General features: G+C 35.2%; 8 protein-coding genes, 1 long non-coding RNA gene and 1 other non-coding gene across 14 annotated transcripts in view; 4 read left to right on the plus strand and 6 right to left on the minus strand.

Annotated features, from left to right (window-relative positions):
- LOC127838664 (uncharacterized) overlaps positions 1-3,123 on the plus strand; it is a 10,745-nt gene extending 7,622 nt beyond the window's left edge. For all 3 annotated transcript variants that reach the window (XM_052366532.1, XM_052366530.1, XM_052366531.1), the window contains exons 9-10: positions 369-965; positions 1,254-3,123. In XM_052366532.1, coding sequence (XP_052222492.1) covers positions 369-385 — 17 coding nt within the window. In that variant the 3' untranslated portion in view covers positions 386-965; positions 1,254-3,123. The remainder of the gene's footprint in view (positions 1-368; positions 966-1,253) is intronic.
- A 1,524-nt stretch (positions 3,124-4,647) lies between these two features.
- LOC127838472 (uncharacterized) lies at positions 4,648-12,098 on the minus strand. Its single transcript, XM_052366256.1, has 4 exons — positions 11,692-12,098; positions 6,589-6,763; positions 6,164-6,384; positions 4,648-5,152 (listed from the first exon to the last, which is right to left on the minus strand). The coding sequence occupies exons 1-4, from the start codon at positions 11,767-11,769 to the stop codon at positions 4,952-4,954; spliced, it is 675 nt and encodes a 224-aa protein (XP_052222216.1). The 5' UTR covers positions 11,770-12,098; the 3' UTR covers positions 4,648-4,951.
- A 5,220-nt stretch (positions 12,099-17,318) lies between these two features.
- Positions 17,319-17,390, minus strand: Trnah-gug (transfer RNA histidin (anticodon GUG)). The gene has a single exon. It is a non-coding gene; the product is annotated as a tRNA-His (tRNA).
- A 1,985-nt stretch (positions 17,391-19,375) lies between these two features.
- Positions 19,376-24,579, plus strand: LOC127839727 (prostatic spermine-binding protein-like). The gene is made up of 3 exons (XM_052368112.1): positions 19,376-19,394; positions 21,189-21,604; positions 24,550-24,579. The coding sequence occupies exons 1-3, from the start codon at positions 19,376-19,378 to the stop codon at positions 24,577-24,579; spliced, it is 465 nt and encodes a 154-aa protein (XP_052224072.1).
- Positions 24,580-27,675: 3,096 nt separating this feature from the next.
- Positions 27,676-33,297, plus strand: LOC127838582 (uncharacterized). Its single transcript, XM_052366409.1, has 7 exons — positions 27,676-27,794; positions 28,254-28,300; positions 28,462-28,521; positions 29,126-29,256; positions 31,550-31,702; positions 32,311-32,357; positions 33,086-33,297. Exons 2-7 carry the CDS (start codon positions 28,260-28,262, stop codon positions 33,149-33,151), a joined length of 498 nt encoding a protein of 165 aa, XP_052222369.1. The 5' UTR covers positions 27,676-27,794; positions 28,254-28,259; the 3' UTR covers positions 33,152-33,297.
- A 271-nt stretch (positions 33,298-33,568) lies between these two features.
- Positions 33,569-56,052, minus strand: LOC127838581 (pappalysin-1-like). Its single transcript, XM_052366408.1, has 22 exons — positions 55,382-56,052; positions 52,821-53,874; positions 51,596-51,747; positions 51,078-51,239; positions 50,450-50,584; positions 50,029-50,150; positions 49,662-49,815; positions 48,859-48,991; positions 48,245-48,398; positions 46,358-46,527; positions 46,005-46,133; positions 44,951-45,036; positions 44,595-44,788; positions 44,134-44,214; positions 43,550-43,778; positions 43,028-43,274; positions 41,901-42,091; positions 41,022-41,235; positions 36,324-36,489; positions 35,777-35,915; positions 34,627-34,811; positions 33,569-33,961 (listed from the first exon to the last, which is right to left on the minus strand). Exons 1-22 carry the CDS (start codon positions 55,704-55,706, stop codon positions 33,755-33,757), a joined length of 4,629 nt encoding a protein of 1,542 aa, XP_052222368.1. The 5' UTR covers positions 55,707-56,052; the 3' UTR covers positions 33,569-33,754.
- Positions 56,053-58,604: 2,552 nt separating this feature from the next.
- LOC127837638 (uncharacterized) lies at positions 58,605-64,053 on the minus strand. Its single transcript, XR_008029407.1, has 2 exons — positions 63,820-64,053; positions 58,605-63,657 (listed from the first exon to the last, which is right to left on the minus strand). It is a non-coding gene; the product is annotated as an uncharacterized LOC127837638 (long non-coding RNA).
- A 22-nt stretch (positions 64,054-64,075) lies between these two features.
- On the minus strand, positions 64,076-78,986 carry LOC127837637 (calcium load-activated calcium channel-like). The gene is made up of 7 exons (XM_052364873.1): positions 78,841-78,986; positions 76,072-76,149; positions 67,736-67,789; positions 67,349-67,395; positions 66,762-66,829; positions 64,520-64,664; positions 64,076-64,307 (listed from the first exon to the last, which is right to left on the minus strand). Exons 1-7 carry the CDS (start codon positions 78,899-78,901, stop codon positions 64,215-64,217), a joined length of 546 nt encoding a protein of 181 aa, XP_052220833.1. The 5' UTR covers positions 78,902-78,986; the 3' UTR covers positions 64,076-64,214.
- A 10,416-nt stretch (positions 78,987-89,402) lies between these two features.
- On the plus strand, positions 89,403-107,793 carry LOC127837635 (complement factor H-related protein 5-like). Of its 3 annotated transcripts, XM_052364869.1 has the most exons (8): positions 90,131-90,309; positions 90,690-90,761; positions 92,018-92,239; positions 93,227-93,475; positions 93,982-94,179; positions 94,609-94,639; positions 104,537-104,664; positions 106,916-107,793. In XM_052364869.1, exons 3-8 carry the CDS (start codon positions 92,116-92,118, stop codon positions 107,086-107,088), a joined length of 903 nt encoding a protein of 300 aa, XP_052220829.1. In that variant the 5' UTR covers positions 90,131-90,309; positions 90,690-90,761; positions 92,018-92,115; the 3' UTR covers positions 107,089-107,793. The 3 variants fall into 3 exon arrangements, with proteins under 3 accessions (XP_052220830.1, XP_052220829.1, XP_052220828.1); XM_052364870.1 differs by lacking the exons at positions 90,131-90,309; positions 90,690-90,761 and adding an exon at positions 89,403-89,556; XM_052364868.1 differs by lacking the exon at positions 90,690-90,761.
- Positions 107,794-135,377: 27,584 nt separating this feature from the next.
- On the minus strand, positions 135,378-139,622 carry LOC127837636 (uncharacterized). Its single transcript, XM_052364872.1, has 3 exons — positions 137,519-139,622; positions 137,146-137,304; positions 135,378-135,936 (listed from the first exon to the last, which is right to left on the minus strand). Exons 1-3 carry the CDS (start codon positions 138,047-138,049, stop codon positions 135,550-135,552), a joined length of 1,077 nt encoding a protein of 358 aa, XP_052220832.1. The 5' UTR covers positions 138,050-139,622; the 3' UTR covers positions 135,378-135,549.
- Between the last annotated feature and the right edge of the window lie 4,557 nt (positions 139,623-144,179).

Below are 144,179 nucleotides of genomic sequence, written 5' to 3' on the forward strand. Positions count from 1 at the left end.
GAGGATTTAATGTAGGGCATCTTAGCTCTATCGGAACATTTTTTGTTATAATTGTTTTAATCTTATTGTTATTTTACTAAAATGTCTTCAACAGTTGGTTAAGATGAACTCTGCTGAGCGCTAAAGGGCCATTTTGGCCCTCTTCTTTTAAATATTGCTAATTGTGGCAATAGAAATAATTGGAGTATTTTCGCCATTCATGAAAATCTTGACAACATATGTCAAATATGATACACAACAGAATTTTATGTTTTATTCAATTTGTAATAATAATGGCAAACACAATCTTTGAATAATATATACAAGTACAAAAGTAAACAGGCCTGCCCCACAAATGAATGAGACATTTGTGTTTCTGCTTACTTCAGTGCCAGTGAACGAATAAGTTATTGAGGAGGCTATTTCTGCACACCACGCTACAACAACGGGTGATAATATAGACAACCCCGCATGCAGTGAATACGTTGACAAAGCCAGTGATGATTAAAACATTCTAACTCTTTGAAATCTTGAACTTGTAATCTGATAGTGATTTTGAAGAAGCGATTTTTTCCTTCTTAGGAAATGGCCATTTCTCAAAATGTTGAGATGTTTTCGTCTAAAAAAAATTTCACATTTATGAGAACTTTGTGACTGAAATTTTGAAGAGCTTGCAGCTGATTATTTTACAATTTTAAAAAGTTTGCGACTTAAATTTTCATAATTTTGAGAAATTTGTTACTGAAGCTTTCACAGTTTTGAGAAGTTTGCGACTGAAATTAAAAAAAAAATTAGCACCACTTTTTTTGCAAGTTGTGCAGCCAAACGCAACTTCACAAAGACGGTGGAAAAAACTGTGAATAAGAATAATAGACTGCAGTTTGAAGAGAATAACTGAATGAACTAATGACTTTGTAAACTAAGGATTGTATTGGATGACAGTGTCAAATTTTGTTTTTTTGTAAACAAAATGATGGAAGAATTTAGTGAGTATATTTATATATATATATATATATATATATATATATATATATATATATATATATATATATATATATATATATATATATATATATATATATATATAAGTTTGACCACAGATTGTCCGACCATTTAGTAAAATTACGGTCCGACCCCGGGTCCCAAACATGTGTCTGCAAGTACATGCACTTTTGCACCGTCGTTTACGCCTGTGGGGGTACTGTTTGCGGGCCTTATTTTCTGAAAAAAATTAACAGCTGTGCGAAAAATTTGTTTGTGCACTTTTTTTTCAGAGGGACTCGCACATACTAAGGTGAAAAGGAACGCCGAACTCTGACAGCGTAGGTTTAAGTAAGCTAAGTAATGTAAAACACATTAATGATGAAGTCAAATAAAAATGAACTAAAATGTCTTGCAAGGGTAAAATCTCAATATTAATGTTAATTTCAAACTCCATTTTAAAGGAAGTTTGTTTAATGTTTGTATAAGCAGACAAAGGCATCTGACGAACATAGGATGCATTTCTCGGTGTCTTGTTGATCCACTACAGCAACAGCAACAGCAACAATAATTCTTAGTGCTTTTGCATAGACCATTCCATGACGGTGACTCCAGTTTTGTTCATGTTTCTGCGTTTGTGTACATTTGTGTCATGTCTTGTGCACTTGTTTTGTGCCTCGCTCTTTGGTAATTGGTTCATTGCAATAAGTAACCCATTTATGCCAAGTGGACTCTCCCATCCTTCTTACTTGGATTAATTTATTGCCAAAATTAGGGATGTCTAGTATATTTATTTCTATATTTAGAATATTTCTTACAGAAATTCATGTACGCATCATGCGGCGTCTCATCTTGGTCTACGCTGCTTGTCAAGGCCTTTTTCTAGACGCTAGGCATACATGGGTTAAAGGACCGTTTTGTTTAAGAGTCTTTTCTCCTGCTGGTGCATGGGTATTCGACTGAGACCGGGACACAAAACGATTAATGATTGTTTAGACCCGTTATTCATTATGAATAGTCTTATTTGAACTTGCATTCAGTTGTGAGTCCGTATAATTATTTTATCGTCCTTCTTATTCTCAGCACAACCCTTAATTTGTAAGCCGAGAAATAAGATAGCTGAGATCGAGCTTCGCTAGCCGTATTTGTCATAAGGCTCATTTTCGCGTGACGCGGGTCATATTATGTATTTTAGTGTATGGCTTACTGTTACTCATTCAAAAATGAGCATCCATGCCTAATCAAGTTATACATACAGTTTTAGTTCATCTTATTAATGTTGTATGTGATGCTTCGTAATATTTTAGGCTTTAAATAATTCCAGACAAATCTATCCGCCATAAATTCTTGAAAACATGAAAATCTACCGTCAAAGTCTGATGCATCTTATGTATTTCGCAAAAAAAAAAACTGTGATCATGTTGTCTCTGATGATTATATGTTTAGGTTCGAAACAAATAAATTATCAAACTAGTAAATTAATTGAATACAACTGAATCCTCCGCCCAGTCAAAGTATATATGTGTTGCTCTCACAATGACTTTGATTTATTTAAGTTTTCATCTTACCATATATTATTAGTATGGCCATACATTGTGAGCACTCAATGACACGTAAATGCAAAGTGAAAGATTGCAAAAAAGAATACCAAATCCACTATTAATTCCATTTGTCGTACAAAACGGTAGGTACTTCTAGAAATGTTGAAGCTTTCGACGTTTTAAGTTGTAACAAATACTTTCGATTGTTCGCCTAAATGTTCATCCTGTTGTTTTCGTTGTCTGCTGTATGTCCGTGGGTTGTGAACTTTTGACATCGTTTGTTTACCCCCCCCCCCCCCAATGCGTCTTCTTCTGACATTGAAGCTTTCGTGTCACTAACAGTGATATAGTACACGCTTATTCCAAAGAGACCAGCGTCCTTAATACATATAAATGCTCGATAACTCTAAAACTTATGCCATGCAGTATTACTAAGCAACCATTTAATTTATTCTTTGACAACAAATAATTGTACCACCTCGAGAAAAATGATATATTACTGTACATCTAACTAAATGTATGTAACTTCTATATCGATTTCAATCTTTTATGTGTCTATGTGTATTTTGAAATATTATTCCTATTTACCCAGCCATTAAATAAATGCTCTTACATAGTCCAATACTGTTGTTGTTGTTGTTGTTTTAAGCGTCTTAGGAAGTTGTACGGTTCCTCATTATTCAGAAGACATTTTAGTCCTACACTCAAGTTGTTGCTATGTTCTGTTTTTTATATTTATAAGTCCCCACTATTGTTATTGGTTCTATTCTTTCAAATCTGATGTAAGGTTACTAAAATGACAAGCATCTCATTGCGGCTCATTACAATGTACCTGCAATACATTATATTTTTTTATTTTATGATAAATTGCTTAGTTTATGTAGATGATTCTTTTTTAACCTATTTATGCCTAATGGACTCGCTCATCCTTCTAACTTGTATCAACTTATTTCCAAAATTAGGGATGACTAGTATATTTATTTCTATATTTAGAATATTTCTTACGGAAATTCCTTTAAGCAAACAGCGCAGACCCTGATGAGGATCTACGCTGTTTGCCAATGCCTTTTTTCTAGACGCTAGGCATAAATGGGTTAAACAAATTGATATTTTTTGTTTCAGGATTGTAAGCCACTGTTTTGTATTAATTGTATTTAATCAATAGTTAATAGGTGCTCGCTTCGTAGGTTTCATCATATAAGCGTGTATCATACTATTATTATAATGAATTAAAACGATCATAGCGTTTTGCGAAAAACGATTCTGTCCATGTTCACGTAATATTTTAGTTGTTAGAAAGATTGAATGATTTCATGTGTTGTTTTAAGTTGTTTAATGTTGCAATTATATTCTGGAAATTAAAAAGGGCGATTTTGTTCCTTAATTAAATCATAACTTCTCCTGTCTTCGAGGGATTAACATTGGGGTCGTAAAAAACGTTATTGAAATAGTGTTGATGTTTAACTACTATGACTTTGTTTCCGATAAGGTTGCATAGGAATCCTCAGCTAGCTAGCGACTTATGGGATCGTAAGCAGATTTGCATCAGACCAATTCTTCATAGATAGTTCGCTTGTAGTCAATCATATGAAAGCCGAATACCGCCATATTCAGAGCATTCAAGTATCGACTATCAGAATCCATACTTGCGTAAGAAGTTCGACTCCGAACTAAACAATGTATACTTTTATAATGTTATGTTCGAAAACTTACTTTCCCATATGAGTATAGGGTAAGTCATTCCAGTGTTCGGCGTTCATTACTTAAAGTACGAAACTCGATATCTGAATTATTTAAGAATCAAGCACGGACTGTCTTATATGACGGCTGCTCAACATATGCTAGGTCAGTTTATAATAGTCGCTTTTTGGTTGTATGAAATCAATAGTGTTTGATTAAGTACCATAGCCCATTCAATATTACATGCGGCGGTCATAAAGTTAAACATGGAATATGGCCACAATCGTTGTTATAATAATGTCATTATCACGTTAAGCAAGCCTGTTAGCTTAAGTATATGCTAAATATGATTCCGCAATTTGTTTTATTTTGTAACTGAATCTTTTCTTGCAAGCCCGAAGTTCGTCGCGCGACATTTTAAACTACTACCTGAGTTCAACAAACACACATCGAAAACAGATAACAATTCTGATTGCAAAGCAGAGTTTGATTACTAGGAACAAAGCTGACAGATACTCATGAATACATTTACATAGTTATATAGTAACAAGTAATAGTGTCGCCATCGCACGTCTAAAGCACTTCCATCTCGGACAGGCAAAGAAGTTGTGTCAATGAAGACCATGGAAGTTATTTACCTATGTTTTCTTTAACATGATAGAAGGTTTTATTAAAGCTTTCATATGGAATCTATGGAAATTTCAGACTGTCAAAAACGTTGATGATTTTCGCATTTGTACATATGTGAATAAGTCCCGTTTAAAGATCACTTAGTAGTAGGCCGCTTCGCACGTAATCTCTTCAGGTAAGGACTTTCTTCCCGGAAGTCCCGACAATTTGAAACCGGAACACGAGAATCCCAGCGGACACTGGCACTGCACTTCCGTTGATGTGACGTAACGCCCGGAAATGACGTCAGATCTGATCCTCTCGCAGACCGGCGGGTCGCTGCGGTTGATATTGCACATAGGCTGCAGATAGAGTCAAAAAGCATACACTTTTAGAAAATTATGTTGGAACTGCCATATGAAACACACATCCGATTAAGCGCTTGTATCTGTTTGATAGTTTGCGAATGAAGCCATGAAATTATATTGCATGTATGAGCTATTTATTCCAGGTGTTCCTCTACGAAATTGGAGATGGTGAAGTTTTTGTACCACAAATACACATAGCCATATAGGACAAAATGTTCAAAACAAAACACACACCTACGGACTTGCGTAGATGTAATAAATTTTAAGAATTTCAGTGGCAACGCTATTTCGAATGTATAATCGGTAAAATACACTGCCATTCAGCTTTAGCCCAGACGCCAGGCCTTTATAAATAACATCACGTGTATGCATTCATCTATTATGTAGCAATTCTATATTGAAATACCCATGTGCATCGTTACACTGAATATCTTTAGCTATAATTTTCATATGGGGATATGTCTTCGTGGCGTCAGAATGCTATCTTGTAATGCTAGATAATTATGTGCGTCGTGTTCTGAGAAATCTGGGCATAATGCATGTGCAAAAAATGCGTCCGCACAGGCTAATCATGGACGACACTTTCCGCTTTTTGTGGTATTTTTAGTTGCAAGTCCCTCCTTACCGAAAATCAAGTTAAGGCGGAAAGTGTCGTCCCTAATAAGCCTGTGCGGACTGCACAGGCTAATCTGGTACGACACTTTACGCACATGCATTATGCCAAGTTTTCTCAGAACACGACACTAGTATGTATTGATCGCGGTATATATTCCCCGCCCGGTTACATACCTTGTATTTGGATCGGTAATTGCATACATTCTACTACCATTCTCAAAGTACCCTTGTTTCAGTAAGTTCATTTACTGGCTTAAAATATGTTAGTACTTTAAACCAGCTAGCCATTTAAACGTTTGAGTTAACAAATAAGTTAGCTAGTTTTGTGTGTGTGTAAATACTGTAGATTATTGCGGCAAATCAACTAAGCAAACACACACAAGGGTTTACCTTCCCGCAAGTGTACTCCTGCACGATGAAAACTCCGTCCGGCTTGGATGAGTGGAGCACGAGGGGCTCAGGGCAGGTGCAGTTTGGGGCGTCCGCCACGGTCAATAGGATTGGGGAGTCTAAGGGACCGCGCATGCGCATTGTGATCTCGTCTGGTTTGCACTTCCGGTCAGGATAAGACTTCTTAGAGCAGTAGCTTAACCGCAGGGTAATCTTCTGACCTGTGTATAAACGTGTGCGTAACTTTTTATCTATAGACAGGTGATATATTATAATATAATTAAGAATATTATACAATAATTTGAATAAAATAACATACACATTTTAGCATGCGTAGTTTATCGATGTACAACATATTTATTATATTTGCTTTTAAATGCATTATAAACTCATTCTTTATTATTGAATTGTTTGATGTTGTATACCGCTGGTAATAAGTTCAAGGGTCATCGCTTGTGATTGGTCCGACGAGTTACGTGGGCATGTGACGTCACCAGGACATATGCACATCGGCCCAGACGATGGCAACATAGTTGATGGCTCACCGAAACCGAACGACATGTCGCAAAGGGCATCGTATGACGTGCATTGCACGTTAGTCTAATGGAAAAGATTAAATAAGTATAGATACCAGGGGCGTAGCTAGCATTTTGTTATATGAAGGCACGGATATGATACATAAAAATTGTGGGTTCGGGGGTCCCCCGCCCCCCCGTAAAATTTTTAAATCCTATAACGCCTGTGGTGAGATTTAAAGCATATCTAGACAGATAATAAGATGAGAAAAAATAAGACTATGGCCTGTTTTTCTTTGATATTTTACTGTTTTATCTGAATGTCAGAGAACTAAATTTTACTGTATTATCTTTATACCAGTGAACTAAATTTTAAAACAAAATGGAACAGAGAAACATTTAAAATTGTAACACTCCACTTATTCACAAGTCAAACCATGGACATTATTTCCAATAATACTATCTGCATGTCTATTACGGCACGGCTTTGTTCTGTGTCAAGGGACCGAACCGACCCGGATTCAGTCAATGGATCGGGATACGGGGGCAAGTATGGCAAGCGAAATGCACATTTATTCCTTAATCCACGGTTTAACAGTTAACTATATAGTTAAGAGACTTTGGACCCGGGTTAAGTTCCGTTTGCACATTAATTCCTTAAACCCGGGTTCAAGACTATGAACCGCGGTTTTAGTGTGTCGAAAAAAAATACAAATCTGTTATCTGAGACAACCAATCCGCGGAGCTGAAACCACAATTAGAAGGTAAATGCCGCGACTTCATTGGTAATCTCTTAACTATAGGGTTAAGAGACTTTGAACTGCGGTTCAAAGTCTTAAACTGCGGTTAAGAGGCGCGGTATGCACATTAATTATTTAACAGTTAATTATACAGTTAAAAACCTTTGAACCTGAGTTCAACGTGCCGTATGCACATTAATTCCTCTCTTAACTATCCGGTTAAGAGACTTTCAACTGCGGTTCAAAGTCTTAAACTGCAGTTTAAAGTCTTAAACTGCGGTTCAAAGTCTTAAACTGGGGTTAAGACGCGCGGAATGCACATTAATTATTTAACAGTTATCTATAGGGTTAAGAGACTTTGAGTCCGAGTTCAAAGTGCCGTTTGCACATTTATTCCTTAAACCCGAGTTCAAGAGTTTGAACCGCGGTTCAAAGTTTGTCTAAAGATAGATACACATCTCTATCTACATTAGTCAGAGACAACCAATCAGCGGAGCTTAACCCACAATTAAAAGACAAATGTCAAGATTTCATTGGTCGTTTCTTAACTATATAGCTAAGAGACTTTGAACCGCGGTGCAAAGTCTTGAACCCGAGTTAAAGGAATTAATGTGCAAACGGCACTTTGAACCCGGGTTCAAAGTCTCTTAACTAAATAGTTAACTGTTAAACCGTGGTTTAAGGAATTAATGTGTATTTCGCTTGCCAAAGGCAAGTGCTCCCGTCCGTTTTAATTTTCCGCGGTCATAAACATCATTCGGAATTTTCTTAAAAATCAAACGATAATCGATTACAACTTACTGTAGTGTTGGAAGGGAGACAAGTAGATCTACATGTAGATCTATGTAAACTTGTAACAGCAAGTCACGTAAAAAGAAGCGAGCTAGATTATATGCACATAGAAAGAAGTAGAGTTGATAATCGGAAGATATGTCATTTGAACACGACCAGAATCCATTGTCTGAGGATTATGTCAATATGAAATGCAGATTTCTTACACCTCACCCCCCCCCCCCCCCCCCCTCAGGGTAAACATTTGAATGCGTTTTTCGAAGTTGAAGCATTATTATTTTTTCACGTTTAAAAAAAATGTATGCCCGGGCCTGCTGTGCCTTATAGCAGCTACGCGCTGGATACGATTATGTTTTGAATATTATTTTTAAACCATTTATTCTCCAATATGCAGTGTACAGTTGAATACAAATCGCTGGAATACTACGAAATTACAGTACAATCAGTCATGTTACAATAATGTATGCCAATGCTATAAAAAATACAACACAAAAATATTAATAATTATGAAGGTAAATTAGAATTACAAAGAGATTCGACCAATTTTCACTAACTTTTATAACAATTGATTAAATGCATTTTTTTGTATAACTGCAGAGGCTATTTTGCAGCTACTTCGGAGACAATGAATTGTAGGGTTATCATTCTACGTCTACAGTTATAAATAAAACGTTTTTTCGGGACATTAAATGTTATACTTTTTAGATAGCCAACTGATCTCAATATAAACGTGTTACAATCAAAACTGAAATTGTTATCAATGTTTTTAATAGCAGATGTGATGTAAAAACATTTATATTAAAATTATTAATAACTTTGAACGTGAGAATAATCGCTTTTCCTGTTCTTGTTGTTGTTGTTGTTTCAAGCACTTGACCCGTATCTTGTTGCTAAAAATCAGACCGTTCCTCCGCTCCACTTGATAACGATGGTTTTGGCAAAGCGAATGAATTCGTTGTGATTTATTTCTTTAAACAGCAACATTTTACGGGCTTGTTCATACTAAAAACGTATTGTCTGAGCAAAACAAGCAGTGCAAGCTAAGCTACAGTTGTTTGAGAGTTTGCCTGAAGTGTACGTCCTCATTTTTAAAGTGTTGGTGAAAGGCCAATTCAAGAGACTCTCAACACACGTAAAGCTGATTAATGTTTGTCAAAGATGATCGACTGTTTGTCGAAGATGATCCACTAAACACAAGCCCTATTCACTTTTAGCCCATCATTATGCGTCAATATATTTTGCAGTGAGTCATATCCGTATTCGGTATATTTATGTCAGTACGCCCTATTTCCTCAGTCACTTCATAGCTTTATCAATTTCTGACATGTATGCGGTAGATAACAATCTAGAAACCGGAATAATCTATGGGGGTAATGACCCAGTTATCAAGTGTATACACTGTGAATATCAACAAAAAATAATAATGAGGAAAACGAAGGCGTAAAAATATATTGTTAGGCTTTGGTTTATATACAGTTACTCTAAAATTCGGTTTGGTATTGTTCGCGCGTGAAAAAACATAAAACATTGTTAAAATTGCAAATCAAGCTATAACTTATATTACTACTCTCAACATTAACCCATTTATGACTAGTAGACTCTCCCATTCTTCTAAAGTGGATCAATTTATTTCCAAAATTAGGGATGTATAGTATATTTATTTCTATATTTAGAATATTTTTTACAGAAATTCCTTTAAGCAAACAGCGCAGACCCTGATGAGACGCCGCATCATGCGGCGTCTCATCTGGGTCTACGCTGTTTGCCAAAAGCCTTTTTCTAGACGCTAGGCATATATGGGTTTAAAAAAATGAGGCTTAATAAGTGACCCTAGTTTCGCCATTTAAATTTTGTTCTCAACAAGACATCAAAGATGCGACATTGTATATTTGTCCTGAGAAATGTCATCAATAAAATACATTTAGCTGAGACTTGACTTAACGATGCAATTTATTGTATTATTTGAATCAGATAATTAGGCCTTAGTAGAAACCATATGAGTTGCGTTGTGAGAAAACTGGGCATAATGCATGTGCGTAAAGTGTCGTCACAGATTAGCCTGTGCAATCCGCACAGGCTAATCAGGGACGACACTTTCCGCTTTTATGACATGTTTCGTTTAAATGAGGTCTCTTCTTAGCAAAAATGCAATTAAGGCGTAATGTGTCGTTCCTGATTAGCCTGTGCGGACTGCACAGGCTAATCTGGGGCGACACTTTACGCACATGCATTAAGCCCGGTTTTCTCACGACGCTCCTCATATGTAAACTCCTAACGCCGTTTATCAGGCTTTCGTCATATCATATTTATTTTAAAAAATCTCATATCATAGGAAAAAGTCTTAAATGATACTGATCTTAGTACCTCCATAATGTACCCATTTTTTAAAGCTTTTCATTTACAACGCAAACAGCAATTTCTTCGCAAAAATATGACAGATTCTGAACATAGCTCTATGTCGCCATTACATATTGCGTAATAACAGTTTATTCAAATAGCGTTGTTGTTGTTTTTTTAACACTTTATTTTAATTTTGTTTAACATAGCTGACGTCAAAAAATGTAAACAAATCTAAATTAGGGCGACATAAACTAGGATTTGCGTAAGTGAGAACGGGTAAAAAATTTAAAATCGTCCCAGGACTGGAAGAAGTTAACTTACGATTGAAGCGCTTACCCCTAGAAAAATACCCGCAGCGAGAGGTTTGCCAAAAATGAGTCATAAACACAGACAGCCAAACAGAATCCGTATATCAATCGAATACCATTTGTCCGATCCGGCAAGACACGACAGCATTTCGGATTGTCGTTGTTTGTTGGTTTACAAACTACCGTTTATAAACTGATGCCTGGATTAAAACAATCATTCGGACTAAACTCTTTTCTAGGATTAATCGCTACGCTTAATAAATATATACTCCTTTCAGCTGCTTCTAACGACCGATTAATTAAATATAACTTCTTCAAAGGACAATTAAAAGGATAAACTGTCTTTCTACTGAAATCTAAATTATTTTTTGTTTACATCAATGCATATTTCGAACATATATTGATTGAGTTATTAAAATATAATTCAAAATTAGACATTTTATGGGAGCATTGAAGCAGATAGTCAGACGAAAACAGACAAGTGGGTATAAAACACTTGGGTTGGGAGCAATACAATAAAATGACAGTAAAATAGACATCGCTTCAACTGACTGCGCTTGCGAGCTTGGTAAATAACAAAGGCCAGTCTTTAGATGCATAGAATACTCATAATCATGTATAAATTTATAAACGGCCGAAAAAACGGGCCCAATAACATGATTAATATCTTAGAATGCATAAACTCATGTAAAGTGGTTTGTATTCGTTCTAACATGTCATTATTATGTTTGTCTTATTCAGAATATTTCAGTAAGAGCTCCTTTGGGGCCTTTTAAATAACATATTCCCTGCTGTATGCTGTATGAAAAAGATTAGGAAGCGTAGCTACTTACATCTGCTGTCCATGCTGCTTTTGTTGGGAGTCCCATGGAGATCGAAAGCGTAGTAACCATAAGCAACAAAAACAACATCTTAAATACCACACTGTTTGAAGTTTATTGTTAAAAAATGAACTCGATTACGAAATATGTGCGTCGTATTACAAACTTGATTGTGTATATATCAGTCTAAGATATCAAGCTTTCGTAAGTTGTGTATGCAAAACAACACTTAATCATCGGTCAAATAAATAAAAACGTTTACAAAAATATACACGAACTACTTGTGTCATACAAACTAAACAGCAAAGAATCTTCTTCGTTCTGCTTGTTAATTGCATTAAATATAATATCCTGTGTAAATATTCCACGCGCTCTGTTTTGCTTGCCTGTGTTTTTCCTGCTAACGACACATCGATATTTATACGCGATAGGGTATGTTAAGTACTGGGTTTAATAATAGGATGGTAACATTTATGTTATAATTTGGAGTAATTACTCGTTGGAGATTAACATCGCTCAAATTACGTGGGATCGACATCACGTGTTGTTTCATTAAACAGGCAAGAAATATTGTGGTAAGGCTGCATTTAATATTGTGAAGTTACCAAAGTTCGATTTTTTGCCCAATTGAAACGCCATTCAAATATGTATGTACAGTGTGAAATAATTAGTAAACTTTAACATTAATGCATCATTTCTTAAGCTGTTAATTATGCACAACCGAAACTTCTGTTTGAAAATATAATAAAAATTAAGTTTGAATGTTATAAATAAAAAAATATATATCTTTTTCAGTTTGTTAGGAGACTAAAGTAACTACATAACGTGCTTGGAATTGCATTAATTATTTATATGCAATGATAGGGCAAAATAAAATCTTCGTTCGTGGGTTTGGAATGGTATTTTCTAGAAATTTAAAGCAACACCGAAAACACAACATGCGGATATGATGCTCGCGAGTAAGCCAGTCTTCTGCGAAAACTTGCTAATTTGCATAAAATATAGATGCTCATTGGAAAATGATAAATGCACAGAGGGGTAATACGATTAAACAATTAAAAACACCAGTCATCACTTATTCTATGCTACTAGTGCTGCAACAATATACCGGTATATCGGTATATATCGCAATACGCAATCCGCATATTGTATTGCGATACGATTTTCGTCATACCGGTACGAAAATTTTACAAACATGCGTCTACATTTCGTTCAGAAAAGCCATCCAAAATAATGATATCAAGGTAAACAAAACAAAGCGGTATTTTGTAAAAATAAATTGTTACGTACAAATGGCATTCTAAAAAGTCTATTATACAGAGTAGCGTTGTTACATGGGAGCATTCATTCTATGCTTTTAAACGAATTTTCGTTGAATTAATTACGCACAACTAAATGTTTCTTTCGATTCTGAAATGAGCATTATTAAATTTGTAATCCGAATTTCGGAAACATGCTTCCGAAATGTAATGCTAACGCGACAATAAAAAAAGTGCTTTATTCTTTTTCTCAATAAAAAGCGAAAGCGCGCAAAAATTATACAGACATGTAGAACGTCGCGTGCAAAGTGTGCGTGTATTTGTGTTGTATAAAACGGGAACATCACGTCAGGCGATTTACGCGTGTTCAGTGGGGAAAAAAAACGCCCGATTGGAAGTTATTTCATCACATCTTTAAATAGTAACAAATGCCAAAATGTATTTGATATGTAAGAAAATTGGTGAATGTTTGTGTTTTGTGTTATTCTTGAGCATTTTTATAGTAAACATTTACCAGAATTTGCTTTAAAACTGGAATATACGGGATTATCGGGTAATTGGCAAGTCATAATTTTGGTACAAGTAAGCAATATATTGCGATATATTGCAATACGGGTTTTTGAGCTGACAATATATCGCAATACGCTTTTTGGCGTATTGTTGCAGCACTATATGCTACTATCCGATGTACACCCAATAATGAATAACCCTATGAGTGTTCCCCCAACCTTCGAAAATTATTGAAAGACATATATTGCATTTGCTTTTTGTCAATTGGATCAAAACAAAAAACGCATATCTTAATTAAATTAACAATCCTGGAGATTTCACTGGGATTTCTTTATTCAATCTATTGGAGGTGCGATGAATAATCAAGTTACAAATCTGCATTTAGCTGACTTATCTGTAACCTGTGTTGACATTTCTATTATCGTTCTACCACGAAGGATATTAGCTTTTAACCGCATGGCATATCTAAGTGACGCTCCCTAAAGGGCGTTGATAAAATATATGCATACAACTTAGGTCGTTGAATTTTTTTGCTTCTTGCTCAATTCTTTGACATTTTAATACAATGCAGTGCATGTAAATCTGTTAATGCAATATGCATCGGCGGCTTTTCTAGATCTAGTATTTTTGTATTGTGTTTCGGGTTATAAAAGTGAAATGTTCAAAGATCGCTATAAGCCCTTTTTTGCACACAAACAAGAAAAATGTTCTTCAAACAATATATAAAAGAATATATACATTTAATCCATTAAGAGAAATACTACTCACTACAAGGAAAACTACGGTGACATGGAGAATTGCTCGGAATAAAAAAAAAACGTATGCACGTGCAACGCTTCACGTGCGAAATCGTGTTGAAACATTGCATGCAGTCATAAGCGGCGTCGCTCACGATCAAATGATTATTTTTTTTATTATATATATACTTTATTATGCTTCAAACGAGTTCTTCTTAACAATAGTCAACGGTATTGTTCATCGTTCGGAAGACAATTTGTGTAAGGTGATGTGCATTTTTGTTCAATAGTTTTATACATTGTGTGTTGTTTGCAAGTTAGGGTGATATAATATTATAATGCATGTTGTTCAGATATTGCGGAAATCCTTCATTTTGTTAAGGATGTGTGATGGGCGTTGTTTAGTACTTGCGTTGATCATCCTTTTTATGGTACGTGTGTGCTTTTGAACATTTTTTATTTGTTTTGTTTCGGATGACTTACTTTGTTATTCTTTATTTTATATCCGTTGATAAGTTTACGTGATCGACTCATGCCAAAATCAAGGGTCAGCGGAAAACCGTCTTTATATGCATAGATTGCGTTTTCAGTCCATTATTAAGCTAAATGGTGTTAGCATGTGTCAACATGTGGATACAAGGTATATAGTTCCACATTTTTGTGGTGTAATATTTTCGCTGATATTTAATACATTTGAAGTTCGTATAGTTTGTTAGAGAAAGCGAACCGCCTTCTTAGGAACTATATATTTTCGTCTTTATGTTATTAGTTTAATCATGTTCTTATTTCAATTGAGCAATGAATGTTTTTCAAATTAACGAGGTGATAATAATTGCTACAGTATTGGTCACGATTCCGTGCTATTTGGGTAGTTTTGCACTTGATAAGGTGGGTAGAGTCATGTAAGGTTTGATTACATACACCACACATGGTACAGCTACCCGCATTCTGAAGAATTGTGTCTTTCCGTCTTTAATGTTCAGTTAATGGCTGTTTCTATTTTAAATTAATAAGGACTTTATTTACTTTCGGACGAAAATAATGAGGGAGAATATAATATGATCTCGTTTATTGATAATCTTCCATCGATATTGATAAAAAATAAGTGACTGTATCGCTGTCCGTTGATAAATTTGAACGATAGGTGTATTAGATACATGTCAGTGTTAGCGCGTTATATTTTGCTCCAAAGATCCCGGGTTCGAAACTCTATGAAGACACAATGTTTTATTTTACTTTTGTTTTAGACATTTGACGTTACTTGATATGTTTCAAATATTATAGATTTGCTTGTTTATATTCGTAACGATATGTTTAAAATACAAACATCACATAGCAAGGCCGTTTTTTGTGCGTGGTATAATACATTTACGTATTATTTATCTTTCTATTAATAATGCATCTATGCATTGAACACGTGTGCGTTCATTTGAATCAAATTCTTTAGCATGCACGTTAATGATATTCAAAATTAAATAGATTCGATGGACTTACAAAATTGTGTGAGCACCGAATGAATAACTGTTATTGTGTCAAATAGCAAACACAACATTATTACTATTGTGTGTAGAAGATGGATTATGTCTATTCAAAAATAAACAAAAATACGTCTTATGTACTAACAAACAGTAAATACAATTCACTATGTCGATATAAAACATTTTTCCGTGGTCTAGATTGAAATGCTTTATTGACATGCACCAGTGTCGATCACTGTTTCGACGCTTGTGAATTTGGAATTTGTTTAGCATTCGCAGTGTCGCTTATTTACCTATATTTTCCAATATATTTCAAATTGTTTACGAAATTGACCGTTAAACATGTAAAAGAATTTGGCTGAAATCCGCCGTTCCAGCCGTAGTTGAAACAGTTACCTCACTGTTAAGGGACCTTTTCACAGATTTTGGCATGTATTGAAGTTGACATTCAATAATTTATTTTGATAAATGTTAACATTTGATATAAAAGCTCCAGTAAAAACAAGAATACAATTAAAAGAAAACAAGTTACCCTCCTGACCCCTGAAGTAAGTGTCAAACTCAAGACCAATCGGCCATCCGTGCTCATACAATGAGTAATGTCTTTTATACTTATACTTAATACTTAATATAAGCAATCCTCGTAGTATCACAAAATATAACGTTAACAACAGAAATCTCCAAATTATTCAATCGTTTCGCGTTGCATCGCTTTATAATTTTCAGGTTTTTAAATCGTCAAAACATGCATATAATGGATATTTTAGAGCACGGTAAATGTTCAGTATTATTTTTTCCTCACAAATATCATAACTACAGCGAAACTTTGCGATTCTGAATGACTTTGTTTTTAATTTTAAATTTACCAAAACGTGAAAAGGCCCCTTTAATGGACTGAATTCCGTCTCGCAATCTTTCAAGGCCAGTTCGCGGCCAATAAGAGAAAATTACATAAACACTATCGCGTGAACTAGGTGTACTTAAATTTAGCTTGACCAGAATATTGATATGTTTCCAACAATTCCATGATTAGTGCTATTTTGTATTATTTTATTAAGAATTATTGCACCATATTGAACAATTTATTAATAATTAGCGCGATGATTGACGATATTATTAATAATCGAATTCAATAACATTGTCCAGCAGTACACTAGCACAGGTCCGTTCGAAGAACGCGCTTATAAATATATCAAATGTATACGGATGATTCGCGTGTGGCCGCTTGACTAATAAGTTTTCATTCAATTTCTACTCTTCTTTTGTAATTTGCTTTGTATCTATAGATGTATGATTACAAATATATAATAATGCGAAATAAGCCACGAACTTTTGCGCAATACCCCGTTATTGATTTGCGTGTGGTGCAGAAATAAAATGTAAGAACTGTGCAGAAAAAAATACATTGGCTATCTTTGATCTATTAGTATATATCTTTATCTTTCACCAAAACCAATTACAATCAACTCCGTATACTTGTTTTTAAAGATATTTGTTGTTTATTTATACAGAGTCAACCGTAAACCTACGTGGGGAGGTACATATTGCTAGGATTTGCAGAAGGCACAAAGCATCGGTATGTACCTGTTTATATTACGTGGTGCACAAATTAAAAGCATATTCAGCAGTGCCGAGACAGCGACTGTCACAGACAATGCCGTGACCAGGATTCGAACCTGGGTTGTCGCGGCCACAACGCGAAGTGCTAACCGCTATACGATCACGGCTGAGCGCGCTGAACTGGCGATTAATATTGTCATCAACAATAAAATCGTCACATTGAAGGTGTTTATGTGTACATCAGGAGTTCATTTGCAGGTCGTCCCTGCCTCTTCACGGCGTCGTTATGGTCCGACCTGCCCCTGTAACCTTTCAGGAGAAAATATTTAATTTTGAGCCAAATTAGGTTAAATTTACCCCGAATGTCCGGGTATTCGCCAAAGAAGATTGTTTGATCTAAATTAATCAGTGCACGCTGCCCAATGAGAACTTAATGTGCCCTGGAACTTGTGATGGTGATCTGATTTGGGTTATGTTGAGTATTTTGTATGTGGGTGATTTGTATATGCCATAGCGGAAGTGGAAGGGTTGGTGAAGTTGTTTGTGTCCGTCAGTCGTAAAATGCAGTTGCGTTTTGTCTCAGTTCCCAGGGTGCCAATAGTTACATAAATGTGCCCTGGTACTTATGATGGTGATCTGTGGAGGATTATTGTGAGTATATAGTGGGTAGTTGTTGTGTATTTGTCTGGAGCGGAAGTTGAGGGGTAAGTCAAGTTGCTCGCATCCGTCGGTCGTAGAAGGCAGTTGCTTCTCGTCACAGTTCCCGGTGTGCAGAGACCGCCGCCCACACACAAGCGCACCCACACCGCGCCGACCAGACCCCGACGGTATAGATAACAATATCCCCTATGTCATCACCCATTTACGACGGCCTTCTTAAATAGATTGGAGTTGTTGGTTGACACTCCGCGGTGTTGCGCTTCCTTGACGAATGTTCTGTTTGACGACTCCGAGTCAGGCCTGGGATTGTTCTAGCTTGACCAGATTTTTTAGCGTAGCTGTTCAACCCAGCTTTTCACTTTAAATGACTTTCACATAACGCCAGGAGACCCGAATTAAAACACTTCATTAACTATTGACTGATTTGAGAATAATCACCCAGAACGTTGGCAGCACCACCACGTCTTTGTAGTATGGGATATAACCTTGTTCAGTGTATGGAGATGCGGACCTACATTTTTGTCCTGTTACAATTTCGGATTACAGGTAAATTCCATCCCCAAGACTTTCAGGGTCAGAGCTGGGTCCGTAAATTGTCAGGCGAAGACGGAATGTACTATGAATTAACGCCTTATATTGATAACGCAACCTTACTTTCAATATATCAAATAACACGATTTTTACGGAAAGAAATTAATGAAAACCTATCGGTAAATGCCATTTGTCTTTACTGTGAGGCAAAACTATCGAAATAGTATAATGTCCATGATAGACTGGAAATCGCTTAATTATCTAGCCACACATGTGTGACGTATGCAAGCAAAAATAGGCTACCGACTTTTGCCAGTTTGCTATACATAGCACAATGTGACTTCAATTTTCTATCGCAAATGATCGAGGTTTGATAGTCCGTTTGCAAGATACAATGAGATGCGTCATGCGAAAATAGGCCTTATGCATAATGCTGACAGAGTAGCTCCAGCCCATCCTACGTATCCGCGCTGTTTTGTCAGGATATGTATATTGAATAGGCTACTCAGGAAATACCTCAAAACTCTGCGTGCAAGTGAATATGCAATGCGACCAATTTTCGCATGACGCTGATGTAACAGAGTTTTTGAGTACGTGGAAAGAAAACTGCATTTTACTAAGATATCAACATACCATATGGTTCGATGACGAAGAAATAAATTCATAATAAACCATGTGAAGACGCGTATGATGTGATATTATGTAGAACAACTTGTATATACGAACACAATTATGTGGTTTTTTGTTTAGAAAAGCCAATTTTCGGAAAACTGAAACTAGAATGTTCCCTCTGTATGTATTGAGCATAAATCAATTAATCAGTTTTCCTTCCAAGACGTAAGTTTATTTATATATAACGAAATAAAAAGCTGGGTGTCAATTTTTAGTTTCGATACTAAAAAATGCACGCTCGCGTTTTTTAAAAAGGTGTTACAGTAATGTTTAACCATTAATTATCAATATGGCTGTGTCCATGCTTGGTGCACATGCTTGATGACGTTAAATATCCCCTTTTTTCTTCCCTGATTTTTTGAAAACGCGAGAGTCGACATGCGATACTATTACATCGATATTTGAACAGTACAAATATCGCGTGTCGCGCAAAATATCGAGTATCGCTTCGTGTGTCGTTTGTCGCGGTCTGAAATTAGACCGCGATACACGATATTCGGATAATATGGGCGAATAATAAAATATCGTTTATCGCTTCGTGTGTCGCGCAAAATATCGTGTGTCGCTTAGTGTTTCGTGTATTTTGCGCGATACTCAGTGACACACGATATTTTGCGCGATACACGAAGCGACACACGATATTATGCGCGATTCAAGATGCGACACGCGATATTTACCACGATATATCGCCTTTTGGGCTACCTACACAAGGGCGATATTTCGTGTTACATTCTCGAGCGTCGCTTCGTGTATCGCGCATAATATCGTGTGTCGCTTCGTGTGTTGCGCAAAATATCGTGTATCGCTTCGTGTGTCGTGTGTCGCCCTTGATGAAAAAAGGGACGATTATAGATGGCACTATCCGGATTCCGTAGAAAAGCGATGTGAACAAATTATATATATGCATATAGTCTATTGCGCTGATCTGAATTGTGACACTTAAATCTTTATCAAACTTTGGGAAATCTCCTAGCTAGAAAAGCTGAACTACAAGTGAATGTAATATGTCATAAAAGCACGTTGCTTTTGTTGAATTGATTGTCTTACATTCCATACATATTTCGGTCATTGCCTTCTCGTCAAACGTATATATAAACATAAACACGAACGGTATGTTATAATTGACACCGGTATTGTTATTCGCGTCGCATGTATAATTTAAACAAAATAGTTATTACATTATAAGAACGCAAATTATATTCTACAGTAATAATAAAATAAAATAAACAAACTGTGCAAAATTATGTTCGGTTCTACTATGTGTGTTACAGATATTCTTATTACTTATTTTAAACGCGTAATTTACACAACTATGAATTCTTGTTACTGTAAAAGTATGCTTTCTTAACTGGTATTCGTTGATCAAACGCAATAAACTTTCATTCCCAAATGGCAGATATTTAGCAAGTTTCGATTGGCGTTCCAGTTTCCCGCAATATAAATAATCCCGAGAAAGTTATGTTCACAGTAAGCTTCGTTAGCCAAGACGAAAATAGTACAGTGCAAGAATGACATGTGTTGAAAGTTCGATCAGTTGCTGCATTTGACATTTAATCGAAAAACAAAAAAACCCAAAGTTTGTTTTGATTATATAATAATGTCATGACGTCACTATGGTATAAACCTTGGCATGGCGTCATTTTGAATAATCACATAGTGACTGCGTTATACAGTTTTCATAAATAAAGAAGACGAGCGCAAATTTTCGATGATGACGGTGACGATAGAGACGACCATCATGATGGTGATGATAGAGGTGACGATGACAATGTTGAAAGTTCATTTGTTGTATGACGATGATTTATATGACTATATTGTTGAAGTTTATATATATTACAATAATAAAGAAGATGATACAGATTACGATGGTTAAGAAGACGATAGACATTACGATGGTGATGAAGACGATAGAAATGAAAATGTTGATGAAGATGATAGAGATGACGAGAATGATGTAGATGATAGAGATGAGGATGGTAATGAAGATGATAGAGATGAGGATTAGAATGATGATGAAATAGATAACGATGGTGATGTAGATGATAGAGATGACGATGGTGATGAAGATGATAGAGATGATAATGGTGATGATGATGATATAGATGCCAATAACGAGGATAAAGATGATAGAGATAAGGATGATGATGATGTTGAAAGAGATGACGACGGAGATGAAGAATATACAGATGACGATGTTGATGAAGATGATAGGAATGACTATGATAATGATGAATATTATAGTGATGATGATGAGGATGAAGCTGATAGAGATTACGATGGCGATGAAGATTATAGAGATGAGGATGGTGATGGGGATGGGGATGAAAATGTTAGGGATGAGAATGAGGATGGCGATGATATAGATGACGATGATTATGAAGATGATAGAGATGAGGATGATGATGAATATAATAGAGATGACGATAGTGATGAAGATGATAGAAGTAACTATGGTGATGATGATGATAGAGATGAGGATGGTGTTAAGAGTATTGAAATTGAGATGAAAATAGTAATGGTAACGAATTCGATGACACAATTGAAAATGGTGAAATTGATGAAAATCGATATATTGGCTGGAATCGAAAAAAACAATAAAGTCGATGGTGGTACGAAACAACTAGTGATAGCTGTCTTTTATTTTGCATTGGACACTATTAACATACTTTGATATATTTTAGATACTTGTTTTGTTTGAAATTACACTTTCTTCCTTTTTTGATGCACATGCTTGATGACGTTTTTGTTAAATTACATTATAGAAACATATATGTTTTATACCTTAGATAAATATACTGTTGTTGGTATGTGTTTCTGTGATAATTACTATGTCATATTTATTGAGGTATAAGAGAACCGCCCTTTTTTGGAAAGCTGTGAATCGCCAACTTACCAAATCTAGATATTAATATTTATATGCTACGTATCCGTTTTGATCGACTGACCACTTTTTTTCGTACACATACACCAATAAGAAATATCATAGGAAACAATCAAGTGCACATTTACACTTTTGATCATACGCATCAGGGCCCTACGCAGGAATATTTTGACTGACCGGTTGGGTACGGGATGGACTGTCGCCCGTTTTTGTTTTAATTTGGCACTTTTCAATATGAATTTTAATGCTTAAAAACTTATTTTGTGATATATATTTATGGAATATAACAAGTAAATCAGCACCTTTCTAAAATCTTAAGCTTTAAACATTGGTGTGGAATTCGCAACAATGTTTAAGCTTTAGAATTCATAAATGTATGATGTTTTGTGATGAAGGAAAGCAAACTTTGACGATCAAATACCTGTATAAAGAAATGTTTCTTAAAGTATGACTTAAATATAACAATAATAGCATTTTCTCTAGGAATTCAAACCTCCTCTTAAGTTTTAAAGTCAATTCCTTATAAAATGTTTATCATCTGCTACACATTTTAACTTTCACCATCATCAACACAGATGAACAATCACACTCGTCTACAACTCCGACATATGACTGGATTTAGAAATGTTGATTTTTTGCGAAGCTATGGGCCTTGACCTTATTTTTTTAATATATACCGTTTTCTGGAGTGTTTTTTTTATGGAACTCTTTCAGAAATTGAGCTGGTTTTGATTCCCCCGGTAGGGTGGCATAAAGCAGTCGAATAATCCGCTCGTGTGTCCATCCGACATTTCATTTTCCAGACTTTTCTCAAAACGCTTTAAGATATTGACCTTTTATTTGGTGTGTGAGTCTACCTACATGACTTACAGATTGAGTATGAATTCGATTCGGTCGATTGTTTTTTGGCGAAGTGATGGGCCTTGAACTTCAACAAATGAACTTACGGATTATCTATATCTCACTTCGAACATTATTTGTTTTACGACCTCCTGTATCAGTTGTTGCCATTAGCTGCTTCTCTTTCCTTGGCCAATCAAAAGACGTGTTACATCAACCATGGATAGATGAAGCATGCAGGCCCACACGGGTTAATTGACTGAACGGCGTTGTGTGTAGAAGGCAATAAGAAAACATTTCCTATGGGCGTATCTCCGCTGGCAAGCGCTAATCCCCTTTTTTACCCGGGACAATAAAACACATCTGCTCTTTTGTATTGAAGGAATGTGTACTGTGGGCCCTTATGCGAGAACAATTTGCAGTAGGCCCATATTTGAAAAACTCCTAACTCGACAGCCAGCGGGGGAGGGGCGGACCCCAGGGCCCATGGCCTGGGTACGGGCCTGTTATTAAATAATATATGTTTACAGTCAAGTAAAAGAAATACCACTTACGAATAAGAAAACTACGGTAGCATGGACATAAAATCCGGTGTAAAATTTTCCAAATATGCACGTGCAACTCTTCACGTGTGAAATTGCATGGAAACATTATATTGACTCATTCATTAGCGGCGTCGCTCACGAACATCGTTATGAGGATTAGTACATTTATTTCTGAAATATATAATGCATTTTGTTGCAGTGGTTAATATATTTTAGTTCATTCGTTTAACAATAAAACAATATATTCATGAATTCTTATTCATACAAATTATTTTTTATTTAATAATTATATTTATATTTTATTATTCTTCACACAAACCTTTACACATGCTACAGCGACCCGTCTTCTAAAAAATTATGTCTTTTCGTCTGTAAGGATTAGTTAATTGTTGTTCCTATTCCAAATTAGCAAATACTTTATTTTCCTTTCGGACAAACGCAATTAGAGAGAATATAATATAATTTCGTTTATGGATAATCTTCAATCGATATTGATATAAAAAAGGATAACTTTGCTTGTAAATATTCGTAATGATATGTTTAAAATACAAACATCGAATATCAAGTACGATTATTGTGCGTCGTATAATACATTTTATTATAATTATTATTATTATTATTATTATTATTATTATTATTATATGAAATGTTCATTTGTGCGTAATTCATTCGAATCAAATTGGTTAGCATGCACGTTAATGATATTCAAAATTAAATAGATGCGTTGGACTTATAGAATTATGTGAGCACCGAATGAAAAACTTATTGTGTCAAATAGCACTCACACCATTATTACTATTTTGTGTGGAACATGGATTATGTCTATTCGAAATTTAATAAAAATATGTCTTAAGTACTGTAACAACGGTAATAACATTGTCGATGTAAAACTTTTCACAGTGGTCCAGGTTGTTATGCTTTATTGACCAATCTCTTCCACAACAGTTACATGACATTCATATGTGTATGTGTATGTGAGAGCAAGGAACGACAACTCTGCATGGAGATTGTTTATTGATATGTACCAGTGTCGATCATTATTTCGACGCTCGTGAATTTGGAAACGTAGTAAGCATGCGCAGTGTCAATTTGTTAACAGTTGTAGCACTCTTATTATCATCTAGACGGTATCGATGAACACAATTAATACCGTAATGCAATCCTTGTGAAAACTTGGTGTGGCCGTGTCTATGGTAGGTGTTTCCTGCCATTACTTCCGGCGAGTAGGTGGGTTTTAGTGAGGTGGGGGAGACTATGACAACATGCTAGAAGGACATACATAACCACTGAAACGCAGCGAGTCTTTTAAACACGACAGAGCGACACAGAACACGCGATAAAAGGGCACCTTTAGAATTTTCATCTCTAATTATAACGCTCATATTTTTGCATTTAAATGCAACACAGCAGAATGACATAATAAACCCGCCGATATTAAAATGATGACATGTGTCGTCATTTTATTTTAAAGATATGAAAAAGTATGACAAACAAGCTCGCCAATTTAGACCGTTGTATGTGTCGCCCTGTCGAATTACGGTTTTTACTTAACTTTATGGCGATAATTGTTTGCAAAAAATTATATACTTCCAATTTTGAGCGTTCTAACTGACTTTCCAGCCCGCAAACATTTTATGATACCAATGTAAATATTTATATATCATTCAATCTACGATGTTTAGCACATTTCTTATGGTATTTCATGTTTGTGTGTAAATATTGCATACATGTATGCTGTTGCTCGTGCTTCTAAATGAATAAAATAGAATGATGCGAGGATTATATTGTGTAAACTAACTTGATCTAAAGTTCTTTGTCTGATATTGATCTAAAGTTCTTTGTCTGATATCAATTAATGTTCATTTATGCTCGCTACTATATTGTGACAATTTTAATTTGTTAAATGCACTATGCGTAGATTATTTTAAAATAAAATAAAAAAATATGTTCAAACACGTTACTTTTGTTTATTAATTTTTTTTTAATACAAAACATGTTTGTTTTTTTGCCATAGCCTTCATCAGCAGTATCAATGTAAACAGAAATATAGGAAGTGACTTCAACTTCATACATAAACGTTGCGTCGTTTGGCGGAAAAAATATATAACACATTATATTAAACACATAATTACATTACAATATACAATGATGGATCAGTCTTGATACACAAGACTATAAGTAAAAAGACATTGTAATGGCAAACATGAAATGTGCAGTTGAATTATGCATATGTTCTATATGTCAAAAAGCAGTTTATTATTTAGACCGTTAGAAATCATAGTTTTTAATTTTATGTATCCAAAATGTTTCTTTGCATAAACGGTCTAGATTGTTTTCAACAACATAAACGGTACAAAAGAGAAATCAGATAATGTGCAATCAATGTGCATTTCACAAAACTGTTACTTAAATTCTTAGTCGTGTATAGGCCAAAATATGCTTAAAGGGACTGTCCAACAGATTAAAACGTCGTTCGACGCGAATCGATATTTTGGGAAACTACGAGGATTGCTTATATAGCTAAAAAATATCGCCGCATTTGACGCGCATTTGACGTGAGCGTGGATGGTCGAGTGGTAAAGTCGGGAAACATTTTACTCCAAGCTTCCATGACTCTAGGGGTCAGTGGTTCGAGCCCTGTGGAGGTTAACGTTTTTTCTTCTTTTTTTAAATTGTATTCTTATTTTTTACTGGAGATTTTTAGTTCAAGTGTTTAAATTTATCAATATAAAGCATTTAAAGCAGTTAATGACAAGCTTTAATACATGCCAAAATCTGTTGGACGGCCCCTTTAAATGAATGTAGGGATTTAACATTAAATTATTGTACCGTGTTTTTGTTTTACATCCTCAATCATCATACAGACGTCAATCATCTATTTAAATTATTCACGTATACATGTATGTGGGACGACTGCGTGGTAAAAATAATAAAAAAATATAACATTTATTCTGCGAAACCGGTTTTGGGTGAATTGTCTCCAACTGTGGATTGAAGAATTTCAAGCGTGATACATCGACTATCTCCAAAATATTCCGTACAAGTTATTTATATTTTGAAAACGTAAGGATACTCAGAAGTAGATGTCTATTAATCTTACACTCTCGGAAAAGGAAGTGGGAGGAGTCTATTTTCAAACAGTAACTGTTTTTCATTTTTTGCATAAATATATAATTTCCTGTAATAAAGTAATCATATATTTCATTAAAAAAAACAATCCAGCATTCCACATGCAATGTCATTCGCATGTTCTACAAAAGATGATTGTAGTTTTCATGTTTAACACAGAATTAAAAAACGTATGCAATGTCCAACAGTTAGACGATACAATTTTAACATGAAGTAACCATTGACCCGAGTCATAGTCATGTGATGTAAATAAAGCTGCTGCTAATGAAGTGTTTGTACCTTCAAGAAAGAAGCCAAGCGAATTTCTCATTCAAACTATGTATATTATACATGCATCTCATTCATTCCTCACTTGTAACCCAAGGGAAGCTGGTGTATTGAAACCTCGCCTTCAGAGGGGGTTATAACGTGATCGTCGCCCATGCAGAGAAAGGTAGTTTTCGCCGTTTTATATCATGTATTACATATATTTATTGCTTTTAATGCCGCTCATTTTCCAGCAATATAAGCAAGACAGACATTTGCGTTAATTTAGTATTAATATTTGCTCCATATCTCGACTTTACTCGCTACAAAATTTCGTAGCAAGACCACAAAATAACAGCTTCCGGTTAGAAAATGCGAAGCGATAAAGTGGAGGTAAAACGCGAATATTTATATGAAATACGCGCTAAGCACTTTCTTACTGTGAAAACACCAGCCGACGTGACTGTAGATTGCTGCACGCTCGTTTTTGAGGTTTGAGCATTTGCAAACCTGAGGCACAAATGTAAGCTCAGTTTAATAATTGCGTTTGATTATCTAATTAAAGTTAATGAGTTTGATATTTATAGATATTAAAATATTGTTGCACTAGTGGCAAACATGTACCAAAATCACGAAAGGCCAATTGTACACATTTAGTATGTTATCGATGTCACGAAAAACTATAATATTTCACGCATTTCGGATATCAGCGTTCATAAAGCTTATTCTACATTCGTAATTCATAAAAACGATTTATACGCTGTTTCGTTTTCAGTAAAAGAAAAGCATAAATGTTTATGACAATGTTTCTTAATACTTCTATTAAAACTGAACTGTTACTATGTATGCCCATTCTGGGCTACCATACATAATTACAGATAAGATATAATGTGAACTAGATTCATGGCTATACACGGTTTACCTATCTTGCAATGAAAAGATCCCGAACATCCGTGGAATTTGTGGATTATGTCTCCTTCTATTTGCAATAGGTTATCAGTACGCATGCGCTAAACTCATAGCATATCTCTCTTCCGGTGTGTTAATTTCATTTGGATTGAATTTTGGTGCGTATTTTCTAGTCTTTGTCCGGATATTTGTTATATAATCATGCTTATAGCATGACTTAAAAAACGAAGTATTTGAATTGATTGATATGATAGTTGGGTTTAATACATAAAATCCGTGCTTCAACTGCTGTTTTGGTAAATTGCTTAATGTACGGAAGATATTTAGTGAAGTGTTTGCTGATTAGCAAAGGCTTGTTGACATAATGAGATAAATATTTTTTTTAAAGATACAAAGTACATTGGTGACACATTGTGAGGTACTTTCCACGACTACGTTACACAAAAAACCAACACATATCAAAGCATATTGTCCATCGAACTTCCCCTTCAAGTTGATTGCCAAGAAAATACAATATTTTCCGATTTACGTTGCGTGTTGAGCACTCGTAAATGAATACTCGTAAATGTAACTACTTACAGCGTTTACATTAATATTTTTTAAATGCATTATTTCAGCGTAAAATGCGGCTGCTTCTTGCTATAGCTGCGCTTGTTTCGAGCAGGTATATACGCGGCTGTTTTATACATATTATGTAGTTTCGTGTTGAAATGTGTATTGCCTGTGTTAAGAAAAGAAATGTAGCACATTATATGGTTTTTATTAGTCGAAATCAGTTCTTAATTTGTAGCGTTTGTATAATTTGATTTAAATCACAAATTTCAGCCTAGCTGCTCAAACAACTACAACAACAGTTTCAAGCGCTACTGACAGTGGTCTTCACATGTAAGTCAAGGTCAAAATGAATATCGACCTGCACTGGCCTTTAAATATATTTTCCTTTGTGTCGAGAAATAACGATGTTTACCAAATCCTGACACCTTATGGTGTCCCATTCGATAGTAACGTGTTAGCTCTGATATTCTTTAGTAAAACCCGTGTTTGCCCAAGTCAACGTTTTTCAATGGAATAATGATCGCAAAAAAATACACAATAAACACGCACAACCGATTCTATTTTACTTTTTTGGGACCGCTGCCTAAAACGTGACTAAATAAGTATTTGGCCTCGGCTAAAAGAATTTAAATAATAGATGTCAGTTACTCCGTACAGTCAGTCAGTTTACTGTTAGACATAATTTGTAAAATCTGTGCGAAGATGGATTACAAATTCTGCCCTTAAGAAACATCAAAGCCAAGAGGTTAAACATCTTTGTTAAACAATGTTTATTTAGATCATGCCCCTGGTTTGAACATAAATTGCCCACGACCTTGGAGTATCTTGTTTGTCGTTCCTAATTGGCCCGAGTACTGCACATGCTAATCTGGGATGACCATTTACGCATTAAGCCCAGTATTCCCAGAACAATACGACTATTTTTTTATCTCAGTCCCGGTCTGCCGAGCGGTGGGGACCTGAACAGGATTGTCCGCGAGAGTTTCAAGAACGTCGACAGCGATCATGACGGCTTCATCGAGCGCTACGAGTTCGATACCCTAGTCATAGTGGCCGATACCGATAGTGAGAGTCGCTTTAACCCATTTATGCCTAGATGACTCTCCCATCCTTCTAAATTGGATCAATTTATTTCCAAAATTAGGGATTTCTAGTATATTTATTTCTATATTTAGAATATTTCTTTCAGAAATTCCTTTAAGCAAAAAGCGCAGACCAAGATGAGACGCCTCATCATGCGGCGTCTCATTATGGTCTACGCTGTTTGCCTAGGCCTTTTTTCTAGACGCTAGGCAAAAATGAGTTAAAGAGGTTTTGTTAATTTGAATTCCTTTGAGTCCTCAATGCCTAGTTAAGATTTTTTACAGTCCAGTTTTTTTTAATAAATTGTAATTGTCAAAGTTAACAGTATACTTACCGAAATAAGTAAGTAATACAACGAGCTCACATGGCGAATGGTATATTAACATTTGAAATTATATTTTCATTTAAATGTATGCTCGGTTTTTGACAGATAGTATTAGTTTTATCTTAACACAATAGTGTACATGCCTACAAGTTGAAAGTGACCATCTAAATCGTTTTTTAAATGCTTGAAAACCATAACACTCGGTATTCTTTCGAACGGAATCTGGATAGGGCCATCTATAATCTCGCCCTTCTTTCATCAAGGGCGACACACGACACACGAAGCGATACACGATATTTTGCGCGACACACGAAGCGATGCGCGATTGTTTGTGCAATACACGAAGCGACGCGCGAAAATGTACCATGACATATCGTCCTAGTGTAGGTAGCCCAAAAGGCGATATATCGTGGTAAATATCGCTTGTCGCTTCTTGTATCGCGCAAAATATCGTGTGTCGGTTCGTGTATCGCGCGAAATATCGTGTGTCGCTTCGATATTTTGCGCGATACACGAGGCGACACGCGATATTTATACTGTTCAAATATCGCTGTAATCATATCGCCTGTCGACTCTCGCGTTTTAAAAAAATCAGTGGAGACAAAAAGGAGATATTTTTACGTCATCAAGCATTTGCATCTTTTATTAATGTGTCGAGGGCAGCCATATTGATAATCATTCGTTTAAAGTTACTGTTCCGCCCTTTTAAAAAAAACACGAGAGTCAACAGGCGATATTATTGCAGTGATATTTGAACAGTACAAATATCGCGTGTCGCGTATCGATGAAAGAATGGCGAGAGTACAGATGGCACTATCCGGATTCCGTACTTTCGAGCCTTGTACTATACTGTTTTTAATTATACATGTTCAAGGGATACAACTCGTTTTTGTCAATCGGACTCGCAATCACGAATTATGTCTGTAATGTGCATTTAAATAATAGTTACAAAGTACACATGTATATTAAAGGTATTAATGTCAACCACCAGAACACTAAGTTTATAGTAATTGTTTTATAGAAATAGAGGCCAAATAAGCATATTCTTAAAACATATTACTTGCTCCATGGACTTCGTCTACATATCAGTCATTTTGACAAGTTTTATTGTATTGTTTAATCGATTAACATTTACGGTATCTTATGGTTCTGGGCTTTCAGTTTAGTATAGAGACGAATAATTCTCTGTGTACCATACAATAAAGTATGTTTATTGAGCGTTAATCAACAACAAATTGATCAGATGTTCGTCGGCTTTGTCGCGCCTAAAATTCGTAAAATGAAATAAGCGTATATTAATATTTTGTTGGCGCCTGCATAATCCATTTTACCCCGGATTTGATTTTTTTTTAATAGAGTTGATGTTGTTTTGTAATCTTTCTGGCTAAGACCACATATTTTACGACAAAGGCTGTTTATTCCTCGTTAAACAGTTAATAGCTCAAAAAAGCAGTACTTAATATTAGTAAGCCGATATTTTATTGCGTTTACCCGAAATATTCCACAAATAACAACACACAAGGGTTAAGCCTGCGCTTTGCGCTCGCCTCTGATTATATCGAAAATGAAATAAACGTGTTCTTATTTCGCTCACTAGATCCAATGTTTTGGTGACAAACTGATAAATTAGTGGTGGCCTTATGTAGTAAATTGAATTGGATGTTATCATCATTGAGTCCGCGAGGTTAAAATGTTATATGTTTTATTTCGTTGATGGTTATTGAGACGCGTCATGCAAAAATGGGTCTTACGTCATATGCCTGTAAAGCCGATCAGTCGGGTTAGGAGCTACCCTGCCCGCTAATGGGGAGACGAAACCTTGCGTGACTTGCTGACTGCGAGATTCGTTACCATACTGCATGTATGCCTACGGCATAAAACCCATTGTCTAATGACGCGGGTCAATTTTCAAACTTGAAAGAGGATGCTGAATTTGGTGTCTGGTTTTAGACGACGGCTGCATGTCACTTGAAGAGTATAAGGGCTTTTCCGCCGGCACACCGGAAATAGCGACCCGGATATACCATCATTTTGACCCCACCAACACCGATTGCATAACCGTAGACAAGGTCGCCGGGCAGTTCGACTTGATGGACACCGACAGTGAGTGATGGAATGAAAACATGCAACATTTAAATAACATTCAAGTAACACATAAAATGTCACGTTTGACCCTAATGTGTTTAACCTCATCGCCCTGTTTGCGGTAGAAAGCATCGTCGTAATTGCACAAAAAAAATCTATAGTATATATTGGTTATGTAAAGTCGGGTATTTACTTTAAATTATACACTGTGCCTCGTCCATTTGTGTCAAAAGGTTTTACTATATGAGTCGTGTTCTGAGAAAACTGGGCATAATGCATGTGCGTAAAGTGTCGTCCCAGATTAGCCTATGCAGTCCGCATAGGCTTATCAGGGACGACACTTTCCGCCTTAACTGGATTTTCGTGTAGAAGAGACTTCCTTTAAACGAAAAATACCATAAAAGCGGAGAGTGTCATCCCTGGTTAGCCTGTGAGGACTGCGCAGGCTACTCTGGAATGACACTTTACGCACATACATTAAGCCCCGTTTTCTCAGAACGCGTCTCATATATATCCCATATGTTATTGTATTTACAAACGTACACTTATCTGTTGATGTTTTGATGTAAAGAATGGTTTTCAAATCGGTATCTTATTTAAACGAATGTCTTATCTTTCCCCGTCAGCTGATCGCAAAGTGAGTCCGAGGGAGTTTGAAGCATACTACCTTAACGTAAGTGCCTTGTCATTTCCTCAAATGTAGTCATTCTATTAACCCATTTATGCCTAGTGGACTCTCCCATCCTTCTAAATTGGATCAATTTATTTCCAAAATAAGGGATTTCTAGTATACTTATTTCTATATTTAAAATATTTCTTACAGAAATTTCTTTAAGCAAACAGCGCAGACCCTGATGAGACGCCGCATGATGCGGCGTCTCATCTGGGTCGACGCTGTTTGCCAAGGCCTTTTTTCTAGACGCTAGGCATAAATGGGTTAAATGCCAAGTGGTTTTTCTTACGCGAATTTCGTGATAACAGTTAAAACATGTTCCTACTAGGGTCAAAGTGTTGTAGTAAGTGTTTATATTAAGTATATACTGAAACAAGATGCTTTATTTTGAGATTTCTATTTTAAAAACGATTAATAGAACAAACTTTACTATGTATATACACCATTGTTACAGGCTTCACAAATCATTAGACGATGCAAAAAAAATCGCTTCGTGTATTTGTAAATAAAATAATATATTGTTAGTTTGTGTGTGTGTGTGTGTGTGTGCATGCTTTGAAGTTTCAGATAATACAAAATCACAAATAAATGAGAGATCTTGCAAAATCGTTGTACTCATGCACGAACATATTACTTGTAATGAATTTCTACAATAAATTCCTGTAACTAATGCAATACATATCAAACACATTTATGACTTTGTAAAACACGTTTGGTGTTATTTACAGCTCCTACAAGAACTGTTCGCGATCGATGTTACCTTAAATCCCGCAGTCGTTAACCCCGTGGGCTGATATGGGGACCCCCGGGATAGGAACATGGAGGGGACATGGTAAAGGCGGAAAACTCGCTCTTCCAAAAATATATGCCGACTGTCCTTTTACTTTATTGAATTGTTAATGTGCCGATTTTTTAAGGAAAATAAATAGTTTTTGCAATATTCATACAAGTATTCATAACGCTCTTAGTGTTTTGACCCTTGTATTGATGGGTTGCGAACATCCCATTGTCATTTTTTGGTGCAGGTAAGTTATTGTAAATCATGGGTAATGGGAAAATACTAGAGTTAGAGTTGGTAACTATTTCAATGCATGTAATGATTATAGTTTGGCATCATACATATATCGTCAAATTGGTCCTCGTATGTTTAGTGATTCTGCTTAACGAATGCTAGTTATTTCATGCATAAACAAATAACAACACAGTTTAAATACGTTCAGATGTTCATCAATAATCCATTATACACGTATTTACTTCGATATGTTGCTCTATTTGAGCGGAAAGGACGCCTCGAATTACTACTTTCAAGCCACAATAAATAAATATGACGATAATTGCATTATCTTCGTACAAAATGAAATCAGACCAGCCCTTAAACGATGAGACCCACATCAAAATTATCGTCTTTGAAAATGTTTATGACGTCGCATTATTCGTCGGTTTTCCACGGCGGTGGGATCTTTACACTCGCACCGGTCGGAACAATCGTCCGGGATGGGAAGAACAATGCCACCGTACACCGTTGAGTCGCAGCAGTCGCCCCCGTCCCATTTGCACACGGCACGGTTGTTATCGGCGTCACAGAAGCCGTCGCCGATAGACATCTAAAGAATATATATATCAGCAAAACGTATGCGACTCATGCCCGTGCTATGCTTTTGTTAGTTCTTCAATGGAAAATAAATAAGGAATATGTAAACATTTTATGTGGACCAACCGACCGACAAACCGTCCTAGAGACCCATAGAGACCCATTCCGTGTGGCGGCACAAGAAAGCAAGGAATTCACTAAAAAACAATATGATAACACTGGTCTGGGTCTTTATCTTGAGCTAAATGAATCAAATTACGACCTGCAAATATTTACCCATGGGCGTCTGGCGTTCATTAACAATCATATGTAAATCCTGAGAATTGTTGGTCATTGTTTTGGAATTCCGTTGTGGATACGCAATTAATTTTTTTTTAAATTACTTGCTGTGCTCATAGCGATGCAAACGCTTTCTTCAAAAGAACCTCAAACGGAAATGGTCGGGGGAGCGGCATTAGCAAAATGCCTTAATATCGACATTTGCCCATAGTGTTACGCCAAACACAAACGTGTTAATTGACTAATTTAGAAATATGAATTACAATTATAAATTAGCATATATCTATAGCTCTTGGCCCCTATGGTCTCAATAAAAGAATATGTGTATGAACCAATCAGGCCAATTGATGTCAAAAGTATTTTATTAGTTTATAACCCTGGTCCATTTTAACCACGTACCTTATTGCACTGCTGGACGCATTCAAATACTTCCGTCGGCGGGTCCCAGGTCCCATGGACCGTGCAATGGGTCAACAGATCCCCGCCGGACCGGATGTGAGTAGCTTTGCCTTTCGGTTCGTCATCTTCTACGGACACAACGGGCACGTAGCGTTTTTCTGTACATCCGATCTTACACTTCTTGCCTATTAAAAAAACAACAGGCGCAATTAAGATTTGAATTAGCAGTTAAAAACGGCGAAACATAAATGAAATGACGTAACAACATTAAAATGGTGGCTTATAACAAGACAAATTCAATTTAACGATGCCAGTTGTATGTGTTCTTAATCCATTTATGCCTAACGTATGGAAAAAAGGCCTTTGCAAACAGTGTAGACCCAGATGAGACGCCGCATGTTGCGGCGTCTCGTCAGCGTCTGCGCTGTTTGCATAAAGGAATTTCTGTAAGAAATATTCTAAATATAGAAATGAATATACTAGACATCCAAAATTTTTGAAATAAATTGATCCAATTAAGACGGATGAGAGAGTCCACTAGGAATAAATGGGTTAATTTTGTTTCAAAAATTAATGCAAGAGGAACACTTATTGTTTTTGTGCACCATAGTATACATACATCTCGGTAGTAGCGGAGCACTAGTAGCAGTAGTCTAATAAGCATGCTGTTATAAGTATGTGTCGCGTTCTGAAAAAAATGGGCATAATGCATTTGCGTAAAGTGTGGTCCCAGATTAGCCTGTGCAGTCCGCACAGGCTAATCAGGGACGACACTTTCCGCCAAAATTGGATTTTTGCTAAGAAGAGACTTCATTTAAACGAAGAATGTCATAAAAGCGGAAAGTGTCGTCGCTGATAAGTCTGTGCAATCTGCACAGGCTAATCTGGGACGACACTTACGCACATGCATTATGCCCAGTTTTCTCAGAACATGACTCATATTATTGTTGTTTTTTTTTCATAGATAGAAAAGTAACAATTGACCATCTATAGCTGTCAATTAACTTAAGGATTAACCTTAATCGACGACATATGGTCCGACAAAAAAACAGAAACGGTGTTTTATGTAAACAAAACTTTAGTTTGTGAACAGTCAATAGCAGCATTTAAAAACGAGCGGAATCCATGTCCGTTCATTCGGTGTACTCACCCGGTGTCATTCCAGAACAATCGTACTTCAGACCACGCGCCGACACCGGAAGTGGACACGTCAGACGGCTTGACCCGGAACACAGCTCGAACTCTCTGTCCCATTTGCCGTTCGACTGACACGTGATCTTCTGTGCACTCTGAAAATGATACAGAATATAATAAACACAAAAAATAAATAAGATTATTTATAGATCAGTTGATTAATCATTCTAAAATATGCACGGCAATGTGATCATAGTATTTTTTTAGAATCCACCGTTTTAATTATTTTCTTTTATTTAGGAATAAACTAAACAATATCTACGCTATATCTTTGATCTAGGTTATTCAGATGTTAGTGTACTTGGAAGTGGCGAAACACCTCATAGGCTCAACATGACCAGGAAAAGCGTCAATTGACCACCGTAATAAAAAATCTAACAAACAAATTATATGCCACTACCAAAAAAATGTACGATAAAAAATGCAGTAGTCTGCATAACTAAATCAAACTGAAAGTATTTTTTTTCAAAACAAAATAAAGTCAAACACTGTATTCAATAGACCTGCGCACTTCCAGAACACTTCATGTTGCACGTGCTTCCAACGACTGTACCGCGCGTGCACGTGTATGCACCTGCGAATGTCGTTGGCGGCTCCGGACAGAGCACCGGCTCGCACGTTGGCCCGATCCAGCGACCATCCTCATCACAGATTATGCGGAAATAGCGGCTGAAAACAAAGATCTTTTTTCATTTAATGCCAGCGTATTCTGTACTCTTGCTTTTGCTTTGATTATGCCGATATAGAGAAACACATTTGATACATTTTATACAATAGCCCGTCACTTTCGTAACAAGCAGCGGTTACGTTTTGTTCAGTGAACTTTGCATTATTTACATCTCTTGTCGTCTGGCTTTTTTTCTACGTTGGTTTCTATGTACCGATGAACTATGCATAGGAAGGTGAAATATTAATCAGAATATTCCGTAAACTGTATGAAACACTCAATGCCAATCCGTGGCTAAAAAGGTTTACTGGTATAAGAAATATATAGTTATACAGGCCATGGAGCGAGCTAGAAGGCACGACTTCGAACATGTATAACAGGAAATGTTTTGAAATTTAACATATGCAAGCGTGGGGTTATAAGTTGTGAGAAGACGGCAAATGCTATAGATGATATGTGAAATACGCCTAGTAACAGGGTGCATGATCACGTGACGTTTTGGGGTTCCAACTTTTAACTTTAAATGGATTTAAACACGACGGTAAGTGGTGCTTTATTTCAAATAACTTTTTTAAACAAGAGATGCCATATATTTGACCTTTGACCTTGAAGGATGACATTGACCTTGACCTTTCACCATTCAAAATGTGCAGCTCCATGAGTTACACATGCATGCCAAATATCAAGTTGCTATCTTCAATATTGCAAAAGTTATGACCAAGGTTAAAGTTTGTGACACATACAATGACAGACATATACAATGACAGACAGACAGACAGGCCAAAACAATATACCCCGATCATTCGATCCAGGGGCATACATGTTTTCTCAAGAATTTAAACTAGTGCATAAAAGACAGATTTTTATGCTGATTATGGCAATGTAGAAGACATCAGAATTACTTTATTTAATAAGCATGTGTTTGTGTTCAAAATTCCATTTTTACTACATTCATTGTAACGGTTATATTACACGCATAGTGAAATTTTGTCACCGATTTGGTTTAAACACTATTTATTTAGTTCAATAGAAAGTACATATAAGCAATACAATACAAACATACATATTATTTTCGAACAATACACAAGGCAGGAGGAAATTGCAGTATTGCTTAATATAAAGGCTGTAGGATACAATTTGACAGAATTGAGAAAAAAGCTCGAGGCTTATGCTATGTCTCTCTTCTGTCTGTTAGAAGCGCTGCTGTTATGGTGTAAACAACCAAACGTGTAACAACAACTTATTAAAATGACAAAATTTTGAAACATATAATTCAGTGATTGGTATTTGAATACCGTTTAGAAATGGAGAAAATATATATGTTGTAATACAAATCATATAACAGGGTAGTATAGATACAAAAAATGTAATAAGTTGAGAAGGAAAGGGAAGGAAGTGTAAGAGTAGAGTTCGAGTAAGAGAAGTTGCGATAAGAAAAGAAGTAGTTGCGGGACGAGGCATCGTTAGCAGAAATGGTTTGTTCCTGAGATGGAGTAGGATTAGAATCTATGACTATCTCGGATGAAAGACTGAACATGTTTGAAAATTAATAAATTAACTTCGTATGATCCGTCTTTAACACCAAAAAGAAGAAGTTGCAGAGTTATTGGTTGAAAACTGGACAGATTGTCAAAAAGGATAACTCTTTTCACAGTATAAATGGGACAATTGAAGAAGAAATGATATGGATCTTCAATCTCACCGCATTGACAATATGGAATTTGTACAATTTTTTTGCGTACAAATGTTAATTTAAGCTGCTACAATGCATTCGTAAACATGCATGTAGAATAATAGACTGCCGCTCTCCATTGAAGTAATGCAGGGGAATTATTTTTTTATCTTTGTTTACATTTGCTTTGAAAGCTGAGAGAGAAGGAGCTGTTCTTACAGATTGTTCCATAAGTTTATAGTTGATGGTAGAAAAGATCGTGAAAAAGTTGTCATATACATTGAATGCTGCGAATATTGTTAGAATTGCGAAGTGAATAAGCCGAACTGTCTCGAACGCTAGAGGGGATCAGAGTACACAAAAAGGGGGTGATATGGAATTATACATTTTATAGAAATTGGTAAGTTTATGTTTTGTTCTCCTATTTTTGAATGGTTCGAGAGCCGTTTCATTATATAGATTCTGCAAAGATGTTTAACGTGTTCCTCCGCTGATTATTCTTGCTGCGTCCTGTTGAATCTTTTCAAGTTCATCTTGTGTAGTAATGTTGTCCCAGACTACATCAGCATATTAGAGAATTTGTCTGATAAATGTTGTGTATATCAATAGAAGGGACTTTCTATCGAGCGTAAACTTGAACGTTCGCATTAAATTAATTCTCTGCCATGCTTTCTTCTTGACTGATTCAATATGGTCGTGCCAGGAACATGAATCAGAAAAAATAAAGCCGAGATGTTTATGAGACGAAACCTCAGTGATTTGGAAGTCGTTGAGAAAAAGAGGGGGATGGATTGGGAGGTTGACTTTTCTAGACATTACTAAGGATTCGGTTTTGGATGGATTGAAGGTAACCAACCACTTATCAGCCCAAGAATGGATTTTTGCAAGATCAGAGTTAAGACGGTTAGCTGCATTAATCGGGTTGTCGACGATTATATATAGCGCAGTATCGTCTGCAAATAGGCGAATTGGACAGTGAATATCTCGTACAATATCGTTGATGTATATAAGAAAGAGTAGGGGCCCTAATATAGACCCTTGAGGAACACCAGCATTTATGGGTAATGGGTCAGATTGGCAGTCGGAGATTACAATACACTCCTGTAGGTAGTCTTTTAACCTAGATAGAAGATTTCCAGATATACCACATAGTCGGAGCTTGTGAATAAGTCCTTCGTGCCATACTCTATCAAATGCCTTAAAATGTCACAAAATACGGCTCTTACCTCTTTACCTTCGTCGACAGCTTTAATAAAGGTGTGATATACCGAGACTAATTGGTTGACAGTGGAATCTTTTGGTATGAAACCTGATTGAAATGGGGTTATAAAATCGGTAGCCCTTAAATGGTTAAAAATGTATTTGTGGAGGATTCTCTCCAGACATTTACTTAAAACGCTTAAAAGGGACATCGGTCTATAATTTCCAACATCCTGAGGATCAGACTTTTTGTGAAGTGCACAAGCAATTGCTTCTTTCCAACTCCGAGGGACTATACAAGTTCTGATGGAACTATTGAAAAAAATTTGTAGTGGACCTGCAATCTCAGATGCAATTTGCTTTAGAACTTGGCTATTTATTTTGTCTAGTCCTGATGCCTTTCCCGTTTTCATTACTTTTATGCAATCTAAAACATCTTGACGGGAAATGATGAGATCTTGAAAGACGGGGCAATCTGGCTCATGGGAATGTAAGTTGTGCATGTGCGTACTGGGGATAGTTAAAGTAGATTGAGATTGGAAAAAGGAATTTAGGGTATTTGCTTTGTCAAGAGGTGACTCATATATTGTACCATTGTGAATTAAGGGAGTCAACTCGTTATGTGAGGTGTTTTTATTCGTGATTTTTTTATTTTTTTCCAGAAGTCGGATGAGGAGTGTTGACTTTACGTATTTGTTTAGCAAGATTATCAAAATGAACTTTTTTTGCTGATTTTACAAGATAATTGACCATTTACGTTGTTGGCGATAAATGTGCCAATGATGTCTGAATTGGTAGCCTTGGCCTTTTTGTATGCTCTTTTGCGGCGTCGAATTTCTTTTCTAATATTTTTATGTAGCCATGGAGGATCAGCTGTTCTTATTGTAACTGTTTTGGATGGGATAGAAGCTTCGCAGAAGCAAATAAGTTGACTTGTTAAATTTGAGGTATATATGTCAATGTTATTATCGCAGCAGTTGTTCCAATCAAAGTTCTGCACAAGTTGTCTTAGTTTAGTGTAGTCCCCATCTTTGTATTTCAATATTTTACGTTTAAAATTTGACCCAACTTTTCTGTTGAAGTTTATGACGCAGTAGACTGGACAATGAAACCGAACTTGTTGGTCAAGAAAGGTTCTCCGACGCCACTTTTTAACACTGTCAATGATGATGTTAACATGAAAAGGTCAAGAAGAGAATTCGAGGTTTCAGTGAAATGAGTAGGTTCCTTAATAACCTGTGTGAGATTGTACTGTATAAGAAGGGAGTCTATTTTGATCCTACACTATGGTTTATGCATGTCGAGGTTGAAATCACCTGTGATAACAATGTTTTCAATACCTATGTCAACGGCTAGTGAGATCGAATCGTATATGCATTCTAGTATATAAGGACAAGAGTTAGGTCACCGATTTCAGACGTATTCAAGGATTTATTCTTATACCTTAAGATATTGGCACAAACTGCAAGAAAAGTGTATTTTGTGCACTATAGATTTTTGCAAATGTATTTCAATAACTTGAGATATTTGCAAAAAATAAAGTTCCTAACGGTGTGTTTACATTCTGTCCAGCCCGTGTGTAAACCCATGTTAACCCCGTTAATTCTGCACCCTGAATAAGATAATCAAGCAACTCAAGCGATTAATAAATGAAAGACATACGCTTTCGGCCCTTTGCCCTCAACGTGGTAACCATCCTGGCAATTGATCTTGCAGTTCTGTCCCACCTCCTGTGGCCCCTTGCCGCACTCAGAGGTCTTCAACTTGCCGTTGACGTAGCGCTGCGCCCCAAGCGCGTCGCAGAGAACAGCGCACTCGGACTTGCGCTTCGACCAGCTTCCGGATTTCTGGCACGTTATTTCGGTATCGTTTATTCCTGGAAACATTTTGTTACAATGGTTGTTATTGAACCCGCAACAACTTTTGAAAAACACATCTGATTTGTAGGTACAACAAATGATAAGTGATACCCGATTTATGTACCAATGGTAGTATGTCCACTTCCGGATATTTTTTTGTTGATGTGGTATGTTAATTTCAAATTATGTAAAGTATGTCTATTTAATCACAAACGAAGTTCATATTTAGTCACTGGCGGGATGAGAAGCTTCTGAAGCTGTGGTCAAAAGCATTAATTTGTATCAATTGATTCGATCATAGATTTAATGAAAATTAATACTTTATAACAGTCTTGACAGGCATTGAGTGATATATTAAAGCACAAGGTGAACACGAAAACATCCATTCATATGATTTGTGCAAGCGAAAACGAAGGTTTCTATGCGCAAAAGGAGAATTAACCGCTGCAAGAGTTTCTGGGGAATTATGTAGTTTTCACACGTTCAAATAACACGTTTGTTATAGAACTGATCTGGGGATACAACAATAGCTGACCCATTAAAAACATACTTAAACTAACACACCATATAAACTACAATTCATACATATAACTTGAATGTGTTGCTTGGAAAATCTAATACGTAATAGATGGCTTGTTATATTTTTCAAATATGTGGATATACGGACTACAATTATACTCACCGACGAGGTAGGCTGGTTTGTCGCACTTGAATACGCAGCGCTTCGCAAAAGTAGTTCCTTCCGGGCATGCGACGGTAGCCCTTGGTACTTCCGGTCGGCCGCAATCCACGGGCATGCACGAGAAAGGGGAACTCGTGTACCACGTACCATCCACGCACGTGGCCTTGTTATCGTGACCGTCCAAGTGATATCTATATAATATTATAATATTATAATGGAAAGCAGCTTAAAGAGATAATGTTGAATTTCATTTGTTTTAAATAGTTTTTATTATATGCATAATATAGGATCTGGGACGAGTTGCCATATCATTCCATATTTTATTAAACGAGTTCACAAACTTTGTTAGTAAGCGAGCCTTTTGCTTTAATAAAATATGTTATGAAATGACAACGAGTGTCAGATCTTTTTATCACATGCTTTGAAATGAGCAAATTAAATAAATATTTAAGCAAACATAATGAAAAATACCGAATGTTGTTTACATTTCGTGACGTCATTTCACATTGCAACGTCATTTCAGCAAAATAACAATTGGTCAATCGAACGAAAACTAAGCCAATGAAAACGCTTACATGTGTAAAATTAAAATATTCGTAATGGTTATATTACATGGAAAACAGGGTATGGCATGTGATAAAATAATCTATAAATATGCTTTATGCCAATAATGATGATATTAATATCATTAAAAAGACATACTCGACAAAATTGTCAACTGATAGTTTTAGTCCAAAATGGAAATAAATTCATTATAAATTCATTATAAATTCGTTGTTCCTATTGTAATTGTAACTTAATCTGAGTACGCTCTTGTAATCGGTTCAAAGTAATACTTGCTTTTCTTTCTTAACACAAACTGGAACAGATATCAGGCACCAAATGGAGAATATTGTATAATCTTATATGAATTTAAACTTGAAATGCCAACGTTGAATCATATATACGTTTTTATGAATAAATATAGCACAACAAAACATACGGTTTTGTGTTTATCCTGGCAAAGAAGAAAATCGAATTTGAAAAGTTAAAACATGTTTTTAGTCCGAGATAAGTTGTTTACCCTGTGTCTAGAGACAAATTAGACCAACGTATATTAAGTACATGTGTATATTGTAATATACTACCCAGGTTCACACTGTATCTTGCAGGTATCTCCGTCGTTCGTTCCTGAACAGACAGCATTTCCGTATTTCGCCGGAAACTCGCCGCATGCGGCTTTTGCGCATGCGTTGCTCACACATTGGCCTACGCGCGTGTTGTAGAGTTGGTCACGTGAGCAAGATGCTGTTACAAGGGGGTTGATGTGGGGTGAAGATCGAACGCGAACCGCGTGGATGCTGATGGTGGAGAACGTAAAACTAATGCGAACCCCTGAAATTAAACAAATTAAATACTTAACGCCTCATTAAATTTAATAAGTAGATAACGAGCTTGCTTGTAAAGAAATTCATACGCAACAATAAACATAAAATCTGTTTGAACATTGTCATACAAGAAAAGCATGCTGTTTGCGTTCTGAACAAATTTGTTAAAATCGTACATGATGATGATCATGCAGAATAAAAATGCAAAAATTCTAAGTAAGATAAAACAGTGTTTTCCTCCCCAATCCGCTCTTAGCTTTCAACGTACAAATGTCAGCCCACCTTTTGTTAAGAAGAATGGTTTGCTCAAGTCTTGTACCACGGGCACGTGTAGCGGGTTGCTCTCGCAGCTCGCCGGCATTCCACCCAAGCCGCCGACGGAAACGAACTCGTCGTCGTCGGTAATGAGTTCCACAAAGAGCGGCTTGGTTGCCTGACTGTACATAGTTCGTCCGTCAGCCGCTAGGTGCACGAGCACCGCTGTTGCAACTACAGGTTTGAAAATGGTCACCTGAGCAAGAAAAAAATCGATATTTTTGCTTGCACGGATTTGATTGTACATCTGTAATGCGTTGTCCCGATGTACCAAAGATGTACCAAAGTATTAAACGGAACACTGCGACAGAATAGCACAAATACAGACGCAAAAGCAAAGCTAATAAATTTGCAGTTTTGGGCCTTCAAAGTATATACGTATATGCCTTATGTAAAATTGCGGTAAAGCTTTGAGCAGTTGTTTGTTTTGCTTTTAAAACATATATTTTAAATTAATTCATGGGGTTTTGTTTCATCTAAAACAAACACATGTATAACAAAAGGAACATTTCGAACAAAACATGTTAAACTGCATGTCAAGAAGTTCCAACCTTTAGCCAGAAGAGTCCGGTGACGTCATATGTTACGCCGCAAGGACGCCAGAAGCCATCTGCCGGGTAGGAGCCACACTTCTGTAAAGTATTATTACGTATATTCCGCACAGCAGTGAAGTAAGACAATGTCGACAATGTATGCATAATTCATGTAAGAGCCGTATAGAGCGCGTGGAACGAATGTTACGTTTTGTATATGTAGACTGCTGGAATGAATGGTGTTAAGCAGTGCCTTGGCATTGTATTGTGTGTGGCGTTTCTTTGCCAAGAATACCAACTACTAGTATTTAACGAGCGATAACTAAATATGCGCACACAGAGCACATCGGCTTTTCCTGCAATCGCAGATTGAGTCAACGGGTGATTTGTATACGCAATGTTTTATGTATACAGGTATATATTTAATGTAATTTTGATTATTTACTTTTTAAAACGGTGGCCCAGTTCGAGAAACCTACCTCCAATCTGTCCGGTTTTCCCGTAACAAAAGACGCCGGACAGCCGGGTGACTGGTGGTCCGGGTTTGCCACCGCCGCGTACGCCCATTGATCGATGAAACCATTAGGCGCAGACAATCCACAGTCACCAACTTTACCGTTATGTTCGCAGTTGTCGCCCTTGATCGTAATAACTGAGCATAGACTTGGCGAACCTATGGAATACAGTAAACTAATTACTATTTCAAAGATAAAATAAAAAATCCATTCAAAAGTTTAAAGGTTTTTTATATTTAGCTTTCCGATAATAGTTTATACAATATAAGGTTATGTCTTTTGTAATCACAATTCTGTTAGAGGTCATAAATCGTTGAAACCTTGACACCGAAAGTTCTCTTCTAATCGGCACTCCATAGAGCAGCCGTCGCCGTCAATTGCATTCCGATCGTCGCACTCCTCCATGCTGCAGTGATATTTGATACAGTTTCATTAAACGAGCCACGATCTGGGGAAACTGAGCACAATGCATGTGCGTAAAGTGTCGTCCCAGATAAGGCATTGCAGTCTGCACAGCCTTATCAGGGACGACCCATTTCGCTTTTATGGATTATTTCGTTTTGAACAAAAATCCTGACTGGGCGTACACAGTCTCGTTCCTTATTAGCCATTGCGAACGGCACAGGCTAATCAGGGACGACATTTTACGCACATGCATTAATCCCAGTTTTCCCAGAACAAGGCTCAACTTATTTACTTATTCGTTGTCGCACGTAAGTTTCTTATTCTGAAAAGCACCGTTTCTTGTCCGTTAAATATCTTATAAACTTTCCCAGTATCATCCATGTTACTTTTAAGATATAATGCGTATACAATGATTACAGTTGTGGTTGTTTTAGTCCCACGATAGTGTTAACCGCTAAAACTCTTTTTTCTTGTGTATTAGGCCGTGTATGCGTTGTAGTCCATGTCGTCCCAGGAAATATAATTTTGGGTGAGACATGCAAGAATGATCGGTAAACTGATCTGAAGTAAGTTAGTTTCCATGATTTCACTCATTAATTCACTAGAGATTGTCTTTCTTTTGCTCCATTATTTAATTACATGCGAATTTCACATATTGAGTATGTTAGTCAGATCTGTAGATGGTCAAATTAAGATGTGTGTTTTAAACTCGCAAAGTGTTCTTCACATAAGCAATTATTGTCTGGAAACCATCTAATAATAAACACAAGCAGTATTGGTTTTTATACAAACGCCATAACAGATGACCCAGTAAAAAGTAGCGGTTTTCGTTTCAAACGCCAAAATAGTTGACCCGTGTATCCGAACGATAATATACCTATCTTTGCTGATCTTAAATAACCAAGCATATGCGATTCGCATTGAATTTCCCAGTAAGCAACTTTAAAGGGAATATTAATGTTTACCTACCTGTCTGTGCGTCCGTCTCCGCAGAACGGTCCCCCATGCGTGTACACAAGTTCCGGTGACGTCACGCTTGTACGCGACTCGTGCGTGACCTCCACGGTGTATCGGTATGTGGTCCCATTTTCAACAGATCTGTCAATTAATAATGGAATAATTGTATTGAGCTAATATTCATTATTTTTGTACAATAAAGCACGTTGATGGAGTGCGTTTTGTTGCGTTCTATATAACTCATGCGTCCATCACTTTGTGTATACTACTGAACGACAGGCAAACAATAATGCTTGAACAAAATCGAATAGCCTGAAAAACAAACACGAATAATTGAATTACATAACTCCGTAAAAGGTTATTACCGATCGATGAACTTGTTATTCGCCGTTACAAACGAGGAGTGCGCAAATGGAGGATTCCTGGTTAGGATGTACTTCGGCAGTTTCCGGTCCGTACATGACGTCATTTTCGGAATAGACACGACCTCCACGGCGTCGATTGCCAAATAACTGTCTTCGGTATATATGGTCACCTGTTTCAGAGATGTGAATCGGATGAGTCGAATCATACATACTTGACGATATAATCCAATTAATAATCCCTGCATACATTTATTGGACAGATGCCCGTTTGATAAAATATCGAGTACTAGTATCAACCCCGGAAACCCGACATGTTGTGAGAAGTTTGACATGCTAGCAGATGTAGCCGATATATTTTAAAGAATTTCGGTAGGGTAAGTAAATCTAGTTCTATAATTGTTTAAAGGCATTTTTGAAATAAAATATATTTTGGTGCATGCAAAGGAGGTATTACCATGTATGTTAGAAAAATCCTGGTTATTAATATTTAGGATTTATTGAATTATGGCTATTTAAAGTCAACGATGCAGGGATTTGTCCCATAGTTAGCACTTTATTTACAAATTTCTTTAAAGGTATACCAGTGAAAAAAATTATTTCGCCGACAATTATATTAACCAATGTCCCCGAGTAACATATCCACCAGTGTTTCTTAAAAAAAGGTTCGTATTGGTGGAGAAATTCGACTTTGCATACAACGTGTTGATGAAAAAATGATATGACATGGTGCTGTTCAAAGATGTCGATATATGACACGTGTGAAGTTCATTTATAAACTTAAATCTCACTATTACAGCTGGTTTATGCCCACTCTGACGCATTGTAGATCATTTTCATTGAACTTTGAGGTTTTATAATGATATCCGCTCTGAAGCTTAGTTAATTTCCAGCTAATTTGTATATTCTTTATTATTTGAAAATCATTGTAAATGTAAAGCAATTGATTCATACAGGTAAAAATATACGTCCGGTAGGCACACAGTGCACCGCACAACTTGTTTGATCTTATAAAAGGACATGAGCAGCTAAATGAAGTACCTACTTTTAGATATGCATCAGTTTCACAATACCTTCGTGTATATATTAATCACTTTTATCAGTTTCACAATACCTACGTCTATATGATTATCAATGTTACAATACCTACGTGTAGATATTTATCAGTTTCACAATACCCACGTGGTTGTGCTTTTATCAGTTTCACTATACCTACGTGTATACATTTGTATATTTATCAGTTTCACAATACCCACGTGACTGTGCTTTTATCAGTTTCACAATACCTACGTGTATACATTTGTATATTTATCAGTTTCACAATACCTACAACCAAAACAAACATGAGGTACCTTTTATTGGAACTAGTTTGTTATAATTATAAATGTTTACGTGTAGATATTCATCAGTTTCACAATACCTACGTGTAGATATTTATCAGTTTTACAATACCTACGTGTAGATATTTATCAGTTTCACAATACCTACGTGTAGATATTTATCAGTTTCACAATACCTACGTGTAGATATTTATAAGTTTCACAATACCTACGTGTAGATATTTATCAGTTTCACAATACATACGTGTAATACATACGTGTAAATATTTATGAATTTCACAATACCTACGTGTAGATATTTATCAGTTTCACAATACTTACGTGCAGATTTTAATCAATAAACATAAAACCTACGTGTGGTTAGTTATCAGTTGCCCTTATATACATGCTGATGTTTATTGGTAATTACCCTAGTCTTATAAATATGTAAATATTAATTGAAACAAACATAATATTTATGTTCTCACCTGAAATATAAACAAGGGCAGGTCAGTAAGGACGCGGAGATGACCTGTAAATAAACTCTGAATCACCCACACACGAAACAAACCTTATTTATGCGTTTATCTGTATTGATTGGAATAGTTGTCTCCAGGTCGCAGTACGTTGGTACCTCGAACTGCGCAACGACCTCTCCTTCCGGTGACGTAATCTCTACCACCAGATCAGCGTCTGAGCGGAGGTCCACCACCCAGATGCTGATTCTAAAAGAGAGAAAAAACACGAAACACGTCATGACGTTTTAAATAATTCCAAAATTGTTACGATTTCTTTTCATTATCGATCGATTTTTAAGTTCAGCTTACAAACTGAAATAATTGAATATTATTTTTCTACATTCAACCAAGTTCGATATACTTATAAACATCTATTTAATGTTTTATTGATATAATCACTAATAAAAGTTTTATATACGTGTATGCTAACTGCTTAACTGTCGACGTAAAAATTCAATAAGATAAAACGCACCCATCAATAGGGAATTTAGGCAATTAACTTAAAGCGATTCGAAACCTTCAAATACAAAAATAGGCCACGCGTGTCCACAATTCAAATCAATTTTACCATCAAAAGTCTAAAATGGCATTCGTTAAATTGCCAATAAAATATTTTCATTTCTTTATACAATTGTTTTTGTGTATGGTGAATTTGGTTTATTGTTACCTTGATGGTATGACGGGTAATTGAAAGGTCAGTTCTATCCAGCAGGAATCAATGTCACAAGCGGGTTGTGTGTTGGAGTTAAAAGGTCGCCAGGAATATGAACTATTGGAGCACTTCTCTGCATCTGGTAGTCCTAAGTGAGGAACAACGTTTGTAATTGAGTCTCGTTCTGAGAAAACTGGACTTAATGCATGTGCGTAAAGTGTCGTCCCAGATTAGCCTGTGCAGTCCGCACAGGCTAATCAGGGACGACACTTTCCGCTCTTATGGTATTTTTAGTTTCAAGGAAGTCCCTCCTTACCGAAAATCAAGTTTATGCGGAAAGTGTCGTCCCTGATTAGCCTGTACGAACTACACAGGCTAATTTGGGGCGACACTTTACGCACATGCATTTTGCCCAATTTTCACAGAAGAAGACACAATTAATTCTGGTAACATATTGAACAAAATATCCGACTTTCGTGGCCAATCGCAGGCCGCTATTTGGACATTTTCCTTGAGTTATATGTATTATTTCCCGTATTTTAACCCAAATCAGACCAAGCAGTAATATAAGAGAGGGACTGTTTGTGCAAAAGCAAATTATCAATACACCCGTTGTGTACAATATTATTTTTGCAGCAGATCAGATTTTAGAAAAGTATAAAAGATACATGTAACAATAATGTTTAAACACTTGTTTCGTTTGTCGTAGATATCCATCTGTAAGGCACAATCACCTTTCTCAAAAAGGATGAAAACTTCAGAAAACATTAAAAACCCTAGATAGAGGAAAAAGAAAAAGGTATGTCACGTTAACCAACCTGTAGCCTGGTGTGGCGACCACCGGACGCCGTGATGGGAAGATCTGGCGCTGGCAGCGTACTGGTGTAGCGCGTCGTTGCCGTCACATCCGGGATCCGAACCTAGCGGAGTCAACCACGCTATGTGGACGCTCGTGTCGTTGACAAAGATGATCTGAGTGTAAGAAAGTTTCACTATTCAGTCAACAGATATATCTCGCCAGTATGGGTCCCTTGAGAGAGAGAGGAAAAATGAACTCCGTTTCTTTCTCCTTGTCCTTCAACTGATGACCTTAATGATACCATCTCGGCGCGACTGGTTATTTCATAAGGTGAGAAGAAATAACGAAAATCAATTTTGATAACCGAACATATCAAATACTCATACCTTTGGAGCCACTGGTACAGGAACCGGAAGTTTCATTTCTCGCGCAGCCTGGTACACCAGATCCAGGTAACAATGCATCCGAGCAGTCTGCTGGGGAGTGAACCGGTCTATGCAACTGTCGTCTGAAAAATACTTTGAAATAAATTTAAAAATTACAAATTAATTACTACTTAATAACAGTCTACTGCCTTTCGTCTGCAACATACATTTGATTATCGTATAACCTTTGAAACATTATGTTGATTCTGAGCTATATATAAAAAAAATTCAAGACGATTTTTTTATTGTAAATAACGTCTGAATTATGATCAAAATGACCAAATTACTATGTTATTGCGAAAAAGCACTTTATGCTTTTACAAGCCACCGCAAAATAGTATGTATTTTCCTTATATGTCAAGCAGTGGTCACAACCTTATACCTGCATAGCCCATGTAGTTGTTATACGGCGTATCGGTGTACCGAGTTACCCCGCACGTAGCCTCTGTGCTGCTAGGCAACGGATCCGAGCACCTGCTGTTCCGAGTTGTGGGTCGCGTATCCGAGCACAGATCACCTTTTTAAGCCACGCAAAATGTTAAGTACTTCGTAAATAAATGAATGCATTATTGAATGCACATTTAGTTGTGTTTTTAATTAGGTTTAACATTTCTTCAAAATCTATCATTTAGTCGCGGGTTTGCGCTCCAAAGTTCACTATACTATTCATATTTCGTATTCGCGGGTTTTATGGTTTAGATGCATTTGTCGAATACATTTAAGTCTCCATTTATCGAATAATCTCATGACAGGTCAACTAATGCATGAATAACGTAGTCTTACTTTATAATGAAATAAGCAAACAATTCATTTTGAAAAACTTAAATTGCAAGCTTAAAATTAAAACAAATATGTGAAATATACAATATTAATACTATTTTGAAATACACAATCAGCATGAAATTCTTAATACGAATCAATGAAAACCCCTACTTTGGCCAAATATTATTAAACCAAACTTGTTTTTACAAATCTCGGCCAAATGTCTAAAATCTCAAAGCACCTCCTACCTAACACCATGGAAGGATGCGTCTCTATGCATGGGTGGTCACATGACATCTCCGACACTCCACGGTGCACGTGCCACAGGCCGAGAGCGTGACCCATCTCATGCACGAGAGTTTTGAGCGTGTGTGGTTCGCTGATAGTTGCCGCGTGCATCGCGATACCGCCTGGAGTAATGGCAAACGCGTTATCAGGCGTAACAAGATACTTCTCGGAGCTTTGAATAGTTCGGTCGATTTGGAGTATACGTTCGCCCTCATAAATTAAAAAAAAATCATCTTCGTTAAATCGATATGGATAACCATGTTAACTTTTGTGACTACATGTACAGTGAATAGCACACTTGTTGATCATTTGATTGAAGTCAAATGATTTAACTCAAAAGCGAGATTTTCCGCGGTGGAATACCTTTATTGGGTTGCCCAACTGCCCATTTTAAAGAACGGCATACGTGGTATATATATCGACTAAATAATCGCTTTGCTGATGACACAGCTTTGCAATAGCAGTCCATGAGACCTACCCATAACGGTGAAGACGTTTTTGTCCCAGGGATACGTAGCTACGCCCCGGAAGTGATCACGGTTCCACCCGGAAGTAACCAAGTAGACGTTAATTGCGTCACTTCCGTTTAAGCCAATGGCAGACTTGAGTTCATCAACATGCATATAGCCACTGTAAAAGGAATCGAGCAGAAAATCTTAAATCGACTTAGTAGAGTAATTGCATTTTGTGTTTTACATTTGTGTCTTGTTCTGTGAAAAATGGGCAAAATGCATGTGCGTAAAGTGTCGTCCCAGATTAGCCTGTGCAGTCCGCACAGGCTAATCAGGGACGACACTTTCCGCTTCAATGGTATTTTTCGTTAAAAGGAAGTCCATTTTAACCGAAAATCTAGTTTAAGCGGAAAGTGTCGTCCCTGATAAGCCTGTGCGGACTGCACAGGCTAATCTGGGACGACACTTTACGCACATGCATTATGCCCAGTTTTCTCAGAACAAGACACATTTTATTAAGGAAAAACTTGTTAATAAGCAGACAGTGTATACTTTCGAGTGAGATACCCCGTGTATGGTCTTTATTCGATTATTTAAATACTACATGTAGTGATATTAATATATTTGAAAATGCTTAAGCGACATAAGCTATTATTTCAAATATTTCACTTAATGAAACTGATCCCCACCGTGGGAGCGTTCTTTAGATCTTACCCAAAGACACCAAGTACTGGTTCAAGGCCCAGGAAACGGACTTGACAGCGTTTATATAAGCCTTAAGCTTTCGATGCAATCGAGCTAAAATAAATAAGTTTAAACTAAACTAAATGAAAACTGAAGGAATCGCCTTTAAAGGCCTTTATAATGATATAACAAAATTAAACGCATTTTTAAATGCATTGGATTTGCAAAGTTATCAGTTTGAGAGAATTGGTCAAACATCCTATATGTCGTAACTTATTAATTTTAGCAAAATGTTTATATTATCGTTTGTTATTCATGAATGCTTTGCTTAAAAAATACCAATTATAATACGAGTCGCGTTCTGAGAAAAATGGACATAATGCATGTGCGTAAAGTGTCGTCCCCGATTAGCCTGAGCAGTCCGCACAGACTAATGAGGGACGACACTTTCCGCTGTTATGGTAATTTACGTTTAAAGGAAGTACCTTGACACTTTACGCACATGCATTAAGCCCAGTTTTTTCAGAACACGACTCATACCATAATAACTTCGGAACATAAACCTACCGGTAATCGCTGGCAGGATCAATGCAGGTATTGGATGCCGCAACCCTCGTTAAGCAACAATCGCCTTTATCATAGCCGTGATAAGCTTTGTTACACTCGGGGTTGCAGACGCCGTTGCCTAACAAGTCATTTCTGCACTCTGACCTCACGCGATCGCAGTCGCCTCCGTCATTTCCGGTGGTGGAGTGCGCGCACTCATCGTCGCAGCGGCCATTTCCGACCATGTACGTTTCGCAGTCGAACATTATCACTTTTTCGGACAGTGTGGAGTTTCGGACACCAAACTGCTCCAGATCGAACCTGATGTTATACGGCTCAAACGCCTTGTTAAGTGCTTTATGCTGATCGAAAAGGTCTTTGTCGGTTACCAGAGGTTTCTTGCCGTTTGAGTCCATTACGTTTACCACGCGGTATCGGACTCGTTTTTTGTCCATCAGCCGCGTATGGTTCAGGTAACTCATAACAACTTCCGGATCGTCGCAAACCGTCCGCCCGCAAGGGGGCGCTTCCAGTCGCAATGTATGTAACGGGAGTGAGATGTCTGCGGCCGTCATTTCCGGTGGATCGTCGGAGATAACTTCCCATCTGCTCAGATCGTTAAACGAATCGCTAAATACGAGGCCGTTGTCGTTCTGAGAGACAGAATTTGGGTCGTTCATATTTCGCACGATTTCCGAATGTTGAAGGACCCTTTTCCAGACTGTCAGCTCGTCGAGTTTTCCACGAAAGTAAACGCCATCATCCGGAGATCCACCAACGAAGAGCGCCACACATTGGATAAACGCGTCGCGAAATATGACACCCTCTCGTTCCACGCGCGATGAAATCTCGGCCCCGTTGACGTACAACTTGACGTGGTATCCGTCGAACGTAGCGGCGACGTTAGTCCACTGCTCGTGGTCGTATGCTCTGTGGGCAAAAAGCTCCGTCTCCTTGTGGGCGCCATCTTGGAAAACGGTGAAGACGAATCTCGCGTTCTCTCGTTTGTGGTTCGGGAGACCGATTCCTACGGTCCAGCCTATGGCGGAGGACTTCTTGCATTCGTCAAATACAGCTCAACAACCAAAACATGATTTGTTATAACTTCATTGTAGTATATGGATGCACTAATTTTACGGATAAGTCTTTTTAACATCGAAATCAGGTCTTGGTCGGCGTAAGTTTGCTCATTTAAGTGTATACGAACTAAACGAGGTGTTTTTTCTTCGCAAACATAACAAATAACATAATAAATAAATATCGCCGCAAGATGAAACCTGCTAATTTATATTGGATACTTTAAATGGTTATGTCATCTTTTCTTTTTAATACCATTTAAATAAGCTTTCTATTTGCTTTCTATTTGCGAAGTGTTCATCTTTTTTTCTATTTGTATTATTTGTGTGTGCCGAATAGGTTAATGGACAATAAGACGAGGATGAAAACGAAGCTGCTGACGCTGCAGTGACTGTTGCTGATGATGAGGAAGAGGATTATACTTTTATGCTTCCACTGATGATGGTCATATAGCAAAGGGGAACATTAATTTGGAAACGCCATTGTGGATACCAAATAATGGGTTAATATACAAACTCCATACTACATAATAGGACGGATAATGACCGATAATGCCAACGGTCATTCATGGTTAATATAACCTGGCGAATATAAGTTCAGACGCGATAATCCGGATATCCCAGGTGGCAGATTTGTTTGTTGGACTTACGCCTTAAAAGACGACAAAGTATATGTTGCTAAAAGAATTTAAAATCAGCTTGACCTAAGCAGTTTACGAAATGATCGCAATCGAAAATGTGTCATGTGATGCCATGTCAACGATTGAACTTTATTGCAATGCAAAATAAAAATTCATGCATATAAGTGCACCGTTCCTCAGATTATTTTAGAAGTTTGTTTGTATATATATACATTCGGTTTATGGTTTATATTGACCCCATCTTTATGAAATCAGCAAAACAATTCATATATTAATGCGAAATAGATATGTAATCACCATTTTAACATAATCATATGTTTATTCACAAGAATTTTATCGATGTTATACATTAATAAAAGCGATAGACAATGTATTACAGATGTCAGATTGTGAGCATTTGGTTTGTACATTGCTTGTTTCGAAATGAAAAAAAATCACTGCCAAACTTATAAGATATTAATAACTATAACTATAAGCTATGCAGCAAATAAGGTGCATATCATTTTGCTATAATTGCATACATAAACATGGCATTGCTTAAAATTTTAATGTAATCTTGTTCTCTTCTATAAATCTAAAAACACTGTGTTCAAAATAGGAAAACATGCAAGAGGTAAATTAAAATAAATTATTATTTTAGCGGACACCAGTTCAGTGTTTGCAACGACATATCGTCGGTATTTCCCTTACATATCGACAACCATTTGTATATCGAAACAATACATATTTCATAGGTCTTCCAGTAACTTTAACAGCTGTAATATAAAGGATTTGATAAAGTCTGAAGACTATGTTGAAAACAATATGTGACAAATTATGATCCTAATATGTTCAAACAAAATCTTGAGAGAAAATAAAATCCTACCTAGAATTGGCGTAAACCGGTACTGACCGCCTTCCGGCTTCACCCAAAACTGCACCGAAAACGTTTTATTTGGCAGTGAATAGCCGGCATCGTCATCTTCGTCGTCATCTGCATCTCGAAGTCTCATGAATTCCCCCTTTCCAGAGAAGTGAACGGCGTTTCCAAAAGGCGACTCCGCGCGGCCGACGTCACGTGGATGACGTTCCAGCAGACGATTCAGTTTGTTCATCCGATTGTGGTCAAAATCGTCTGCTTTCGATGTTGCGACAAAAATCGACGCCAACAACGCCGAAATTCGGAAAATTGAGAACCTACTCGTATTCATCTCATACGACCATTGAGTGTCTTCATAACGTTAAAAATCAAAATTGCAAATAGATATAAACATGTTACTTTTTGACAAAACTTAAACCTGAGTAATCCGAAATCATTACATCACTTGATTTTTTAACATGTTGTGAACTTTGGACTCTACAGCATTACATATTTTGAACTCCGTATTCGTCAAGTGAATGAACTCCGCAAAAAAACACTGAACAACCCTGTGCCTATTGTAATCGTGACAGACCAATTATATCGTGTATAGGCCATAAAGTGAAAGCGTAAAATATAAACACCCCACTTTGAGTGGATTAGACGGTAATCGTTCTTTTAAGGCTTGTAATTAAGCAAAAGCAATTATAGTGCGTTTGACTGTCACGCTTTGTGTATATAAATCTGTGGAATTTAAAATACTACTATTTTTCGGAAAATCGGTCTGAGATGGGGTTGGACCTAGATTTTAAGCGGTAATTAAATGCAGCGGGAAAATTGTACGCCATTAGAATTTTATGTTTTAGGGAATGCAAACTTACAACAACGCGGAAATGAATACGTACAACTGTTTCCGTAAATTTAGATATGAAACTTCACATAAGGGCGAAAATTTATTATAGATGTCGATTTTAACGAAATCCAAAAACAGAGTCTCAATGTAAAAACAGCGCGCAGGTGTATAAACACAAAACCACTAATAAATAAAAGGACCTTGATATAAAAAAAATTCCAATAGATTTTATGAAATCCATATACAAGTGTTAAGCACCTTTTTAAGATTAAATCTGGTGACATAAGTTTTGTAATACGTCGAAATGTATTTATGTTTATAAATGCGCCTATCATGGATACACCATGTTCAAAACGACTTATATGTATAGCGTATAGTTTAACATAAATAGATCTATACACAGTTGTTGGATAAAAAAGGGGAATTTCCACATGATATAACTATTTGACAGTGTCTGTTGATTAAATTTGCGTGAAAATTCAGGAATCATTTATAATTTCATCTAAACTTTTCATTTATGAAAGTATGTAGATGCATATCTTCGCATCTTTCGTGGTAAACATATTATGGAATTTAATCTTGACCCAACGCAATAGATGGATTCCACGAACTTAGTGACCCACTTGATATATTCTAGTAAGCTATAAACGCCCGGTATCTATGGCTTTTGATTGGTTGTTTTCCACTCTTCTGTTTTAAGAAGCTGTTTTCAGCACAATTGGACACTAGTGTACAATGTTTCATACCAAGAAATTCGAAATTAACTTGTCACGGATTGTCCGCTTAATTGTTTCAACCCATTTATGCCTAGTGGACTCTCCCATCCTTCAAAATTGAATCAATTTATTTCCAAAATTAGGGATGTATAGTATATTTATTTCTATATTTAGAATATTTCTTACAGAAATTTCTTCAAGCAAACAGCGCATACCCTGATGAGACGCCACATCATGTCAAAATTGGACGCAGCCAACATTTCATACATCACGATTACGTAAACCCTTAGTACGATATAATACTAGTATATGACAAAATGCGTTAATAAACAAGATCTGTGTTTGTGAAACACAATAACCCCTACTGCACTTTAGTTAAAACCAATTTATTTTAGCTCGATTGTATAGAAAGCCTAAGTCTTATTTGAAACGCTTTCGGGTCCATTTTTGAGGCCTAGAACCAGTACTTGGTGCTCTAAAGAACGCTCCCACGGTGGGGAAAAAAGGTCGACCGGCGGACACCGTATCCACTATGCCACGGCGAGCTCTTTGTGTGAGCAAGCACGTGCAGTGTACAAATTAAGTTTTTATGTAAAAGCAACATGCACTTACCAAAAGATGCTTGGCCAAGTTTAGTACGGATGCTATATACCAACCTACATGGGAACTGAATAGTTGCACCAACAATAGTTTGGGGCATGCGGATAGAATAGTTGAATGCTCAATGCTCGATATTTATGGGCGTATAAAGGGGTGTCGGCTCGTGACAAATCGCCATGCTTACCGAGGAATTTTTTTGAATAATTCGACCTTTTAACCCGATAAATTTGGATTTTTAACCAAATAAATGGCAGTTCGAGCATGTTAATAGCGTTATGGTCGATAAATCGAAAATGGAAGCATACACAAAACATAATTTTATTTTGCCTGCTTCAACTTTCGCGCAGCATAATGACTATGGTTAAAATTTAGAAATGTCACTTGAAGTGGCGTGCACTGTGAGTTTTGATTTTCCTTAAATCGTACCATTGTCCATACGCTTAAAAATATAAGTATCCTTCCTATATATTTAAGCCCTTGGTTGATTGCGAAGCTGGTTGTTTGGGCAACGGGTATGATATCCGACCGCGTGACCGTGATATTTTTCAAGACACCATGTTTACTGTTGTGCCTTTCTTGACAAAATAAAGCTTCGAAAAACCCCCGAATGTTTTATGAATAATACGGTTTTACGCAAAGCGAATAATTCCAAAGAGAGCGCACTAAAAGTGCAGTGACATTTTGGAAACCCATAAATATTATGCTATGTTGAAACTGAGTATGGCATTTTGATAATATCACGTATTTATCTAAAAAGACTGTTAACGGTTCGTTATAAAGAACGCTATACTTCTACAAAAGTTGCAGAATGATCAAGCATAATCACATATGAAAAAGAAACTTACATTTCTATTTGGTGCATGCTACTTTTGTCAATTTGTTTTTAGATCTTTGGTCAAAGGACTTCGTTCTCTGGTACTATTTCCCATTAGTCTGGTCACTTATACAAACTAATCCAGACATGTCAACAGATTTTTTAAATGTTGACTACATTGTAACCGCATAGTTCATGGCTAGGCTACGTTTAATTGTACTGCGGTCTTACCATTCGTTTGGACTCATTTTACACTAAACTAATTCCAATATTCATGTACTTTAATGTCAACTCTTCAACTTAAGTAAAACATAGTCAAAATTTTGTGCACCATACCTTTTCTTTACGAGCATTCTCAGCTCTATATATATTCAACAGAATAATGTAGGCAATTTCATATGAAAGAGATAAATTTAAGGTTTGATGTGTAAGAAAGAAATAGCCACTTATAAAATACTTGTTTTTACAACGGTGTTCCGACTACTTTTTAGTTGAGTGTGACCCGACTTTAGGCAAGTTTCCCTCTGTAGTCCCATTTTAAAGTGATTTGTCAGTTAACAGTAATGCTTTTCTTGCACAAAGGTCGCAAAAAATAACAACCAGAGTCTTTTAACTATATAAATTTTCTTATTTGTTGAGAGTACACCATTGCAAATGTCAATTATTTAATATACGTAACCTTCACCTAGTTTGAAGACGTCTATGCTGTCCTAGCTGGGTAATGATTGCCGACGTCGCTCAATTAGCACGTGTTTTCTCCTAACACATCCAGCCCCCCCCCCCCCCCCCCACGACAAATCAAATTATAAATTTGCCACAAACATGACTTACTCGAGCTCCGTATTGTCAAAAACATAAGGGCCCTGCTCTGTGAAAAGAGGTTTTAATGCTTGTGCGTAAAGTGTCGTCACAGATTAGCCTGTGCAGTCCGCACGGGCTAATCAGGGACGACACTTTCCGCTTTTATATTTTCGTTTCAATAAAGTCTCTTCTTAGCAAAATCCAGTTTAGGCGGGAAGTGTCGTCCAGGCCCGTACCCAGGCACTGGGCCCAGGGGCCCGGGCCCCCCAGCTGGCTGTCAAGTTATGATTTTTTAATAATGGGCCTACTGCAAATTTTCTCACATGAAAGGGCCCACAGTACACTTCCCTCCAATACAAATGTGCAGATTTGTTTTATTGCCCCTGATACACAAGGGGATTAGCGCTAATTTACTCGCCAGTGGAAATAAGCCCCTAGGCATTATTTTCTTATCACCTTGTACACACATCCCCGATCTGTCAATTTCCTATTGTTCTCAATGCTTCATCTTTTGATGGTGGGTGAAACACGTATTTTGATTGGACAAGGAAAGAGAAACAGCGAATGGATGGAACTGATACAGAAGGTCGTAGGTCTGAACGATAATAGTGTTTTTCTTTTGAATTCAAACCTCCTCTAGAGTCATAGCTTATTAAACATTTCTGTGATAACTGTCTTGTAGATGATTAACATGTTATAATGAATTTACTTTGAAATTTTATATAGACCAGTTCACGCGTGACGTCACGCGCACCTGCGTGTTTACATCCGGGCTATATTGGTAGTCAAAAGAAAGATACAATCAATGGGGAGAAATAGAGCGTGATCGGTTTAATTTAAACGATTATATTTTGATTTTATTTTTCAACATGCCAACAAGTTGTTCTATGTTACTGAAACAAATAAGATTGAACACAATGAATAAATAGATCAAATCCAAATAAAAAACATTTACAAATTAACCATAATGTCTGGGCAGGGACCTTTACCCTGGTCCGGGAAAACTAACATGTTGACACATTAAATAAACATTTAATTAAATTAAATGCAATAGTTTTCATTTGATTGTTTGCATCTATCTTAAAATCGTTTAAGCCTTTGTATACCGGTGTTTTATTGCCCCTTTGTTCTGCCTAATCCGATTATCTCGTTTTGATCAGATATTGTCCAGACCTAACTAACAACATGGTGTCATAAATCACACTAGGTGGCAGATGACAGTCTGGTCATTAAATGCAATTGATGATGCCACCATGTCTTCATTCTGGTAGTATTAAGTAACTAGGCATTTGGTTGAATAAATTTACCACCGACATACTTAACAGTTGCTTAAATTAGATATGTTACATAATTATTGTACAAATTTGAAGTCTATAGATTATCAGAAATTGAACACGGTAAAGAAAAAGGCCCGTTTTATTTATAAAAAAATAAAGTATTTATGAATTATAAAATGTAAATAAAAAATATTTAACGTATTTAGCGGGCATCGGTTAATTATAAATACGTCATTCAGTATGAAGATGTAATGTTACGGCAATGCACGAAATACATCATAAAACAAGAAATTACGTTTGACATCAATGGGGGTAAATAATAATGAAACAATGTTTAATATTATATTATATATGTATATATATTATGTTGTGTGTGTGTGTGTGTGTGTGTGTGTGTGTGTTTGTGCGTGTGTGTTAAATGTTAGATAATTGTCACTCATACTCGATCACTAGTAACGAGTTTACAAAATACATGAATACACAGTTCAATTTGCATCATGTGAGGTTGTGTTTTTCAGTTAAATGTTAATATTCTTCAAGTCATTCTCTGAACAACACTCATCCAAATTAAAATTACATGTAAATACCGTCATGAACTTCGTTTTTAATAGGGCTTTGTAGTACGTTTATTTTCAATGAAACACTGACACATTCTGGCTATCACTAATTTTTTATTATTCTAGTTTACGCATGCAATTGATAATTATAATTTTATAATTAGATGTATCATTATTTTTATTGAAGCTTTTCTGCAAATAATTATACGGCTAATGCATAGAGCTCTTTGTTGCGTCGAATTGTCTGTCGTTCAGTCTTCAGACAATCTGAATTACTTTTATGCTAATGACGCGTTCTTTTAAAATGCAAATAAATGTGTTAATGCATTCTTTTGGCACTGAACATTATATTTTTTAAATATTATTTAGGTGTTGTTTTTTAAGTTTCTTTTCGATGTATTGACTAAACAAGTCTCGTTATCCATATGCTTTGCGTTAGCTGTAAGCAATGCTTTTTGACTACCAGTGCATTGCGCATGCGCGAAAATCGGGAATCAAAACAATAACAATGAACTGGCCTATAGAGGAGGTTTGATTTCAAAGAGAAAATACTAGTAGGTTATATGTCAGTTACTGACATATAACCATAGTAGTATTTTCTCTTTGAAATCAAACTTCCTCTACAGTCATACTTTATGTTACATTTCATAATAAAGGTTTTTTAGTTTCAAAGGTTGCTTTTACTTCTTAATAAAGTGTAATACATTTCTGAAATCTAACGCTTTAAACATGAGTGTGAATTTCACACCAAGGGGTCGTTGATAAAGCATGTCACGCTTTTTTTACCATTTTTTCCCCGGCATGTCACAAACTGTTACAAAATCTTTGACCCCCTTCCCTAAAGTACGTCACAAACTCACACTTTCGAACATTTTTTTTAAAGTTAATACTTAATTTAAATTTTATCTAAAACTCAATTCACTATTAAACCGTATTAAAATTTCACTTACTGGTAAAAAAACTTTCACATTACAGGCTTTTATAACTGTAGGGTTGTTACGATGAGCAGTATGAATATTTATCCACGTGTTAACCTCTAATAAAAACAAAATTATAATTTAGATTTTCTTTCAACCCTTTACTAACTAAAAATGGAACAGTCCAATTATTTCGTCATTGAAATCTGTGTGGTGGTTGTGCCTATTGAATAAGCCGGCCCAGTCAAGTTGCCTATTAAACATTCGAACAACAGAATCAGGAGATACGCAATTCGTCTTATTTTGACATAAAACTAATTGAAATGTTTTACAAATTTTTGAAAATTATTTTTAAATTTTACTAAAGAAATAATAAATAAATTATACAATATTTTTTTAATAAATGTGTGACATCACACATGGCCTGACTCCCCTCCCCCATGTCGCAAACTGTCACTTACTTACGCATCCTCCCCCCACCTGGAGCGTGACATACTTTATGGACGGCCCGTAATGGTTAAAGCTTTAGACTTCAGAAAGGTGCTGATTTACTTGTTATATATCCATAATTTATAACACAACATATGTTTCTATATGCATTAAAATTCACCTTGAACAGTGCCTAATAAAAAAAATCTATTAGGGAGGGGCAACCCCTCCCGCACCCTCTCCGTTTGGGCCCCCCCAGTCAACAATTCCTGGGTACGGCCCTGGTCGTCCCTGATTAGCCTATTCGGACTGCACAGGGTAATCCGGGACGACACTTTACGCACAATTATCCCCTTTTCACGGAACTCGACTCAAATATATTCCAGATATGTCCGGGAAGACTTACAAGTGTGGGTCACTGAGGACGAAGAACATGATGTCGTGCACGCCTATACTTAATAATGATCGTATATTTATCGAATTCAAATCAATAACTTAAAAACTTTGTAAGTAGTTCACTTTACAAACTTGTAGAATTGTATGCGGACTTACCAACACGACCAATCTTTACAAGAACAACATTAAATTATATTAAATGTGAAAGGAGCATCATCAACACCAAAAACAACAAGAAATGTGTTTGTCAGAAACACTATGTCCCCTTCTGCGCCGCTTTGATTTTTTTTGTTGACCTTTGACCTTGAAGGATGACCTTGCCCTTTCACCACTCAAAATTTGCAGCTCCATGAGATACATATGCATGCCAAATATCAAGTTGCTATCTTCAATATTGCAAAAGTTATTGCAAATGTTAAAGTTGGCGCAAACCAACAGACAGGGCAAAAACAATATGTCCCCCACTATAGTGGGTGGGGGACATAAAAATCAGTTCAAATATATTATAAATATATAGTAATGACAAACTGCTTTCCTGATAAGTATAGCTTCATAAACTTTCCACAGGTTTCATCAGGTACCAACACATCCATTTTTTAGAAAGCCAAAAACAATATCTGTTTCAGACATCCAAACCAAGGACAATCCAAGACAACGGACAAAATTGTCACAAAACCAGGTTTTCATTGTGAAAAAAAAATCTGATAAAGAGAGAAAACTGAACTTTTGAAATGACCAAAAAAAATTAACCCCCTTTGTAAGTTTTTTTTTTTTTTTAAATCTATTTTTAGTCGTGGCGACCTTGACATTGGAGATATTGACGTGATTCTTTCGTGGGACACACCGTCCCATGATGGTGAACAAATGTGCCAAATGATTTTAAAATCTCACAATGAATGACATAGTTATGGCCAGGACAAGCTCATTTATGGCCATTTTTGACCTTTGAACTCAAAGTGTGACCTTGACCTTGGAGATATCGACGTAATTATTTCGCGCAACACACCGTCCAATGATGGTGAACAAATGTGCCAAATGATTTTAAAATCTGACGATGAACGACATAGTTATGGCTCGGACAAGCTCATTTATGGCCATTTTTGACCTTTGAACTCAAAGTGTGACCTTGACCTTGGAGATATCGACGTAATTATTTCGCGCGACACACCGTCCAATGATGGTGAACAAATGTGCCAAATGATTTTAAAATCTGACAATGAACGACATAGTTATGGCCCGGACAAGCTTATTCCGCCAGCCCGCCAGCCAGCCAGCCCGCCAGCCAGCCAGCCCGCCCGCATTCGCCAATCTAATAACCAGTTTTTTCCTTCGGAAAACCTGGTTAAAAAAGTCTACAGCTGTTAATAAAATTTCATTTCTATCATAATGATATCAATTTTCTTCAGATTGAATAATATTTTCAATATTTTGCACCACAATTCGTCTCACCGCGCAATTAATTTGGCTTGGGTTTTTCACCAAATGTTCAGCCCAATGTGCTTATTTGGTCATAGAAGTGGGTGGGGTAAAGAATCCACCTCCATGTTTACTGGCAGCACGAGACGGAGCCAGACCTAAGAGCTTCTGGATGTTCTGAAAGAAAAACAAGGACGCCAATCAGGGACGACACTTTGCGTTTTTTTTTTGTTTAATGGGAGTCTTTTAGAAAGAATCCAGTAAATGCGGAAAGCGTCATCTCTGATCAGCTTGTGCATACTGTACAGGCTAATCGAGGATGATACCTTAAACACAAGCATTGAGCCCAGTTTTTAATTATCCCTGTGGACCTTAGCATGGCTACCTACCTGGCGGATGGACATGGTGCAGAGAATATAGAGGAAAATGAAGGAACAGTCGGTGTAGTCTTCCCCTGCCAGGTTTCGATGAGAGATGCCCTGAATGAACGAGATTGGAACGAAAGGCAGCTTGGCAACCACACGGCCATCAAATCTGGAAAGCATGCAGAACCCTAAGCCTTATATGCACTGAAAGAAGGTCATTGCAGAATCAAACAAAAATTGTTTCAACTTATTGTATAAACGTTTTACATATAATTTATTAAAGAAATAGAACGTATTTTTTCACCTTTTAATTGGTGTAAAAATGTTCATGAAAATTACATCAAATTTGCATTTCTTACAAAAAACGCACATTTTTTCCTTGTATATGTATGTTAAGCAAGGGACTAGTAGCGGGTATGGTGTCCCCCCAAGCATCCAGGAGGTAATGGGTTCAATCCCCACAGTGGAGGTATTCTTTAGATCACCCCAAAAGATATCAAGTACTGGTTCTACCAAGGAGACAGCCTATAGGCTTTAGATGCAATCAAGCTCAAATAAATTGGTTAAAAAAACTAAGGAAAAACAACAACTGGTGTTCTTACAAAATGTTATGGTACAAACAGCATAAAGATAGTGTTGAAATATGCATATGTATTTAGACAAGAACTACTTACATAGCTGTAAAAAGTAATGAGTAGATTTAAGATGTTAGACAAGATAATGTAAGGTCATTTTGGACTTTTTGACTCAACTTTACTAAAAATATTCCTTCCACAAAGCTTTGACATGTATTACTATGCATCTTTTTTAAAACACAACACTCATTTGTATGCTAAGGAGAGAAATAACTCTTTCTCTGTATGTATTCTAAACATAAATATCAATAACTTTGTGTACTAAAAAGAAATAACAAAACCTCTTAATTTATGCTTTTCTGAAATAACAATACCTCTGTGAACTCAGTTGAAATAACAATACCTCTGTGAACTCTACTGAAATAACAAAACCTCTGAATACCTATATATGTATGCTTAACTGAAATAACAAGATCTCTGAGTACTCAACTGAAATAAGAATACCTCTGAATACTTATGTAAATATGCTTAATTTAAATATCAAAACATATGCGCACTTTACTGAAAAAAACAATACCTCTGTGTACTCTACTGAAATAACAATACCTTTGTGTACTCTACTGAAATAACAATACCTCTGTGTACTCTACTGAAATAACAATACCTCTGTGTACTCTACTGAAATAACAATACCTCTGTGTACTTTACTAAAATAACAATACCTATGTGTAGTGTACTGAAATAACAATACCTATGTGTACTTTACTGAAATAACAATACCAGGGCTTTTTTAAGCGGACGCCTGCTTGCCCGTGCCAGGTTAAAATCGTCGCGGGCAAGTGAATGTCCAAAGAAGACAGTCTGCCAAGCAATTCCATTTCGTATTAGCATAATATCGGTATTTTTTCGTCTTTTCCCTTGTATCTATTTATTTTCTTTGGGTCAATATATTTTTTTTCAAGTACAAGTAAAACGAGATTTGATTGGTCGCTTGCGTTGTATAAGCCAATCTAAACTCTAAAAACAAGTTCTACTCGGCAGACTTATCCACATGGTGGACATTAGCGTCCAGCCGATCTTTTTTTTTTAAATAAAAGTAACTCGAAACACTCAAAGAAACAAACCAAAACAACGGAAAAAGAAAGGAAGAGAGAATATGAAATGAATCATGAAAGCGTAACTTTCAAACATCGTGGCTTGATGAATTTCCATGGCTTGAATTTGATAAAGAGTCACGATTGATGAAATGCAAGATTTGTATCAAATTTGAAAACAACGGTTCAATTTTTTTTCGAAAAGATTCTGTTAAAGCACATGAGGATTCACAGTCACACTACATGAATGTAAAAAAGGATGAGGCTCAAAATAATAGTGACAAAACAAATTCAATGAAATAAAACTTCCAGATTTTGTTTTTGTTGACAACTTTATATTATAAAAACGATTATTTTATTTTTGATACATTGAATATAGCTGAAATTAAATCTTGCATAATAATGCATGTGAATCAATGCTTTAAAGATCAAATGACAATAACAAATTGACTTCAAAATAGGGCAATTATTTTTTAATGAGGGCAAGTAGATGTTCAAAGTAACTTGCCCCCAGGGCAAGTGAGTGTCAATTTCTTACGTTAACCCCTGAATACCTATGTGTACTTTACTGAAATAACAATACCTATGTGTACTCACATTGAATTAAACATGCTCAGTAAACTGGTGAATGCAAAACCAATGGCAAACATAGACTTCATTTTCACCTGAAATAATAAACACATTAAAACTAAACTGATCAATCTTTAAGTCAATATGCATTGTCGTAGTGGTGTAATGGATATGGTGTCCACCTAGCGACCGAGAGGTCACGGGTTCGATCCCCACCGTGGGAGCGTTCTTTAGATCTCCCCTAAAGACACCAAGTACTGGTTCTAGGCCCAGGAAACGGACTCGAGAGCATTTATATAAGCCTTAGTCTTTTGATGCAATTGAGCTAAAATAAATAGGTTTAAACTAATTAATCAATATGCACTGTTATATTGTTATCTTTTGAATTTTTACAAAAAAAAAATGTTTACTGTTGTTTTCCTTAAACAACACAAAAGATAGTAAATTTTAAACAATAGGCATCTAATGGATTGATTTTATTTGATTGATTTATCAATGCTTTGGACCCCTCCAGTTACATTGTATCACAATGTCATAAATCCTTGAGAACCATTCAATGTTAGTTCGTGTAAAACCCCTGACTTAAGTATAATGGAATCACTTATCGTCTTTACCATTGAGAGATCACGGTTATTATTTTTCAGTCGCTCTTCCTGGCGTTCTGAAAATACAACACAAATACATTGAAGCTTGAAATATTACTTTACACTACACTTGTATATCATTATACATTTACTGGGTCCTGATACTAGTGTGCAAATACATAAGCAGAAGATACATTGATCCCATCCTAGTTTCTATTTGTTAAATGCACCCATTGCTTTTTGATAATCAGCAGCCATGCTCAACAATTACATAAAATGACAATTCACGTCTGTCATGTCAAATCTTTATCAGGTTCATAACAAAAGTGTCTAACTGTTTCCGATATTCATGACTTGGGAATTATTTCAGAATATATCTTGCAATAATAAATGATTATCTTCCATAAATTAAATTACCTATTTTCTTCTTTTGACTCCTTTCTGTAGCCTCATTTTCTTTCTGCTTTTCCACTGGAAAATGTAAGTGTTCTGCTTTGTATAAACAAGAGGGCCATGATGGCCCTGAATCGCTCACCTGACTCATTAAGATCAGATGAAAACTATGACCTCTATTGTCTACACAATGTTTTTCTATGATTTGACCTAGTGACCTAGTTCCTGACTCTAGATGACCCAAATACAATCCCAATCCAGATTTCATCAAGATAAACATTCTGACCACAGTTCATAAAAATTGGATGAAAACTGTGACCTCTATTGTCAACACAAGGTTTTTCTATTTATTTGACCTAGATTTTTACCCCCAGATGACCCAAATACAATCCCACCCAGATTTCATCAAGAATTCTGACCAAATTTCATAAAGGTTGGATGAAAACTGTGATCTCTAATGTCTACACAAGGTTTTTCTATTATTTGACCTAGTGACCTAGTTTTTGACCCCAGATGACCCAAATAAAATCCCAACCCAGATTTCATCAAGATAAACATTCTGACCAAATTTCATAAAGATTGGATGAAAACTGTGACCTCTATTGTCTACAGAAGGTTGTTCTATTATTTGACCTAGTGACCTTGTTTTTGACCCCAGATGACCCAAATACAATCCCAAACCGGATTTCATCAAGTTAAACATTTTGACCAAATTTCATCAAGATTGGATGCAAACTGTGACCTCTACTGTCTACCCAAACAAATTGTTGACGGACGGACGCACGGACACACGCAGGCACGCACAACGGACATCACACGATCACATAAGCTCACCGTGTCACTTCATGACAGGTGACCTAAAAATATGTGTCGGAGATAAACATGAACAGATGTGGTTAAAATCCCATAGAAACAAGGGCTGTTTGTAAAACATGCATGCCCCCCTATATGGGCTATAAGTTGTAGTAGCAGCCATTGTGTGAATACGTTTTTTGTCACTGTGAATGGTGGTGGTGGTGGTGGTGGTGGTGGTGGTGTAGTAGTAGTAGTAGTAGTAGTAGTAGTAGTAGTAGTAGTAGTAGTAGTAGTAGTAGGAATAGTAGTTGTAGTAGTAGTAGTAGTAGTAGTAGTAGTAGTAGTAGTAGTAGTAGTAGTAGTAGTAGAAGTAGTAGTAGTAGTAGTAGTAGAAGTAGTAGTAGTAGTAGTAGTAGTAGTAGTAGTAGTAGTAGAAGTAGTAGTAGTAGTAGAAGTAGTAGTAGTAGTAGTAGTGGTAGTAGTAGTAGTAGTAGTAGTAGTAGTAGTAGTAGTAGTAGTAGTAGTAGTAGTGGTAAAAGTAGTAGTAGTAGTGGCAGTAGTAGTAGAAGTAGTAATAGTAGACGTGGTGGTAGTGGTGGTGGTGGTGGTGGTGGTGGTGGTAGTAGTAGTACTAGTAGTAGTAGTACTAGTAGTAGTAGTACTAGTAGTAGTAGTAGAAGTAGTAGTAGTAGTAGTAGTAGTAGTAGTAGTAGTAGTAGTAGTAGTAGTAGTAGTAGTAGTAGTAGTAGTAGTAGTAGTAGTAGTAGTAGTAGTAGTAGTAGTAGTAGTAGTAGTAGTAGTAGTAGTAGTAGTAGTAGTAGTTGTAGTAGCAGTAGCAGTAGCAGAAGCAGTAGCAGCATTACAAGACCAATACTTAAGAATGATCAAATGGGAAAAGGTAACCTAGCACTGGCAGTAAATATGGGGCTCATTTACAGGTCAGATTTGGAATCTCTGCTGTAAAATGAGATTTTGAATGAATTAAAGGGAGGCAAATCTGTAATAAAAAGAACATGCATAAACCGTAGTTGTTTCCCTTGTTTGAACCATGCTAAATCCTTACAAGTTTGGAAAGAATTGGATGAAAAATTTGGACTTTATTGCATAAACACCATTTTCTCAATTCAAGGGGAGGTAATTCTGTACTTCATGGACCAATAATGCTCATTTTGTGTAGGGTTCGTGTCCTCATTGATATAAAGACACTGTGCAAATTTGGAAAGGATCGGACAAAAAATGTGGAAGATTTTTGAAAGTTTTCACAAAATAGGCAAAAACGAATAAACATGCAAAGTTCAACGAGCTCCTGCGGCAATGTTTTTTGACGAATCAAATTTCTTTGAACAACTTTTTCAGGGGAGCCTTCAAAGGTCATCCCTGTGAAATTTTTTGAAAATCTGATGAGCGGTTTCTGACAAGAAGATTTTTTAAGGTTTTTACCATATATGGTCATGGCGGCCATCTTGGTTATGTGATCAAATTTTTTTTAACAATTCTTTTGTCCCATGACCTAGGGATGCTCCACATGAAATTTAGTTGAAATTGGCTCAATGGTTTAGTAGAAGAAGATGTTTACAAATTGTTTACAGACAGACAGACAGACAGACGGACGGAAGGACGGACGGACGCCGGACGGTGAGTGATCACAATAGCTCACCCCGAGCTATCGCTCAGGTGAGCTAAAAATAAACTGCTGACATTCCTAAACAGTTTCTTAATAGTCATGTTTTTTTATTACTAAATTTATTTTTTAAACTTTTTACACTGGTTGATATTAGAAAAAACTTCAGTACTTAAATAAAGTTCATAAAACTTCTATATAAATCAGTTATGATGAATAATTAACGGTTTTGAAGCAAACAGGAAACCTTAAGCATGCAATAGCACAGTCATGTTATAACAAGATTTATGTATTTAATTACCACAGATGACACTGTTTGGCCCTGGATAGCCCATTTAATTATTCATGAATCAAAAAAATTCATAACAAGAGCACCGCATAACGGGTGCAACTCTCGGCTGCGAAAGCTTGTCAGATTATTTTTTTGAGAGGTCACAGTGACCTTGACCTTTGACCTAGTGACCCAACAAACGATGTGTGTGTCAGAAACACAATGCCCCCTACTGCACCACATTGAAATATCATTTTCTATTTATCATTTGGCAGGTATAGAAATCATCTCCCTTTAAATGTTATTACTTCCCATAAATTTTGTCCAATCCAACTGGGGGGATGGGGAGGGTCTCACAGTCAATTATGACCATGTCAAACATCACTGACAACCAAGGCCTGTGGTTTTAAAGAGATCATAGCCAGAGTTGATCATGTATCCATGGACATAAGTCCACAGTTATGTAATGAACATCAAAGAAATTATAATTATATCATAAAAAAATAATTGACAAATCAATCATTTGGGTTATTAATTATCAAAATAATAAAATCTGTACAGTAACTGTGAACAGAACTTCAATTCTTGGTAAGGAAATATATAATATGACTATATGAGATTTATAATTATATAAATTACTTCCCTTGAAAATAATTGTCTGTAACAAATCTCTATTTTTAGTAGCAAACAATTAAAAGCCACTAACGTGATTGTAGATTCACCACTCAAAATGTGCAGCTCCATGAGATACACATGCATGCCAAATATATAAAGTGGCTATGTTCAATATTGAATAATTTTCTCCCTTTTTAAAGCTTATTACTTCCCTTATATCAGTATTTTTACCATAGACCGTAAAGGATGACCTTGACCTTTTACCACAATGTGTTTGTCAGAAATACAATGCCGCCTACTGCGCCGCTTTGATTTATTTAACTAAATTATATACATGGGCAGGTCAGATAACTATGTCCATTTAAAGCTAATTACTTCCCTTGACTTTGTTTTTTCGACCCTAGACCTTGAAGGATGATGTTCACCTTGAAATTTTACCACTCAAAATGTGCAGCTCCATGAGAAACACATGCATGCTAAATATCAAGGTGCTATCTTCAATATTTAAAAACTTATGGCCAATGTTAAGGTTTTAGCACGACGCCTATGGCGGATGGCGAGCTGGCTACGGCAATAGCTCGGGTTTTCTCCGAAAACAGCCTCACAAAAAATTAACCTGAATAAGTGTCGTCTTTTAACGTAATTAATAATGCATTTAACAATTTCTTGTGAATTTATAATGTTCGAGGTTTATACAAACAAGAGGGCCTGAAAGGCATAAAGTCACTCACCTGAGATAAAAAGAAATGACCTGTTCTTTGCAGCCCAAGATATTAATACAACACAATAATGCTCTAACCAAGTTTCATGAAGAATGAACAACAAATGGCCCCCTGGCGGCCATGTTTTTTTTAACAGACCTGAACCATTTTTGAACTCTTCCAAGATATGTCCAAATTTCATGAAGATAATGTGTCTTCTAGACTGTTCACATGTTTTCACTTTATACATATGAAGAAAACTGCCCCACCACCCGGTGCCCATGTTTTTCCACTTATTACGACCATTTTCAAACTCGTCCGAGACATCCACATAGCTGATGTTTTGACACAATTTCATGATGATTAGGCAAAAAATGTGACTTCTAGAGTGTTCACAAGCTTTTTTACTATATAAATATAAGGAAAAAGATCCCCCCCCCTGGTGGCCATGTTTATTTACCGATCCAAACCATTTGCGAACACAACTGTCGTATCCAGGTGTGGTATTGCAGTCTCGTTTGCTTACGCAAGTGAACCGGTCACGGGATGGTTACGGGTTATGTTACTTTGTGAGCACTTGTGTAATGCGGAAATATTTATTCAACAAACGCTTATTTCCGGTCAGGATGACACCGCTGATTGGTTGTATTTCAATTAACTAAAGGTATTGCAGTTGACTTAAATATAATTTTATAAACATATTATTCAACAATAGGCTGTTTTACAATAAACAATTTAGAAATGAACTCTGCAAATAAGAAAGGTAAATCTTGACTTTTAAGGTTATTCTGATTCTGATTTCTATCTCCAGAAACTTATACTGTAATTGAAATTATTTCTTTATTGTTTTCATAGAGTATCCTTTTGATATGTGTTAAAATATCTTAAATATGATTATATAGAGTGAATTATTATGGAATCTTGTTTTTATATGAAGTTCCCATTTAATTTTTTTTTTTTGTTAATTGTTAAAAACATGCATTTAATACTCTTTCTGTGAAATAAAATATATTAAACACTTCAACTAGCTTGTATTACTGACCACTGAAATTAACATCTGGCATAGAGCACAGTGAGAGGGTAATTAAGTACCTAGGAATCATGATTCTGTCAGTCTGTGGTCATTATCAATTTGTTCAGGGCAACTTATGCTGGTTTTCTAACTGTATCAGACACTACCTGACTAAGAAAGCTGAGTGGTAAAAAGTTACACACTGCAATGATCAATATCTGCAGGGAATTTTTTCAGTAATTGTTCCCATTATAGATTAATTTGCTACAAACTGATTACAAATGTGACAAAACAATAAGTACAGATTTACACAAGAAATTACAACTTAGCCAAAAATGTCATTATACTAGAAAAATATGCATTTTGAAGTATTTACCCTTTAAGTGTTTTGAAACCGAGGGGTCTAACAAGTTCTAGAGCAGAACTAAAAATAGATTGGGAAACATAACTCAGCAGGTTAAACAATGGAGATAGATACTGCAAAATTGTGTAAATGTTGACTTTCTTTCAGCTATCTCTTAGTTGATAGGCTTACCATAAGTAATAATGACTATAACAGTTATGTTAATTACGAAAATTCTGTGTTATGAAAAATTCAATAATATAGTTAATGGTTCATAATAATGACATAATAAAACCAAACTTTAACACACAGGAAACAAATGTTCTGACCAAAGTTTAGGAAGATTTGGCAACTGAATTAAATAAATAATTTTAAAGGAGTTATGAATTAATGGTGTTATTTAATTTTAAGAATCTATAGATTATTGTAAGTTTAATATGCAAAACAGGAAGGATATTAACTTAACATTGTCTTCATTGTAAGAATACATTAAAGCAGCACTTTATAACATAACTAGAGTGTTAACAAGGTTTTACTATAGTCATATATGAAAAAATGCCCCGCCCCCTAGCGGCCATGTTTTTCAACCAACTGGCATCATTTTCATACTCGTCTAAGATATCATTGGGATGAATGTTCTGACCAAGTTTCATGAAGATCGCACAATAAATGTGGCCTCTAGAGTGTTAACAAGATTTTAATATAGCCATATAAGGAAAAATGCCCCGCCCCTTGGCAGCCATGTTTTTCAAGCAAAGGCTACCGTTTTTGAACTCATCCAAGATATCATTAACACAAATCATCTGAGCAAGTTTCATGAAGATTGGACAATAAATGTGGCCTCTAGAGTGCTAACAAGGTTTTACAATAGCCATATAAGTAACAAGGGACAAAATTGTCACAAAACCAGGTTTTCATTGTGAAAAAAAAATCTGTTAAAGGGAGAAAACTCAAACTGAACTTTTGAAATGACCAAAAAAAAATTAACCCCCTTTGTAAGTTTTTTTTTTTTTAAATCTATTTTTAGTCGTGGCGACCTTGACATTGGAGATATTGACGTGATTCTTTCGTGGGACACACCGTCCCATGATGGTGAACAAATGTGCCAAATGATTTTAAAATCTCACAATGAATGACATAGTTATGGCCAGGACAAGCTCATTTATGGCCATTTTTGACCTTTGAACTCAAAGTGTGACCTTGACCTTGGAGATATCGACGTAATTATTTCGCGCGACACACCGTCCAATGATGGTGAACAAATGTGCCAAATGATTTTAAAATCTGACGATGAACGACATAGTTATGGCTCGGACAAGCTTATTTATGGCCATTTTTGACCTTTGAACTCAAAGTGTGACCTTGACCTTGGAGATATCGACGTAATTATTTCGCGCGACACACCGTCCAATGATGGTGAACAAATGTGCCAAATGATTTTAAAATCTGACAATGAACGACATAGTTATGGCCCGGACAAGCTTATTCCGCCAGCCCGCCAGCCAGCCAGCCCGCCCGCCCGCATTCGCCAATCTAATAACCAGTTTTTTCCTTCGGAAAACCTGGTTAAAAATACCCTGCCCTCTGGCGGTCATGTTTTTCAACCCACTGGCATCATTTTCAAACTCTTCCAAGATATTATTGGGATTAATCTTCTGACTAAATTTCATGAAGATTGGGCAATAAATGTGGTCTCTATAGTGTTAACAAGATTTTACAAGAAAAATGCCACGCCCCTTGCCAACCATGTTTTTCAAGCAAACGTAACCATTTTCAAACTCATCCAAGATATCATTAAGACAACCAATGCGAAAGACATCGGACCTCGGACAAATCCGATAAAATTCGACGAGGTCCGATAATATTTCCCAAATTGTCGGACCTCGTGTCCGACAAGAAAAAAAAAAAACAATATGTAAAACTTTGATTAAAAATGAACGCGAAACTAGGAATATTAAAAAAAGGTCTAATTCATGTTTATTTTACTTCGATAGATTATTTAACTTTAAAATCAATTTTCCAACCAGTCGAACTGGCTGTCTTTGCTGGTGACGTAACAAACTCCAAGCGCGATTCTTAGAACCAGTTAAATATTGCACATTGTTTCGTGACGTAGGCGACGCATCAATGACATCATGGTTGAATTAAATTTTACTGGTTTCGAGCATTGTGATGATCGTAAATAGAAAGCGGGGAACCACACGACCGTTGCCTGTCCCGTGTCAAGATTTGATGAAGAAGTAGAAGTGGCTGTGTCAACGATCGCGAAAACGTGGATAACTTTTTGATCAGGTGATTCCGTTTTCATATTGTTAAACGTTCTTGTAGTACCTTTATTTTTTGTAAATTTGTAATCGCTTCATTTTTGATTAAAGTTGTTAAACAAAACACCTCAAGCTGTTAAGTGTGTACTGTTAGGCCTACTGTGATATAACCTTCATATTTGGTATGCATGTGTATATGGACAAGGCCTTTCCATACGCACAAAATTACAGCTCCCGCGAATAAAATTCGTAGCGAGTCAAGTCGAGATATGAAACTAATATTAATACAAAATAAACGCTAATCACTTTCTTACTGATATCATGATATGGCTGGAAAGTGAGCGGCATTTAAAATTTAACAACTTTTAATAAAACGGCGAAACATACTTGTCTCGGCACGGACGAAAAACGAGGTCCGATAAAATCTGGCGAGGTCCGACAAATTTTAAAAGTTATCGGACCTCGTGTCCGACAAGATTTTTGCGTCTTTCGCATTGGTTGATTAAGACCAATCTTCTGACCAAATTTCATGAAGATTGAACAATAAATGTGGCCTCTAGAGAGTGAACAAGGCAAATGTTGATGTCGCACAACGGACGACAGACAAAAGGCGATCACAAAAGCTCACCATGAGCATGCTGTGCTCAAGTGAGCTAAAAATAAACAATGAAAACTACTTTATCGTGCTTATTTTCAATGTTTCCATTATTAAGTAGTGTTCAGTCCATATATTCTTACATTTTTTACTCTGCTTTTCTACCTCTGCCTTCAACTTCTTATATTTCTCAGTCCTGTATACGAGCAGCCATGTTAGACCTACAATGTAAAGTATTCTTTTAATCTTACTACCGGGTAATTATAAAAACATAGAACATGAAAAATGTTTTCATGATCTTTGAGATCATGTTCAAGAATTACCTCTTCATATTCTGGATGTTTTTATAGATGTTTACCCAGTGAATGAGTTAAAACAACTAAGGGTATCACGTTTAAAGGGTGGCGTTTCGTGTTTTGCTAAAAATTTAAAAACAAGAAATGTGTTTGTTGGAAACACTATGTCCCCTTCTGAGTCGCTTTGAAATAAAAAAATTTGACCTTTGACCTTGGAGGATGACCTTGACCTTGAACTACCACCACTCAAAATGTGCAGCTTCATGAGAATGCCGCTTTGAAAAAAAGAAGTTTTTTTTACCTTTGAACTTGAAGGATGACCTTGACCTTGAAGGATGACCTTGACCTTGAACTTCCACCACTCAAAATGTACAGCTTCATCAAAACGCTGCTTTGAATTTTTTTTATTTGTTTTACCTTTGACCTTGAAGGATGACCTTTACCTTGAACTTTCCACCACTAAAAATGTGCAGCTTCATGACAACGCTGCTTTGAATTTATTTTTTTTACCTTTGACATTAAAGGATGACCTTGACCTTGAAGGATGTCCTTGACCTTGAAATTCCACCACTCAAAATGTGCAGCTTCCTAAGAACGCCGATTTGATATATTTTTTTTACCTTTGACCTTGAAGGATGACCTTGACCTTGAAGGTTGACCTTGACCTTCCACAACTCAAAATGTGCAGCTTAATGAGAACGCAGATTTGAATTAAAAAAAAATTACCTTTGACCTTGAAGGATGACCTTGACGGATGACCTTGACCTTGAACTTCCACCACTCAAAATGTGCAGCTTCATGAGAACGCCGCTTTGAAACAATTTTTTTTTTTACCTTGAAGGTTCAAGCAGGGCTTACTCTGCCATTCGCCAAATTAGCCAATGGCTACAAATTGACCTATTTGGCTAAAGAAAATTCTATTTGGCTACAACTTTTTCTTCATTAAAACTAATAAAGTAGCCAAAAATAGAAGAATTAGTTTAAACCTATTTATTTTAAACATCAGGTTTTTTTTCCACTCTTTGGGAAGATAGCCCATGGCTTTGGATTTCGGAATTTTATCGGCATGTTCATGAAATTGGGAAACTCAAAATGTGCAGCTCCATGAGACGCACATGCATGCCAAATATCAAGTTGCTATCTTCAATATTGCAAAAGTATTCATAAAATGAGCGATTTTGGCCACATATATTCGACCTCTGACCTTGAAGGATGACCTTGACCTTTCACCACTCAAAATGTGCAGCTCCATGAGATACACATGCATGCCAAATATCAAGTTGCTCTCTTGAATATTGAAAAAGTTATTGCAAATGTTAAAGTTGGAGCAAACAGACCAACAGACCAACGTACAGACCAACAGACAGGGCAAAAACAATATGTCCCCCACTATAGTTGGTGGGGGACATAAAAAGTAAACTTTAAAGAACGGTCAATATCAACCGAATCCATTTTTGTTCACTTACGTTACGACGTTGCAAAGCTTATTCAAAGCTGCGGAAAAAGACTTGTATTTGTTTCACTTGTGCGAGATAGCCCTTATTCACAATACCGTAAACATAACAATACACCATGTACAGACGATTTCCAGTCGTTACACCCCCTGGACGTTACACCCCTAGTCATTACACCCTCTAAGCCTGGACATTACACCCACCAAGATGTAAACATAATTATTGTATTTATCATTATTTTATTTTGTTTTCAAAGTTTTTTCTGTCGTTATTATTTATGATTTAGATGCATATTATTACATTATGGTGAAATAAAAATAAATGTATATGAATTAAGATTGTGTTTTGTTTATTCTAAATATTTATTTTATTTATCTTTATTTTTATTTCTGTCTGTATATTCTTGAAAAAAAAAAAGTATTTATTATTTAGATGCATATTGTTACAGTCATTCTGGTGAAATAAAAATTAATGTTTTAAATGATGGCTGCTCAATTAAATAATTTGAGCAACCATTAATCTCATCAGTGTCATCTTACATGACAAATCCAATTAGTGGTTCGTAAGTTGATAACACCTTTCTAATCTAATCAATATCTTGGTGTGTGTAATGTCCAGGCTTAGAGGGTGTAATGACCAGGGGTGTAATGTCCAGGGGGTGTAATGACTGGACACCGTACAGACTAGATGTTTTGAACTTTTAGAGGCTTTACACAGATTTTGGCATGTATTGAAGTTTGTCAATTAATGGTTTATATTGATAAATGTTAATATTGGATCTAAAAAGCTCCAATAAAAAACAGATTAAAATAAAATAAACAAAGTAACCCTCAACTGGGCTCGATCCACTGACACCTGGAGTAAAAGTGCTTTGATCACTTGACTGAGATTGTGTCATGCAAATCTCAACATGATGAGACCAAAACAAAAAGGGCAGACCAAAGGACAGGCAGGAATTGTGGACCGTCGACAGCTCAAAATTTGCAAATACAGAGTTTGGAGTGCATATGGCTATCAACATCAATGTTAATATCATTGTAATTTATTGTTAACAAAACAGCCGGATATTTAAAGGTCGCGAAATCATATAAATAACAAACTGCTCAAGGTTTTCATTTTCGTAAAGAATATTGTTCATGACATATATTTGACAATAACAAACCTTCTCCGAGCAATGCCGTACAAATAGAAATAAAGACAATTAATAAGCAGTCAGCCAGCATTTTTGCGAGGATATAACGTGTGAAAAGAAAACTTCAATCAGGGGAAGTCACTGGTTTAGTACATATCGGTCTAGCGTGACCTGCATTCAAAACGGTAATGTTTTTAGGAAATGTTTACTGGTTCCTTCTAGTGGTTAGCTGTCTCGAGAGTTGCTGATGAGAAACGACAACTTGTATTTCCATCACGTTTTGCTGAATTGTTCAGAAAATATCTAATAATATGATTATAGGTGCTACAGTACCTAATTTACGGGCAAAAGCTTTTTAAGTTTTTTTTTGATAACCACGTATTTTTAATAAATATATGGACATGATTGTGTTAAAAAAAACTATAATTGTTGCAATAATTAAGTAATGCATCTTAAAAAATCAATCTTTAAACGAGTTACATGTTCCTAGCTTAAAAATCTAGCATCTTATATTTTTTTTCTAGCAACAGGAATTTAAAGCTGGTTCGGTGGCTGTGGTATAATGGATGGGGTGTCTGCTTACTGGCTTAGTCACTGGGAGGTCTCTGTATTGATCCCTTAAGTGGAATTCTTTAGATAACCCTAAAGACATACTATGGCGTACCATTTGGGTTGAAAGTCAAGAAGACCTACTAGGTAAAAAGAGAAATGTACGTCGAAGTACAACAATTGTACGTCGACATACAAATATAAAATACACTTCAAAGTATATATTTGTACGTCAAAGTACAATTTGTACTTCGACGTACACATTTTCTGAACAGCCAATCAAAACTCTTGTCTATTGAGCCGCTTTTCCTTCAGATTTATTCATAATAAATGTTTAAAATCTTTTTTTTAATTAAGGACAAAACGAATAAAAAATATCAGAATGGAAAAAAACACATAGACGTTTCAAGCATTTAAGCCATTGAAAAAGATTATATTCAAATTTGGAGAAGATTCAATTGTTACCTTTTTAAAATTAAAATTATTCAATATATTGTGAGTATTTATTCATGCGGGGCGGAGTATCACGACCGTCAAGCGCATTAATGTGTAGGAAATTCCCAACGGTAACCAAACATTTACCAAACATTAACGGGATAAATAATGTATAATAACCTCCCCGTTTGTCGTATTTTGTAATAACCATAACTTGCATAAGTCAGAGGTTACTTCCGCCACGCCAGGTCAATAAATACGCACAATATCTCTGAGTAAGCGGTCGATAGTCGCATAATTTGGTATAAATAATAATAATAATAATAATAATAATAATAATAATAATAATAATAATAATAATGTTCAATGTCAAAAATCTCTAAAAGCAACAGATATAAGGTATCTTCTGATTGGCGAACACTCAAGGGTCGGTGAAAATTGTACGTCAAAGTACATTTCTCGTTCTACCTAGTAGGTCTTGTAGACTTTCGACGTCATGATACGTCATACTAGTACAGACACTAAGTACTGGTCCTACCCCGGAAACAGTTTGTTTCATCAAATGTCTCAATCAACTTGACAACTTGCTAAAGCAGTTGCATTTAGCATACAGTACACTGATTTAACATAATCAAAATCATGTGATGTGTCAAATCAATTTTGATTGACAAATTTGACAGGATTTTTTTAATCCAATAAGTTTTAGACTGTCAAATAACACACAATACGTATTGAAAGCCATACCTGGAGCTTTCGTCTGTATACCACTGACTTCACCTGAAGAATGATTTTTACTGTTAGGAAACGTTAACTCCGCTTATTGTCTTCTTATTTATTATCAATGTATAATTATGTGTAACAGCATAACAACATACTTGTTTCGCAATTAAAATATTAAATAAATACAAGTATCTGGCAGGATTCTAATTTTCTTTCGCAAACTATTGTTGAATAGTTTAAATTTTGTCACCACTAAAAAACTAGTCATGTTTTAGCAATTCTTAAATCACAGTCCAAACTGCATACACTTAGCTCTATAGTTACAATTTGAATGCAAATATTATAATGCAGCATGTTATATCATCCATATTTTTTTATTTAAACATTCAAATAACACATAACACAGTACATATATAAAAAGGTATGTGGTATTGTGTGGAGATACAAACACTTCACATCATTTATTTGCACATAAAATAATTGTTACAAAATAAGTAATACTTAAACACTGTCATCAACCTACAGTACACGAAAATTAACGTATATGAAATTACAAAGTGGTGTTATTTGATTACCTTTTACAAAATTAACAATGCTGGTTCTGTACAAGCCATAAAACATTTATCATGGATTAACAAGTAACAACCAATTTATTAATTACGCAATATAAAGGAAATCATATTAATTGCATTATGCATTTACTAAACAAGCTATTTGCTACTGTTCAGAATTACACTATCTTACTAAAAATGATCACAACAGGTACTTAGTGCTTTTACATACTTGTGGTAAGTTTTGTATTACTAGTTTGACATTTATTTGCAGACACTTGTCGATATACAGACTATATTTGCATGGGAACTTTCATATTTTTTCAGCATAATTGCCTTCAAATTGTTAATTTATCAACCCTTTGACATTGTTTGCACATCTGATATTATTATACCATAGCTGATTTTTGTTTAAAAATAGACAGATATAGACTTTTCAAAGTTCTATAAAAGTTCACACCTGTTCCATCCAAGTAAACCAACAGAACCAATAAAGATCACCACAGATAATAACTGTGTGTATAGCTTGGAAACTTTGATAGTTCAGGAATCCCTGCTTAATTGATTTCTGTAAACCAACACTGTCAGTTTTGCTGGATAGAATGGCTTGTGTGATGCCAAGCTCTTGCCTTGGCAGAACAGCTTCTAAAGACGGAAAACCAACAAATATCTTAAAATCTGATCAATAATGCAGACAATTTATAAATGTCTTGTTTTTTGTTGACTTCGAATCTGGAAGATTTTTTACGTAAAATTGTGATAAGAAAATCCAAAGGTATCGGATTTTGTGGTTTTAGGCCTAAACTTATAATAGTGATATGTAACCTTTCGGGATATCGGTAAAGTGCGATCAGACGAGGTGTAAATACGTTAAACATTAAAGCTAAAAGACTAAAAAGTTAGATCGGAATATCTTTAAATTTTGTGAATAAATGTGTTTCTAATGGATAACAACGACAACTTACCAGAATATTGCTCATGATCACACGTACAACTTCTTTCTGAGAGCGAATGGAAAATGCGTCACGAATTCTGACAAATAAACAGAAGGGTGTCGTTATTGAAATACCGCGATAATACTGGAAGAATAGAGATGCCAACTATAATGTTTAAAACAAATATTTTGTTAACAAGCGTTTGTGATTTGTCAGGATAATAATAACAATAAGATATCGAAAAGATCAAAACAAATAAATTCGACAGAAATCTGATATTCGGCAATATATTTAAGACGGGTTATGTTCACGTAAATTGTGTTTGGTAAAGACTGTCACTAAATGTTGTGAACCAGTCGTCGGCTTATACCCACTGAAGAAGAGTATTCAGGGGTAATAATTGAGTAACGTCTTAATTCTGGAACGGTTGCAAAGAAAAACAAATAATGCGAGAATATTTAGTGCGATTCGCTACACAATTATACTGTCATTGATATAATTTTTCCTGACTTATGTATTTACATGTGATTTAGCATATGTCAAAGTGTTTTTTATTTGTTCAATGTCATAAATAGCATCGCGAAAATATATGTCGCGTGGCAAATTTTTTTGAGACGCATCCATATGTGGCATTCTTATGTAATTTTATGTCTAAATTTCCATATGTATGAACGGTCAACGCCCGCTTCGCGGGCTTTTGCCCGTATTATCACACAGTTAAATGATTTTATAGAAGAAAGAGTGTCGGTTAAACCAAAGATCTATCAAGAAACAAAGATTAGCGTTATCGGGTTTTCACGCAAATTCGCCGGGCGACGAGATTTCAGTCACGTGAAAAAGTGACGCGCGTCATCTTATCCTGATAATCTTATCTTTAGATATGGTGTCACACCAGTAAACGTCCACAATCCACAAATGGGACATGGTCTCCATTGAAGAGAATGCGTGTGCGCCCTATCGCAGACGTGTATTCAAAATGTTTATTGTCTTGCTAATATTATTTATCAGTTATAAGGACAGGCAAAATTAATATATTTATTTCCTGTTTCACAGTTTTGTGTAAAATTTACACTTTATTAGGAAACTTTAATAAAGCAATATATATTTTAGGAAAAAAGAGAACATCTCCAGAAAAGTTTGATATAAATTCATTCATTTTATTTCCGGCTTTTTAAAAATTAACTTTAAAATGATACTTGATTATAAATCATAAATAAGATTACAGTTTAAGGCAAAAGCAGATATGAACTTTTCAATAAAAAAGTATGGCAAAGCCGGAAGTGGATATGGACTTTTCAAGAAAAAAGATAAGATTTATTTTGAGTCGGCAGACAATCATAGACAAAATAAGCCCTTTAGGCTTTTGAACCGACTATATACCAGTAATCAAGTGTATTAATGTTACAAATATAAAACAGCTAAATATGGAATAAAATCTAGCAATATTAATTTAAGTTAAAAGATATGATAAGCATGCTGAAGAATAAAAAATTATCATAGTATTACATTCTACTGGTCATTAAATTATTTAAAAATGTTGTGCAGGAAGCCGCTGATCTGGATTTATACGTAGATCTAAAAACTGCCATACAAATTCGCGAGCTTAAAAATTGAGAAGAAAAGAAAACAAAATGTGGGACCGCTAAGAAAAATGAGTAAAAGCGAAATATCAGCTCGAAGTGAATTGATCAGCAGCTTCCTCACAATAAAAGGTTGCATGTACACATAAGCACACATAAAACTGACAAGCAAAGCAAACAGAAGGTAGTTATAGATATAAGGTAAACAGATTACATGACAAACAAAATAACAATGAAGAATGTTCATGGACTGGCATCAAGCAAATAAAACTGACAAGCAAAGAAAGCAGTTGGTAGTACTATATTTAAGGCAAACATATAACATAACAAACAAAATAGTAATGTAAAATGTTCATTTACTGGCATCATGCAAGTAGCTGTATATATACACATGTATGCATACATGTATACAAATAGATACATACACAAACCCATACATATAATGCATTTCAGCACAAGTTTGTAAGCACATAAAGTAGCAAAAAATATACAACTTTAAAAGGCAACTTGTCATGACATAAGCAACAAGCAGTACAAAATATTTAAACAATGGAACTCGGCAAAATAATATTGACAAGCAACAGAAAAGCACATAATAGCTCAAAAAGCGCAAAAAGCACCAAAAAGCACAATAAACACAAAAAGCACGAAAAAAAGAGCACACAAATTAAACAAGAGGGCAATTTGTCATAAGACGCTCTCCTGAGACCCGAAGGAACTAAACTATTCTGGGAAGGTGGAGTTAAAAATAATAAAAGTACTTTATGAAACATAAATATTATTATAAGGTTCACAAGAAGAAATTCGCTCGCCTCTGGAAACCATGCTCTTCAGAGCACCGGAGTCATTTTCAAAATAAATCAAAAAATTATAGGAACATATGTTCTTAGCATGTTTCATAAAGATTGAAATAAAATGTGACTTATAGAGAGTTCACAAGGTTTCACTATAGCAATAAAAAGAAATCTGCCACCCACCTCAGGGCCTTGCTTTTAAACAAACTGGAACTATTTTCAGACTCACCTTGCAATGATGTTTCCAATTAAAACAACAATCAACCCTATTTAAAACACAAATCTTTGATAATCACACAAAAACTACCGACCTCATCCATAAACTGTGCCATAAAAATTTGTGTTCCACTCTTATCAGTCTGAAGCTCTTTGATGTGAGTTCCCAGGTGGGGCCTTTTTCTAGGCACTAAGGACATTTAAGCTGCAAGCCTGTTACATCACATTACCATTTCAAAAGGCATCAATTAATACTACTGTACAAGAAAAATTCAGGCACAGTCAATAGATAATTAATTAGTTGCTGATAAGCAGGTGGATGAATGGGATTATTTGAGAAATAAGAGTGCATTCCTGACAAGCCATGAATTCGTGTTTCATTCATGATCAAGAAGAAAATATGCATCGGCATGAAATGTTGCAAAGATTCGCTTGTCGCTTATGAATATCTCCGAAACTGTTCACGTTAAAATAAAAAAAAGTTTTCTTTGCCATGTACATTCTTAAATTACCATTAGAATGATACATAAATCAGGAGTGTTTGTAAAGAAACAATGCAGTTGTAAGCAAGGGCGGATATGTACCTTTCAATAAAAAAAATCTACATCGGCCTGAAATGTTACAAAAATTCCCTTATGAATATCTCCGAGACTATTCACGTTAAAATCAAAAAGTTTTCGTAGCCGTGTACATTTTTATATTACCTTTAAAATATTAGTATTTATAAGTATTAGTATTTAAAAGAATTTATATAGAAACAATACGGTTTTAGGAAAAGGCGGATATGCATTTGTAAACCTTTCTTCAACTCATCGGAAACTCATTTTTCAGGCGCTTCAGACGACCCCCCCCCCCCTAATTATAGAGGTATCTCATTAATTAATGTAATGTATAAAATATTTTCGAACATTGTATATAACAGATTATGCAAATAGTCAGATTTAAATAATAAAATAGAAGAATCACAAGCCGGTTTTCGCAAGGAATATTCAACCATCGACAATTTATTTACTCTTTAAAGTATGGTTTAAAATATACATGTAGACCTGGTGGTAGGTTTTATGTTCTATATGTGGACTTCCAAAAGAATGTGATAGTTTGATTCTTCATAATCTTTTAACAACTTTATCTAAAAATGGTGTCAGAGGAAAGCTTTTTCACGTAATTCAATCCATGTACTCAAATCTACGCTGATGTGTGCGGGTTAATAATAATAACGTTACGCAAAATACGTAACGTCGGCACTAGGCAAGGGGACGTAACCAGCACAATAATTTTTAATTTGTACATAAACGAGTTTTCTACCTTTCTTAAATCTAATGGTCATAATGGGTATTTTTATCACCGAAGACATTTCAGACATAATTAGCATTCTTTTTTTCCCGCTTACCTTGCGAGCTGCGCTGATACTGCGATCGAGCTACAATCACAATTGGGCTCAATATCGGAATTTTGTGATCATACTGGCATGTCAATTCATCTACAAAAGACGGAAATTATGTTTTTTTAGAAATGGAGGTCTGCTAAGATCATACGAAAATTGGGTCTTTAAAAATAATCCGGTAAATGTCACATCTGTACATAAATATATGGGTTGTCTTATTTACGCCTAAACTATCATGGAGGAAAGAGAAAGAAAAACTTGCAGCTAAGGTCCGAAAATCTATTTTTGCTATTAAATCATATCAAAGAAACTTTGGATATTTTTCATATACGGAATATTTCGATTCAGTGGTAAAACATATGGTTCCGAGATACATGGAATATAATTCTCAGACGTTCTTGAAAATATACAAACTGCGTATTGTTAATATTTTCTTGGTGTACATAAATATGTAAATGATAGTATGGTACTAGGAGAATGTGGTAGATTACCGCTTTGTATAGAACATCGTGTATAAGGAGTTAAATATTGGTGTCAATTGATTAGTATGACAGCGGATCGATATCCTAGAAATTGCTATATTATATAAAAGCGGCACTACGAAATCGGAAGAACTAATTAGGTGACATCTGTTAAAAACATTTTGTACCGTTATGGATTTGGTTTGTTTGGATAAGTCAAGAGATAGGAAATGTGGAATTATTCTTAATGTCATTTTAACAAAGATTGATTGATTGTAAAACACAGAACTGACTTGAAACTCTAAGAAATTCATCAAGATGTTATAACTTTCAAACACTTCAAATCTATGTTAAACCCAGAAAAAATATTTGCTTATCGATGTACACTTTTATGTTCGAAAGTCAGTGGCTAGATTCCGTTGTTCAAGTAATAAATTAGCCATTGAAACTGGTCGACATTTAGGCATTTCAAGATAAGGCCGATTATAAACATATTGTTCAGTCTATTATAATAATATATGTATTAAAGAATACTTTCATGTGTTTTTTTAAATGTCCAAAATTTAACCAAGAAAGGCAAATGTATATCTTTTAATGGTAGAATGGTGAACAAAATTTCCAAAAGTTTTGCAATCTTATGCAAATTTCTGATGAAAGAAAACTTAAATGCATAGCCTTTTTGTAAACGAAATAATGAAAAAGAGAGACGAAGATCAAAATTGATGTTAAACATTTATGTATTAAAACTCAAACGTTGTATGCTGTTACTTATATATTCTGTTTTTTTGGGCCGGTGGCCTTCATTTACAAATAAACGTTTGTCTTGTCTTGTCTTGAATATCATGCAGAATATAGGACTTTATTTCGTAGCACAATGTATATCATACAAAATATAGGGCTCGGATTCGTAGTACAATATATATCATACAAAATATAGGGCTCAGATTCGTAGAACAATGTATACCATACAGAATATAAGACTTATCTACGTAGCACAATGTATATCATACAAAATATAGGGCTCGGATTCTAAGAACAATGTATATCATACAAAATATAGGGCTCGGATTCGTAGCACAATGTATTTTATACAAAATATAGGGCTCGGATTCGTAGCACAATGTATATCATACAGAATATAAGACTTGTATTCGTAGCACAATGTATATCATGCAAAATATAGGGCTCGGATTCGTAGCACAGTGTATATCATGCAGAATATAAGACTTATATTCGTAGCACAATGTATATCATACAAAATATAGGGCTCGGATTCGTAGCACAATATAGAGCTTGGATTCGTAGCACAATGTTTATCATACATAATATAAGACTAATCTTCGTAGTACAATGTATATCATAAAAATATAGGGCTCGGATTCGAAGCGCAATGTATATCATACAGAACAAAGGACTTATATTCGTAGCATAATGTAGATCATGCAGAATATAAGACTTATCTTCGTAGCACAATGCATATCATACAATATATAGGTCTCGGATTCGCAGCACAATTTATATTATGCAGAATATAGGACTTATATTCATAGCACAATGTATACCGTGCAGAATATAGGGCTCGGATTCGTAGCATAATTTATATCATGCAAAATATAAGACTTATATTCATAGCACAATGTATATCATACAAAATATAGGGCTCGAATTCGTAGCACAATGTATATCATACAGAATATGGGACTTATATTCGTAGTACAATGTATATCATGCAATATATAGGGCTTAAATTCGTAGCATAATGTATATCTCACAAAATATAGGGCTCGGATTCGTAGCACAATGTATATAATGCAGAATATAGAGCTAAAATTCGTAGCACAATGTAGATCATACAAAATATAGGGCTCGGTTTTTGTAACGTAACGAATATTTGAGGCATTATTGAATTAATATAATAATCGAAATTTGTATCAACGCAATAAACAAAATTTCATACAATCTTCAAAAGGCAGGCACGCCTAGATCAATATTTCATTACCTCGGGTATCAATATTTCATTACCTCGGGTATCAAACGTCAATACGTACCGGACACGAGTCCTTGTTTACCTTGTTTGTCTAAAAATCGGTCAATTCTGTATGTATTCGTTATGTGTCCGTTGCATATTTACGTTGCAGTAGTTAGACACGTGACTTTGCACAAGGCCCATTCGAATTTGCGTTACACATTTCAATCGACTGTTTTGTTGTTTATATCTGTATTTTGGACATAAGTAACTGGGGAGTCTCACGCATACTACTGGACATAGCGGACACAAAACTTTTTGTGTCGTGGGCCAAAAAGTGCTTGTTTTTATCTTGTATTCCACGAACATTTGAAAACGTTATGTTAAAACTAAATAAGCAAAAATAAAACGCAACGAAAACTGAAATGGACGTTTATGTTCTCTACATTTCGTAGTACAATGTAAATCACGCAGAATATAGGGCTTAGATTCGTAGCTCAATGGATATCGTGTATATCATTTATCTCAGATTTGGAACAGACAGCACATCACAAAAAGAAAAGGTCTTAGAGTCAAAGCACAATTTGCATCGTGCAAATTGATGACTTATTCTGGAAGCAAACCGTAATTTAGGACAGCGTGACAGTGCAGTCATTACTTATAAACATTTTCTCGAATTACGTATATAAATTGTTTCTTTTGCTATGCACGCTACTTATGAAGTACCATCGTGCATAATTGTACCGAATTCAACTACTTCGAGACATGTGAAATTAGAATGACGCCATCACATTAAATATGCGGATATTACTATGAAGTTGACATTAAGTGATCACTTAGACTCCGGTTAGCAAAGGTTACTGTGAAGTTTTTATCAACTAATTCTTGTTAAAACATTACATGCCTCACACTCCAGTAAAGAAAGAATAAACTTGTTACATTTTTTCGCGTGAACATGTTTGTTTTAAAACTTGTTTTTTTTTGTGATGATCATATATATTTTTGCTTTCATTGCAAAACAAAATAAAATTTCGTTCATGAACTAAATAGATATTATTATTTATTATTTTCGCTTGGAGTATACGTGTGATAATAACCACATTTTTAAATATGGTTCTTCGCCCTTCAAGTCCTTCCTATCGTCAAGGTCAAAAGGTCAGTTTCTTTTAAACATCGGACGGACTAAATATAATTGACAATATTATTGTAATAAGCAAAATAATATATTGTATCTCGAATGTATTATCGATTATTAGTTAATTTTAGCAATTGTTATAATATTCTGGGCACTTTTCAGATGTCCTCTATTTAAGGATCATATTGATGAGAATGTATAACACAAAACTATTGCAAACGTTTTTATTTGTATATGAAATTCGCGCATTGATATACGTGAATACACTAAATTATGTCCCGACGATAATGTATGGATGAGAATCTTATCGATCCAACTGATGAAAGTGGCCTCTCGACACTGCAGGGCTCACCATGGGTAATGGTTTCAATCAACCTCAGTTTTAGTGTACAGCAATGTCTGAAACACTTTTATTAACACATTTTCAGTGCAATCAGGATTACTCAAGTCGCTTTTATACTTACAAAAGAGTATGCCAAGTGTTAATTGTTGATCAAAGTACAACTGAGCCTCATCTGGGAAAACTAGGCTTAATGCATATGCGTTAAATGTAATACATGCCCATATTTAGGTCGAGTCTTCTTCATCAAGATTCATACTTATGTTCAAGAGCATATAACGCTTTACTGAACGACCATCACTTTGGAATGATTCATTCGGTCGGTATAAAAACATGTGCGCAACTTGTCAGTCATTTAAACTCAAAGCTTTTAACAACATGTGGGTACAGATGATAATCTCTCTAGCCTGTGCTTCGGAGATTTTAGCACAAGGTAAGATCGTTATGTATTTAAAAAAGGCCGCGTTCCGGAAAAATAGACTTAATGCTAGTAGGTAAAGCTTATCAGCACATGCTTATCAGGGACGTCACTTTACGTCTAAACCGGATTTTCCTTAAAACGACGGAGACAGTTCCTTATAAATGAAAAAGTTCATGTCAATGGAACGTGTCGTCCCAGATTAGCTTGTGCGGAGAGCACAGACTTATCTGGGACGACACTTTACGTACATGAATTAAGCCCGGTTCTAACAGAGCGAGGCTTAAATGAATCATGTGATACATTATTGTATATAAATTTTTACTTGCTGTGCTACTCAATCTTGCTTTGACGAACATCGTCTACGAAGTGAATATGTATTTTTTATTTTCAAGGTTTATCGAATGTTAGCATATACCGCAAACGCTTGACCAAAGCACTAAACAATAAGGACTATTGAAAAAACGGTATGTCAGCAATTATTTTTGTTTGGTACTAGGTGTTGCAAGTATCTCTAGATAATATTATGATAACTTCAAAGTGAACGCGGTGAATTTTATTTTGAATATTGTGACGGCTAAAGTGTCAGACACAAATGGTAAAGGCCGTTTAATGTCAATACCTGCACTGATGACTCGATTATCGTTGGTTGTATAATTGTCCCCTACCGGTGAAACCGGAGGAGACTTATGGTTTGCGCTCTGTCAGTCAGTCAGTCTGTCTATCACACTTTTCTGGATCCTGTGATAACTTTAAAAGTTCTTCATATTTTTTCATGACACTTAAAGCATGGATATATGGCAGTATGGAGATTATGCACGTCATTTCATTTTGTTCCTACGTCAAGAATTCTGGTTGCTATGGCAACAAATATACTAGAAATAATGCTGAAAATAGAAATATTGCTGAAAATGGTGGATCCTGCGATAACTTTAAAAGTTCTTCATATTTTTTTCATGAAACTTGAAACATGGATAGATAGCAATATGGGCGTTATGCAGGTCATTTTTTTTTCTTTCTTCGTCAAAAATTCTGGTTGCAATGGCAACAAATATATATAAAAAATGACAATGGTGGAGTAGGGGACCATATTTCTTGGCAATCTCTTGTTTAATTCGATTTCTTAATGAAATCAACGGTTCGTAAAGAACTGATACTTGAGATTTTTTTTAAACGGTGGCAAGAAATAGGCGCAACATTAACAAAAATGACTTTAACGTTCTGTTTCGGAACATATAGTGTCACTAATGTTTTATTTACATTAATTGATTGGGCGCATTTAAGTATTGACCAGTCCCTGGAAGCCTATAAGTTACGTCAAACGTGGACTTTGACGTTTAAATATTTGAATTGTATGTTTCTCCTCGTTTTCCTTTCCATTTTCAGCGAAAATCACTTTATCGCATTCAATATACGAACCCAATATACCGAATTGATATTTTGCGTATATACGAGTGATGCTCTGGGAAAACGGGGTTTAATGCATGTGCGACTCGGATTAGTTTGTTCAGACAGAACAGACTAATCAGGGACGACGCTTTTTCTTGTGTGGTATTTTTTCGTTTTAAGGAAGTCTTTTCATAGCGAAAGTCCTCTTTATGCCGCAACTGTCGCCCCTGATTAGCCTGTGCGGACTGCACATACCAATCTGAGACGACATTTGACGCACATGCATTAAACACCGTCTGCATGGAGCGAGGCTCAAATTCTTATGTTTCCTCAGAGTGTGTGATCCCATCGGGTTCGCAGTTCAGCAGGGCTACTTACCGGCCGTATCACGGGCGAACTTCCGGTAAGACCTTCTACAACGCCGGAGAGCGGATGCGTGACGGCTTGTGGATCCGGGTGGTATGTAACAAGGACCGACAAGGAGATGCTGTTTTAAACGTCAGCAATCATGTATGCAGCGCCGGAAATTGGACTCCAGCACTTCCGGTTTGCCAAGGTATACATATGTTGGACAATGTGTTGTGTAAAGCATTATTTAAAGGGATCTTTTCACGCTTTGGTAAATTGACAAAATTGAAAAAAGTTGTTTCAGATTCGCACATTTTCGTTTTAGTTATGATATTTGTGAGGAAACAGTAATACTGAACATTTACCATGGTCTAATATAGCCATTATATGCATCTTTTGACGATTTTAAAACCTAAAAATTATAAAGCGTTGCAACGCGAAACGATTGAATAATTTGGAGAGTTCTGTTTTTGTCGTTAAATTTTGTGAAACTACGAAGATTGCTTATATAAGGTATAAAACACGTCAAGTATGTGTACTCGGCGGAATAGCTCAGTAGGCTAAAGCGTTTTTACTTCAGGACTCTGGCAGGACTCCAGGGGTCACTGGTTCGAAACCTGCTCCGGGCAATGTTCTTTTCCTTTTTTAAATTTTATTCTTGATTTTTTACTGGAGCTTTTACGATCCAATGTTTACATTTATCAATATAAAGCATTTAATGAATAAGTTAAAAAATGCCAAAATCTGTGAAAAGGCCCCTTTAAATCATCATTTGGTTTTTTCTTTTTATATCTGTATCTTTTAGGTGGTATAATTTTTTTTATCGATCTCGAAATAAACCACTTGAATGAAATACAACATATGCAGAAAACCAAAAGCAAGCAATACAAACATATCTGTAGTTATTATAATATATGACTGTATTCACAGAATATCATATGTAGCACTAAATTTTCACCGAGTTGTCAGTAAATATATGTGTTGACTGAATTTGTTTGTCCAAATGTAATTAAGCCTCACTCTATGGAAACTGTGCATTCCGCACATTCTAATAGGGACGACACTTTCCGCAGAGACTTCCTTCTAGCGAAAAATATAAATAAAGCAGAAGGTGTCGTCCCTAAGGATAATGAATGGACGACACTTTATGCACGTGCATTAAACCCCGTTTTCACAGAGCACGGCTTAATTTTAGCATATGCACGGTGTGGAGCGCCCCCTAGGGTTGAGAATGCAACAGCGTCCGAGAGAATCACGCCTTACATAACCTTTCCCGACCAGACTGTTGTACATTACAAATGTAACTCAGGCTTCGATAAGCGTGGAACCATGTCGTACGCCAAGTGCGTTGACGGAGAATGGACGTCAGCCGACGTCATTTGCGTTGATAGGACAACGATAACGCCGGAGAAAAAAGAGAATGAAGAAATAACTACTAAAAATAGTATGTTAATCACAATATAGGTCAAAGTGAACAAAGTATCAACCAAGTTTGCTGTCAACACAAATCTTGTGAACTTTTATTTTTGAGAAAGTATTGTATTTTGTAACTAAAATAAAAACGAAATATAAATCGTCTATAATATAAATAGCGGAAATAGTTATTTAAAATAAGCATATTAAATTTTTTATTCTGCTTTAATATCAATAAGCACAAATGCATTGCAAGTCAGACGATTTACGATTTAATAAATTGTTAAAGAAAATGATTTTTTTTCACATACAATATAGTTTGTAAGTTAATTGGATGAGTTTTTTGTTATATATTTTAAATCGAACGCACGATTTAACTGTATTAAGGACGAACATATATTTTATAAATCAATAAATGTATTCATAGAACAAAAATGACGTGTAAGATGTATATTTTCATCTCAAAAGCAGCATCGGCGTGGAACTACTTATATTTTTGTTTTATAAAGTCACTATTGTAATTATTACATTTATCAGATGTTCGCATCCCAATGACTACCGTCAAGACGATACCATTGTGTACAGAACCAGATATCCCTCACGGCAAGCTCGTGAAGGACGTCACTTCCGATTATTATGACGTCATATGTAACGTAGGCTACAAAGCAAGATCACTGGGACGTGTCAGGTGCGTGGGGGGGATTTGGAGCATGCCGATACCACAGTGTGACATACGTAAGTGAAAATATTCGAAGACCCCCTTGCATATGTGCAATCTTGTTCCTCAGATTCTGTTATGAGACACTACCATTACTTACAGTGTTCATTCTCACAAGTTCTTCCAGTTTGCATTGCAACTTTACAAAAGTTTCAACATTTTTTAGACCTAACACATCAAACAACGCGGCGATAAGAACTATATAAGACGTTGTCTTTCGTTCTAATCCTATTCAAACATGTTCATTGTATAAATATTACATGTAATGCTATGTCAAAACAATGTGTATTGCTTGAAAGAAATATGTTTAAACTGAACAACGCGGGGAAAACAGGATTTTCGTGATAATGAACTATTGTGTCGCCCTCCGTCACTTCTTTATTCAATGATTTTTTTCCATTGGTATTATAATATTAAGGTATTACTTGTTATATTTAAAATACCAGTGCGCTGCCCACAGTTGAGTGCCAATTTCACAGTATATCACAATCGGGACACCTCGGACAATTCCGCCATATCGGCGATCGTCTCTCGGGTGTATTTGGTGGAAGGATATGTCTAACGCCTCTAGGCGGAAGATATTACACCGAAAATATAGTTCGGGTTACAAACCATTAAATTTGCACTAAATTAACTGATAATATAGATATAGAAGGACCAATATCTCTGAGGAGTAATATAATAGAATATTTGTTTCCGTTATTGTTAAACATTAGTTGTCATTACACACAAAATATTCAAATGTTAATTAAATGTTTAGAAAGCTTATTAGTTGTTTCTTGAAGTATAAACAACACCATTATTCAAACTTAAAGAACCAGTATTTCTTAAATTGCATTAATTATCGGTACAACATTGCGGATGCTCTGAAGGGCGACAAACTTTGAGATTTAATCCATATGTTTAGGTTCTATACCATAAACAATCGTACAACACTGTACAGTGGTACAGGGAAAACTCTTCGGTGTAATATAAGAAATAGTAAAATCCCCTTAGATCCCCCCCCAAAAAAACAACATTATAGTGACAAGTAAGGCAGTCACAAACTGTATACAGACAAAAGCCATATGGCTCTCAGTGGGGTTTACTATTACAAGTATTGAGACACCTAAAGGGTTTCGCAGGATGGAATAAGTGGAGAGCTTGATTGAATTTGAAAAACAATTCTTTCTGTGCATTTGATGATGGCAACCATACAGTATAGCAGATATTTTTTATATTTTAGCCTAAGCAACTTAATTCCAAATGCTGTTATTCTGGCCAGGCCGATACTCTTTAGCTGGGCAACCAAAACACTAAATATGGTCAACTGTGCAGGCAACAATTGTAACTAGAAGTGGCGCGGCAGAGGCCGACGCGTATCCCCATGCCGCATGTTTGACCCAGTAAGCATTTTAATGAACCTCGTGGTGAATAAAATGGATCAGCCCTGTTTTAGCCTTAAGTGTAAATTGGTTATTCCAATACTGTGGAGACACCAATAACACCTATAAAAAAATTAAGAATACAGTTTTTTATGCCCCCGGTAGGGTGGCATATAGTTTTTGAACTGTCCGTCAGCCTGTCTGTCTGTCCTTCCGTCTGAAAACTTTAACATTGCCCTAACTCTTGCAATATTGAAAATAGCAACTTGATATTTGGCATGCATGTGCATCTCAAGTAGCTGCACATTTTGAGTGATGAAACGTCAAGGTCATCCTTAAAGGTCAAATATATGGCTTTAAAGCGGCGCAATAGGGGGTATTGTGTTTCTGACAAACACATCTCTTGTTTTTAATTGAAAAACCAAAGACATTGTTGGAATTTGACTAATTTAAGGCATCCTGTATACATTTTAAAACTCAATTTTCCACAATATGAAACAACTTTTTTAAAAGGCACCAATAAAAGCTCCTCCATCCCCTATGCACGCTAAACCAAGAATCATTTTTTATAAGATTATCCTTCAAAATGGGCAAAAGTCAGGGGCAATAATGTCAAAATGCCCTTTAACAACTCTTGTGACATGCAGTTGTAGTCTATTTTCTCTGTATTTTTTTACAGCGAAACACATAATGGCATCATCATAGATGTATAGCTCAGAATTCATTTTATACTATATAAATATGTTATGTGGTCTTATTTATACAAAATAACCTGGATATTTATGAAAAAACACCTTCTCCCTGTAAAGAGAGATGGCATTTGTTCGCCATAAACATTGATATATTCAGTAAATTGTAAGCAACAAACATGAAAATTCAGACCCCCAGTCATCAAGTTTTTAAAGAGTTCAACTTTGCTTAAGTAATAATGCATCAATGTTGATTCTAACAAAAAAAGGGTAGTCATTTATGCCTAAACTGTTCTGCTTTCCAGAAGCAAGGACGTCAAACACAAACTTTAAACCATTTATAGTCTTAATTATTAAACAAGAGGGCCATGATGGCCCTGTATCGCTTCACTGCTGATAAAAAGACTGAAACAAATATTCTCGGCATGTGCAAATACTTAAATATAGGCATTATTTAAGCACATGTACACTTTTGTGACCCCCTTGGCTGGGTCACATTTAACCCCAGGGGCATAATTTGAGCAAACTTTGTAGAGGACTACTATATCTCACTACATACAAAATGTGGTAGCCCTAGGTCCTAGAGCTAAGGACGAGAATATTTTTAAAGTTTTCACAAAATAAGCAAGATATAAGCGTATATAATGTTCAATTTTGTGACCCGGTCAAATTTGACCCAAAGGGCATTATTTGAACAAACTTGGTAGAGGACTAAAAGATGCTACTGCATACCAAATTTGGTAGCCATAGTCCGATTGGTTTTCGACAAGAAGATTTTTAAAGATATCACAAAGTAGGTGCTTTATAAGGGTTAATTCAATTTTGTGACCCCTCGGGCAGGGTCCAAGTTGACCCCAGAGGCATTATTTGAACAAATTTGGTAGAGGTTTATTTTAGATGTCACTACATACCAAATTTGGTAGCCCTAAGCCCAATGGTTATGGACAAGAATTTTTTTAAGTTTTCACAAAATAGGCCTTATATAAGCATTTGTTCAATTTTGTGACCCCCGGGGCAGAGTCAAATTTGACCCCAGGGGCATAATTTGAACAAATTTGGTAGAGGACTATTAGATGTCCCTACATACAAAATTTGATAGCCCTAGGCTCAATTGTTATGGACAATAAGATTTTGAAATTTTTCACAAAATAGGCCTTATATAAGCAAATTTTCAATTTTGTGACCCCTGGGGCAGGGTCAAATTTGATCACAGGGGCATAATTTGAACAAATTTGAAAGAGGTTCACCCCAGGAACATTCCTGAAAAATTTCATCAGAATTGGACCAGTAGTTTAGGAGAAGATGTTTAAAGGAAAAGTTAACACGCGGACGGACGCACGTGCGACGAACACAGGACCATGACATAAGCCCCGCTTGTCTTTGACCAGTGGAGCCTAAAAATTTCATCAGAATTGGACCAGTAGTTTAGGAGATGTTTAAAGGAAAAGTTAACGCGCGGACGGACGCACGCGCGACGAACACAGGACCATGACATAAGCCCTGCAATAAAGTTCAGACATGTTATACAAGATATGCTAATATATATACTTTTTTTGGTTTCCTTAAGATTTAGAAAAAAACAAAAACAAAAATCTGGGTTAATATGTTTTTTCTTTGGTTGTTTGGGATAGGTGTTGTTTTTTTTTAAAGAGAAAAGAAAAGAACAACAGAAGAACAGTTATGAAAAATGATGAGTTGTATAAAGTGGGAAGAAAGCATAATGGACTTGTGTGTTTTGTTGTATGTTCACAATGATCTTATAAGATTGAAAAAAATATACACAAAAATTTTAGAAAGATAAACTAACATTAGAGTAAAATGTATATAAGTGGACAAACATTATGAGAATTTTATCAGATTCCATTTTTGTTCGAAGATTTGTAATGTGTCATTACTGAGGGCTATTTCTTTCTCAATCTGGATTTTTAGTTTAAGACTATGGACAAAAACAATTAAAATTTGGTACTTGTTTTTTGTACTTCATGTTAAAGATAAAAGATGTTTAAAGGAAAAGTTAACACGCAGACGGACGCACGCACACACAGCGAACACAGGACCATGACATAAGCCCTGCTGGTCTTTGGCCAGTGGAGCTAAAAAGATATTCCGCGTATATCCTGATTTGTAATATAGTACAAAAAAATAACGTTTTAATTCGATTCTGTAGTAGAAACAAAGAAGAACCCTTTTCTTTTCAAAGTAAAAGTTTTATAATTATGATAAATTGCCAGGACATAATTATGGGCCTTTGTTTTTGACATCTGATATCTTGTGAACCAAAGAATGGTGCTCTAATACGAATGATACATAACATGAAGTAAAACAAAACAACATTACTGCGTAAGTGTGTGTGAGATAGAGAAAATTATCAAAAAACAATGAAAATTTTATTTGCATATTAAATACAACACACTTTGACAACAAAAAGTATTGTTTGTATAATCAATATGAACATAATCTAAGTTGCTGCTAATATGGGATCCCCACCAGGATTTGAACCTGGATTTCCTCTCCATATAGAAAGGTGTGTTTGCTTACACTATAAGGAAGTTCCAATTAACAGCAATAATATTGGTTACAATTATTTCTGTCAACTATATTAATTGTTTAATTAAGTCTTGACACAAAATGTGTAAATAAATGTTTTAAGCTTTTTAAAAACAATTTATTCTCCATCAATTTTTTAAGGCAACTGTCACATTGATAATGACATGTATCATAAGGGCACGCCTTTAAAGCTACTCTGGATCAGGAACTCATGTTTTTCCACAAGCACTGAACCTGAAATTAGAAAAAGATTATTTAAAACCACTTTTTTTGTTATAGAAACAATTAAATGCCTTTTTTATTTCAATAGATTATTGATCCCCATAAAAATCTGGACACATAACCCAACAACTTGTTGAAAATGTGTTTGCTTATTTACATCTGTGAGTACATGTGTTGGTACATGTGACAGTGAGGCGGTAAGAAACTGCAACAACTAAATCGAAACAAATATTCAAATAACTACAATGGTATGTTTCTTATGCTAGCAATTAAGTAGCAAATAATGAGAATAACAAAATATGACATTTTGGGCTGCACTAACTATTAAGATCCATATAATGTTCAATGAACTTTATTTACAAACAGGGCCGAGTTGCAACATTTTACAAGATAAAACGTTTGATTACTTGTACGGTAAGAAATAACACTTTTTAATTGATGTAACATGCATCAAAATAATCCCAAATAGTTTAAACAAAAAACACAGAAATATTAATTGACTAGATAGTAGATTGACATGAACAGACAGTAAAATAGAGTTTTGGAATGGTCATGTTCATCAGATCATGTACAAAATTGGGACAATCATAGCTCTACACAGTTTCCAACTAGTATTTTAAATGTAAAAGAAACAGATTAAGAAAAAAAGATGTACACCGAACATATGCTTGGAAAGTTCTGGGATTCATTCATCAAAATTTCTTCAAGAAAGTATAATGTACTGAAAAGTTTAGCTTAATAAAAAAAAACACTTCACAAATAATGAATATATATATAATATTACAGATATTCACATATAAACATTGTTACTGAACTCAACAGAAAACACTTTAAAAGTTTCAATGACTTAACATATCGTTGTTGAAAAAAATGGGCCCTTGCTGCACTGGTATCAACACAATTATATAACGCGATAATTTGCTCATAAAATGTCCATAATCAAGAATAAGGTAAACATTGTGGGCAGTCAATCGTTTGGCATATGGGTGTTTGAACTAAATTGCATCCGATAAAGAAAATGGCAGCAAAAGCTATTGATGTAATGTACATTTAAAAACCTGCAGAACTAGATATAATAAGCGCTTGGTGAAATTTACAATTAATTATGCTCACCATCTTGAAATAAAAAGTTCTTCAGCAAGCGTTGATTCTTTCTTGGGTCTGATGCGCAATACACAACTGATTGATTATTATGCCACTTGAAGTGATTAATAGTAATAACACATTAAATTAATTTATCAGTGAACTAAATCTTGCAATAAACTAACACTAGTGTAAATTATTACATTTTTTTGACTTGATACATTGACATGTTTAACTATGCTGTTTACAAATTTAGATACCAGTAAGAGTGGGTCTTACTAAACACTGCAAAGACACACACAGTCTAGCAAAGGCTACAAAGACAAGTAAAGTCAGATCAAAACACAAATAAGTTAACCAGTGTATCCTTTATTTAATAAATTTAAGACTATTAGGGGAATATAATTCCAGGCAAGGTATAACGAAGGCAATCCAAGAGTTACAGTGGGTTTATTGGACCTTGCAGCATGTGTTTGACTTTGTGTACCTTTGCTACACTTAGTGTGTGTGTTTTTGTAGTTTAGTGTGAGCGTTACGGCATGCAAACAATAGCTTCTTTTAATTTTAGAGACATGTGATTAATGCTATAATGCTTCTTAAACTAAGGAAAAACGTTTCGGTGTAATGTTTAGAGAATGTTTTTAATCATGTTTTTAATTTATTGTAATTTACATGTTCATGTTCTTTAAAATATATTCATATTTCTGTTTAAATGATATGCATCCATTGTTTACAGTGATTTTTGTATTATTAGCTAATGTACAATTCGGATGTAATCATTTGGGACCTACTGGCGGGAATTTTTATATGAATTTGATTTGTCATGATTAAAGTAAACTAAGGTCAAAAGTGACGTTAAACAGCTATGCTGAAAAAAGAAAGGAAGTCTTCCTTAACTGGGCTCAATCCACTGACCCTTGGAGTAAAAGTCAAGCGCTTAAACCAATGGGCCATCAGTGCTTCCATAGTCAGTGGTTTATTTTATACTTTATACATGTATAAGCATTCCTTGAAATATCACACAATCAAACTTAACAATAAAAAAAGAACTCTCCCAAATTATTTGTGTCATTAAATGCAATATTGATAAATGTAAACATTCGATCTAAAAAGCTCCAATAAAACACAAGAATAAAATTTAATAAAATAAAAAAGTAACCCTCATTTTGGCTAGAACCATTGACCCCTGGAGTAAAAGTCTACCGCTTAAACCACTTGGCCTTCCATGCGTATACAATGAGTGATGTGGTAATGTAACGACTCGCCCCCTTAACGACTCGCCCCATAACGACTCGCCCCACTTTTTATAACGACTCGCCCCACATGTATAACGACTCGCCCCACATATATAACGACTCGCCCTATCAAAATAAAATGTTATATTATATATGGTAATATAAATGAAATCAATTCATAATATGAATTTAATGTTCGGCATTGTTTGATAACCATCGTTCAGCGGTTTTTTGCCTTATACCTGACCTTATATACGTCTATTGCAGGCATATTCTGAAAAGTAATAACAGAGACGTATTTTTTATTTTATGATGTTTTTTTTACATCTTTGTTCAGTGACAATATTATCATAAAGCAAGACTATTGGATATCGGCACATTTGTCTCATGTCATACTTTCCTTTATATTTATAAAAAGAAGCAAAGGCTAAGATCATATCGACAATTAAAGATGCCCAGGTTAAATTACTCAAGAATTTAGGGATTATCGTTATAAAGGAGACCGATGAATTAACAACAAAATTGACAGGTACATTACCGCGGGCGGGTGATTACAATCAACAACACACGTGTCATAATCGCGAAAGCGTGAATACCTTGCTTCGTGGTAAAGATATTTTCATATATACGGGTATTGAAAGGTAAGAAAAATGAAAAAAAGGTCTTTGCCGAAATTTATTTTTTGCAGAAATTTTACGGACACAATTCATCTGTAAGATAATTTTTTATTTATAATTTTAAAATTACCATTATAATTTTAAATCTACCTATTTATTACCAGTTGATCTGAATACACAACACACTTGAAAATTTTTTTTTTTCATATTATAAAAATGCGTATCAGTCCTTTTGTGTTTTTCACACAAACTTTACTTTTAAATGCTAATCAAATGGCGTTTCTTTTAAATTTTGGTGTGAACAATTAGCGCGGAAAGTTTTCAATGGATTCAAATAAACATTAAATGCTAATTAAATGGCGGTTCTTTTAATTTGTAGGTGTGAAAAATTATCGCGGAAAATTTGCAATGGTTTCAAATAAACAAGAAACCATTTGTGATAAATCAATTAATTCCACGATTTGTTTAATTACTTTAATGGTTATAACTTTAATTGAGTAATACGTGCCACTGCGGAGTTTAGTATTTAAAGGTGTATACATGATTATAGTATACCATTATTTTAAATTGATAATTCGACTAACACCATGCCTGCGCCTCCTTGTGTGTTTTGTCTACGACGGGTGTACCAAAACTCCAGAGCGGTGACATGTGACAACTGTTCACGGTGGCATCACATAAAATGTGGTAACACTGGTAAGTTCTTCTAAAACGTACAATCGAAGATAAATTATCTTTTTGCGTTGTAGTATTTTCGTGTGTCAACTTTGCACTCTGTATTTGCAGCGCAGCATTGTTCGACATCACACGACCGGAACGGGAACTCCCATCGGAAGAAATGGAGCAGTCGCTACATGATGCCACAGTGACGGACATCGTACCCACTGCTCCAGTCACTTTCAAGATTGTCGGTAGCGGAATTGTATTTATAATTCCATGTGTTTATTTCCATGTATTTATGAAATGAGTCGCGTTTTTTTGAAATGAACAGTGTAATTAGTATGCATATTGTCACATATATCATATATACTGTATGTATACATATAAAATGTGCGTGCGAAGAAAGGGAATCTCCCCTTTTACTTGTTGGTTTAACTGTTGTGTGAAGAGGCGAAGCTGCTGAATACACAGGTGCGGTTAGTGAGAGAGGGAAAGTTGAGGAGACATCAGAATAAACAGACACTTCAGGTACAGGGGAAGCTCTGGGGAGTGTGGAAAAGATAAAACGAGCGTTCCATCTCAACTAGTCAGCTGCTGGACTTGTGTTCAGCCATGTACGGACCTGTGTAAATAGTTGTTGTTGCTGTTGTTGTTGTTTGTGTAAATAGTGTTTAAATTTGTTATGAATAACACGTTTGAATAAAATCATTTTCATAAATTCAATGTTGATAATATTAAGATATAATTATATTGATTACTGATTTATTACTGTCTTTTTGTAAACCTTTCTTATTAATTCAATGTATTTATATTATTATACACACTGCGTAACTTTCTATTTGTATAAGTTGTTGTTGTTGTTGTATATACATACATAAGTATCTAATAAACCATCAACATAAAAAAGATTTTCTTATATATTTCTTTTTCTATTCATCTGTACTGTTTACATTTAACATAGATGCTTAAAATGTAACAATAAAAATGATGGGGCGAGTCGTTATATATTATATACGCAAAACATAGTTATGTTACTGTGGTAACGCATAATATTAATTGCAAGAGTTGATAAAATTCCAGGTGAAGAAATCTTGAACATATCATGCAGGATGCGATACAGTATTCCAGTTTCTGTTGAAAGTTCCTGAAAAAGGTGAACGTTAAATTAACGCATTTTAACAAATTTCATCAAACTTCTAATTTGCCAAATCTTAAGATATTTTTTCAATACCCCACCAGTTTTTACCGACTTAAAACACAATAAAATCGAAATTAAATAAAAAATCCTACCATATAAGTAATGATGGGGCGAGTCGTTATCTATGTGGGGCGAGTCGTTATACATGTGGGGCGAGTCGTTATAAAAGTGGGGCGAGTCGTTATAAAAAGTGGGGCGAGTCGTTATAAAAAGTGGGGCGAGTCGTTATGGGGCGAGTCGTTAAGGGGGCGAGTCGTTAGTAAACCAGTGATGTATTTTAAACTTTATGTAAACAATCCTTGTAGTGTCACAAATTATAACGAAAACAGTCAATTTAAAGGTGCCAGTTGAAAATCAAGGATAGCTGAAATTATTCGCGTTCAGAATAAATCTGAGCCAAGAGTCTGCCAAAATAGAAATTATCAAAAGACTTGCTGCAATTTATATTGACTACATGAAGTCATCATTGATAATTAATACTATAGGAGTACTCAATGTCAATACTGGAAACTTTCCATTTAAACAAGTGTAATTATGTTGTAAGAATTCACAGATTTACACTTAATATTATTAAAGGAATGTAATCTTGAAACAGACGAGCTACAAACAACACATTTTAATGTTTCTTCTTTACGCCAGGTTTGAAACCGTCGGGCCGCCATCTTGTTTTCAAAAGTAGTTCCAAATCCAATATGACGGCCGCCTACGTACATCAGAGAGACGGTGTGGTGTAGCCCACTGTCCGATGCGTTCAGATTGAGTATATCAATCAACCCATGGGTTGGCGGTGAAGATAAATTGCGGCGACGACGCTTATCCCACACTCGGAGTTGAAAGGGCGTGGTGTATCGAGGGAAGATGGTTGCCGATGGAACCGATCTGCAAAAGTAAGTAACACATTAAATGGATAATATCAGTAATATGAATGAGTGCGATTCTTATGTAAGAAGAATATTTACTGCAATGCCGAATTTGGAAAGCATATACTTTGCAGTGATGCGGGTGAGTATGCAAGTGAATGCATACCCTTTTATTTGGAAATATCTCATTACAATAAATATGGTATTACTGAATTCAAATATTGAAGACGTGTTTATATGAAACAAATAGTTTGAGCTTTCGCACGATAAATGTATGAAATGCTGGAAATTTAGAACACGTATATTGGACGGAAATTCGTTCCTCAACATTTTACCTCCTTAACATTCAAATTATAGTAATGTTCCATGCTCTTATAAATGCGTAATGTTTATTTTTCATTATTTTTTTGCTATTTGACTTAGTACCCTAAAACCATCTAGAACCCCGCGTTTGCGTTTTTAGACCACTATACTCCTGTTTATGACATTATACTCCTGAAAAAAAAATAGAGAGAAATTTCACGATGCAGATTTTGCTAGTTTCGATTTTATATATTTCTTAAAAAGCATTCTATACATAGATGGTGACGTCACTACGTTATTGTCACCTCTATACTAAGACGCATCACATTTCCCTGGTTTGGGGCATTATGCTTCCGCCAAAGTAGTTCTGCGTAGGAATGAAAATGTTGATAATGAAAGAAAACTCGTTTTTATTGTGTGTTTAAAGAGATCTTTTCACGTTTTGGTAAATTGACAAAATTGAAAAAAGTTGTTTCAGATTCGCAAATTTTCGTTTTAGTTATGATATTTGTGAGGAAACAGTATTACTGAACATTTACCATGGTCTAATATAGCCATTAAATGCATCTTTTGACGATTTTAAAACCTAAAAATTATAAAGCGTTGCAACGCGAAACGATTGAATAATTTGGAGAGTTCTGTTGTTGTTAAATTTTGTGACACTACGAAGATTGCTTTTATAACGTATAAAATACGTCACTTATGTATACTCGGCAGAATAGCCGAGAGGGTAAAAGCGTTTGTACTTCAGGATTCCAGCGGTCACTGGTTCGAACCTGCTCCAGGCAAAGTTTTTTCCTTTTTTTAATATTATTCTTTATTTTTTACTGCAGCTTTTACGATCAAATGTTTACATTTATCAATAGAAAGCATTTAATGAATAACTTCAGAACATGCCAAAATCTGTGAAAAGGCCCCTTTAAAATGGAATTTTGTTTAAAGAAATGTTATTTAATTATCTTTAAATGTGATTTTGGATCTCTATTAAGACTGATAGCGATTATCAGAAGCACGATAACCTGACCTTTTTCCCTTTCACTCGGAAAAGAAGTGCTACCGACAATTCCTTTCGCGTTAGTACACAGGTCAGTAGGACCGGTGTGTACACAATGTCTTAAAAAGTTTTTCATCTATGTTGCATCCACTAGAGCAATGCAAAGCAGAGATTTTGATCCGCCTGTAATTTCATTTTAGCGTTATTTACCAAACGCTGATAGTCTGTGTATGTTCGTTCGCTAGCGTATGAATTTTTCTGGCAATAGCTGATAATGCTTTCTGTAAACTATATTTTATCGCAGGCTTGGTGCTTAAAAGGTGTTTTAAACACGTAAACGAAACGCGCTTGTATCTTGTTTTGAGTTTTGTTAACATTGTTTTAATTGTGGGTGTGTTTGTGTTGTGTAGTATTTATCAGTATGTTAATTAGTTAGAATGTCCTCTCTTGCATACAACGTCATCTTACATAATTGCCGAAACTCTTGAGCCACTTAACTGTTGTTCTTTCATCATTGAAACATAGACACTCTATGCATCATCGATTCAGGCAAGAACGCCACTTAAAGGGATTTTAAAACTTCTTTTATATACGTGCGTGAGTGTGTGTGTGTTAGAGGGGATAGTTGTCAGTCGAGACACAAACACGTGCTTACATCACAATAATAGTATGAACACTAATGTAACGTTGACTTTAAGAAAGACCAAAAAGAAGACCAGATTGCTAATACATGTATTAAAACGTCTGTGATACACTGTTTTTGCAAGGTTGGATCTTGTTCAACATTGCGTTTGTTTTCTTCTTACACTGTAAATAAAGCACACACACACACACAATGAACTTGACTGATATGTATGATATTATATTGGAATTGAGTATGTTTAAATTTCGTTTTTACTTTAAGTACGAATATGCCGTTCCACTTTGATAATTAGCTGGTTAGATTAAAAAAATCTATAATTTTATTATCGCATGTTACAGTGTATTGCGCCCGGCCGGCGTTTGTGCATCTCAAGGATGTAGTTACACAACTTCCGGTTCCGGAACTCGTAATGGACGGGGTCAAGGCCACACAGACTTGCGCGGACGGAAGTACCCTGATTAACTATTGCGTCGATGGAAGGTGGCTGAATGGTTTCCTACCATGTCTGTGAAGTGACTTACTACCGTACGACGATGTTGCCGTTGATGGAATCCGGGATATTTAGTTTCAACTTATATCTGAAATGTTGGATTCATTCGAGTCTAAATAACTACAATGGTTTAACATTTTAGAGTGGGATTACAATTTTACTTAATCCTGTTGTTTTAAACATAAGGAATCTCATTTGTATATACATTTTAGACCCAGATGCTTCTAAAAAGTAAAATGTGATATGTCCTCAGTTAATCTGAGACTAGTGTGAAATGCACGAAATGAAATTTCGAACTGTTTTCCAACTCAGTCATCGCATTTGCAGATTTTGGTTTTTTGCTCGTTTGTTATATGAAATGCAAAAGGAAATATATCTTAAATGTATCGGAGACTAGTTTGATGCCATGGAACCGAAAACTCGAAATTTAAATTAACGAACACTTCGAATTTATGATTTGATACAAGAACACACTGTATTCATTAGGCAGTCACCTTATGAAAATTATGTATGTTCTGCATTCTGATTGCAGTTACATCAACAAAAAGGGACAAATATACGTTTGTATGGTGAGATTTTTGTGGCATAGCCATTGTTTCAAAAGGATAAAGAGTTCGCGACTATAATTCAAAACAATATAAATTGTCGCGTGTTGCATATATTATGTATAACCTTGCATATATTTTATATGTAAAGTTTGTGATAAAAGCTTTTATAAATGCAATCCGGAGAAATGAAGTTGTTTTAGCATGGAAGTGCACAAGGCGAGAGTGTGTGATCACTGTATGTCCGGTGTCTGGTGGCTAACTTGTTCATTCAAACGTCAGGAAACTTAAAAAGAATGATTATTTTGAAAATCTACATTCATGTATTTTTACTGATGTAACCAAGACATGTTCAAGTTAAACTTTCTAACCAAGTGTCATCTTGGTAAGAATGTTTAACATGACAATATCTATGTCAAGCTCAAAACAGGGTAACGTTTTTGCACAAAATAGGTCAATTTTAGAAACAGCTTTGTAACCGCTCTATATGCTACATTTATGATAAATGTGTGGTCAGATTGTTTATGAATCTGGCATACATACATATATATATGTATATATCACAACGTTTGAGTCTTTGTCATGTATGTCAAGAACTTTTGTCACTCTATAATCCTCATTTATGTCTCATTTTTACATATTGTTACTAATAATTAAAACACATTGATGTAATTCGTATACACCAAGCCATTTAAAAAGAATCTGATCGTGCGACGCTCACTGAACTAAATGACGCCACAACTCTGAGTTGTTGTCAACAGTTGTACATAAAATTTAGCAACAAATCGGATTATGACCGAATCTTACGAAAACACAGTTGGAATAATGGAAATACTAAATAAAAAGTAATTGTATATTAGAAACTATACGGAAACTCTATATCAGCAATAAATTTGGACAGAGCTTTAAGAAGAGGCACTTTAAACACATTTATGAAACGAAACGCTTACCTCAGTAACAGTTTTTATCCTATGCTTCTTAAAGTATATGTTTGTTAGTCCAACATTACATGTATACTCTTTCATAGTGTTCCTTCCATCCATTAGTCTTAATTTAAACAACCACACTTAAAGCCATTCTGACCGATAACATACTGAACCAATTCAAATGAGTGGTTAGAGCGATTAATTTTATTCCTATTGAAGTTTCACACTATGTTGGACACACAAACAATTCTTACTATGATTTGAATTCGTCAATGCTAATTTATTAAATATTATTTCTAATTGCTTACGGTAAAAAAAAACAATTCGGAATAATTGCCTAGAAAATCAAGAGAGTCCAGCTTAAACTGGTTTGTTTAATCACAGACTTTACATCACTTGAGATACGTCTTTAAATATACGCGTAGTGAACCATGGGCTGCATCATTAAAGACGTACGGCCCAGCATTGCTGTATGATTATGTCTAATTATTGATAAATCTTGGTCAGAGTGTTAGTCGTCACAAGAGCCAAGTTTGAATCTGTTGCAGGTATGTCAAAAACGAGATCAACAGGAAAACCATGAGTTGCAACTCTAGCAGCCACATTAACAACTCAATATTGATAAAATTTAGCCAGAATATGTATATAAAGAATGTCTAGGGCAAGTTCAAATCTGAGTCACATGTATCGATAATCTTCATTAAACGCCGTCACAACTCAAACAGCCAAAAACTCAATATTGATGAAATTCGGTCATGACAATATCTTGACCATGTTCGAATCGTGTCCTAAATGAGGTAAACGCGTCAAATTTGATTAAAAAACGTGTTACCACATTATAAGAAACATGTATGATATAAGATTTGTAAAACTTAGTTTTAGTGGTTATCTAGAAAATAGCCATTTCAAATCTCGGTCACTTTCGTCAACAAAAAGGTCACTAGGTCAAATCTAAACAAAACACTTGATACCACTCTAGATGTTACATTTTGTGCGCAGTCTTGATTAAGAATGAATTTCTTGACAAAAGATAGGTTAAGTTTGAGTCTGGACCATGTGTGTAAAAAACTAAGTAAACAGATAAAATCTTACTAGGCTAATAATGTAGGCAAAGTTGAATCTGGGTTTGGTGTATCAAAAAACTAGGTTAACAGGTCAAACATTAATTAAACCTTGTTGCCATTCTAGAATCCACATTTACGACTCAATCATGATGAAAGATGGTCAAAAGGTTTATCTTGACCGTTTTAAGGGTAAGTTCGAATTTTGGTTAAATGTATTCAAAAGCTACTTCACCGGGTAAAATCTTAATATAATTTGTACCGCATTGGACGTCATAGTCATGTCTCAATCTTGATAGAACTTGGTGAGAATGTTTACCTTGACATTATCTAGGGCCTTTTCGATTCGAGTCATTTGTGTCCAAAAGTTATCACCAGATGTTATGTCAGTAAATGAAACATGGTCAGAATGTTAATCTTGATAATATCGAAGCCATCTTTGAGTCCGTGTCGAATGGGGTCAATTTCTTGGTGAAACTTGGTCAGGATGTTTATTTTTATAATATCGAAGCCATCTTTGAGTCCGTGTCGAATGGGTCAAAGTCTTGGTGACCAGGTAAAATCTTCGACCACTGGAGTACCTAGAACTAAGTGGAGCACTTCAGGGCCATCTTGACCCTCTTGTTATATATACAGGATAGAGGACTTGTCGTTACAAATGACCTTATTAAATCTGAAACTCAAATAATAATAGTTTAATAATAAACCAGGAAACTTTATATCGTACACGGATGCTCCCTCATAAAGCCACTGGACTCATAAATGAGTATTGAGTGGGTAGTTATTATAGGAATTTATAATTTAAATAGTACAAACATTAACTAAGGGCAATAACAAAAATTATAGAGAAAGAGTCATGGTATTAATGATCCTGCATATCCTTTTATTCACATCTACGTACAAGTGACGTTTTAAGCCGATACCTCGTTTTTGTTTTTCAGACAAGCTACTTATTTAAATAAGGCTTTAAATAAATAACAAATAAGGGCAATACCTCTACGGAATACTGCAGCAATTATTATAGGGCAACCAATTCTAAGATTCTTAATCTCTTGAAGGGAATAATAGTAACGAAAGCTAGCATCGTCCAATTTGTTCCTGTTCCAATATTCATGGTTTCTGCATTGAAATATAGTAACACTTCGTAAACTTATTTGAATATGGATTTATTAACACTTATATAATTTAATTTCCTATTAAATACATATATATATATATATATATATATATATATATATATATGATATTTATAACTTGATTTTATAATCTACAAATAAATCTGTTAAAATCAGTATTTAGAACATACTGAAATACCTGAGCCAAAGTAACCATCGTCATGTATAAAAACTTTGCTGCCACGTTCAAAGTTGGGGAAATAAGTTATTGGAATCAAGTACATTGACCGGGTTATTCCATATTTTGATTCTGTAACCAGGTTCTGGGTGATCAAATCCGCACTGAGACATGATGATGGCTCGAACGCATGCGTGACGAATGTCTCCGTCCGAGTTGTAAAAGAATGTAAGCAAACAGTTATTGTTGTCACCGTCTTTATTGTGAGAGAACACGCGTGAATGCACGATTAAATAGTCCGTCGGTTACTGACAAGATACGCATGTTCGTATAAAGGGCTAAGAAAACAATAGCCCGATGTTGAGCAATTTAACATGCCATACATACAGAAAGTATAGATTTTTTTACAATTTCCCGAAATAGGGGGAGAGAAATCACGTTCATTGAACACATTCCGGAGAGCAAGTGTACCGATGTTCTTAAAAGTTGCATGCACCGTATGAGATACCACATTACGTCCATCCCTGTCATATAACCGTCATATATGTATATAATCCGTTTAGTTGGTTGGTTACTCCTCAAGTGACATCCACATGCAGGTGTGCGAACGAACACCATGTGTCGTCATGTGGTGCAACGTGCCCGGTCAGCCCTCTCCCGCCATCAAGTGGCTTTACTAAATGGACGAGAACTCGCCCCAGACTTGTGAGAAAATCCAGTCTTGTTCGTACGTGTATTTGACCGTAAGTCATTTTCTTTTTACAAAGAATCTGTGGGTCTGTTTATTGGATAATTCTGCTTTTTCAACAGTATTTTCAGTCATATTGGGCGATGCGTTAACCAATTCACGCTTTTCCGGTGTACCATTACTAAGTGCATATGCTTGTACCAGAAACTGACAAATGCCCTACTTAAGTCAGAGGTAAGAGAAGGAATGACAATAGAAAGATTTCACGACTAACCCAACACCATATAAATGAGGCGGGGTCGGGTGTTACCGTATGAATGTGAATAATTATATATCAAGTCGTTAATCAATACATAACTGATCACATGATCCATCACATGTTATGTAGTACATGTTTAGCATATTCGATACCATATTGCCGAAAAAAAGACCATGAATAACGACTAGAGGTTTCACTGCCGTTTACAGCTTAAAGCATCATCTCTTTCATGTTCCTTCTGTACCCCAAGTATGTCCGTGTTTTTGTGCGACACATATTCTCATATAGTTACTCACACTAACTTTGTGATTTATCAGGTTTGTTATCAATAACTTGCAAAAGGCTTACCATTAAGAGAGTGTGTGTCGAGTGTAATCTCTATGTCCCTACCCTAAAGGTCAAGGTCACATTGGACGTTTAAAGTTCAATTATTGGCATCGTAAACATTACACAGCCTTTAACTTCTGCATTAATCGGACTATTTTAAACCGACTTTCCATAAAAGATGAATATTTTGAAAGGAAGTATAGATCGCGGTGGTGTAGTGGATGAGGTGTCCGCTTAGCGATCGGGAATTCGTGGGCTCGCTCCCTACTCGTGGAGCGTTCTTATTATCTCCTCCATAGACACCAAGTACTGGTTCTTCCCAGGAAACGGACTCGATAATGTCCCTCTGCCTGTAATGCTCTAAAAGGCGCTTGGAAGTATATATAGATATAGATATATACAGAAGTCTTTGCTACAAGGCCTTTTTCCATAACTAAAAGTTCAGTCTCATTATAAAATGCATTTTGTTTCTAAATAAGTACATTTGTGTTGCTTCATCATTCAACCGGTCGTTTCAAAATAACAAGTCTCACATGTTCAATCTGGTGAGAGGACGGACGCAATACCTGACTCAAAGGTGAAGATCATATTTGCATATCTAGACAATGTGATTAGCACCATTTAAAACGGGCTCGACATGTATACATCTAATAAAGCTATTGGTATCATATTCAATAGCTTCACAACTTCTTGTCATCAAGTAAGGGTACATTGCAGATATCGGCCTCTACAATCACATGATTTTTATTCCGGACGTGAATTACTCCAACCAAGGTCAATATTGATGCGAGGTCAGCAACGCGCACGGAAGTGACGTGATTGTTTTTCAAGTTCGTATCATAGGTTATATGACAAAATCAGACTTTTGCCGAACGTGTTTGGGCCCGGGAATTTAAGGGGTAAAATCTTTATTGAGTAAGCAATTGCAAAAACCCCACAATTATTTGATGATAAACATTATGCTATTAACTTGTTGGGATGGATTTATATAATATTCAATATAGTCCTTAAATTTAACTATACCAAGGTAAAACTGCTTTATTTTGTTTAGCATTGTATCATCTAGACTGTACATACGCTTTTTTTGGTTAGGTGGAACAAGATATATGATAACATTACGTGGAAACTGATTAATTTTAGTTGTTTAAGAGAGTTAAAAGCAGTTCCTTTCCTTTACTCGAAATTTCGTTATACAACATGAAGTTGTAATTGAGTAAAGTTAGCGTATATCAAAATTGCCTTTTATATTATAAAATTATATACAATAATATACGCATTATATTTCGGCCTCGCTCAGTAAAGCATCAAGTATTTTCTATAATACCGCGCATCTTTCAGGTACTTTGTATTGCGCTGTATGATATAGATTTTTTCACAAAATGATTGTTTACACAACGTAGCAAAATATGAGCGCATTCTTCACATTTAAAGTCTAAATAATATGTTTCAACAATACAAGTCATGTGTGGAATAGAGAAGAATTTCATACAAATTATTTGATGTCATTGTTCACTTTACAGATAATATGGATTTATTTCAGTTTTATGTAAAAACAACAGCTAGTTTCACAGACGTGATGAATAGGATTTTGTAAAAACAAGAGCTGTCAGAGGACAACGCGCTCGACTATTCGGGTGCTTGACAGTATAACGTAAGCCAGCATGGGGTAATTGTTCAAATTATTCAATAAGGTCTAGGTAATAGTTCAAGTATATTTTTCACAATCTATTGAACATTTGTTAAGACATAAAACAAACTAATAATATTTTATTTCAAGTTTGATAGCAAAAGCTTGGGTGGGAAGTTTGGACGGTCCTTCAACAATAATAAAAGGAAAAAAAAAATGGGGGGGTGTAGGGGGGTTGATAGGGGTGTATAATGTGGGGTGTGGTCATTTATTAGATGATCTTTCAAAAATAAAACAAGGAAAACAAATTTGAATGGGGGGAGGCAGGGATTCTGGGTTGGGGCGTGGAATCCATTGTAGTATTCAGGTAAGTGTTGTTTTGTCAGAGTATAAATAAAATCTGATCATAAAAAAAGAAGTGATGGCAATTTAACTAAAATTTAATCTTGACCTTGAGATCCAAGGTCATTCAAAGGTCAAGTTCAAAATTAACTTGGCAGGAACAGTACCTTTATGATAGTCAGATAATATTTGAAGTTTGAAAGCAATATCTTGGATACTTAAGAAGTCAAGTGGATCTACACACAAAATTTAACAAACTATTCAGTTACTTAGACAAAAAAGGGAAATAATTCTTACAAAATGCTTGATAGAGTTGTCTGCTGTCGTTTACAGATGGGTTCATGTTGGTAAAGAAATTTGTAAAATATAAAAGCAATATGTCAAAGGACATTGAAAATATTTGAGGTGGTTCGCAAACTTTAACATAGATTTATCAATAATATGCATGTTCTAAGTGGAAAAAGGGCCATAATTATTACAAAATGCTTGATAGAGTTGTCTGCTCTTGTTTATAGGTTTGGGTCATGTTAGTGAATAAGTATGCAAAATATGAAAACAATATGTCAAGGGACATTGAAAATATTTGGGGTGGTACGCAAAATTTAACATTTGCATGCTCACGCTCAAGCTAACGCTAACGCCGACGTCGATGAGATTACATTAAAAATACAACTAAGTTCGTGATCGGAAGCGCAAAAATTAATAGTGTCTAATATGTGATGTCGGCGTCAAATTATGTTGAATGGTAAATGTCAAAAACTGTATTTAGAATGTAAATATCACTGCTTGCCTTAGTTTGGTTCAGTTTTACGAATAACGTATTTTCCGACTTTGATATTTTTGTTATAAATAAATTAATTTTAATGAATTAATGATATAAATGCGTTATTTTGTTTGGTATTATGTTAACAGTGCTAAATAGCGTATCCACAGTGTTGTAATGGTGGTAGTGATGTTGTTAGTAGTCTTTTGTAGTTTACTTATACAAGTATACGGATATCCGGATATTCGGAAACTGGATGCGGTTATCCGAATACCGATTTCGGACACGATTCACATCCCTAAAATAAATCTTTATATCTGCTTAAAGGTGTATTAACTGCTGTGCTAATCGTAATAGAAACATATATAATTTGAGGCAATTCGTATTTACCACTGAAAATCTGGTTATAGAAAATTATTTCATTTGTTAAGGTCACTTATATTTATAATTGAGCACATTATATAATATAAGCCTATACTAAGACACATTGTAACTCCTTTCAATCGTGGAATTTTCAAGAGATTACTAGTAATATTACTGTTAGTGGTATTTCGCGAATGTTCATACTCCTAATTGTTGTCATGCGGGAATCTGATAAATTTAATTAATTTTTTTTAACTTGGTCGATCAGTATATCAGTCTTTATCCTGTCACATGCCTTTAAATCAGCCCGATAACCAGGTAACCTAATATCCCAAAAGATATTAGGCTAGATGACCACGTGACCTCGAATATCTGTCAGTTGCTGTCCGCGCCTGCGCACGCCTGTACTATTTTCTATTAATAAAATAAACTTGTTTTCAATTAAACTAATTATACCATACGTTTAAAGTACTGTTTGTTTAAAAATTATTATTTTAACAGCATACTTTCGTCTTTGTGTATTGAATTATTAACGATTGACTCGATTTCTGTGTTGTTTAACAAGACGGAAGCTATGTTTTTGCTGCGGCGTGTTTTTTCCCATATTAAATATTTAAACACAAAATACTGGAAAACTATATATTTTAGAAACATTTCAACGAATGTTGTAAATGTGACATGATAAATAGAATGAATATTTATAATTGAGCACATTATATAATATAAGCCTATACTAAGACACATTGTAACTCCTTTCAATCGTGGAATTTTCAAGAGATTTTCAAGGGTTATCTGGCTCGTCGGGGGATGTTATCGGGTTTGCCTTCGGCTCACCCGATAACTTCCTCCGACTTGTCAGATAACCATTCTCCATCCACGTCAACGAACTATTATTCTCTATTTCTCAATCGATACACCTACCGACAGCAATCTTTGAATCGTTGAAATCGATGAATCACGAGCAGGAGATTCACCGCAACATCTCTGTATCAGGAATAAAGAAAATGTAGGAAATTTCTATATGGACTGTTGGGAAAAAAATAAAACAGGGACAGATGACAAATAACGCATTTATGTTCTGTTTATTTAATTATTGTATTCATGAATAGGTATGTCATAGTTAAACATCATATGATCTCTTAACAAAGCCATGATACTCTACATGAGCGCCTATCCATGATTCAAAGGCATAATTTTACAGAGCCTTGGTTCATTATTAATTCGCTCATGAACTGCTTAAGTCTTTGAGTCGGACAATTTTATCTTTTAAGTTTGTAAAGATGTTTTCTTTGACGATGCACTTGGACATGTAGCAGTATACATAATTTCTGGCGATGATACATTCAAATTTTCTGAGTAATTTTATAGAATATTCATTTTGGCTAGATGCTTTTCAAAGCATTCACTAATGACTTAATATTAAAAACATTACCTTATTCTGTAATAATATACTACTATTTGCAGTTTTTATTCTATTTAAAATGTTTCACAGTAAAGTATGTGTAACATTTCACATAGCCCTATAGACGATAGCAATTCACGCTCATGGCGAACATGTTTATCTAGTAGACATTGCCTACTGATTGGGATTAAACACATTTTTATTCAAATTTACATTTCTCGGCTTGTAAAAAATGACTAAGAGGTCAAACATAACATAAAAATTAAAAGGGTAAAACAAATAAAACCGTCTAGTACTTTCTTGTTTTGTGAAAAACAAGATACTATGGACAAACAATAGTATAATAGATTTGTTGGATACATTCGATTGTATATAACCATTACAAACATCCAATCATAAAATAGCGTGCTTTGAACATAAACATATTCCCTTTTGCTGTATAATTGGAAAGATGTTTCTTAAAAGTGTTTATAAAAGTGAACGAACAGACTTCGCGCCAACGTTTGGACAACGTGTGATACAGTATTTAAGACTTAAAGTTAAAACAATGCAACCACTTCTCTATATGTTAAGGACGCCAGTGATGATGCATTTAACAGCCGTTAATGAATCACTAAAAACTATAACGATAAACATGCTTTGTTACCATACGTGTTTCTTTTTACAGTGTACGTGAACACAGCACTTTAAACAATTGGTGGTTAAAACATTTTTTAAAAATAAATCAATATTTTTTAAAATAAATCAAGAAGGGGACATTTATAGGCGGACGTTTTCATATATGTAAACGAAAAAAAATCGTGGTAATGTTTCACGAAGTCTCACATTAAACAATTTAAAAAAGAAAACTATCATTATAAACGTAGCTAAGAAAACAACACTTAAAATGAATTTATACCAACTACATAATAATAAAATAACGTGATATTCAAACATATCGTGTACAACGTTTTTTTTTTTAAATATACGAGGCTTCAACATGAACTTCCATCACACATTAATAATACTTATCAACATAAAATTTTATGTATTACACAAAAGATGTGTACATCTTTTGAGTTCATTAATCGTGGTAAACTTAAAAAAACAACAATAAAAACCACAAAGAACAAATATAACTTATTTAAGACGTAGAAACAATGTACTGATGAGTGCATTTTATTTTTGTAAAACAAAACTTTTTTAATCTTCTTGTCTAAGTCAAAAATAGTAATAAGACAATATTAGCAACGTACTGACATTCATGTATTATATGTTTACAAACAACTTAATGATCTTATAAATACATAGTCTAAAGAAATGTTAAAATTTCAGCAAATGTAATTTAATTATTTATTACACTTTCATCTCCACAAGAGTACGTGAAATTCATTAGTACTGTTTTGAATAATGATCGCATGCATGTACATATTTAATTAAACATACCTAACGTTCCGATAAATAAATTATTAATTTTCTATGATTATTTGTTTTCGAATAACGCATTTCATGTTATAAATGCACAGGAATTAAATCACAGGTGCGTATAGCGAATGATTTGATAACACGTTTTTTATGCTCATGAGCGTGGTTTATTCGACAAAAACCTCTGATTAAAAATACATTTGTTGATTCTAAAATGATCACATAATACTAAGTCTGTATTTTAAGCAACGGTCGCCGTGTAGTACTGGATTTGGCGTTCGCATAGAGACCGGGAGATCACAGGTCCCATCCCCACTGCAGGGGCGTTCTTCCCAAAGGCACCAAGCACTGGTTCTACCCAGGAAACGGACTCGCGAGCGTTTCAGTAAACATACGGCTGAATGTCTTAATAGGTTTAATATTAAAGCTAATGCATGATAGCTAAAATTGTTTCTATACTCCGTTAATCTTTCTACGACTTTCAGTCACCGGGATTATCAATTACGTCATCTCAGCATTACAAAACACTATGTCGTGAATGTAACTCTTGCATTATATTATTCATTATTATCAAGATTGCGTCTTAATGTATGGCAAGTGGTCAATCACCTTAAATAAAGGTCCTTCAATTAATGATAGGAATGATCTCCCGCTGTTGCAACTGGACTTTCACCTATCATGTTACAATTGAGCGAATGACGTAAGATTCGTTTAGAAACAAACAAAGAACCTTTATCAGTTAATGTTAATACAGTTAGTTAAAAGATATTTATTTACGCTCGATTACAACGTAAGAAACCTTATTGAACCGCTCTCGAGTCAGTTTCCTGAGCAGAACCAGTATCTTTGGGGGAGATCTAAAGAATGCTCCCAAAGTGGGGATCGAACCAGGTCACTAGGCGGACACCATACCCTTTACGCCACGGCCACGTCATATCGATACTATAGTGGAAGCAACATGAAAATAAGCACAATTGAAAACAACTTAACTAATTTTAACAACTGTTATACATATTATTTAGATTGTATCACAGTATATTATGTTGTTACATAACGTTGCACATAAATAAATGGTAAGTTTGTAACGATTTGATAGGGCGCTTTTAAGCACGAGATTTTTTTTCTGTTCAATTTTAGGAAATCTACAGTAATATCTACAAAACATTAAATGCCGCCCATACTAATTGTAAAATAATATTCCTTGTATACAGACATCCGGCGACGTGTCGTGTTAGGATATACGTAGGCCAACGAATGTGCTATTGTCAGACTTGCTGGCCCTTGAATACTGATTTTTTTCAGTGTATAATTCGGAAATATATTTTTACTTATGTACTTAAATACAAATAAGTTCTTAAAAATACACATTTCGAATTTAGTTTGTTTAAGGTTTATACACAGTTATTGGATATCATTTTCCGAAACATACATGAACATATACTATTTTTCTTATAAACCAAAATATTCACATATTTGCTATTTATCCGAGCAGGATTAAACAATTGGAAATATAAAAAAAACTCGCTCAATGACGCGTGTATCCAACAATAAATAAATTCAGTATTATAATAATATTTATACACCATATTGAAAACTGAACGAATTTTGGCAATTTAAAAAAACACACACAAACAAACAACTTTAAATTAGATATATATATATATATATATATATATATATATATATATATATATATATATATATATATATATATATATATATATATATATATAATATATATATATATAAATATATATATATATATATATATATATATATATATATATATATATATATATATATATATATATATAAATTTGCAATTGAAAAGTCAGTAAAACTTTCCTTAAATATATCAAAATGGCAATTTGGGCCATGTATAACATTTTTCGCCGAAACAGTATTTGAAATGCTTAACATATATAGAAATGAAATAAATTCGATCATATAACGAACTTACAATATATGTTACAATTAAAAGGCGAACTGCATAGTTCCTCACAGAGCTTCTTTGGCAAACGTTAAATAAAAGCTATCGCTGTATTTCGTATTTTCGGTCAATAGAAGTTGTGCACGTGGCATCATTAGAACATTGGAGCCGGTCAACTCTTACATTGCAAATTATAAACAATCCAGTAACACAACACTTATTTACACAAACAACACATAACATAGTAAAAGAAGGATATGAGTAAAACTGATGGATGCTCCCCAATAATGCTCTGTCGATATATGGTTTAATTGTGTGGAAAAGAGTGTGACCTTGAAAAAAATCTATTATTAGCCTCGGTGACCAGACCCATCTCCAGTGACATCAAACCTCATCAAAAAGGTAGAGGTCCATGCAAGGTACCTACTAAAATCCCAAATATATAAGAGATCGGTCAAATATTGAAGGCGCTATGAGAAACTGTAACCCAAGTGTGACCTTGAGAAAATCATTAGCCTCGGTGACATTGACCTTGATTCCAGTGACCTCAAACCTCCTCAAAAGATAGAGGTCCATGCAAGGTACCTACATGCCAAATATGGAAGAAATCGGTAAAATATTTAAGGCGTTATGAGGAACTGCAACAAAAGTGTGACGGAAAATCTATTAAGAGCTTCGGTGACCTTTACCCAAGTGACGTCAAACCTCATCAAAAGGTAGAGGTCCATGCAAGGTACCTACATGCCAAATATGAAAGAGATAGGTAAATATTGAAGGCGCTATGAGAAACTGTATCAAAAGTGTGACGGAAAATCTGTTATTAGCCTCGGTGACCTTGACATTGACTCCAGTGACGTCACACCTCATCAAAAGGTAGAGGTTCATGCAAGGTACCTACATGCCAAATATGTAAAAGATCGGTGAAATATTGAAGGCGCTATGAAAAACTGTAACAAAAGTGTGACGGAAGGAAGGAAGGAAGTAATAAAGTAAGTAAGGAACTATAAACTGGCAACTATATGCTCTCAATATATATATATATATATATATATATATATATATATATATATATATATATATATATATATATATATATATATATATATATATATATATATATATATGTATATATGTGTGGAGAGCATTATGATACATTATATATTTAATTGTCATCAATCGTATATCAACGATACAACAAAAATAACAAGAAAGAAAATACATTTTCAAAAAAGTAATGTAGCTTTTGCACACAATTAAAAACAAAAACAAAAATGCGTAACCAAAACAAATTGCGCTTAAAATAGCCAGGCACCTAAAATAATTGTATTTAACACAATACATGATTTACCTTGTAACATGTACATTGTAACGAGTTACCAATAGATATACTAGAAACACAGTTTCGTCTCAAAGTTATAATTATACACACTTGACTATATCCTCATGTTTGCATGAATCGACTTACAAGAGTAACGTTCTAAGTAAATGAGAAAAACATACATGTATTACTGTACACAGGTAGTTAAAACATATGTATGTACACCAATATTTATGTATGAAGGCATTTTCATTATATGAGCATGTTATTAATCAGCTGTAAAAAGTATTTACACGATCATTCGAAATGACGACTTTCGTGTTTTATTTTAATAAAATGAAATGAAATTAATATATATATTATATATTGATTGATATTGCCTTGCGGGATCTCGTCAATTTGATAAAAAAAAACAATTTCATTTCATTAAATTCATTTAGAATATAGAAATTTTCTTTTATATCTAATGATATGATATTTCTGCAGTGAAATAACAGCAGTGAAAATAAACAAATTGTTATTTTCACCGGTTCACCAATTGAAAATACAATTGTTGTGTTGACACATAGAGAGAATATATATATATATATAGCTGTTTATAACTGTTCATAGATGTTTCACTTTCTTTTGCTACAGGAATGAATGCAATATAAATACCAGAAACAACTGCAAAAAGGCCCTCTTGTGGTGTGATATTAGTCCTCTCATAAAAGTATTGGTTTCATAAACAGCTTTAGAATTCTGGCACAATGCAGACATGCGATAAAATAACATAATAATTAAAACAACTCACAAGTTTTGGAGTTACCACCAGAGTTATCAGCGCACGAAATGATCAGACGAATTTTACAATAGTGAATCCACGGTTTCAAATCAACGTAACTCTCCATTCGGAGTAATCGTTTATCATCGTCGTCATCGACATCATCAGTAGTAGCAGAAAGTGTAAGAGCAGCAGCGCTATGAACAGTACCCTGCTTGTTTATCACTTTAAACTGTTGAACATCAACTGATTTCAAATCACAAAAGTCTTGCTTGATTCTCGTATATTCATCTTCATTCTCCTCCGTACGGAACAACAGTTTCAACTGTACACTATGTTTGATAGTAGACATATTATGTACGAGATTTTGCAGTGATGATGGGGAGAATGCTGTATAAGTTATAAACACATACGTGATACATTTTGGCAGTTTCATGTCCATTTCATACTTTTTCAAACAAATCCTAAGCTGCTGCAAGTGGGTGAGAAGGGGCAGTGTCTGTGACAGCAGGTCGGCGTGTTCTATTTGCGTCATGTTCAGATTGGTTATATGCAGTGTGGGTAATGTTTCATACAACCCAGGACAATCCTTGAATACCTCAAACTTAACGTTCGACAAATATGCGACTCGCATGAGTGGATCGGGGTATTTTTCACTCGACTCTCGCCTCTGTAAAACGACGTATTCATTTAAAAAGACGCGCACTGAGTCTAACATTGAAAGCTGTATCAACAAACTGTACAGCCAATCTGATGAGCAGGATCCTTCTTCTAAAATAATTAATTGAAGGGTCGGAGGTAATGTGTGATTGAAATCAGCCAGGTAAGTCCCTTGTAATCGAATTTCTTTAAACGCGGGTAACGTGTTTTGTGTCACAAACGTCAGTGAAACATCATCAAAAGCCAGAAGCTGTACGCTTTTTATACTCGTGCCACGCAACATTTCAAACCGCTCTTTTTGGAATTTTAAGATGCATAGTTCAATGTTCGACATGTCACATGACAACATCTCAGATGCATATGTATGTGATTTGTCTCCTCGGATTTCTTCTTTTGACTGCAATTCAACATCCCACAGCTCACACTTGACAGGATGATCTAATGAAGAAAGCGTGATCAACAAGCTGCACAGCCACTCATATGAACATCCGCCTTCATGGAAACTTATACCCTCCAATGAAGCAGGCAGCTTGAGATCACATCGACCCGTATAAGTCCCCTTCAAATAAATATGTGTTAGACTGCTGAGCGTGTGAAGAATCGTTGATGCTAATGAGGCACAATCAGCCGTTGTCAGACTCAGGATTCCTATACTTGAATCACGTAATATTTCAAACAGTTCCTTACTTCCCGATTTCACAAATATATTGATTTTTGACAGGTCATGTAATAGTATTTCAGATCGCAACTCCAATGCATATGCATGTGATTTGTCTCCACGGATTTCTTCTTTTGACTGCCATTCAACATCCCACAGCCCACACTTGACAGGATGATCTAATGAAGAAAGCGTGATCAACAAGCTGCACAGCCACTCATATGAACATCCGCCTTCCTGGAGATCTATACACTCCAATAAAGCAGGCAGCTTTAGATCACAACGACCCGTATAGGTTCCCCTTAAATAAAGTTGTGTAAGCCTATTGAGAGTGTGAAGAATCTCTGATGCTAATGAGGCACAATCAGCCGTTTTCAGGCTCAGGATTCCTATACTTGAATCACGAAATATGTCAAACAGTTTCTTACTTCCCGATTTCACAAATATATTGATATTGGACAGGTCATGTATTTCAGATCGCAACTCCAATGCACATGCACGTGATTCGTCTCCACGGATTTCTTCTTTTGACTGCAATTCAACATTCCACAGCTCACACAAGACAGGATGATTTAATGAAGAAAGCGTGATCAACAAGCTGCACAGCCACTCATATGAACATCCGACTTCCTGGAGACTTATACACTCCAATGAAGCAGGCAGCTTGAGATCACATCGCCCGGTATAGGTCCCCCAAAAATAAAGTTTTGTCAGCTTGTTGAGAGTGTGAAGAATCTCTGATGCTAATGTCACACAATCAGCCGTTCTCAGGTCTATGATCCCTATGCTTGTGTCACGTAATAATTCAAACAGTTCCTTACTACCATTGTTTACTGATATCTCAATATTGGATAGGTCATTTGACAGAATTAGAGATCGCAAGTCCGACATATGTGTTTGTGATTCGTCTGCACGGATTACTTCACTTGAGTGCAATACAACATCCCACAGCTCACACTCGACAGGATGATCTAATGCAGAGAGCATGATCAACAAGCTGCACATCCACTTAGATGAACATTCGCACTTTGACAAGTGAATGTGTTGTATTGTTTCGGGAAGAGCTATGTCTTTTATCAAGTGGGTGTCCTCTATTCTCAAATAAGTTAATTGAGACAGGGACAGAAGAACACATGAACACGATGATTCGTCAAATTTTCCAATACAGTTCAGCTCCTGTATGCTCGAACGATGTAAAGCTTTACTTATTTCCGGAGTCATTGTAAACTTTACACGTGTAAGACAATCTTTGGATTTGTCTATGACTGTCAATATTTCGCTTATTTGTAGAACATTACTTTCTAAAATAAGTGACCGCACATCTGATTTATTGTTCAATAAAAGCAGTTTTAATGCATTCGAATCGGACTCAGTAAGATACGTATTAAATGTGAAATCCCTACAATTCAGGCAAATTTCCCTTTCACCGATGGCCTTAGCTTCAATGCATCCAGCAATGATCATTCGCTGGAATAAGACTGATCGTGCGAAGCAACGAGCGTTGTAATCCAATTGATTATGTTTTGATTTTAAAACGTTTTTCTGTGTGCAATTGTCTTCCTGAAATGCTAATAAGTGTTCCTGATTATAAAATCCACGAATGTACATTCTCTGTCCGTGACTTATATCTTCGAGGAACTCATCATCAACCAGACAACTAATCAGCTTATTTGCTTTTTTACAGTCAAGTCCACATAGATATATGATTGTCTGGCTCATCTCTAAAACATTATATTTAGATCCGGTTTGGAACTGTTGTAGAAGGTCTTGCTTGGAATTTGCGAGGTGATAGGCAGCCATAAATTCCTGTAATGTTTCGTGTGGAAATGAAAACTGTGCATCCTGATCTACTATATTGGAACTGCATCTTTTCGTTAAAACACCAGCTTTAAGGCAAAAGTCCAATTGCGTTTCTGACATGTGATTCAATATTTCCCGTTCGGTGAACACTGGGGATTTGCTCGATGAAAACGTAGAGTTAAACGCAACATTCGAAAGTGCATGAAAAGTATCGATCTGCCCCTGAATAAACCTTGTATTTGATAAACACTGAAAACAATTTCCTTTTTGAAAATATTCCTTTTCCGCACCTCCATCTTTAAAAAGTACGTCTAGTAGAATACAATTTATTTCACACAAGGAGCCACCAAATGCCATCTTGTTCATCCACAAATTGATTAGCAGGGTTTGCAGCCAGGGTGACGCCAACAAATTCCCGAATTGACGTTCGTTCACGTACTTCATAAAATCAGTGTGTGTCATCACATTATCAGTTTGAAGGCTTATTATAATTTTATTTGCTAGGTCTTCTGAATCAAGTATTCCTTCAACTTCTATTAACTTGTTAATTTCAGAATCTTTGATTCGCTCATCCGCCATTTTCCATGGACGTGATGTAATAATAGACACGCAATTGGAATGCCATTGTGCAAGTAACGGTATGACAAGTTGATTTAAATGATCAACCCATTCATTAAGCCCATCCATAGTTACGATGTATTTCTCTCGTTCTAGGATATATGGTAAAAGCTTAACGGTCTCTTCACGTTTATCACCAGAATAAATTATGTGGATTATTTGTGTTTTGATCATCTCTATAACCTCCCGCTGGTCCTTTGCATCTCTTAGTGATATTTGAAAGAGAAACCGGAACTCCTTCAATGTTTCGACATCATTAAATGTAGGCCTGTGATCAGGATTGTGCCCAGACACTGCATCACACCAGTCAAGAGCCAATTTAGTAAGAAATGTAGTTTTACCCATTCCGGGTTCACCTTGGACAAATACACGGCTAGTGAGCGTTTCCTCTTTATAAAATAAGGCTTTGTATTGGTTAACCGGTATTCCCGTTTTCTTTCGAGTTCCATCTTTCTCTATTGCAACGTGGCTCAATTTTGGTTGCACAAAGACATCCCAAATGGGTTTGTCAAGACCCGTCCTAAGTGGTGAAACAGACACAGTGTTCTTCTTCTTCGTATAGAAATCTATTAACCGGCCACGAAAATCTATAATTATAAATAAACTGAAGATCAACTTATGAAACCATCAAGAAAATAATCATAAATAATAATATATCCAAAAGAATAAAACAATATATGTGAATCATAATGTTGGTAATGATGTTGAAATAGAAGAAGTTAAATATGCAAATGACGGTTAATAAAAAACAAACAACATGCTTTTATACATAAGACATGTACTATTTTGTGACTTCTCCACGACATAAATGTTTGTAATAAAAACACTTAATGACTGCATTTTTATTACATTTATAAGCGTCGGATTGAACCCTCTCTAATTTTAAGCAAGTAGCCGTTAAAAGTCCGGCCTGCCTTAGAGGGCTCCCAAGTATAGCGGTACCCCGACGAAAAACATTATTACACCTGAATATAACGGTCACCTGTCGTTAGCGACCAACGGTAAGCATATTTCATTCCGAAATCCGTTTTCACCTGCGCTAAGTTGTCACGTGGCAGTAATTTTGAGATGCAAAAAGTAAACACTCAATTCAATGTTCTTTGGTGCCTCTTATCTCTGACGTCAACGCGTCTGTATGCGTCTATTTTGCGGCTTAAGAATTTGATTGCGGTATCTGACTTTAATATGATAAAAGTGGTCAATTGCGTAAAGAAGCAATCTTTCAAAAGGAGCACCTTTTACCGCCTCGCTTAACTAACTGGTGTATATAGGTTGGCCTGTATATCAATTCCGCCGCCCAATATCTTGCCGTTTAAAATCAGTCGACATTGAGCATGAGGTGGTAATATTGACCCATAATTCGCCATTATCAACGACTGATCGGCATATAACATCGAACAAATGAGGTTTAGATTTTAATGATGTTTTAAAATGTATGGTAATTATATCTTATACATATAAAGCTAACAATAAGTCCACTTCCAAAACGCTTTTTAATATCCTTTTCAAGCATTGCTCTTAAATATGTTTCCCACTAAGGTAACTCAATCAGCTGATGTCACTTTTCCTTAATCTGCGTTTGGAAAAATATTCGATAACAACGTTTCCTTAGCTGTTAGTCTCTTGCAACTTATTAACGGTTGCATTATGGCCTTTCCAAGGATTTGCCAATAATTATATACAAGTCAATCAATACATCAGTGAACAATATACTAACTACAGTATATGCCACTGATGCTATCATTTAACATTCAAGCAGTAACTTTGTCATCATAATCCGTGAAATGTTTTCCTAGAAGGATCGAGAATGCAAAATCATAATGTGCAAATACCCTGCAGCGTTCTGAAAGACAAGCCTTTGTGTTTACAAATTATTGAGCTGAAGCTTAAGTTTAAGTATTCTTGATAAATTATACAGCATTATGTTTAACCCATATCTTCCAAATCCTGCCTTTACAAAAATCAAACCCTTTTCACTTCAAAACTAGAAGATTAAATCTCCACATCTTGATTCTTTACCAAGTAACAATTACTGATTTGCTCGATTCGGCATCCAAAGAAACCTTAACCTAATGCTGGCTAAAAATGTAACAAAAAAAGACATGAAATGCTAAGAAAAAACGGATATCCCCCGACTCTAAGCCAAAAAAATGAAATGTTGTCGTGGCCTATAATTCACAGTACATGTTCTAGACTTAAACCACAATTCGTATACTTGAAATGTATAAATTTAGAAACATTGCTAACAAATAATATGTTTATTGTAAAATTCTTTACTTATTTTTTGCTATTTTAGAAAATGTTCTTAATTATTTAATCAAACAGGAAACAATAGCATTACGACAAAAATCGTCAAAATATTTTATGAAGGAATATTAAACACTCCAGACATTTAAATAAAAGTGTTTACTGTTTATAGTATTATCTTTGTTTTGCCCGTGATCGTTGACGAATGCTATGCTACATGTTAAATAAAACTATTAATAAACTAAATACACAAAACATTTTTGTTTTTGGGATATACATGTAAGTTACATTATTATTTGAAAACTGCCATTCGCCACTATAAGAACCGATTCCATTATTTTAAAGTTTATTTGGAATATTCTTGTGACATATGTTAATTAAAATAAAGAGTATGGAGAGCAATCCAGAGCTATTCCTAAAATGGTAGGCACCGGCTCATGGTAGAATATACGAACACCAATAAAAAGAAAATCGTTTGCACTCAACGAATTTCGAATGCACGGTACTTTCAATATGCAGAAATATAATTGTCGTATCTTAGAAATCACAAGTAAACAATATTAAGAATGTTGTCGAACGATCAAATTGACCAACTGCTTTGTACTAGACCATGAACTAACAAATAAGTACCGATATAATTCAGTGACTGAAATGCCCTAGTTTACTTTTGCTAAACATTTTGTAGAACATACCATTCTTCGATATTTAAAGGGGAGTACCGGCGGCTTAAGAAGCTGCCAATTATTGGGGCAACGGATTTTGTACATTAATGTTGACATATATGTTTTCTCTCTTATAATAATTTATAACGCGTTTGAATTATTATTTTCTCGACTTTATATAACAATAGCATGCACCTCGTGGTAATGGATCCCATGAATATTCCCAGTTAAATTCTTTTAATGATTTATGTTGATGATTTTAATGCAGAGAAAATAAACATATAACTATTAACTTGAAGTTAACAGTTGTGGGCTTACTTCGATGGACACATAACTTACCATTTTATTGAAAAAAATGAAAGTTATATATTTTTAAGATAAACGTTTAAACGTATGACAATACTTTTAGTATAATAATGACCTTAACTCGGCCAGAAATATTTGATGTCCATTATCGTTTTAAACCTGAAAGTGTTTGCGTTTTGTTTCGTTTTTAAATTGTCCTTTACATAGTGAAACCGATTGCATAACGGAATATTTAAATCAAGAGTTGCAGTTGTGTTGCAGATATGGTTTCCAACTTACCGCCGCGATCAAGAAGTTCCAGGTTCGATCCCTATTCTGGGACTTTAAGGTATTGAAGGTACATGTAATTATCACATCCCTGTTAGCGCATCTTATTACTTCATGACTTCAGAATATTTGAATATATTTATTACAGCCGTGAATCACGGGCGCACCTCTGTTTTGAGATGCATAAATATACACGCTAATGATATACTTCTTAGTATCGCTTAGGACCACACGTTTTTTTTTTAAATGCACGGAGAATTTTACGGGGTGAGTAGTTTTTTCTTCATCATATTAAGCATTTGGTTATAAATAGAGCAATGTAGTATGATTCAGCGAACATTAATTCAACCACAAACGTCCATAAGCATACACTTACAAACCATTTTGAAACGTGAGGACCTTTATGAGTTGTGACATGTTGGATTGTTTTTAAAGCAAATCGATGCGTTTTTTCTGTATGTTCATCCATTTCGCATGCGACATAAAACGATTGCTTTCAACATATACAATTGCTGCATTCACAAGAACATTGGCTTCTTGACAAACTTATAGATAATTTTGCATTCTTCCAAACGAAAACGAGGCGACGCCAACGATATGGCGCTAACAACAGGAGTTGGCGCCAATTCACTATATATTATTTAAAGAGACCGTCAACATATTGACAAAAAAAAGTTCTAAAGTACCGTATTTTTGTTTACAATTATTAGTTTATATTGATTAAAATAGCACGACTGGTATATTACTTGAAAAAGTTGTTAAGTTTTCATATTTTCAGTATATTCGGTAATATAATTTTACTGGGTATGTGTACCAGGTAACTACAAGTTAAATATATATACCGCAAATAGATTACATTTAATCGAATACATCTTCATCGTCACGTGGTAAACCCAGGAATGCAATTTGTGCATGCGTTGTGAATTGTATATATTTTATATATAAAATGATCAATCTACTTGCGTTATTTATAGTGCGTATATCGTTATGTCACCTATTTTCGCGATGTTCTGTTGATTTCACATAGCGAAATTTTATTACCGAATGTACTGAAAATATGAAATATCACAATATTATAATCACATTACTTTTATTTAATATATAAGTTTCCTTGTTGACAACCTTTTTCAATGTCAAACGTAAACAAAAATCTATACATATCATATACACGATCTATAAAAAAAACATGTAATTATACTACGAACCAACTCAGTTTCAAATTCAGCAACCTTAATAAAACAGATTGTATAATATATACCAAAATATTTAATAAATTCAATAGCTAAAAACACAACATACTCAGAACAATTCATAACAACAATGTTGTTAATACAGTAAGGTAATTCGCGACAAAAGTTGTTACTTTTGCTTGAAATGAGGCTTGTCCCGGATTCAAATGCTTAATTTACTTATAAAAAACATGAGTGAACGAGTCTCTATAAGTATGCAATGTACTGTTTGTATCAACTAACATTTCAAAACAATTAAGGTAGGTCAGTCATTTTTCGTTTACCTCTTTTATTTTACTTAAGTTATTTTCCATAAAATTAGTATATTCAATGACATAAATCTTCAAGATCTGTTTACAACACATTTTTTTTCTGCAAATTGATGTTTACTTTTTACTTTTCCGATTGTTTTTTTATGAAGATCGAATTAAGAAAAAGAGTACCTACATTTTTTTTCGTACCCAAATTAGTTCGTATCAAAAAATGTTTCGTACCCAATTTTTTTTCGTACCGCATTTTTTTTCGTACCCAAATTTTTTTTCGTACCCAAATTTGTTCGTACCCCATTTTTTTCGTACCCAATTTTTTTTCGTACCCGAATTTCGATTCGTACCCAAATTTGTTGCTAGCAATTTTTTTTCGTACCCAATTTTTTTTGTACCCAATTTTTTATCCAACCCACATTTTGTTCGTACCCAATTTTTTTTTCGTTTCCAAATTTTTTTCGTCCCAAATTTTTTTCGTACCCAAATTTCTTTGGCATAATTTTTTCGTCCCAAAATTTTCGTTCTCATATTTCTTTTCGTAAACAATTTTTTTTAACATAACTTCTTCATTTATTCACCAATTGACTTCAAATTAATACTGAACATCTCTTATGACAACACGGTCTATCTCGAACATCCAAATCCACATTATCCAGCCCTAGGCCCCACCAACATAGGCCTTGTCCACCAAAAACTGCCTTTTAATATAATATCTATGCGGCGTGGGGATACGCGTCGGCCTCTGCCGCGCCACTTCTGGCATTAATAATTTGATTATGGTAATGATTGATCACATAAAACGTAAAATTTACTGGGTCCTTAAAAGTTGGCATTTTATGGGTCACCGTTTCAAATCTAATACAGATAAGCGTTTTAACCCGTCAATCCATTAATAGAATATAACTTGTTCTGATGGAATGTGTCAAAACGCACGCGACTCAGATTATAGATTTGACAATTCAAGTATTCAATTAACAAATATAAGTCCTGGGAACGTAATACATGTACGTAAAACCGTGATATAAAATTTGTCCATTTTTTACAGCTGAACATGCGCATTGGCGCCCTGTTTTGTTTGTAAAGAAATTAGTTTCTCACACAGGAAAAAACATTGCTATACTTTTAAAAACTCCACCACGTCACAAATTATAAAATTATATAGGTCTTTTTTGTTTCAAAATGGGCTATGAAACGTATGTTTCTGTACATTTTTGGATTAATTATTGTTCGCTGAATCGCATCACAATGACCGATTTAAAACATAATGAAAAATAAGTTGAAAACATATCAAATCTAATCACAATGTAGAATTCTCAGTGTATTTTAAAAACGTCCGGTTCTTAGCGAAAGTAGCATTTGATCGTGTTTATATACCTCTGAAAAAAAGGTGACGGTCGTGGTTAACGGCCGTGTTCATAATTGAGTGCAAATCGATGTGAATGTATGGTTTAAAATCATAAGAATTTATTGCAGCCGCCGCTTGCAACTTCATTTTGAGGAATGGCAATTTATATAAAACACAAACATACACATTATTGGGAAAGCGTCCGCGTTTCCAGCGGCTACGGTTCCGACGCTGATGTACGTCATTTGTCGTAAAACAATCGTGTCATTGTTATCCAACAATCGTTATTTCGTTATTAAGCCATCATTCGTCGTAAAACCATCATATCATTGTCACCCAGCAATCGTATTTTCGTCATCAAGCCATCATTTGTCGTAAAACCATTGTGTCAATGTCACCCAACATTCGTGTGCCCGTCATCAAACCATCATTTGTCGTAGAAGCATCTTGTCATTGTCATCTAACAATCGTGTTCTCGTCATCAAACCATCATTTGTCGTAAAAGCATCGTGTCATTGTCACCCAACAATCGTGTTCTCGTCTTCAAGCCATCATTCGTCGTTAAACCATCGTGTCATTGTCATCCAACAATCGTATTCTTGTCATCAAGCTATCATTTATCATAAAACCATCGTGTCATTGTCACCCAACAATCCTGTTCTCGTCATCAAATCATCATTTGTCGTGAAACCATCGTGTCATTGTCACCCCTCATTCGTATTTTCGTCATCAAGCCATCATTTGTCGTAAAAACATCGTGTCGTTGTCAACTAACAATCGTGTTCTCGTCATCAAACCATCATTTGTCGTAAACGCATCGTGTCATTGTCATCCAATAATCGTATTCTCGTCATCAAGCCATCATTTATCATAAACCCATGGTGTCATTGTCACCCAACAATCCTGTTCTCGTCTTCAAGCCATCATTCGTCGTAAAACCATCGTGTCATTGTCATCCAACAATCGTATTCTCGTCATCAAGCCATCATTAATCATAAACCCACCGTGTCATTGTCACCCAACAATCGTGTTCTCGTCTTTAAGCCATCATTTGTCGCAAAACCATCGTGTCATTGTCACGCAACAATCCTGTTCTCTTCTTCAAGCCATAATTCGTCGTAAAACCATCGTATCATTGTCATCCAACAATCGTTTTATCGTTATCAAGCTATCATTTATCATAAAACCATCGTGTCATTGTCACCCAACAATCCTGTTCTCTTCTTCAAGCCATCATTCGTCGTTAAACCATCGTGTCATTATCATCAAACAATCGTATTCTCGTCATCAAGCCATCATTTATCATAAAACCATCGTGTCATTGTCACCCAACAATTGTGTTCTCGTCATCAAACCATCATTTGTCGTGAAACCATCGTGTCATTGTCACCCAACAATCGTGTTCTCGATATCGTGTCATTGTAACCCAACAAACGTAGCGTCATTTTCGCCGGTCATCAAATACTCGTGTTATCCAAGTAACCTTTTATCGTCATTAAATATTCGTGTTATAGAAAAATAACCATCATATTAACGTCCTTGTCCCAAGCAACTCGACATCGTGTCAAAACCATTGTGTCATCGTTGCAGCGAAACGTTAATACTGAAAAAAGGCAATATTTATCGAAGGGTATTCAATTACACAAAAAAATACATGCCATAATTTTGAGATTAAAAACAATAATTTGTGTTTCTGTTTAACTTGGACAAGTTTGCTTCGTCATTTAAATGTCCAATATTGAGACCATATTTATGTTTTCTTATATAAAACCATTATTTATATCTTTGTCATTCCGTATGCGATAGCCACTTGTGTAAAGTGTTGTTTACTTTCTTATATGATTATTAGTGGCGACTTTCACCACAGTTTTACATTTTGTGTATATGGATTCATCTACTAGAATTAAATACAACCCACTATGTAAATTTAAATGTAAAAAAAAGACTTAAAATAAAACAGCAGTACATTTAAATAAATTAAGCTGTATCCCCAAATTAAAACACTCAACACAACACAATATCATTTTATAGTTGTATTGAACCTTCGCTTTTTAAACTGATTATTTTGTGATGAAAAACAACTTTCAATTTGCCTCAAGTTCTATCTTAAAGTTTGAAGCAAAATAGTCCATAGTCCGCCTATAATCATCTACATTTATAATCCGTTTATTTAATGCTAAAATTGAGGACAGCAATTCGATGTTTTCTTTGTAAATGATTTCCCATTTAAAACAAATGTTGCGCAATACATAATGTTAGGTCATAAATTGCCTCAATACAACGCTGATTACAAACAGATTAAACTAGTTCATCAAGTGATGATTTTATATATTAAAAGAACATCTTTTGGGATGCGTATAAAACGATACACATTTAAGGTCGCATTTATCTAAACGTTGCTAATTTTATACAAATAATGAATGCATCACTGGAAGAGAAGTGGTTTAGTAGAAAAAGCTAAAATGTTGCTCGCTCTCGATTGCTTTTGCTTAACAACAACCGTAGTAACAAAAGAAGAGTAGTAAGGAATTGCTTTATATGTGATAACGCGGTTTAAATATAACGAGAAATTGTGACATCGTATTCTTGAAACTAATATTGGTATGATGAAAGAAAAAAAGGCTATCCAATCACAGCGCTTTTTACAATTCATTTACTAAGTAATTGGAATTTTTGTAATAGGGAAGCTTTAAAGTTATCCATGAAATAGATAGGTATGAACGTAAATTCAAATTTACTATGCACAAACATACATAAGTCTGCTCAGTTGCAGATTAGAGCTATGAGCCTTGGTCAGAAACCTTAAAGATATGGAGCATTTGCAAATGAGAACAAATAATAATTACACACACCATGAATATGTTGTGCCATAATGACATTGAAACAATTATTTTATATTAATATGTCAAATTAGCATTGAAAATATTACATTAACATTTACAAAACATGGACATAATGCTCCTGTATGGTCCTTGGTCGGTGATCAAAACTAAAAACACGCAAAATAGGTTGGCAATATGATTACAATTAGCTCACATACGTACAACTATATTAAGGTTTTGCACAAAATACTTTATCTGGATAACCTGAGTCATGAGCGTTTTTCTGTGAACTTACATAGCACATATGTGAAGTTTGAAGTGAATCGCATCAGTAGTTACATAAATAATATAAATTTTGAATTTTGACACAACCAATCTAAACATTACGCTGTAGAGCAAGTGAGAAATATAAGTCAAACAAGTCACATACGCTTTATTATGTAACGTAACACTTATCTGTACATATGAGCTTTTGATTATAAGTCCGAGTTTGATTTTAATTGGGAGGCGTCGTTCGTTTTCGTAATGATAATGCGGACGTGTATGTAGGGTATTTCTATTATTGACAAACATGTATGTACAACAAACCCTTTACGAACCTGCTACGCCGCGTTCGTAGTCTATTTGAGAAGTTTCGTTCATACGCATTATGGCATTCTGCACAGTGCGTTCAATGCATAGTTCCGCGTCGCGTGCCTTGTTTTCAATAAGTTGTTCCCCATGCTGTGTTTTGCTTCCAATACGTTCTTCTCCAATATGTGTCTTGCTTTCAATGCGTTGTTCCCCAACTTCTGTCTCTCTTTTAAGGCGTTGCTCCCCACACTTAATAGCTGCATCTAATTTCTGCATAGCTTTTGACAAGGTCCTTTTGGCCTCCTGAGAAATACGTTCGCCCGCCTCTGTTGCATGTGTAAGCGTTTGATGGGACTCTTTCAACAGCTCACCCAGTTCTTGAACGGAATTGCGATCATTCTGTAACTGCATGAAAACACAAAATGTTTCATCGTTGCTTTTGCCAAACACAAATATAAGGTATGCAAAATCATATTGCGAAGAATACTACTTAATCCAAAATTGCTTATTTCCATGTCAGATGGTATTATCATTTTATGAGTGGTCATATATATTTTTCACGAGTAGCAATACCTCTTTAATATGACACAAATTAATTAAAAATGCGATGTAACACTGAAATAGATCTATTTTAATTTTTAGTAAATTTAATTATTTGTTTATATGTTATGCTCATGTACGATGATCGTTTCATATGAGCGTCATTTGCTTGAGCGTCATCAGACTTTGGGAATTTGTTACGTCATAAATACGCCGTAATTTTATATTACAGAAATTACGCACATTGATGACATTGTAAAATAGTGCCTCACTTTCTGCAACGATGTCGCTTAATTATATTATAGTATTGATATTTATACTGCCTTAAACATTGATCAACATGTCTTATATCCACATGCAACATATGTAGGTTATTTCGATCTGTGAATATTTAAGCAAACTTTTCAGCTCATGAGGAAGAGATTCTGAACGGTCTCACAAATGGACGACTTACAAGTGCAACGCTTAAAGGAAAAAAATGTTCCAGATTCGCGAATTTTCGTTGTAGTTATATTTGTTTGGACAAAAGAAATACTGAACATTTACCATGCTGTACACTATTCATTATATGCATCTAATGACGATTTAAAATCCTGAACATTATAAAGCGTTGCAACGCGAAACGATTAAATAATTTAGAGATTTCTATTGTTGTCGTTATAGTTTGTGACTTTACTAGGATTCCTTTTATATAGTATAAAATACATCTCTCATTGTATGTGTACGGATGGCCGAGTGGTCTAAGCGATAGATTTTTACTCCAAGGATCAATGGTTCGAGCCCAGTTGAGGGTTACTTTTTTTCTTTCTTTAATTGTATTCGTGTTTCTACTGCAGCTTTTTAGATCCAATGTTAACATTCATCAATTTAAAGCATTAAATGACATACTTCAAAATCGGCCAAATATTTTAATATGTCCCTTTAATGCGTTCCAATTGTATCATAAAATCTCTATAATGCCTAAGTGTGACTTGTGTTTATTTATAATATTGTTAAACAAGCTATAATATGCATTTATTTTTTTGAAGATTGTTTTTGAATAACAAAATATGTAAACCGTTCTCTTCAACTTACATCCCTAAGTCTCGTGCATGCTGTCATTGCGAAGGAATCATGCTGAAGACAGATTGGATCAGCCAGTAGCGTGGACAGAGTCTGGAAATAGTCTTGCAGGTCAGCATCTGTAACCTTGCAGTCAGCTGTGTGACGTACATCTCGGCCGATCTGACGAACCTAAGAAACGAGACATGTTTTTAAATGAACAAGTTGTATGTTTATCCGTTTGCTAATATTATGAAATGTATTCGTTTTGCTTTGTTTATAAACCGTTTAAAATACATTAATACCAGGAAATATGCTACAGATTTGTATATGACATTTTACCTTTCGTGAATAAATTGACACACTAATATATATGCATTTAACTCTTGCTTTAAAAATGTATAACCTTTTCTAGTGGGCATTGATTATTAGGCGGTGGAGGTGAAAGACATGTGGAGGAGAGACATGTCTGGAAATGTTTGCAATTCAACATTATGCTTATCACGCCATTGAAGTCCGACTCCTGGACTGAGGAAACGCTGCTATAACCGTCCGGAGGGAGAAAGCATTTTCCTATTTCCCAATAGTCGTGTGTCCATTTTTCCGCACGAGTGTTCCTCCAGGATGGTCCACCGTATCTGTGCTGTAATATGATATTCTGTTTTACGTTATCACATGTTGGGCACGGTTGTGGTCTCTGTGATTTGTGAAAAGGGCAATATTTCCGTGTCCTCTTGCTACAGTGTGGTTTTGTAGGACATGGTATGAGTTTTTCAATCGGACAGTTTCCACAACTTTTACCAACATTTGCGTGTACATTCTGTAATTCTGTGTCCAGAAAGTTAGTGAATCCTTGCTTCGTAACATTGAGTGCTAGGGAAGCCTTGATCCAGTTATTGGTCTCCTTGTCGGCAAACAGGTTGGTGTTGGTGGCCATCCTGCTTACATAGCAGGCGCCGCTTAGTGTTGAGTTCGTTGATAGGCATGCATACGCACGACATGAATTCCCTTATATGTAAGATTCGTCTTTTCAATACTGACTCCAAGTAGATGACCGTAACAGTAGTATTCTTTTGTCACCTACAAAAATAAAGTACGTTCATGTACAGATCTCATAAGCTTGGTTTAGATAAAAACATGTGTATCATACATGTACATATGATTGGTTTAAAAGCATAAAGTTTAGCTATTGTCAGGATTTGCTTTTTTATATCACATAGAATAATACATCTGCATTGGAGACGCTAAAATACCATGAGTGTTAGCCTAGACAATCTATAAGCAACATTTTGATTTAATATTTGAAGACAAGCAATTACATGCTGATCTAAAGCATGAAGTCAATTTAACGCAACTTGAAATTAAAAGTCAATTTCGGATTTGGCGAAAATTCATTTTCAATTTTCAGACAGACAATGGTTCAATGTGTTTGAACTTATCGGTTGCTAGTTTTAAATACCATACGTCTTATTTTGATTGAGGTACAATAAATACTATCTTATCTAAAATAAAATAAAACCAAGCATTGATCCAGGTATTTTGTAAAACATGAAATGGCAATGAACAATTGTTAACGTTCTGTTACGTTAACATGGAAATGTTTGAAAGTGTGTAAATACATTGTTGTGATTTATTGTACATACAAGCTGTATTCAAAGTCTGTAATCATCAATACTGTATTGTATTAATAACAACCAATGCGAAAGACGCAAAAATCTTGTCGGACACGAGGTCCGATAACTTTTAAAATTTGTCGGACCTCGCCAGATTTTATCGGACCTCGTTTTTCGTCCGTGCCGAGACAAGTATGTTTCGCCGTTTTATTAAAAGTTGTTAAATTTTAAATGCCGCTCACTTTCCAGCCATATCATGATATCAGTAAGAAAGTGATTAGCGTTTATTTTGTATTAATATTAGTTTCATATCTCGACTTGACTCGCTACGAATTTTATTCGCGGGAGCTGTAATTTTGTGCGTATGGAAAGGCCTTGTCCATATACACATGCATACCAAATATGAAGGTTATATCACAGTAGGCCTAACAGTACACACTTAACAGCTTGAGGTGTTTTGTTTAACAACTTTAATCAAAAATGAAGCGATTACAAATTTACAAAAAATAAAGGTACTACAAGAACGTTTAACAATATGAAAACGGAATCACCTGATCAAAAAGTTATCCACGTTTTCGCGATCGTTGACACAGCCACTTCTACTTCTTCATCAAATCTTGACACGGGACAGGCAACGGTCGTGTGGTTCCCCGCTTTCTATTTACGATCATCACAATGCTCGAAACCAGTAAAATTTAATTCAACCATGATGTCATTGATGCGTCGCCTACGTCACGAAACAATGTGCAATATTTAACTGGTTCTAAGAATCGCGCTTGGAGTTTGTTACGTCACCAGCAAAGACAGCCAGTTCGACTGGTTGGAAAATTGATTTTAAAGTTAAATAATCTATCGAAGTAAAATAAACATGAATTAGACCTTTTTTTAATATTCCTAGTTTCGCGTTCATTTTTAATCAAAGTTTTACATATTGTTTTTTTTTTTTCTTGTCGGACACGAGGTCCGACAATTTGGGAAATATTATCGGACCTCGTCGAATTTTATCGGATTTGTCCGAGGTCCGATGTCTTTCGCATTGGTTGGTATTAAACAGTATTACAATGTGGGCTATAAATGCTCACAAAAAGTTCAATCTTGGAAACCAACAAGCAATAAAGATAAGGTACGCGCATTTTGGGAAAAATGCAATCATCCTTAACAAATGATAGTATGAACGTGATGATTTTTAAAACAGACGAAGGGTGATTCAGAGCGCAACCGTACCTATAAATGTTGAACGTTGAAAATTTACGTTTACCGATCACATCTAAGGATATACCTGGTAAACTTCGCAATGAATGTGAACCTGGGATGCGTTAGTGGAAATATGATATACACACTTTTATTTTAAAGCACACTTCAACCTATACACATGTCGTTCATCGCTTCTGAACCTCCCAATGGTGGACTTTTTAACTTTTCTAAGATTTAAGGTTAAAAAATCTAAATTAGTATTATAGTAAATTTAATCTGACAATAAATAAGTTTGTCTTTAAAAGATCTTTCAATCTGACCTTAAATAATAGTCCCTTGAAAAGTGTCGAAAATCCGACGTAAATATTACTATTTTATTAAAATAATAATTTGCTAAGATAGTATGTTAATTTAACACATGGCATTGTTCGTTAAATAAACTTGCATGTTAGAAAATTGGAGAATCGATGTTTTTTTATGTTCACAAGCACGAAAAGAACTTATCTTAGTACAAATGATGCAAACCTTTATAATATCTATTTAAAAATCAGTTATTATTCGATATTTGTTTTTATGTTAGGGTACTTTTCGGAAACATTAAAAGCAAATCTAAAATAAATGAAAATTGAAAAAACACTCTAAGGAAATTTATCAACTCACTAGGTTAACATAATTTTAAAGAAAAAGCCAGAACTTGCAAATCTATTCACGACATGTTATGTCTTTTAATAAATAATCGTATAACCACTTAATGAGTGATAACATTATTCATTCGTTAATCTTATATGAATAAATAAACTACAACTACATAGCGTGACTAGTTGATCGAGTACATAACAGTAATAGATACACGGACATGTTTAGCTTACACCACATAAAAGATTCACTTTTTACCGTGAAAACAACTGTATTTATAATGTTTATCACGACAAACTTCCATTTCAATTAAATTATATTGTTAATATGTATAGGGGAAATACATTAGAGAATAATTCTTTTATATATTGCCGTGAACAATATACATGAGCGTAACCAATACCTTTGTTACAGCGATATTTAAAAACTTAACTGAACAAAACAGACGGTTTATTATGAGTTATACATATGCATACCAATATCAAAACATACAGCGTTTATATAAGGCAATATGAGGCATCAACGAATTACAAAGTGTGAGAAATTATAGAAAAGCAATCACAACTGATTATACGTACAAGATGCAGACGTTTATCAAAGGCAGCAAGGATAAATACATGTATTTATTTTCATGCATTGTGGTATTACAATTAATTGCGAATTGTGAAAAATTCCTTTACATATTTTCATACATTTAACCTTTCAGAGATGATCATTGATTTAAAAAATATATGAAACTTAACCACATATGAATTATCATATTAAACTCATTTAAAATACCCTTGTCGTAATCAATGAAATGGAAGTCATCCTTTTGGTACCGTTGTTTACAAAACTTCCAATAACGTTCTTCGCGACGCAATTTTTGTGAGTATCGTGCGATAAGTTTTCTCAAATAATTAACATAGTTTTAACATAGCCCGTAGTTTGATAAAAATACAAAGTTTAATGTAAGCTAGTAATAAATCAAAATAGTTCTCATATCCAACAGGAGTCTTAACTGATTGTAACCTTACTGTGGCTTCGTCTTTTACTTTCACTGTTCTTGGCTACATTGATTTTTTTGACGTTATCGCTTCTATATTGCTTCATACGACCCCCTTTCACTCTTTTAATCGACATGCATAGGTCATTTGGTTTATAGCGTTCAATTTTATTATATTTTCTCTCTTACGGGCTTTCTTTGTTTGATTTATGTTTTAGCAGTCACATAAACAACCAAGCTATGTAATATTGATCTTGTACACCCATTAATGCTGCTTCTTCCTGTATTTGCGCGATGATGTTCTGAAAAATTAACTTTATGATGCTGTATTCTTTAATCTTTTTCTAAAAAGAAGGGCTGTAATTGACACTTGTTCGTAGTTTCATTTCATCGTTCCTCAAAAAGTTATAACTCTGCTGCTCTGGTCTCTTTGATACCATTGGGTAATTCAATGGTAATTAAATTGAATGCGTTTAATTCCCTTTTAATATTGTTTAATTTAAGTTGCAATGCTGTGAGGTTAAATTTTATTTACACTTATACGTATCATGGAAATTGTTGGGTCAAGTGTGAGGATGAGCCCTCTAAAACAGGTTTAAACCCCCAATGATTTGCATTGACCGTTCCAAGGCGATGACCTTAGCTTTATTCTTATATGTGTTCATGTTGTTTTGTATTTTGTTGTTATGTACTGTTTTGGCAATTAGTGACTTGCCTTAACTAAAGGACCGACTGATTGTATATAATGAGAATGCAATACTGCTCCAGCTGCTGGAGTTTCATTTCTTTATATTTATCAACACGACGATGATCTGACAATTGCATTAGGGGATGTTATGTCTTTAAAGTTTTTTAATAACGAGAGCACCGACGGCGTTGAAGTCTATTGGAAAGATACAGGGAAGTATCTGCTGAAGTAAATGTTTAAGAAACAGTTGACGGAATGAAAATCTAAAAAGAAAAGTGTTTTGTAAGAAGTACACATAAGTGAAACAATAAGTGGTGAAATTATGCAAACCATCCTATATCAATGGGAAAATCATAAATCATGAACGAGATGCACGTGTTTGTAGAAAACATAAAGAAATAGTAAAATTAAAAATAAATGTATTAGCAAATCATAGTTATTGGAGAGGGGGTAATTGAAAAGATGACCTAGCATGTTTTGTTAATCTTTAAAACTCACTTTTTTTTATTACTAACACTTATGAAACAAAATGTCAAGACGCAATTTTCTAAAAGTATTGCGACTTTGCACAATAAAAACACATTATTATAATAATAAATAAGTACACATTCTGCAATCACACGTTAATCTAACAGTAAATACATAGGCACATTATATAAAAGAAAAAAACAGATGTCATCAATAAAAACAACACAAATTAATCTACGTGTCCTAACGGACAATATTGACGAAATGTTCATTGTAAGTAATGCGCACGTATCCAAGAGTCGTGTATCTCATTTGCGTTCAAACGCTTCGTTCTTTTAGAAATCATTTATTGTTGCAAACGCTCATTTGGTCACTGTGTGTCGTTTCAAAATTAAGATTTAAACACCAAATACTTTGCTTTTAATTACAGTATCATCAGATCCGCGTTGAATTGACGTCATATTATTATACAAATGAAAACACGCTGCATGCGCTTGCAACACTTGAAGCAAAGCTAGTCCCTTAGATGAAGTTTCAATAATAAACCCTAATAATATGGAGTAGTTTGCAGCAGGGTTTTGAGCTAGGCATAGCGCCATCCAAATTTAGTACACACCTCATATCACATGCATACAATAGCAATTTTGGTATTATTTTGGATGTAAATGTTTCTTTATTTTTAATTTGTTTCAGGTCGGTTAAACAATAGAAATTCAATAGTTGTTATTGAAAAAGGTTCTGATTTAGAAAAAGTCACACAAGCGCACGGACCAGTAGTAAAACGTATGTTCAATGTATCGAAATTACATAAGTGCAATGGGAAGATAGCGGTTTGTTGTCAGAGGCTCTTAGAGACCGTACATCCTTTAGAAAGAATTGGGGTTCTTTCACTGCATGCACTGTCTCTTTAAGCACTTTATCATAATATGAAGTTTCCGTTAAATCACATTAATATATTTTGAGTAAACATGGAGCCGGAGAAACTGACGGACGGACAGACGGGGAAGAACGGGGACGTAAACATTATGTTACATGGACAGTCCGGATTTCATTATTGCGCTAATTAAGTCCTTTCTTGATTTACGAACGAGTCTACATAGCAAAACAACCTATCTACGACACTGAGTATTGAACAAAGTGTCGTATGGATTCAACAGTGAATACGGTTGTCTGTTGTCGAGTATAAAATTACATGAAATAGCCGTGTCTCTATTCAAAACCAAAGAAGTGTACGTGTGGTATGATAAAATAGGATCTTATTGATTGACTAAACTTTCAGCGCGAATAAATCTCTGTCAAATTTCCATTATACGATAAACAAATCTGAACGTTTAAAATGTAGCTTAAAGAAACCATAACCAATTTGTTTCGCTTTATGGCGGTTTTAAATTAAGTGTGAACAATAACGATAAGGCAACTTCTTTTTCTCTAGGGATAGCGATAAACATAATTGTGTTTTTCTGTACATACCAACAATACATTC

Source organism: Dreissena polymorpha, chromosome 7 (genome assembly GCF_020536995.1).
Source record: "Dreissena polymorpha isolate Duluth1 chromosome 7, UMN_Dpol_1.0, whole genome shotgun sequence".
NCBI lineage: Eukaryota > Metazoa > Mollusca > Bivalvia > Myida > Dreissenidae > Dreissena > Dreissena polymorpha.

Coding starts and splice junctions, on each gene's coding strand:
- LOC127838472 (XM_052366256.1), bottom strand. CDS start 11,769: ATGTTGTTTTTGTTGCTTATGGTTACTACGCTTTCGATCTCCATGGGA. Junction 6,764..11,691: donor AAGCAGCATGGACAGCAGAT/GTAAGTAGCTAC, acceptor CTTTTCCATTAG/ACTAACGTGCAATGCACGTC. Junction 6,385..6,588: donor CCTTGAACTTATTACCAGCG/GTATACAACATC, acceptor GTTTATACACAG/GTCAGAAGATTACCCTGCGG.
- LOC127839727 (XM_052368112.1), top strand. Junction 21,605..24,549: donor TTGAGATGAAAATAGTAATG/GTAACGAATTCG, acceptor TGTCTATGGTAG/GTGTTTCCTGCCATTACTTC.
- LOC127837635 (XM_052364868.1), top strand. CDS start 90,210: ATGTGCGCAACTTGTCAGTCATTTAAACTCAAAGCTTTTAACAACATG. Junction 90,310..92,017: donor TTCGGAGATTTTAGCACAAG/GTAAGATCGTTA, acceptor ATGTTTCCTCAG/AGTGTGTGATCCCATCGGGT. Junction 93,476..93,981: donor AGAAATAACTACTAAAAATA/GTATGTTAATCA, acceptor TACATTTATCAG/ATGTTCGCATCCCAATGACT.
- LOC127838581 (XM_052366408.1), bottom strand. CDS start 55,706: ATGAATACGAGTAGGTTCTCAATTTTCCGAATTTCGGCGTTGTTGGCG. Junction 43,779..44,133: donor CCGGACTCTTCTGGCTAAAG/GTTGGAACTTCT, acceptor TTTCTTGCTCAG/GTGACCATTTTCAAACCTGT. Junction 43,275..43,549: donor ACCATTCTTCTTAACAAAAG/GTGGGCTGACAT, acceptor GTTTAATTTCAG/GGGTTCGCATTAGTTTTACG.
- LOC127838582 (XM_052366409.1), top strand. CDS start 28,260: ATGCGGCTGCTTCTTGCTATAGCTGCGCTTGTTTCGAGCAG. Junction 28,301..28,461: donor GCTGCGCTTGTTTCGAGCAG/GTATATACGCGG, acceptor CACAAATTTCAG/CCTAGCTGCTCAAACAACTA. Junction 28,522..29,125: donor ACTGACAGTGGTCTTCACAT/GTAAGTCAAGGT, acceptor TTTTTATCTCAG/TCCCGGTCTGCCGAGCGGTG.
- LOC127837636 (XM_052364872.1), bottom strand. CDS start 138,049: ATGGCCACCAACACCAACCTGTTTGCCGACAAGGAGACCAATAACTGG. Junction 137,305..137,518: donor ATCAATGCCCACTAGAAAAG/GTTATACATTTT, acceptor CTCGTTTCTTAG/GTTCGTCAGATCGGCCGAGA. Junction 135,937..137,145: donor CATGCACGAGACTTAGGGAT/GTAAGTTGAAGA, acceptor GTTTTCATGCAG/TTACAGAATGATCGCAATTC.
- LOC127837637 (XM_052364873.1), bottom strand. CDS start 78,901: ATGCTGGCTGACTGCTTATTAATTGTCTTTATTTCTATTTGTACGGCA. Junction 66,830..67,348: donor ATAACCGTGATCTCTCAATG/GTAAAGACGATA, acceptor TTATTATTTCAG/GTGAAAATGAAGTCTATGTT. Junction 64,665..66,761: donor CTGAGCATGTTTAATTCAAT/GTGAGTACACAT, acceptor CATGCTTTCCAG/ATTTGATGGCCGTGTGGTTG.